Here is a 129,675-nt window from a genome sequence, read left to right as displayed (position 1 = left end):
TTCACAGTGAGAATCACGCAAGCGCCTCTAGCGGCTGTCAGTGAGACAGCCACTAGAGGATTTGAGGGCTGGATTAATCCTATTATAAACATAGCAGCTTCTCTGAAACTGCTATGTTTATTAAAAAAATGGGTTAACCCTAGCTGGACCTGGCACCCAGACCACTTCATTAAGCTGAAGTGGTCTTGGTGCCTAGAGTGGTCCTTTAAGGGGGCAGAACCTATTGTTCCCTCCAACCCCCACCCATGTCGGCAAGTGGGTGCCCTAACTTCTCTGGAGACTTGGCTGTCAGAGCGTTCTGATTGTTTGGTTTACTAGACAACTGTTAAGACACCTTCCATGTCTACAAGTAAAAGCGCCGTTTAGTTCACCTTCCCCTCTCACCGTATCAATTCTCTGTTCGTATAATTTGTAATCCACGAACCATAACCAGGGGAAGCGGTAATCTCCCGAACAGGATCCGAGAAAGGACTCCGGTTCCCGAACAGAACTCCACGAACTGCCGATATTAGCCGAACCACAAACAGGATCTGGCTTTACTGTGGGCTACCCGCCCGTATTTATGAGGGTCTCCCACTTGGTGGACACTCCCCTAGGGGACCAAATGGAAGACTGAAATTACAGACGTACATGAGGACATTCCAGACATACAGTTACAGACTTTTCCCATAATGCAATATGGTTTCCTCCTTCCTGCCCTGGAGATAATTGGGAAGAAATGCAATTATCTCCAGGACAAAGACCCATCGCCATTTTAAATATAATATTGATTTTATATCCACATCACATATCCCCAGATAGCCGGGATCTGAGGGCACATTATTGACGAATAGCGCTCAGATCCCATACGTATAGTTCAATCGCCATGGAGTCAAAGTTCTTACAGTCTTTCGGTAGGCGATTGACTCCATGGGAAGGCTATCTGGGTTAACTACTTTTCGTCGACGGTAAAAACTCCCGAACAGCCGGTGTTCGCACGGATTTGTCAAGACAGCCAGGCGACCCATAGTTTCAGCGGTGTTCGGCAGAAAGAGTGTCCGTTTTTAGTTCCATGGAATCAGAGCCGAACACCGCTGGGCTTTCGTACGGTTTAAAATGGCCGCTGCCTCGTGGTCGACATACGAACGACGGCCACCCTGAAGTCGGCTTAATTGAGAAGTGTCTGCGGTTAACCACAACGTTCTAATTGGGATCAAAAGGTTAACCAGCAGCACACTTCTCTTCTGGGTGGCCATCCGTTCGGTAGTTTTATTCGTGGCAAACAGTCATTCGTATGGTTATGATACTGTTAACAGTCATTTGGACGGACTGAATAAAATAGACGAATCCACCAAAAATAGACAGACGGATGGTTCTGTCACAACAACTAATCAGTAAATATGGATTCATTTTTATTGTGGTGTGTTTATTTTTTCCTAGTGGGTTTTTATTTTTAATTTTCATTTTAATTATGGATTTTATTTGGCCTTTTTAGGGGCTGAAGATAAGAAGAATTAGAAGAAAGAAGACCAGATGGTAAGTATAACATTTTTTTTAAAGGGTTAGGTTTTTGGCCCCTCTTCAATATTACTAGATTGAGAGGGATAGGTAGAGATATTATTTTAAGGGTGGAGCTATGGAATTAAGGACCCCCTAGTCACTTGGGAGGGGCATACTATTATTTGGACAATCGCATTGTTCACCCCATTATTTAATAACTAATTAATTAGGGCCCTCGCCCTACGGCATGGGTGTGGACAGCACAATAAGTTTCCCTGTTATTGGTAATATTAGGGCCCCCACCAGCCAGGATGAGTGGGGGCCATGGGAGGGGACAAATGTCCCCTCCTAATTGTTAATATTAGAGCCCCAACCTGATGGCCAGGTTATAAATATTAAGGCCCTTACCCAACGGAATCAGTGGGGCAATAGGTCTCCCCTTATTATAAATATTCAGGCCTCTAACCACCGGCAATTGCTGCACAGTGACTACTTTTTAATGTTTAGTATACATGCCACCATAAGCCAAAAACCAGGGGTGGACAATTGAGCATTATGTACTTAAAGGGACACTCCAGGGACCCAGACCACTTCTGCTCATTGGAGTGGTCTGGGTGCCAACTCCCTCTACTCCTAACCCTGCAAGTGTAATTATTGCAGTTTTTTATAAACTGCAAGAATTACCTTGCAGGGTTAATTCCACCTCTAGTGGCTGTCTACTAGACAGCCACTAGAGGTCACTTCCTGATTTATAGCAAGGATTTTCTCTTTGCCCCACTATATATAGTAAAATCTTACTTGTATTTAAGTCTGCAGCTTCTGCCTCTGGATAATAAATATGACCACTAAAAACTGTACTCCAAAGCAGCAGCTGTTGAGTAGATAAATGTATGTATATACACAGTGTATTTATTAAACATATATAAACAAATGAAATCAATTAAGTATGGATACAATAATGAAAAAATGTATCACAACGAAAATATGTCCAGATCAAAGTTAAAAGATACACAGTGTGGGGCCCCCAACACTAATACAAAGTGTGTATCAATAAAAAAAACGGAAAATGTGCACATAAAAATGAAAAGTGTAAAAGATTATATCAAAATGAACGGTACCCAGACACATATATCATCCCTGGGGGAGGGAGCTCTTAAACCCGCCAAACAACCAGGTCTAGGTTGAGGGTGCTGCTGTGAATAATCTCCCTGAGTTAGAAAACTCTGGGAGTAAGCCAGAGCAACTTACCCTATCTACCCGACCTTCGTGTGAGGTTAGAGGAGCACGCCAACTCCCTGCCACGAGATGGCTGTGTAGAGGGATCCGAGCACAACAGCTGCCGAAAATCACTCCCGGACCATAGATGAAACCGGGCTGAAAAAACAGAGGAGACGGAAAACAGATCGTCTACGCGTTTCGTCCCCTTTGGAGGATTTTCTCAAGACTAGGATCTGCTATCCACAGCCTGGGTATATATACCCTACATGTAGAAAAGTGGCCATAAAACTTAAATTAAAGATAATTTTATAAAGGGCAAATAGCCTAAGGAGTGCATTTAAAATACAAACATGAAATGCAATAATACTGAATAAAAACCCCTAAATAATATTAAATGTTAATCCATCATAGAAGATCTTATAATACAAAACATAATATTAATAACCACCATCTAGTCAGTGGTATAACTCTCTCTATTTAGTAATATTAAAAGGTAGAACATGTGGAGCCAAGACTGCATGCAACAAAGACAGGAAATCCCCGATAGCTAGACATTTCCAAATGGTCCATGAGAGTAACCCTGTACATATATCTGTTATGGGTATTGAACATATCCCAGAGAAGACAAATAATAGAAAATCAGCCCTTATTGTAGCTGAAACCAGGTATGGGTTAAACGAGGAATTGGAGCATATTATTTAATTCCTTTATTAGTATGGATTAAACCTTTATGGTTTTGTTTTAGTAGTGTGGGGTGAATTAAAAGGGATATGAGGGTTTATTGGTATATCTACAGTTATATGATCTTACCCCATTTTTATGCCTTACTGATCCCTAGACATATTAAGAATTATGACCTGTCCAGTTAGATACAATATCTATTACTCACCCTATATTTATTGAATATGAGGATCGAATGTAAGATATGAAGATCTCTTACAAGGTGTATATGTAACATAATGACTACTAACAAGGTTTATGTGCTGCTTAATGACCTTCAGCACATTATATGCAACATTAGTTCCATTATTTTTATTTTTTATATATTTTATATATTTTTTTATTTATTTTTATTATTACTATTTTCATACTTTTAGAATCTTTATGGGTATTCTTAACCCTAAAAAATGTCTTTGTTGCATGCAGTCTTGACTCTACATGTTCTACCTTTTAATATTACTAAATAGAGAGAGTTATACCACTGACTAGATGGTGGTTATTAATATTATGTTTTGTATTATAAGATCTTCTATGATGGATTAACATTTAATATTATTTAGGGGTTTTTATTCAGTATTATTGCATTTCATGTTTGTATTTTAAATGCACTCCTTAGGATATTTGCCCTTTATAAAATTATCTTTAATTTAAGTTTTATGGCCACTTTTCTACATGTAGGGTATATATACCCAGGTTGTGGATATCATATCCTAGTCTTGAGAAAGGCCTCCAAAGGGGACGAAACGCGTAGACGATCTGTTTTCCGTCTCCTCTGTTTTTTCAGCCTGGTTTCATCTACGGTCCGGGAGTGATTTTCGGCAGCTGTTGTGCTCGGATCCCTCTATCCCTCTTCCCTCGTGGCAGGGATTTGGCGTGCTCCTCTAACCTCACACGAAGGTCGGGTAGATAGGGTAAGTTGCTCTGGCTTACTCCCAGAGTTTTCTTACTCAGGGAGATTATTCACAGCGACACCCTCAAGCTAGACCTGGTTGTTTGGCAGGTTTAAGAGCTCCCTCACCCAGGGATGAGATATGTGTCTGGGTACCGTTCATTTTGATATCTTTTACACTTTTAATTTTTATGTGCACATTTTCCGTTTTTTTTTTTTAATTGATACACACTTTGCCGCCCGCGCATTCAGCCAGTCTCATAGGAAAGTATTATCAATGCATTCCTATGGATACACTTCTAAGGTGCAGATATAAAAAAATATATATATACAACCTTTCAATAACGAAGTAGGCGATATCTATAAAAATAAATCGCACATAGTGTATTACAGAATAAACATAGAGGACACGCAGGATGATAATGTGGAACTCACAAGATTGCAGTGATAATCAAGCCCATCATCCTCAGTCAGAAAATATCTTCAGAATATATGAGACATAATCTTCTATTTTTCCTTGTAGGGTAAAAGAGACCAAATAATAGTGCAGATGGAAATAAAATTTAACAGAATTTATTATTCAATGCACTTACAACAGGGTCCAAATAAAAACGCATAAAATCCACTCCGCAAGGTGGTAGTGACAGCATACAAAGTAAGTCCCCCAAACAGTATAATCCGACGCGTTTCGTCTAGATGACTTCCTCAGGGATTCCTAAATCCCTAAAAATAGAAGATAAAATAGAAGATTATGTCTCATATATTCTGAAGATATTTTCTGACTGAGGATGATGGGCTTGATTATCACTGCAATCTTGTGAGTTCCACATTATCATCCTGCGTGTCCTCTATGTTTATTCTGTAATACACTATGTGCGATTTATTTTTATAGATATCGCCTACTTCGTTATTGAAAGGTTGTGTATATATATATTTTTTTATATCTGCACCTTAGAAGTGTATCTCTGGTTTTGCATCCCTACTTCTTTATTTGTTACATTATTGTTTTTGGTGTTGTAAGAGGGCACACTTTTTGGTAGGTTTGCTGTCTGTTTTTTAGTGGTTGGGGTATCTCTATTGCATTCATATGGACACTGGCATCTTCTCACTGTGAAAATCACAGTGAGAAGCGCGTAAGCGCCTCTAGCGGCTGTCAATGAGACAGCTATGTTTACTGCAAAAAGGGTTACACCAAGCTGGACCTGGCACCCAGACCACTTCATTAAGCTGAAGTGGTCTGGGTGCCTATACTGGTCCTTTAATTCAGGTTAAATAGTTCAGGAAGATGGGGAATTCTGGGTGACCGATTCCAAACTGGAGTTAATTTGTATCAACTGAGATGAAGTTTGGAAAATAGACCAGCTGAACGAAAAATATCAATATCCTCCGAATTGCTTTGATATCTCTGGATGACAGACTTCCAGTTACCCAGAACTCAACTGAATGATTTTCTCAGAATGTCCCAAATATCTACCTTACGATTTTCTTTGCATTGTCTAGAGATGTCATTTTTTTCAAAGAGTTGAAAGAATATCCCTGTATAGGGCTCGAGCAGTTTCTCCTTTTTCTCCATGGAGACAAATTATCCAACTCTGCTACAGCCTCAGTTTTGAAAATTGGCTACAATTCTGTGTTTAACAAAACTTCAATATTCGTCACTAGGAATTTGAATGACACGCCCCTCTCCTGTCTGCCTTGTATCTTCCTACCCAATCTCTGTAACCTGTGCTTTCCTAACTAACCCTATCTCCCAGCCTCCAAAACAGGACATCAGGACATCAGTGGGCTGGTCAAAAAGAGTTGGACCAGTGACGCAAATAACTAAAACTGGTGCTGCCCAAAGGAGGCATACCCACCAGAATGGGGATGGGTCATCCTGGCTGAATGCATTCCATTTGTAAGCATAGCATGAGCGAGTAATGCACGCACACGGTTTTTTGAGGACATTTCTCTGTTATCCCTAAAGCTGGACCACAAGGAAGCAAACCAGGACGACAGGACAGGTCCCTAAAATAGTGACTGTTCTGCTGAACCCAAGACGGTTGGGAGTCCTGCTAACCAGAAACCTCATGGAACTCCACTACGTGATTGGTGGAATATAAGAATGAAATTGTTCAATAAAAGTACCGGTTTACATATAAACAAACCAAAACACAGAAAACTATGAAAAAAAATATATTTTTCTTTTTTCAGTTTATTTTATCATTTTATAAGTTTTGGCAGTGGTATTCACATATCAATATTACACAAAATTCTTACACCTTTTTACACCTCTAAAACATCTACCTTTTTTTTCAGGTTTTTTTCTAAATTCCATGGAAAGGGGGAAATAAAGTTTTTTTAAAAAAAAATATTTTAAGAATAACAGATTAACGTTAACCTTTCAGTGAGCTTAAAGCTATCAACAGAAATTAGCAATTTATCGTTATTAAAGACATTTTTTATGATCAATCATATACATCAGTGATTATAGTCATTGCACTTTAAAATGAACTTCGGATTATTTTAGCTGGCGTAACTGGTGACCTAGCCAATCCTCAGCGCAGAATGGGAGTTTTACCGTAATAAAAGATCGATATAAAAAGATCAGCATTTAATCTTGCTCTAAGCATGGTGATTAAATTGAGTTACTTTATTTCCCTAATGACAGAGAGTACTAAGGTGTTCATTCACTAAACCATAAAGCAGTATTTTTTTTTCAAAAATCTTACGTTTAGGCCAAAACAAGTTGGGAATGGAGGGGAGATGGAGATTCTTTTTTTTTTGGTTTATTTTTTTAACCAAACTCCTATTGTCCAAACTCTGAGTGTCATCCACAGTTTGTCTGTAGCCCATGTCATTTTCCATCCATCCCCCATACTAAAACCAAATCAATTATTACCATTTTACACTTTTAAAAGCTTGAGGATACAGACCACCTGCAGTCACTCTTGTTTCACTTGGGGTGTGCTTGTAGTGTAGCTGAAAAAGTGCAATTGAAGCGGCATTATCACCTGGGGACCATCTGGGGACTTTGCAAAGTCCCCCTAACATGACAATGCCACTGGGGGTCAGGGAAAGGTCAGTTCTACTTACTTGAACCTGTCATTTGCGGGCGCAATGTCATCTTCTCGTCGGTCCTGTTCAGCTGCCGGGAGCAGACGTCACTGCTGTACTCTCACGGAAGTGCGAGCATACAGCATTGAAATCTACGGAGTATCTTGTGTTTTTAGCTCGAAATAGATGAAAAATGAAACAAAGATCGACAGAGTAGGAAAGCGGAAGAGAAGATGAAACGATTGGGAAGAGGTAAGTACGGAGTGACAGTGCCGCTTTAAGAATTTTATAAATGCTAACAGTGTAAAATATACACTTTTTTTGTAATGTACTGATTAATGTAATTTTTTTTTCTTTCAGGCGACTAATATATCTAAGAGGAAATGTGTTTAATTACAGAAATTCCACTTCTGTATAAAAAAAATAAAAAGCACAGAATGTATTTTTCTTATCTGAATTAGTGGAGTACAACTGCGACTTCAGGCTTTTTTGTTTTTTATAAACTCAAAGTAAACACTGATTAACTCAAGTTCACATTGAATGGAGATCAAAGGCACACAGTTAATTGCAAATGTACATACAATTTGCTGCTGTTACAATCACCGTTATTCACAAAGCGAATTTTCAAATGAAAGGTCAAAATAGTGAAACTGCAAAAAAAAATAAAATCTCTAAGTCGTCTCCCAGTTTCCCACTTTAACCTTCAAATTTGAATTTCACCTTGAAAACCTTTTGTACAGCACTGCAGAATATGTTGGCTCTAATAGTAATAACAATTCACTTTGAAGTCTCATTTCAGGGAATAAACCACATGTATGTTCCTGTAGGTATAAGTGAACGTGAGCAGCTGTCAAGCGGAGTTAAGTCAACAAATATTGAAGTGTCACTAACAGGGCTATCACTAAAGAGAGATTTTTAGGTGAATTCAAATTGAAAGTCAAAATAGACCATCTGGAAAAATACTCTAAATCCGCATTGATTTCAGTTCAGTTACTCTGGCCTTGAAAGTCAAATTCACTTTGAAGTCTCCCCTTAGTAAATAACCCTTGTAAGTCAAATAGTTCATTCATTAACCCAGGAAGTGGGATATTTGCGATGGGATTGTAGATTTTACACCCAAATGGGTCCAATCAGAAAGTCATCCTAGAATGTGCCATTTTCTTTTAACCCCGTAAGGACCAAACTTCTGGAATAAAAGGGAATCATGACAAGTCACACATGTCATGTGTCCTTCAGGGGTTAATTCTTCAGAATTCGCAATTCGTTTTTGAAGCTTTATTTATTTATTTCATAGACAACCTTCCCTTTTGCGCAGCTGCTGTACCAGACTTACTAGGAGTTAAAAAAGGAATTCACACAGCCAGGTCTATGGAATGTTATCCACTGAGAAAGGAATCGATCAACAGGAATTCTGTGATCAACTTGAGAGTTCCAGAGCAAATCTTGGCTGTTTAAAATCAGAAACTTGGGTGTAAGTTTAATATCGCAAATGTCACAGAATGCATAGGACAAACTCCCACCGATCGTATACCTGCCAATATTCTCAGTTATGCTTCCAGGATGGAGGGACTGCTAGGGATACAATTTATCAGTGGTGACAGCGTGATAGGATTGCCAGAGAGTAGGCCAACCTTGGGAATTTTCCTAGCTCACATCAGCGCATGCATATTTAAGTTAGCAGCTAGACAGAGGCCCAAATCAGACCTGACCCCACTCTCGGCAAGCATTCAGCATTGTAGCCCTTCCACCCACCCCCCATGTTATTTAGCAGAGTATTCTGAGTTGGGGCTTATATCACTAGGTTCTGGAGTGATTACGTTTACCAGTCATACTCGCTCTGTCCAATAAAAACACAGGAGGCAACAAGTTTAAATAAGGAGGATTTACACAGGAGAACATTTCTAATTCTTAAAAAGCACTAACGTTTCATCAAAATTACAAATTGTTTTGCATTTTTGTTGCGGCAAAATTCTCACTGTTTTTTCACACCTTGCATTTAAAAGGACCAGGAGGAAGATAGATCAGAAACAGCAATTTAATAAATATTGCATGAAGTTCTGGCGCATTCGGTCAGCGAGGACAAGCGTGGGGCTAAAATTAAACTGTGCAACTTGTCACCCCTCTTTTTACACTGTAGCTTTAACTCTCCGATCATCTATAGACATCAATACTTGTTGTATGTAGAGAGATTAAGAGAGTCACCAACGCCTAAATATTTAGTCCAATTATAGCCAAAGTATGTACAACTAATGGAACTTGCCAGGCAACTTCTAATAGCTCAGCGTGCTTGAGAAAGGCATTAACAGAGCTCTCTGGGTAGACAACGAAATATTGATCAAAATAAAAATCAACTGTTTGACATTATCGATTGGATTACATTAACAATACGGGCTCTGGTACTTAAATATAATTTCTCCTATGGAAGTGTATGGGTGACTGCAACTACTTTACCAGGGATACGCTGCTCTGATCATAGAATCTGCATCCAACTTGTACTCTTATTAGATGAAAATACCAAACAACCAATCAGAACACAACAATATAAGGGAAAACAAAATGCATAAAATGAGAATACAGCAATGGTTGCCTTTTACAAAATGCAGGCTTTGTGGAGCTAGAAAAGTTAAAAGAGGCAAAGCCCACATAACTTCAGTAAAGTTCTCCATCTCTAAATATGCTCTTAGTATTTCGGCAAGGATCCAGGACAATAAATAAAAGAGTCCCAATTTCTTAAAATTCTTGGTTGTGCCAGATCAAAAAACAAGGCAAAAACAAAATAAAATATAAATAAAACTGCTATGTATAACAGAATTAAAATACTTCTTATCCCCATATTAAATCGTATAAATGGCCGTGTTGATTTTTGATACCTTTTAAAGAATACCAGGCTATTTCGGGCATACCCCCACAGCCCATACCTCCATACCAGTCATCCAAAAACAGTTGGATTTATTTAAAATCTTCCATAACAATAGAATATTAGTTATTTTATTAACTATGTCACCAGTCGTTTCTAGACTCTGTAAGCACTGGTGAATATTATTCTATTCATATTAAGAATTAGTAATTTGTTATCTTTTTTTTTTCTTCTTTTTTTTTTGAATAATTAAAAAAAAAAAAAAAAGCACAAAATAAAATGGGAACATACAATATCTTTTAGGTTTAAAAACTTCTCCAATCCACCCCCCCCCCCCCCCCTCCCCCCCCTCCCCCCCCTCTCTCCTTCTAAATGTTTAAATCCATGGACTGGTCTATAAAATGACTTTTGTATTTGAGGAAAAAAACAAAAATGAACAAAACCAAAAAGGTAAATAAAATATGCACAAATATTTGGTGGTTCGGTGATATTAATTACGGTTGATTATCTATGCAAATTTTGAATATTACTATTTAGGAAAATGCTATATGGCTTTTTATATCAAGAGCTGCTATTAAACATATAATGGAAACGTTAAATGCGTAACTTCCACAATGATGGGTTAGAATAGTAAAACGATTTGCAGTGATTTAAATGGTTAGGGAAAAAAGGGTGTAAATTAAATTGATGGCGTAGCATGGCAATGCTCCATCTAAATTTTTATTGACGTGTTTAATTTGTAATATAGGGTTTTTTATGAAAATTTTGAATTAGCATTATTGTGTTGATACCCGTCTCCAAGTTTCTTTTTAGCATGAATAGATAGCTAACCAACAAAGAGCTAAATATTTGAAGTGGGCTGAAAGAAAGTCCGGTGCCGAAGTGCAAGGGCTAGTTTTCCTATAAAACTCTAGGAACAGCAATGAAAAGGGTTATAGTAAGTGGGAAAAAGTCAACTAGTAATGATGTAGAAAAATTAGGGGGGGAAAAAAAGTGAATGTCTTAATAAAACAACACTGGAGTGCAAAACAAAGTGATTAATATTGGAGTGCTAAAATTTAAAAAAATTGCAGAGAGTGGAATATATTACTCAAAGTGTGCATAGCGTTGTATCACAAATGATTTCTTCACCCCAAAAAATTTAAAAATGATGTTTCTTTCTTTCAAACATTGTGATAGTGTTGGTAATTTGGAGCTTGTCGTCTGGGATAGTTAAACCCTTAACTCGCATGTCCAGAGCATCCTTGTATCTACCTCCGACCTTCGTCTTCCTCTAGTAGGGTCAACACAGACAGAATGGGAAGGCTAGTTATGCTTGTGAGGGATGTCCCGGAGCAAAGAATTTGGATTCACGTTAAAAGGGAACTCTAGACACCAACCCAGCTTTTGGCCTCATATTCATGCTGCATTTTCTCCACATTTCATTGGAAAAAGACAAAAAAACAAAAAATATGTCTGTAGCACAACCCCGTCTCTCTAGCCATGCCTCTTCTTTTCCTTATTAGAAGTGCTCTGAGACGTACTCAAATCAGCCAATGAATCTGTGTAATATAAGTTGTCGATATAACTACCCCACAGCCAATCGCTTTCCCCTTACCATAACTATGATTTTTTTTTGTTTTTTTAATTATGCAGATCACAAGGACAGTGGCTGGCTGTGAGGTGGATCCAAATCTGTAGTTCAGCTCACACGGATCTCTCACTAGTCACCTTCTAATCAGGAAGATGTTTTGTCAAGAGGGGAAGGCGTAGCTATGGGACAGGAATAGACTGCAGAAAAAAAAAAAAAAAAAAACTAGAGTAAACTAAACGGAAAAAATTTAATGTGGATTAAAACATCAATGCGCTTACTCTAGGTTAATGCCCGGAGTGTTCGCTTAAGACAGAGGGGGTGTTAAAAATAATGGTATACGGAGTGTACAATATAAAGATGAATTGGGTATATAAATGGGAAGCCTGTTTAGAGTTTGTTAGGAAGATATCTTAGTATTAGAAAGGAAGAAATAACCAAATTGTACATGATTTGAAGAATGAGCATATTACGTATGATTTATATTCGTGGCTTGCCGAGTCACCAATAGGCAAGACATCTGAGACCAGGACTATAGTTATGCATTTTATTATTTTATTATATATTTTTTTATTTTGGGATTGTAAAGTCCTTTTTTTTTTTCTGATCTGAAATAAATATGTAATTTTGAATAATATAAATATCCTATCCAAAAATTTCTAAAAGATTCTATGCCTATAATTAGCTGAAATGTTTTAGTTTACCGGTTCACTACAGGACAGGTGTTTTTTTTTTTTTTTTATGAGACTCAAAGACATAGTGTAGACCAGTGTGGTCAGAAGGTAGATTCTTCACCAGAAGTGAAGTTCTACAACTCCTGTTCTACTTTTTACGAGCTCTATTCAATAATCCCTACAGCGTTTTGACCAACAAATAGGAGTTAAAGGGCAAATTGTGCATAGAGAAATCAACAGTAATTAAGTGGGGTCTTATAAGTGTATATATTCTATTTTTTCCTCCTTAATAATATATGAACATATTTTTTTAAGTCTGAGACCAGGAAAACCATAAAACATCTTGCAATAAGCAGAGAATAATTATAACTACAATACACAGCTCAGCCGTGAACGTCCACACTAGCTTCCTCTCTGTGTGTCCTGTCCAAAATCAAACATTTAGATTCTTTATACAAAAAATTTTCTTGGCTTCTGTGTCTTCAGCTGAAGGTATCCGATGGGGCTGCCTAAATGTTTCCTTATGTTTTCCAATGGATCATCAAGCTTTTTTATATTTTAATTCCCACTTTTCACAAGCAAACTGATGGATACCTTGGTCACTGAGAAATATGATTGGCAAGGCTGTGGACAAGAATGAAATTTCATTGTGCAGCATAAATGTTCGATATAGCAACACATCCTTTTCATCTTTCCCACAATAGTCTTGTGTATAAACAGTCAGTTCCTAGAACAACAGGTTTTAAATTACATTGCTAGTTTTGTACTTTAAAATTGAATAACTCGTGTCCTGGAGAGATTGCAATTTTTTTTTTCTTCTTTCGTAAGGTTAGAAGTCTGTCTTGTAGAACTGAATCAAACTTGGGTTCTAGTCTTCAGGTTGAGTTGGGAGGTGAAATGCGTTGGCTGGGTAGTAGCAGCCTATGCCAGAACCAAGTTATTCCAGGAGTCATGCTTTGAGCTCGTTTGTGGAGAGTGGTGGTTTTGTGGGGACAGTTTTAGACCTGTCATGGGATGAATAGATGATCCGTGACTTGTAATTGCAGACAAAGAGGATGCCTAAAATATAAAATGAATAGTATACATAGTATAAAAATAGCACATGAAAGATTGCAAAGAAGAAAAAAACTCCACCCCAAAAAAATATAGCCCACCATACGTTGACACATACGCATTAAAAAAATAAAATAATAATAATAATAGTAATAATGCTATGAATCATCTGTTTTTAAAATTGAGACCCTAACCTTCACAGAATAATTAAAGGTCTGCTATGCATGTGCAGTCGGTAAAAGTGGTCTCTATAGAACCGTCAAAGTACCCTCAAAGAGCACAGACGGTTTACCTTTTGACAAAGTCTAACCCTTTTTCACCAAGCATACGAACAGCAGAAATAATTTAGGAAACAAAATTAGAAAAGTCCCTTTCTTCCATGTATCAGTTTCAAAATCAAATTCCTTTTATGAATGAGTAGTGGACATACTGAGGGTTGGCTGTTAGCACTATCTCTCATATAACTGTTCATCTCTCTCATGTAAGCAGCAAGAACTCTAAACGTTGCTTCCAATGCTCTCAAAGCTCCGTTCATTGAACACTTCTTATTGGTAGATGTTGGATAATTCAGTCACAATGTTATTTCCCTTTTACTTTTATCCAATACAATTGCTGAGAAAATCTGTTCCATGCCCCGTTATAAACGGAGTGTGCAAGGCCTGTTATATTTATTCATAAATCATATCACAGAATGGAACCAAACTGAGAATCTACTACAGAATATGTACGTCCATAAGGAGAGGATATTCCTGTATTATATTTATTAATAGTGGATGTAATACTGCAACAAATCTGAGATAATCTGTAATAGATTGTACCAGAGCGAAGGAATATCCACTTATGAAGGTGAAGCCTATGTTATCTTTATTTATCATGGGCCCAATACAAAGGAACACATAGAATTTGCTACTGAATGTTGAAGCCCTGTACCTGAGCCAGAGACAGGGAATGGCCATAAGGAGGGGACAAGTCAGGTTCAATCTTTATGGGGCGCATCTCCTCATTTGCGCTGGAGTTGGCGGAGCCGGTTGAAGGAGTGAGGTTATCGCTGCCATTTAGTCCTGGGGATGGAGAATAGGACAAAATTAAAACCCAAGGACAACATTCGGTGAAAATTCTGAGCAAAAGCCAAAGATGCACAAAAAGGTGAACACAGTGTAAGGGCGCGTTAATTCAAATTCTTTAACATAGGGGACAGCCTATGAATTTATATAAACCATTTTCTAAATTCTCCACAAACTAAATGCTATTACCGCTGTGATAATACATTTAACAGCTCATATTCCATTTTTGCTTCATCTTAGTGTCTTTTTGCTTATTTTTTCCAAAGGAACACCGTGGGCACCAAAACTCTTAATTTCAATGACATCGCCATGGTGCCTAGATTCCCCCAGAGCCTTCTAACCTTTAAATGTTGAAACCTCTCCAAAAGTGAGCTCATTTGAGCAGGGTCCTCATCTACATATTTTTTTCTGTAACATTTTGTAATGGTCTCATTGATTGTTAAATTTCCCCCTTTTATAATATTGCAAAGAGCTGCGGAATAAGTTGGCGCTCTATAAATGCCAATAATAATAATAATAAGACTGAAGAGGAGTCCCCCAGGTTTCCGGTCTGGCTTCCTCACTGGAACTGCTCATCTTCAGCCCGTCATTGGCCACCCATAGTAAGTAATGCTTCAAAAATATACGTCTGATTCTAAAACATTACTTACTATGGCAGACCATGGAGAGTCTGAGAGCATCAGCTGACTGTTCTTCAACTAAATTCTTCTGCATTTACTGACCAGTTCAAATAATCTGGACTGTCATCTGGGAGATTCTATTTTAGTATCAAATCATTTGAAGAGGCTTTAATGGTTGAAGATAAGAATGCGCTGGGAAATTTGGAAACCAAATTCACTTAATTGAAGTTGTTACAGTGCCTGTGGCGTTCCTATAGGATCGTTTACCAAGAACAACACATATTATAATTAAGGTAATTAATTGAAAATTAATAGTCTGTGCACTTCAACTAGGGTCTAGTTTGGCCATCTTAAACCTCCAGGAGAGAGATACATAGAATAAACTTAAAGGATCACTATAGGGTCAGGAACACAAACATGTATTCCTGACCCTATCGTGTTAACACCACCATCTAGCCCCCCTGGGCCCCTCATGCCTCCATAAATATAGTAACATCTTACTGTATTCAAGCCTGAAGCTGTAAATCTGCATGCTGTTAGACTCAGAAAAGCAAGAAGTCTGCTGACATGTGGTAACCTGATCCAATCACAATGCTTCCCCATAGGATTGGCTGAGACTGACAAAGAGGCAGAGCCAGCATGATTCAAACACAGCCCTGGCCAATCAGCATCTCCTCATAGAGATGAATTGAATCAATGAATTTCTATGAGGAAAGTTCAGTGTCTGCATGCAGAGGGAGGAGATACTGAATAAACAGGATGCTGTGCACAGTGCTGCCCTGTGCTCTGCTGACAGCAGATCTGAGTGGATGGAGGCATATTATCCCCCTGGTTCACTGTGAGTGACTGGAACTGGAGGTGTTCCTAGCTTTCAATGTAAACACTGTATTTTCGCAGAAAATAAGAAAGGCTGCAGGGAGCTATAGTTCTCACCTGAACAACCTCATTAAGCTGAAGTTGTTCAGGTAACTATAGTGTCCCTTTAAAACAAACATTCTAAAACAGCAAACCTAGTTTTATTTTTTCCGAATTCAGGCTACGCTAAACATAATACCGAATTCCTACCTGTTGGCGTTTTGGACTTGCTGAGATTCTTTGGCTTACGTTTTCTAGTCTGAATGCCTTCTTTTTTCATTGCTAATGGGCGTGGAACCTGTAAGTAAGTACAATGATACCATGATTCTCAAAAAGGTCTATAAAATAAAAAAAGTACCTTTAGATCATCAACACGGATCCTCACAAACACCATCAGCATTTTATTTTTTTAAATGAGACTGGTTATTTTTGTTCTTTAAAGCGATATGGTTTTTTTCCTTTATCAAAATAGAAGAAATATTTATACCCCGTGCAGCTTCATGTAGAGTCCACAAGCATTACAGACGGGTTCCCCCTCCGCATTTCGACGCCAAAGCGTAGTGGTGGTCGTATGACAATTGGCACAGGACAGACCCACGCGGCGAGATGCTGACTGCAAGATAAAAACATAGATGTTTTAACTGAATCGTCTTTAATGATCTGAAGATTGAAGGATACACTAACCGTATCTAAAATTAATTTGTACGACGACTACAGTTGGGACAATTGATTGCAACATCTGGGATTAAAGCATTAAGATTCATAGTGAAAGACAGATTTAAAAAAAAAAAAAAAAAAAAAACACAATAAAAAAAACTGTTTCATGTCTAATATAAAACGCTTCTTCCTTGCAACTGAATATTCCCCACTAGGTGGCAGTATGACAACACCAACATAGTGAAATTACAACTGAATCTGTGCTGGGAAGAGTGGAGACAGTAATTTATATTGCATCTTTTATTACATAGAAATGTCTCATCACACTTCTTTTTCTATGGCTTAATATGAGTTTTATTTCTAGTTCACTGTACATAATTATCTCCGCATTCATCTATCACTTCCTAAGCCAAAATCCACAATCATTGTTAGTTACCTATTTACCTAGTAATTTTTATTAGGAAATCGCCGAAAATTTCCCAGATCAGCCCTGTCCCGGCCACACTATTACCATCAACCCTATAATTAATGTGTCCCTCTTTGTCCATTTGAAATGTTGGTTGGTATGATATCTGTGGGTGTATCCGTGGGCATGTGTTTCTGTTTCTGTGTCTGTGTGTGCATACAGGAGCATACATGCCAGCATTCAAATGTCAGCACTTCATACAAACAAACCCCAGCATTTAAAATGCCCACACTTCATACAAACACACAACTGCAATCAAACACCAATACTACACGCAAATACACCCCCTGCATTCAAAATGCAACCGTGAAAACAAAACCACAATCAAATGCCGACACTACACAAAAATGCATCCTTACATTCACACTCATAACCAAAAAATGCTTACATTCAAACACACAGACACTGCTCACAATATGGTGCAAGGATGTGAAGCTGGTAGATCCGCAGTGTGCAATGCTTAATGGGAGTTCAATTCAATTCACAATTGTGAAAATCTACCATTTGGGCACCCCAAATTTTTTTTCTCCAAAATTCCTTCCCTGGCTGTCTGTTGTGTTATACAACTGTGCGTGTGTGGCACACATAATGCTCCTTCACTGCCCTTTTGTTACTCAAAGTGTGCCTAAATGATACAGGATTATCACTTTGTGTCGTAACACTATGTCTTGTAACATGTACGCACACTACAGGCAATACCCCCCAAAAAAAAAAAAAAGCTGTTACTGTGGCAAGGCCCACCACACCTCACGTTACAACTGCCAGACTGCTGAAAAAGCTTCTTTTATCGCTCCTTACTTATATTAACTCCTTTGATGCTACAATAAAATGCTCTGGTCTGCCTTTACAAAATGACCAATCAGATAAGGCAAAATTGTTTCAGCAAAAAACTCGTCTTTATAACAAGTAGACTAGAGAGTTAACCATGTCCACTGGAGGCGTAACATCGGAGGACAATTATAAATAACAGACACAAAATATTACCCAGATAGGAAGTGTCAACCAATGACTGTGTAAACTATCAACTGGTTGGCAAGAGACATAAAATATATAGACTCCTCTTATTATTATTATTATTATTATTAACACGTTACCATTTGGGAGTTCTGTTTACTTTCCCCTTTATAGAGCACAATTGGAATCTCTTGCAAGTTGGGGTTTTGGTGACTTTTTGGATTGATAGCGGCAGGAGGTGTGTGAATGGTGTTACTTTCCAAACGTAAGTTTTTCTTTCAGCCCAAGTTACTACGTTACTATGTATCGTGCTATCTTTAGTCTATTACCAACACTGGAAGTATGTGACGTGGCAAAGTGCACAGAAATTAACCTCTAGTCCATATAGCGTCTTCCAGAACACCACCCAAGAGGCAATGTCCTTGAGCCATACGTGACTCCTGACTTGATCAGGGTTATATCAAGAGCGAGACTTACAATCCAGAACCAACAAAAAGGCTGACTGTCATTATGCAGTGCTCTTTGTTCCCTGGAACACAATATGTGCTGTTAACGGCACGGCAAAGTCGAGCGAGTGGACTCGCGGAGATCAATATAATTTCTAGGAATTCGATTTAGTGAATGCTTGCATTAGACCTCGATTACTCTCAATGATGTAATTACAGAAGGAAATGGTGAGCAGTTTGAGAGAAATCTCTTTATTCTGGATCATTATCTATCTACGACCTTGATAGGTTAGCTTTCATCCACGTATTTTAGTGGGTTACTATATTGCAAATCACCAAAGTTAGAACTCAAATTGTAATTCAAATTTAAGGTCAAATTAATCAAACTGGAAAAATTCTCTGTCATCCGTGCTTTCAGTTCAACTGCTCTGGCCTTAAATTTCACTTGTGCCTTCTTATAAGAGATTTCAGCCTACCCTGGCAAGTCACTACGATACATATATATACTACAGAATGAAAACTTCCTAAAGGACAACCGAGCTCTCTCCCGAGTCCTTTAGCAGTGAGGATAAATTAAAAAAACAAAGCATATGTTGTGAAATATGTTTTAAACAGAAAATAAGAATGTAAAGCCAGTTACAAAATGTGGACACAACATGGAGAATACAGCCACGATGCTGCACCCGACAGACTAAAGGTGTACTCCAAGCACCTTAACAGCAGTGGCTGGGGTCTAACTATTCTTCAACAGTTTGACGTTTTCCTAGGTGCCCTGGGCACCTACCCTCCTATGAATCTTCTGTGATTGGAGGTTGATATTTCCTAGAACAGACAGACAACCTTTGGCACTCCAGATGTTTTGGACTACACCTCCCATGATGCTTTGCCAGTCTTATGGGTGTAAGAGCATTATGGGGGATGTAGTCCACAACATCTGAAGTGCCGAAGGTTGCCTATCCCTGTCCTAGAAGTTCCGTTGGCACGATCAGTTGTGTCCAGCTGCAGCCGATTCACTCATTGGATGAGAGCATCAGTTCCTTGCCACGAGATTATTCCGGGGACACCTGGCACCATAACCACTACATTGCACAAGACCCAGGGTATCTAACTGATCACTCATTTCCATTGGCTGGCAATGAAATCTGGGAAATGTCTAAAAACATGCTGGAGGACCAAGATAGTTTTGGAAGTGAACAATGTATTGGAAGTGAATCTATTCTTCGCTCTCTTTCTCTATATTATATATATAATAATACTTTTCTAAATTAGATTTTCTGTGCAGTATCTTAGCTGTTCTAAAACTGCACTTTTATAGCCCTCCCCCAAAAAACATGTCCCTTACCAGTCTTCGCTGGGGCTTTATCAAGGGTCGGTTGATTCCGTTCATCTTATGGTACAGTCCACAGGCATTGCATAAATAGTGGCCTGTACCATCTCTCCTCCAAAGTGGGGTCGACATAGCTCCGCAGTTGACACATTCTCGTCCCTCTGAGAAGTCATCGAAAAATTCTGTAAATTAAGGGAAAGTAGATTTAGAAAGTGACCCTTTATATAAAGATTATTAAGCTACAGTTTTCCATTCCACCAGTTACAGGATTTGTAAAAACAAAACATACATTGCAAAATAAAAATGAAAAACATTACATTTCCATTTGTATCTTCAGTTTGTATGGGAGAACCTTGCGCATTAATAAAAGCTGTATTTTAAAAGATATTAGTTTTATAGTTTAAATTTCTAATGCAAGATTGAAGTTCTGGTGTTGGCTGTATAACAATGATACTTTCTTGGATTTTTGTGTGGACTCCACTCCTTCCAAAGGGGAAAACAATCACTTTGAATTCAACACTTAGACAGGTTCCAGGCTCTACACTATGAGTGCACAAGTAGATTTATTTAATTGAAATATTGTTTTATTTAACAAGCAGCTGACGCTTTTATTGTAGAGATACATCTTCAACTTCCTTCATGGACAAACAAACGTGGACACATGCAGCCAATCACAACCCGATATCTCTTCACAGTTAAACTGATTTGTTCCCAGAATTCTTCAGTTCAGACAAAAGGAACAACTATGTTTGCGTTTGTTAATGGGGCATCATGTCCACGCGAGCTACAAACATTTAAGCTTTATTAAATAAAATAAATTGGTCTAAGGTTCAGAAATGAAAAATTGCCAATCAGAGTCATCCAAAATCTGATAGCAAATCGACTTAAAGTAGCTTTTCTTTTTTAATTCCTACGTCAATAATGTAATTAAACCCTTTTTTTCATTTTGTGCTTGTAGTATGACAGGAGACTGGAGCTAGTTTTTTGGCCTATCCCAGAGAGGACTGTACAAATGTGTGGCTCACTCTCATGGTATTCAGAAGGTCAACTCCCCCCCCTAGTTATGACCCACATTAAACCAAACAGTATAAATCACCAACACAAGCAGGCACAAGGCAGTAGCATTTTCTTTCCTTGTGCTAATATTTTCTTTGCTAAGAATGTCTGTGATTTGAACTTGAGGCTTAAGCCCTATGTGCTTTGTGTTCATGTCCTTCAGCTACTTAACTTGCCTTTAAATCCTTCCATTATGAGCTTTTCTGACACAATCCATCTCCCCTCACCCCCCTCTTTTTAACACAAGACAGGAAAAGAAATGCCTCAATGGACTGCAAATTGTTCAGAGTGCTCCCCTGGGTATTTAAAACAATGGGAATTAATATAAAGCTTTCCTCCCCAGCACTCGTTCAACACAATCCAACAATTTCCTTTTTCACAGATCTAGGTACACAGAGCGACAGATCTGACTTCTAAAGGAAAAGATGGAAGATTTATCATGGGCCATTTAATACAATGCCTTTATAGTATTACTAAATTAGAACACTTTATAGAGCGCTCTTCTCACTCCAGGGATTCAGGGGACTCTTGTAAGAATGAATCTCAGAACCAATATCCAGCTGACATATTCTATTCTATTGATCTTGGAGAGATGAGTGGCTGGGTTGGTGCTGGACACAGCCTATGACCCTTGGGTTCGAATGGGGGCTACAGTTGGTGCATTAACCAATAGAGCTCTCTCATTTAACTAGAAGGCAAACTTAAAATTGGACAAAAAGTGGAAACATGTAGCCAATGACAACCTGATATCTTTTCACAGTTAAACTGATTAGTTCCCAGAATTCTTCGGTTAGGAGAAAAGGAACAACTATGTTTGCGTTTGTTAATGATGCAGCATGTCGATGCGACCTAAAAACATTTTAGTTTTTTTAATAAAATAAATTGGTCTAAGATTTTAGAAATTAAAAATAAAAAAAGCCAGACTAATCCAAAGTCCGATCGCAATGCCACTTAAATGTAGCCTAACTTTTTTTATTCCAAAGTCTGTGATCTTCTAAATTCTTTTTTTTTTTTTTTTTTTGCACTTGTAGTATGACAGGAGACTGTTTTTTTTTAATATCCCAGAGAAGGCTGAACAACTTCTGGATTGCAGGTCAAACCCTCCCCCGCTCCCAGTTATGCAAGCTACTAAAAAAAAAATTTAAAAAAAAATTATTTTATAAAAGTGGTCCAAATACAACATTCTTTTATATATTCTTTTATAAAAGTGGTCCAAATACAAAAATTAGCAATCCAACTAACCCAAAACAAAAAGCAATCAATGTTGTGCCAAAGTAGCAGAGTCACTTGTAACTTTTTACTCCCTGCTTTCTACCATAACTTCTTCCGACCGTGAGGTCACATACAATGGGGGTTTTACACTGCGGCTGTTGATAAAGTATTTATCTTTTAATAAAACCATCTTCGATGGGATTGAGAAATTGCACACCTGCCTGATGTAGGATGATAGAGGGATTGGGGGTCGGTCACTCAGTGACCACCTATGAGCTGTACAACCCAAGGTCAGAGATGGGAAGTCAACTGTTCTACAAATGATCTCCAATAATTACCGTGGGGTCTGCAGAGTTCACCAAGACATGCCACTTGTCATCTGCATAAGTGATTCTATTCAAATTAGCCAAATGTATTGTATGTATCACTTGTTTATACAGTGTGACAAAGGGCACTTTCTAGATTAAACAGAACAGTAAACACACTGAGGTCACAATAAGTACAGTGACAGACTGTTGCTTGCTTAGAAGACTGAGAGTCTATATAGGAAGGGTGATTGCTGGATAGCTGAATCCAACAGGAATTGGTTTGAGGGGTTTTTGTTGAGGAAAGAGAGAGCAAGAGAGCGAGAGCGAGAGAGAGCAAGAGAGCGAGAGCGAGAGAGAGCAAGAGAGCGAGAGAGAGCAAGCGAGAGAGAAAGCGAAAGAGAGAGCAAGAGCGAAAGAGAGAGCGAGAGCGAAAGAGAGAGCGAGAGCGAAAGAGAGAGCGAGAGCGAAAGAGAGAGCGAGAGCGAAAGAGAGAGCGAGAGCGAAAAAGAGAGCGAGAGAAAAAGAGAGCGAGAGAAAAAGAGCGAGAGAAAAAGAGCGAGAGAAAAAGAGCGAGAGAAAAAGAGAGCGAGAGAAAAAGAGCGAGAGAAAAAGAGCGAGAGAAAAAGAGAGCGAGAGAAAGAGAGAGCAAGAGAGCGAGAGAGCAAGAGAGAGCGAGAGAGCAAGAGAGAGCGAGAGAGCGAGAGAGCGAGAGAGCGAGAGAGCGAGAGAGCGAGAGAGCGAGAGAGCGAGAAAGCGAAAGAGAGAGTGAGAGCGAAAGAGAGAGTGAGAGCGAAAGAGAGAGCGAGAGCGAAAGAGAGAGCGAGAGCGAAAGAGAGAGCGAGAGCGAAAGAGAGAGCGAGAGCGAAAGAGAGAGCGAGAGCGAAAGAGAGAGCGAGAGAAAAAGAGCGAGAGAAAAAGAGAGCGAGAAAAAAAGAGCGAGAGAAAAAGAGCGAGAGAAAAAGAGAGCGAGAGAAAGAGAGAGCAAGAGCGAGCAAGAGAGAGCAAGAGAGAGCGAGAGAGAGCGAGAGAGAGCGAGAGAGAGCGAGAGAGAGCGAGAGAGAGCGAGAGAGAGCGAGAGAGAGCGAGAGAGAGCGAGAGAGCGAGAGAGCGGGTTGGGAAGGGGTATGAAGTAACCTGTGGATCAGTGAAGGCTACAGTGTTAGCAATATTTCCCACAATGCTCAGAGAGTTAAAAGCAGAATGCTGGGAAAGCATTATGGGAAATTTACCAAATGCCAAAGTTCTATGTTATCGCACACAATGACGCAAACGCACCAAATGTTTAGCACTATTTAGGTGACAGGGGCCCTTTACAGAAAAATAAATATAATATGACATTTACCATTATATCATCGTGATCTATATTACACAAAAAAAATAATACTCCAGGGCTCAAAAACCTGCTATTACCATAACAATCCCAGCCTCCAATGAAATGCTATAAATACCCCAGGCCCATTGTGCTAGTTTATAACTGATATAAAATCGGATACATTTGTGACAGATTATAATATAGGCGTTGAACTGGATTTAAATTTTAAAAATAAATAAATTAAACTATTTAAAGGGACAAAGACAACAAATTGTAAATGACAGAACACCCACAGAGCCCCGGATTAGACGCTTATCCACTTGTGATGACGGCGGAAGCCATGCTGGTAAACGGTATTGCAAGAATTCCGCAAATACCCATTGACCAGCAGCACATTGTAATTATGCCACTACGCCCTTCTACTACATAGCGATAAGGAGCATTTTCAGAATGGGCTGCAGCCGTCGCTCAATATTAGAACATATTGCACTGCACACGATCAATAAAAACAAAAAATGCTGCAATATCTGAATGTTTTAAGACATTTGGAAGAGCAGTCTTGTGCCGTCCTGTTGCTATTCTTATTGAACTATGTGCCTTGCACACGTTTTGGTTCCATTGCTCCTTTCTACCTTCTTCCTGACAATTGTAACTGCTTCCACTTCCAAATATTACTGTAGCTTTAAACAGTCCCAGCCGCCCTCCTTCTTGGAGTCTACAGCATTTTTTGGATGAGAAAGCATATTCAACTTGGAAAGCATAAATTCATCTTTTTGGCAAGCTAACAGAAGCCACATTGCAAATATTTGTTTCATGAATGAAATTACTCACCACCAGGCACAAGTAGAAAGGCCATTAGGCCCCACCCACCTACACCCTGTTAGCATTACAATTCTCCTTGGTGGGCCCTCTTTTATTTACAGGCCCACTCGTACGTTGGTTTTCGGCACACCACAACCAACTTTTCCTTTTCAGATACGATCCATTACGTATTAAATTCCGAGCACAAATATATATATATATTATCATCAATATACCTTTCTGTATTAACCTTATTCAGAAATCAATACCTTCTAATTTAAGGGTCAGTGTGCAATCCAGCTAGTGATATTGGTGGGAACGATATTTACCCCGTCTACCTATTTTACCTTCAAAACACAACGCACAAGTTACTTACACAGTGCACTTTAAAGGGGAACTATCCTGAAAATGGATGTGTTTTATCATATATTATAGTTAAAAAGAAAATAGAAAGAAATGTTTCCTCCTGGTTATTTGTGGACCTTCCAGTCTGAGCTGCCGTGTTCCCGGATTATTCTACAGACAGCAGTCCGTCCGTCAGTTTGGATCAGTGGCAGCAGCCTGATAGACACTGCTTAGAGGAGGCACTGGCCCTCGCTCAATGGAGAGGTAGAGGAATAAAGACCCCAGTATAGGTTACACTAAAGGAATATGGTCATGCAAACCACGCACAGTGGAATATTATTATATACTGCATTATTTTAAAATAAAATCATAATATGTTCCCCATAATAAGCCCACTTTGAGAGAAATACTATTTTTTCTTTCTTTGATTCATTGTCTCTGCTAAATTTGGTGATGAAAAAAAAAAAGTTCTTAATGTATTATATTAAATTAATTTTTTTTAGAATATGGAAAGGTTCCAAATAAATAAACTTGAAACATTGAAAGGTATTCAAGAATATTTTATAACAAATTCTAGACCATATCCACAGTTCAGGTGGTAAGTCGAACAAATTCTGAAATTAAATAATACAATTTTTTTTTTTTTAACTCCCTAACTGTGTATAGCCCGCATAAAACGTGAATGGCAACAAATGTAAAAAAAAAAAAAAAAAAAATATTAGGGGGAAAACCCCATTAAAATGTAAAAAAATAAGAAATGTAAAAATATAAATAAAGCACATTTAAAGAAGTAAAAGGATAGTTTATATTATGTATTACACACTCTGCTGTGTTGTACAATGGGCTGATGGATGTAATCAATACTTCAGATTATTGACTGCAATTATAAAGGAGCATTGTAAATGCGATAGATGGACAGTTCTGCTTTCAGAACTGGTCCTGCTGGTAGGAATCTGTGTGTGCAGTGCCGTACACATGTATTCACAAGCAAAGAACTAGCACAGTGACCAAACATTCTATATTTGGAGTTCCGTCCGTGACACAATACGGAGAGGTGATCGATGGCTATGGTACAGCCACTACATGTTGATTTGATTCACGGATGAAGTGAGAAGTGGCTAATAGAGGTGGAAAAAATGAGGAACAGAAAAACAAATATATATTTATATTTTTCTCCTCCTTTAATGGTTACCTTTTCTCACTTGAATAGTTTTTTTTTATTAACGGTGTTCGGCTGAGGGTCTAATATCCCAAACTAAATTTCAATTTTATGAAAAATGATTTGTCAGACTCAATCAATCCCAATCAATGCACGCATCCAGCGCCTACATCACACAGTCATTTCTCTCAATGTATATAATGAGAATGGACAATATTAATGTTCTTGCTTCAGCTAACGTTGCCCCTTCGCTGCACCCAGGGAAAGTGGATTCCATTAGGGGCACTTTAGAAAGTTTGTTTATAGTGACAGATGAAAGTAATGAACATCCCTAGATGAACCTTAGTAAATAGCTCCTGCCCACCCTCTGCTGCCGTCACAGAGGTCACTTCTTCCACTGCGTTTCCTAAACTCATTTATACATGTTTAGAATTCTACGGTGTCAGAAACATTTATCTTTAAGGTGCAATCTGCTATTAGCCAACACGGAGACCTGTTTTAATGTGAGTGCTCGGAATACGAGTGTTTATTTTTTTTAGTATTGTTTGTATTATGTCCGATATCTTTTACAACATTACGAGCATTGATTAAATGATTTTCTAATATTAAAGGTGAAATCACTGAAAACTCTGGACTGTGAGAATTTTTTTTTCCCCAGAATTTAGCTACAGTGGCCCACATTCATATTAAAAAAAAATGTATCTACCGCACGTCTCCCCTCAGTAGATACAGTAATATCTCTTATCTCACTGCTGATAAATACCATAATTCCAAGTCCTGTGCTGCTAGCCAGGAAAAATGATTAGTTGCCACAACAAACCTCCACCTGCAACGTACAGTCATCCTGCCCACACATAGTCAACATTTAACCCCTTAAGGACAGATGACGGATATATTCCGTCATGATTCCCTTTTATTCCAGAAGTTGTGTCCTTAAGGGGTTAAGTAAACCTAGTCGCCTTTCCAGAATCACACCTCAGAAATGCAATTTGAGAAATTAGTGGAGTTTGTCCAAGTATCAATATCAATGAAATTGGAAACTTTAAAGAGCAGAAAAAGTATGGAGACTGCATACTTGTCACTTTAAATCCAGGCTACTTTTTCTGTAATACATTAGAGTAAGTTAGTAAGAGTTTGGAGTTATTTTACATCGTATGTCCAAACTCCGAGATCCTATTAAATTGGTCAGTTCAGAAATTAGGTATAGGAGTAGACTGAGCAAGAGTTGCTCTCAACAACGTATCCAGACAGCCGTCATTCATTATCAGTAAGTCAGTATAGAAACATGTGACGGCAGATAAGAACCATTCGGCCCATCTAGTCTGCCCAGTTTTCTAAATACTTTCATTAGTCCCTGGCCTTATCTTATAGTTAGGATAGCCTTATGCCTATCCCACGCATGCTTAAACTCCTTTACTGTGTTAACCTCTACCACTTCAGCTGGAAGGCTATTCAATGCATCCACTACCCTCTCAGTAAAGTAATACTTCCTGATATTATTTTAACCTTTGCCCCTATAATTTAAGACTATGTCCTCTTGTTGTGGCAGTTTTCCTTCTTTTAAATATGGTTTCCTCCTTTACTGTGTTGATTCCCTTTATGCAGGGCCGCCATCAGGGGGTGACAACCATGACGGTTGTCACGGGCCCGGCGGCCCTGGGGGGCCCGGACTGCTCTGGCAGTCCCGGGCCCCACTTTCCCTCCCTGCACACATAGATAGCGGATATCGCTATCTATGTGTGCAGCCGCGGGCCCCCGGCTTCCCTGTTACCGAAGAGGGGGCCCAGGCAGCACACAGCCTCTTCTCTTCTCCTCTCTGCGAATAAATCTCGTGAGACCAGGTTGCCATGGCAACGCTCCGCGGGTCTCGCGAGATTTGTTGGAGGAGAGAAGAGAAGAAGCTGTGTGCTGCCTGGGCCCCCTCTGCGGTAACAGGGAACCCAGGGGGCCCCACCATGCCACCGGACCACCAGGGATGGAATCTCCCCCCTCCCTGGACAAAGGTAAGCAGGGAGGGGGGAGAAACTATTTAATTAAATGTAATTTATTTTTTTTAAATATGTTAAAATGCCCCTTCCTCCCTCTCCCCCTCCCCCCAGATTGCACATTTACACACACACACACACTACATACACTGACACAACACACACACACACTACATTCACTGACACAACACACACACACACTACATTCACTGACACAACACACACACTGCATACACTGACACCACACACACACTGCATTCACTGACACAACACACACACTGCATACACTGACACAACACACACTGCATACACTGACATAACACACACTGCATACACTGACAACACACACACACTACATACACTGACACAACACACACACACTACATACACTAACACAACACACACACTACATACACTAACACAACACACACACTACATACACTGACACAACACACACACTGCATACACTGACACAACACACACACTACATACACTAACACAACACACACACACACACACTAACACAACACACACACACTAACACAACACACACACTGCATACACTGACACAACACACACACACACTGTATACACTAACACAACACACACACTACATACTGACACAACACACACACTAACACAACACACACACACTACATACACTGACACAACACACACACTGCATACACCAACACACACACTGCATACACCAACACAACGACACTGCATATATTAACACAACACACACTGCATACACTAACATACTCTGCATACACCAACACAACTCACACTGCATACACTGACACAACACACACACTGCATACACTAACACAACACACACTCTGCATACACTAATACAACACACACTGCATACACTAACACAACACACACTCTGCATACACTGACACAACACACACTGCATACACTAATACAACACACACACTGCATACACTGACACAACACACACACTACATACACTGACACAACACACACACTACATACACTGACACAACACACACTACATACACTGACACAACACACACACTGCATACACTGACACAACACACACACACACTAACACAACACACACACTGCATACACTGACACAACACACACACACACACACACTGTATACACTAACACAACACACACACTACATACTGACACAACACACACACTACATACACTGACACACACACTGCATACACCAACACAACACACACTGCATACACTAATACAACACACACACTGCATACACTAACACACACACTGCATACATTAACACAACACACTGCATACACTATACTGACACACACACTGCATACACTATACTGACACACACTCTGCATTCGCTACACATTAACACACTCTGCATTCACTACACTTACACACACTCTGCATCCGCTACACACTAACACACTCTCTGCATTCACTACACTAACACACACTCTGCATTCACTACACTAACACACACTCTGCATCCACTACACACTAACACACACTCTGCATCCACTACACATTAACACTCTGCATTCACTACACTAACACACACTCTGCATCCCCTACACACTAACACACTCTCTGCATTCACTACACATTAACACACACTCTGCATTCACTACACTAACACACACTCTGCATCCGCTACACACTAACACACTCTCTGCATTCACTACACTAACACACACTCTGCATTCACTACACTAACACACACTCTGCATCCACTACACACTAACACACACTCTGCATCCACTACACATTAACACTCTGCATTCACTACACTAACACACACTCTGCATCCCCTACACACTAACACACTCTCTGCATTCACTACACATTAACATACACTCTGCATTCACTACAAATTTACACACACTACATTCATTACACTGACACACTCTGCATTCACTACACCCTAACACACACTCTGCATTTATTACACACTAACACACACTCTGCATTCACTAAACTATGCACACACTCTGGATTCACTATACTGACACACACTCTGGATTCACTATACTGACACACACTCTGCATTCACTACACTAACATACACTCTGCATCAACTGTACACACAGCATCCGCTACACAAACATCCTGTATTCACAGTACACACACTACATCCACCACAAATTGAAACACTCTGCATTCACTATACACAGACACTGTGTCTAATACACACACTACATCCACTACAGACACTGCATCCACTAAACACATTTCATCTAGTACATACAAACACTACATCCACTACACAAACACACACTACATCACTGTACACACACTACATCCACTACTCAAACACTCTCTGCATTCACTACACATTAACACTCTGCATTCACTACACTAACACACTCTGCATCCGCTACACACTAACACACACTCTGCATCCGCTACACACTAACACACCCTCTGCATTCACTACACATTAACACACTGCATTCACTACACTAACACACACTCTGCATCCGCTACACATTTACACACTCTCTGCATTCACTACACATTTACACACACTCTGCATTCACTACACATTTACACACACTCTGCATTCACTACACATTTACACACACTCTGCATTCACTACACATTTACACACACTCTGCATTCACTACACATTTACACACACTCTGCATTCACTGCACTAACACACACTACATTCATTACACTGACACACTCTGCGTTCACTACACACTAACACACACTCTGCATTCATTACACACTAACACACACTCTGCATTCACTAAACTATGCACACACTCTGGATTCACTATACTGACACAAACTCTGCATTAACTGTACACACAGCATCCACTACACAAACATCCTGTATTCACAGTACACACACTACATCCACCACAAATTGAAACACTCTGCATTCACTATACACAGACACTGCGTCTAATACACACACTACATCCACTACAGACACTGCATCCACTAAACACATTTCATCTAGTACATACAAACACTACATCCACTACACAAACACACACTACATCACTGTACACACACTACATCCACTACTCAAACATACTCTGTGTTCACTATACACACTGCATCCGCTACACAAACACACTCTGCATTCACTGCACAAACAGTATCTAATACACACAAACACTACATCCATTACACACATTCTAATTCACTTCCACTATACACACCACATTCAGTCCCGCATCATTGTCAGCGGACTAGGTAGGGCGTGGGCGGGCCCGGGAGGGAGGGGGCGGGGGGGGCCCAGACCTTGTGCTTTGTCAGGGGCCCCAAAATTTCTGATGGCAGCCCTGCCTTTATGTATTTAAATGTTTCTATGATACCCCCCTACAACCCTCTGTTGCCTGTCACTCAGCCACTGCCTTACCCATTACCCATTCAACAATATTGGAATCCAAACTTGCAAAAGATTGCAATTTATTGATAAGCCTTCAGTGTCAAAAAACAGTGTGTGCTGTCAGTGGTGTATTCTAGTTTTGTGCTGCCCTAGGCATGACAAAACTCGGGCACATTCTCCCCTGTGCCCTCCCCCCCCCACATCTTTCACTTCCTGCCAGACACACGCCCTCACTGATGCATGCACTGACATACACTCACTTACAGATACACGGTCATTGTCACACTGTTTAACCAACACACACACTTTCACTGAAACATACACATTCACAGACATACACACACTCACATTCACCGACAGACACACATATACACTAACAGACACATACACACTCACTGACAAGACACACATGCATACTCCCTGACAGAAGCACACTCGCTCAGTGTCACACACATATACTCACTGACAGATACACACTGACAAAAACACATACACACTCACTGACAGGCATATATACACTCAGTGTCAGACACACACATTCACGGACAGACACGGATACACACTCATACACTGATAAACATATAAACTCAATGACAAACACACACATACGCTCTCAGTGACAGACACACACCAACAGGCACACACACATTCTAGCAGACACACACACTCTAACAGACACACACTAACACTCTTACTAAGACACTCACTAACAGACACACACACTAACACTTACTAAAAGACACACACACTCACTAACAGACACACTCACTCTGACTAACACACTCACTAACAAACACATACTAACACTCACAATTATAATTTTTTTTTTCTTACACTTTGGTGGATTTAGCCCTGTGGTCCAGTGGGGCTGACTGCAGCTCGGCGGATGGTCGGGCTGGTAGGCACATAGTGGAGGTGGACCCTGAGGTGGCCAGCCAACCTGCTCTCTGGTCTCCCAGGACAAGAGACTTGCAAGGTATTTGGCAGGGCGTTTGGGGGTGGCGGCTTTTTTTGCCGCCCCCCCCCCCTTAAAGTGCCGTCCAAGGCAAATGCCTTGTCAGCCTCGCGCTATATACAGCGCTGTGTGCTGCGGAGGAGGAGAAGGAGAAGGACTTGTAGTTTTGCAGTACTGCATAGTGTATGCTTACAATATTAGTGGAAATTTGAAAGTTAATCCTTCTCCCCTGACATTGGCAATCTGGGGAACTGGGCCTTTCCCATTGGAAAACATTGATTCAATCGGCCTGGCGTGGGCCCAGTTAAGGGGGGCAAACTATTGCTAAAAGGTTTGCCCAATTACGGTTTAACCGAGCCAGGGTATTCCTGGAATCATAATCACTATAGCCAATGGTAATGGTCAGAAATGCTTGGAGAAACCATTTGAGGGATCAATATATTATCAGTGTAATTATCATTTGTATTGTTGAAGAGTTGTACATCTACTCGTATAAGGTGGAGAGAGGAACTTACTGTTGATCTCTCTTCTATAAATATTGAAAATGTCAGGATTTTGTGAGTAAGGCAGTGTGTTTGCATCTATCAAAGTACTCCATACACTGTACCTGTCTCAGTATAGGGATGGTGGTTAACCAGTAGACTTCTATAGTGGAGTGGAAAAAAAATGCTAATTTATCTGACGGACGTATGCATGGGAGAATGTAATGGGGATTCTGAAAGTGTGCAAGTACATGATCCCCATGATTTGCCCATTTATGACAACCTTGGATATCAAGGGGCTACTTGCAATAAATGCCGAGTATATTTACAGGTATTCGGGGATTCGTGCAGCACAAACAAGGGCTGAAATTCCACTCACCAATGGCTAATGTTCAAGTTGCAATTTTGATCCTTGGAATGTTCCTTTATACAGCACTAACATAATATGCAGTGCTGTACAATAGGAAATATTTAATTCTAACAAAACTTGTAAGGCATACGGGGACAGTAGGTGAGGAGGGTCTTGTCCAAGCAAACTTACCATTTTCCATTGTTACATACTCTCGGTGCTTTTGCAGTTTAAGATGTGTCCAGAATAACATTGCATAGCGAACACCGTATTTCACAAATAGAGTACTGAATATCAAAATTCACCGTCTGAGGTGCAGGAATAGATACAACATAGAAATCAATTGCAAGACGAATTTAAAATTCAGAAAATGTGTACCAGACCGGACACCATAAAATAAAAAGTGTACTAATAAATCAAAAATCTCTCTAAATTCTGCGGTTTCCATTGATTGCTTGTTTATCGCGCTATCTCGTTGTCACAATCATACCGAAGAATGATAAACTGAAATGAAAGCCAGTTGCTTATCTTTCTAGATCCACTAGAAGTTTGTAAACGGTCGCCAGAAAGCGAGTTAACTACATCCCTTACTGTCCGCCCCTATCTCGTATTACTGAAAAATATCAAGGAAGATGTGTGTATTATTTTTATTTGAGGGACAGATCATGTGTCATGTTTACACACGGCAAATACATTGCACAGCGGGAGAAGGGTTAAGTCATAAAGTGATAAACTGGTGGCCTTGTTTCGCTGTTTTTCTGTAGATGCATAGAGATAGAATATGCAGAAAAAGGAAATTCACCGCACACACACACAAAAAAAAAGTTAAACATGCTTACTGTAAAATGTAACTCTTAAAGGGCAAGTGGACTTTCATAAACAAATTAACCCCTACAGTAATCCAAATCACATTTTTGAAATTTTATAAAATGTCATTTAACATATTATATAGCATATTTACATTCTTTCCTCACATAATGACAGGTCTGCTGGCAGCCATTTTAAGACATGAAAATGACGTTGGTGCCAACTGTCCCAGATTTCAAGATATAGGAGGAAACAGACTGCTACAAAGTTGCACAAAGCGCTCCAGTTGTACTCTATGTATCTTCTGCCATGATGGGGCTCAAAAAGTCTAAAGAAATAACCATTTATTTATAGAAAAATAAGTTGTGTATAGTTAGATTTGCCTTTTATTTATATTTTCATTGTTCATTCACAAACATACGTATCTGTAGAAGAACGCCCTTAGTATACACAGATATCTAGCAGTATTGGCAAACTTCAGCACCGTAGACGTAAATGAACTAGACTTAACGGGGATCCCTGGCATTTGGCCTGGGATAATTCTTTCAAAAGGAAGCAAGCTGATTCCACATAAATAATTTGAGTCATTCAAATTTAAAGATTTTAATCAACTGTGAAATCCTTAGAACGAGGTAAAGTTGTACAAGAATAACATAATTACAGTAAAATCCAGACAACACCACTAACTAGACATGTTAAATTTGCTTCGTTCTAAATGTACATTCGGACGAATTTTGTGCAGTTCGGACATTCGGATGCTTACAAATGTCTGAAGTACCAAACCAAACCGAATTGCCGAAGTTCAGTAGTGCTGAACCAAACTGAATGCCATTGGTCCGAATTGCCGAAACAGACAATTTTTTTTTACTTACCCGAATTTCCGAACCAAATTGTTTGCCCATACACATCCCTACCACTAACTCAGTGCAATATCGAATGCATAGAGTGCCATCGCACATATAGGGCGTCCGCATCACGTGAAAGAGTTTTACTTGATCAGCGTCGTGAACATGCCTCTAGTGGCGGTCTGTATGACAGTAACTAGAGATGGTTTAAGTGTTCTTGCATGGCAAGACCACTTCCTATTATCTCACATATATATTATTCTTATTATTATAGCCAAATTTACCACCCTAATTCCTCCCACAGTTTCTACACTACATAGACGTATCGGTGTGCTATTACTTTGTGGAACGTTTCGCCGAATGGTTCAAGAAATATTGTCGTTTTTGTGGCGAAATTGGTCCCATAGGAATGAATGGCGGAATGTTCGAAACTAGAGTGGGAGCTGAGAAAAGCTAGAGTGTGAGCTGAAAAATCAGGACATGATTTCTAAACTGGCACCACTCCCTCATTTTCAAGCCCACCTACACAAATCTTATATCAAAACGTTCAACTATCCCTGCTGCCACTAGAAATGTCCAAGGCTAAGCCATAGTCCTGATAGTTTTCACAATATGACCATTTGTTTGCAACTCACGCCGTCCATTGACATTCATTGAAACTCCACTCTAGCCACCTCAAATTTGAAGGGCAATTTCTAAACTGTGACTGTGCTTCATTTTTAATATTTCAGATACATACTATGCATCAAAATGTAGATCTGGGTTCTCACAATATAAAGCTCTTCGCTGTAGGATTTATAGTTTTTAAACTACTACCGTTTGAAGATGGCAACCACCAGTGAAGTGAGCAATTTGGAGCAGTTTGTTTTTAACCGCTCTTCTCTGCCCTTGCTGTAGAGTGAGTTGCCATAAGAACCCAGGTGTGTGAGCAACCAGCAGAGTGTTCCGGAACACAGAGGCTGCTAGATGAAACACATTCTCTAAACTGCTGTCATTCCTACAGTTTTGATAACACAAAAGTGAGCACTATCACATTTAATAACTATATTTCCATGTTAGTCTATTCGTTATACCTGTAACAGAAAAACCGTAACATACAATGTTACAACAATACAGCTAATCAATGTTTCATAAAGTTACTCTGCCCAGTCCAACCTTTCCACAGTTACTCCAGCCACTCCAACCACACAACAACAGTTACTCAAGCCACTCCACCCAGTTACTCCGCCCACTCCAGTTGTAGACTACTGGTGGAGGCAAGAACACTTCACACAATTTCCCCGGAAATTGTAGCTTTTCTAGTTTGGAAATGTTTTAAATTTCATGGTTAAAAATAAAGTACCACTGCACCAAGACCACTTTATTGAGCTGAAGTGGACAGGGTGACTTTAGTTGCCCTTTAATCACTACAAACACAGTAAGAAAGGTTGTATAAAAAGGAAAAATAAAAGAAAATAAACACAATAAAAATATCAAATTCCTTTTCTGGGCAGCTTACAGAATAATTACGTGTGACTTTCCAACACACGGTTTGGTTGAACTTTTTATCTTAAGTGACATACATTATTAGATAGGTAACGATTTAGATAAGAACATAATTTGTAGAAAAACACTGTGGACAGGTTCAAACTCCCACCTGTTTTGGACAGATCAATGAAAAGTTCTTCGCTTTGTCCTCTGGGTGTTTTTTTTTTTTTTTTGAAACGTTGCAGAACGTGGCTGAACTTTGAGACTTCTAAGTTTATTCAGCGATTATTATTAACTTGCGACGAGAGGCTATCGATCTACATCAATTGAATGAGGCACAGAGAATTCAGGTACTCTTCAATGATCATCGTTTTTTGTTTTTTGTTTTTTTTACCTCCATAAATGAAATGAACAACCCACAGGAAATTGGCGGCCATCACAAAGGAAGCCTGCCAACTTTTATGAGACGCTTAAGTGGTTAATATCTAATTAACCTTTTCAGTGCCAGGTCTTGGAAATACAGTTAAGGATACTTTGGTGGGAATGGGGTCATGTACTCATAACCAATCTAATATTGTATTTCTCAAATAAAATTATAGCATGCCTAAAGCATGTATTTATTAAATAAGGGATTGACAATTTGAAGGTAATGTCATATTTAAGACATTTAAAATGCAGGTATTTGTTGTGCGTCTCATATTTGTGGGGTTTTGACAAAAATAAGTAAATAAAACCACAACAACAACAACAGTTCTTCTGGACTTGGCCTGTGACTAAACGTGCATACAGGGAATTGTGGGTGTGGAGGAGAAAAAGTATCACAGAGGATCATAAAAAGGATGGAAGCACGTCACCAGGACGTAAGTTTTTAACATCCCTCCAATGTAGATCTTATTCCAATAAAGGATTCATTAACAATTACTAGAGTGAGGGCAGGCCAAATTTCTGCCTACATGTGTCTGTCTACTAGGGGGTGCCTGTTTTCTACACTTCTGAGTCTTTTTGCAGCTTAGTTGAGCAGGTTGGTAGATAAGTACCAGGATCCTTGGTCAGTGTCCTCTGCAGTCCAGTCAGTCTGATAGCAGAGCTGCAGGAACAGTTATAGTTTGAGTAAAACTCAGTGTTTTCCCAGATCCTCCAGTATGTGTGTGAGGCTGGACAGGAAGTAGAAGGAATCACTTCCGATTTGCCCTCTAACAGCCTTTCACACAGGAAATGCCTTGCAGGGGGAGCAGGGGACATCACTGAGTGATGCACACTGTATAACAGCTACAATAGCTCTGCTATCATAGGAGGCTGACTGAACTACTGAAGACTGTGCAAATACACTTTCAAGATCCACATACTCTAAGCTACCTTTGTCCGAATACAAAATGTAACCTCTCCCAAAATCTAAACAAACCCTTTCTGTTTGTCTGATTTAAGCACTCGAGTTCTAAAACTAAAAAAAATTAAATCTCATTACCTTCATCCTAGATTAAACTCCTCTTGAAAAGCATATACTCCAATACTAATGTAATCCCTCTTACACCAAACCCAATAATCCTATACACCCCTTTACCACAACTGTAAACCTTTTCAAATGTTTAATCTTCTTAACACTTTTTTTTTTTTACATGTACAGTAAGTCCTAGGAAACAGAAATGAGTCCGATCTTTTTTAAAGCAGAGCTGTGAATTCTGATTTGGTCCATAATTGTGTCTCAATTGTGTGCATGCGCACTAGGATCTATAGAGGATCCTCAATCTTGTGGGACCTTCCATGGAAACCAGAGTTGTATTCACTCATTCACAATAAGACATGGCTTAGAACTGACTGGAGCTAAAGACCAGAAGATGGCAGGAGGGAGATCTTCAGATAAGTCCTTCCCACACTCCCCCAGGTTTCCAACATCCAAGGCGACAGGTCACCTGAGAAGGTCTTCTCCAAAATAGAAAAAAATTCAGAGAGCCTATAAGTGACCACGCTGCATTAAGAGACTGGTGAGGATTTTTATAATGACAAGCAGAGAGCCAATTATCAATACTTTTTTTAAATAGTGTGAATGTTAAAATAAACATTCTTCTGATTTAAGTGGTTCTAAAGGTGCCACGGCCACTGTGTCACCAAGTCAAAGAGCTCTAAGAGAATAAAACCAAACAGATTGGGCAGTTCATTCTTCCTCCATGTCATGGCAACAAAGAATTTCAGCAAATTTAATGCCCTCTTCTTGTGTCACATGACTACAAGCAAAGTATTAATCTGGCCCCAGAGAATAAAAATTTAGCAAAATTTTATAATAAAAAAGGGAAAAATATATTTATGTACAATGTGTGCAGGCATTGGGGATCCATAGGAAATCTGCCACTCAGGTGTGGATGAGATATAGCGAGACCATCTCACTGCCTGTACCGTGGTGTGACCAGAGCCAGGACAGATCTCTTAACATGTATGGTGCCATTATATGCTGAGGGAACCATAACTAAGGTATCTGTCTATTAAAGCTTAATTTGGGGCTTCTATCCCAAGATAGACATGCAGTGATACTTTGTTTTGGGGTCCTCTTTCGGTAAACCAGGCAGGAGTTCGGCTGAGAGCTGTGTATGCACCGAACTCAGAAGCAAGCATTGTAGAATGGGGCTATGTTGCAGCATTTTGCTAATTAATTTATTTAGCAAAACCTACTCAGGTTCAAACATGCAAAAACAAAGTTGTCCTGGTGCCCTTAGACCAGGATTAACCATAAAGTGATACTAGGCAATACTAAGCATGTAAACTCATTGAAGATAATTAAGATATTTCTCTTTAAAAAGCAGTGATGTCTGACGTGGAACATTTTTTAAAGAATATTCTGTTGGAATGGTACAGTACAAAGTTGAAAATAAAAAATTCTCTAACTCACTACTTTTACCAATAATTTAGATTTCCCTTGTTAATGCTCTATAATTTCCTTTTCTGTTGAATAAATCCAAAAGGTTGTCTTTATTCACCAACATAGTTTTGTGCCAAAAAGAGCAAAGTGGAGAATATATAAGATTCCCTCCAATTTTACAAACGTAGCATAAATGTGCAGTTCCCTGGTCAGTTCTTTCGCTCTGTCTTCACAAAATATATTGAGGTTCCTTACCTGCATGGGAAATATTAAACAACTGCTTGAACTTGGGTACAATTTCGGAATCCGAAATCCCTCTTACCTTAATGCGGCATCAGTTGTACTTTGTCATTCAATTATCCGCAATTCAGGAAAAGTGTTAATCACATCACAACCTACCTTGAAGTTCTCAATAAAGAAAGGTTAATTCCCTTTTATCCTGATGAGTTTATTGCTCGGCCGTTGATAAACAAAGCACTAAATGGATAGAGTAATCTTTGGATCTCTATAGGTTTGGGCTGAGCAAGTTCTATCTAAATCTCCTGTTTGTTTCTTAACACTGTGGGAAAGAAGAGGGTCATAAACCTCTAAATATAAATAGGTTCTAAAGAAAAATAATTAACATTAATGGTTATCGGAGCCATTTACAATGGTAGGGCTCTAAATAAATTAATAAAGGCTGTTAACCTACAGGTTTGCACTCCTAATAGACTCATCAAGGGAAAGAAAAAAAAATAAGCAAAAACAACATTGACAGAGTATATAAATTAGCCGTAGGTGGTGTCCCTACTGTGACGCAATGTGATACATTTCTGAAGAGAATAATTAAAGGATCACTCCAATCACCATAACCACTACACATGCCGTAGTTATTAGAGTGCAAGGAGTGCCTGGCATCCCCATTCTAAGTAGCCAAACCAATTTTGAATGGTTAGGCTTCTTACATGGGGTCCGCAGAGTGCCACTCTCCGCCTCCAGCGCTAGAGAGGCGGTAGCTGCTAAGCAGGAAATTCCGTTAGCTCCTTTAACGATAAAGAGGTAAGGAAAATAGACCAGTGGTTAATAAAAATTTAACTTTTACTGGTATAGGATAAAAAAAAAAAAAAAAGATAAAAAATAAAAATAGATCTGTACTACATAATATCTAGGAAAGAAGTAAAGATTTTGTTTATCTTAAAATAATAAAAGTCACGTTTTCTAAATCACCTTGCGTTTCGTCACTACTTTAGGGTCAGGAACAGATTCTCTAATTTGCGATGATGGCTAGAAGAGTGGCCAGACGGTTTGTTCCCGCCCTAATTTTCTAACTCTTATTAACTAAGCATTTATTAATTGCAGAAAATTAGGGGGTCTGGTCAAAATGATTGATCACTCAAAGCAACCGCAGGGAAACTTCAGAGTTCTACATAAACATAGCTGAAGCTGTTCAGGAGAATGAATAAAGAATAATTTAACAAAGGATTATTTAAGGGAGAGGCCATGTGTTGGCTATCATAGGCAGTAGGGGTTCAGTGCAATCGGCCTTTACTAAAAAGCCCTTCACACCAATGCCCAGATGGATGTGAGAATAAAAATGATCAATCTAACCTGTAAGACTTTGGATGAGGAAATAGGAGCAAAAACATTTCGACACCGGCTAATATGATTTCTAGAGAGCCTCGATGGAGCATTGATTGGAAAGTTCAGCCATTACCTCTCTTTACTTTAGAACCTGCTTATTTTAAAATTTCCTAAAACCAATGTATGGGGTGCCAGAAGAGGTGGCAGCCAGTCCTGACCCCCCTTTAAATATTAGGGAGTCAGGAGTGTGGTTTGTTTAGATGGTACAACCAATTGTTATGTTTGAATGCGACAGAAATGGGGGGGTGCCATATTTCAAGAACTTGCTCCAGACACAGGATCCCACTGCGTGTCTAAGAGAATGGTGGAAAATTCGATTTCAGAATGACTGTGCTCACAGCAGTTTTATTTCTGTGTGAGATTATATTCTAACATATAGGAAGTTTATAGGACGTTCAGCGACGGCAGAATTCTATGACTAGAGACGTTTGTATCTGGTTAAAGGGACACCATAGTCACCTGAACAACTTTAGCTTAATGAAGTGGTTTTGGTGTATAGAACATGCCCCTGCAGCTTCACTGCTCAATCCTCTGCCATTTAGGAGTTAAATCCCTTTGTTTATGAACCCTAGTCACACCTCCCTGCATGTGACTTGCACAGCCTTCCATAAACACTTCCTGTAAAGAGAGCCCTATTTAGGCTTTCTTTATTGCAAGTCCTGTTTAATTAAGATTTTCTTATCCCCTGCTATGTTTATATCTTGCTATACCATGCAAGAGCCTCCTGTATGTGATTAAAGTTCAATTTAGAGATTGAGATACAATTATTTAAGGTAAATTACATCTGTTTGAAAGTGAAACCAGATTTTGTTTCATGCAGGTTCTGTCAATCATAGCCAGGGGAGGTGTGGCTAGGGCTGCATAAACAGAAACAAAGTGATTTAACTCCTAAATGACAGGGAATTGAGCAGTGAAATTGCAGGGGAATGATCTATACACTAAAACTCCTTTATTTAGGTGACTATAGTGTTCCTTTAAATTGAATCTATCTAGATTATGTATTGTAATGTAATAAATAATAGAATACATTTGATACACTAGTTGTAAAACACCACAACAATTCCGTCACCTCTGGACTTGGACTCAAAGATAAAAATAAGTATTATATATAAAGTATAGATAAAAATAAATGTATCTACTGTAATGGAGTAGAAAGGCTCCCATTGTCTCTAAGAAAATGTCTATTATTTTCCAGTAAAAACTTATCTCTGGCCATAGTATGTAGTCTCTGGGGAGCAAAGATTCTATCATGTCGTATCATAATGGGTTCATGAAATGACCAATAACCAGACCCATGACGCCACATGTCAGGGCTAGGCAAAATTGGCACTTTAGATGTGGACTACATCTCCCAAGATGCTTTGCTGGCATTACGGCTGTAAGAACATTATAGTCCACAACATCTAGGGAGTCGAAGGTTGCCTGCCATCCCTCCTTAAATGGTTGATCCACCGGTGGACCACCTCTGGACCTTGCTGAGGTCACAAATGTTTTTTCAAAAAAGCAAGTGGAGAATTCCAATGTGGTCACTCCATAAGGTGTACTCATGTGAGGAGAGTGAATCAGCAACGTTTCAGGCCTATGACTTTCATTACATTATTTGAATGTTGCTCCTACTTACAATCATGAGTGGAAACATTCCTAAAGGGCCTGGTACCTATAGATTATTGGAAAAGAAAGGTGATGGTACGTCTATGCCTTTCTTCAATAAACAAACACGACCATGGAAGCCTTTACTGAGTTGAAGTGTACAGCAGAGGTAAGTAAATAAAGCACACTTATCTCCACACATCTCATCAGGAATCAGTATTCCTCTCATCTTAGACCTCATCTTCCCAAAAATCTCTGCATGTTCATCACAGTCTGTGTACAGAGAATGACTCCCGGATATCAAGCTGGGCCCTCAGCAAATGGCTTTTTGGTTTAACAAGTAACAATTCTATTTTATAACTATAAACAAAAAAAGCAAAAAATATCCAACTTCCCCCAAAACTACTGTCAGCACCGGCTACTTTAAGTCAAATAATTACTTTCCAGGTTTTTCTGATATGTACCAGAAAATGCAAAAATTACAAAATTAAAAAAATAAGATATTGCAGATCGTTCTAAATTTCGATTTTTTTTTTTATATAAAGCATTTAAATATAAAACTGTACAATTGACAAACAATACATACAAGTAATGACAAAATACATTTTGAAACATGAAATGAAAATAAAATCAAGACTCTGTGGGTTACAGCTGTAAATAACATAGAATTCTGCATTTCATCTGATACGTTAAATCACCCCATGTGAGCTCTGTGGGTTTAACTAGTTTATGTCATTAGCTCTACAAAATACACTTACTACAGATCTGACAACATCACTGCCTCCCAAATGTTTATCTTCTACGAAATTAACATGCTTACCCCCTGAAAAGCTTCCCTTTTCTTTCAAAGTGCATCTGCTTAACATAATTAGATTTAACGGTCATTGTTTATTGACTTCAACAAGACCCATCAGTTAGATAAAATGTCCCTGTCATTTACAGGAATTGGGTCATTCTGCAGTAGATGTGATGGTCACAAGTCTTTAGGACAATAAATCACTCATTGTCACTAGACGTGCATGGAGGAAAAATATGTTTGAGCAGAACCTGACGGTTTGGCTTGTCCGAATATAATCATGGAAAAATATTTAGGAAAATAATTTGGAAAAAAAATTGTGCGCAAACGTGGGTCAGTCCATGTACTGCAAAATATAAACAAATTATCGATTCGCCTAAATTCAAACGAAATTCAATTTGGCCAAAACCGAACGCACAGGTCTGATTGTTACTTTCACAACCAGACACCCTGTATACTGCACTGTAAACACCTAATTTGTGATTATTATTTTTATGTTGTAAAGGCGAGGAGCTGGAGTGGATAATTAGATTGCAAGAGACTCCAAATAATTTAGAAATGTATTTGGAATTAAAGGAGAGGACGGAAACGGTGTCTGCCTGTGATGACATGTTGAACCCAGAGGATTGCCTGGGATCAGAGTTGACGTCTAACCAACAGCTTTGAAGACGCCTGTGCAAAGCAAAGAGACAACACTCAGCAAAGATACACGCCAGTTTATAAAAGGTCAGGGACTAATTCTTTTTAAAAAGGACATAACAGAATTCATGGAAAAATGGATAAGGGACCTCCTTATGCCATAACTTATACAGGGATTCTCGGTGTTTATGGTCATTGGCCTGTCCCTTGAAAGAGCTTTTACACGGAATAACCGCTAACATCTGAGTATCACAATGTAAGAGATTCATTCTCTACAAACTGTTTCTATGTTGTGTTTCAATGACTTTTGATAAAGGGCGAAAAGAAGTTTCAGAATCCAACTAAGCTACATCACTCAAGATGCCAATGTTTGGATTGCTCGCCAAACGTTTGGTTTTCCATCTTTTACAATGAATTACATGGATTACTAGATAACAGCAAAGGCCGCAGATGTAAATTAACATTTTTAAAGGGGCAGATCGAAATAAACGTGTCACCACATGTCCCTCCTCTGCTAGTCTGTAAGCTTGTTTGAGCAGGGTCCTCATCAACCTATCGTTCCTGTAACATTTTGTAATTGTCTCATTTGTTTTCAAATTCCCCCCCCCCCCTTTTTTAAATATTGTAAAACGCAGTGGAATAAGTTGGCGCAAAATAAATACCAATATTAATGTCAATAAAAACTAATTTGATACAATAGTCTCAACAATGCAAATTATTGGGTGCTAACCTATACTGTACATTAGGAATAGCGATTCTTGCAAGAGCAGAACAGAAACACTACAGTCACCCAGTCTTCATCACTACAGTGTCCCTGTCCGCTTAACCCTGCAATGTTTACAGTGGCTGTCACTAGAGACACTGCCACTGCACTGACCAAGTTTAACGTGGTTACGTGATGTGAAAGCCTGCTTTCCTATGGAAACGTTTGAATGCATGCGCAGCATATTCTTATGTTCGGAGCATTAGAATGGAACATCGCGGAGGAGCCATGCCTTCTCAGTGATGTCGTCCGAAGTGGGTGTGGGGGGTATGCGTTGGAAATACAGATTTGTATTCCTAAAGCTATAATGTTCCTTTAATAGGACTAGACCTGGTTATTCACTAAAACTGTACGGGATTTAAGGGGATTTTAAACTTAATTTCAAATTTTAGACAACAACGACCAAAACTGAAAGCACGGGGGATGTGGAAAATTACGTTTCACCTCAATATTTGAAATTCTCTTTGATTTAACTTTGAATTCCTCAGAATGATCCTGAAACATGGCTTCCCATAGTAACAGAACATTTCTTAGCAACAAACTTGTTCAGCGAAGTGATGAGCGGGACATTTAAAACACAATTTAATATTTTTAAAAAAAGTTGATTTAAAGATGAATTAGGAGTTTCTTGAGTTAGTTTTTTGTGCAAAACTTAAAAACAACTTGTAGAGAGTGTTATTCCCAATAATCAGTTTAACTGTACGAATGTCATTAATCATTAAAAGAGAGAGGACAGGAGCAGTCACCGGACAACACAACCGACTAGACGCATTTTTCGAGCTCCGTGCACTGATATACAGAATCCGACAAATATCTCCAGCATCCTGGGAAAACTCGACGATATAGGAACAGATATTGCCGCAGTACACTGCCCTGATCCCGCCGATGCCTTTCTTACACACCCCGGGCAAAAAAATCCAGACCCGCGGCATCAAGGCCTACCGCGCCACCCGACACGCTCCTGCAGTCTACGGAGGCCCGCTGGACTGGGACGACCCCGATTATCTGAACCTGCTAACGGGCAGCATGGGGAGAAAATCCCAAAGACAGGCTGCGCCCATAGCCAAGCCGCAACACGACATCAGCTATATGCTGAAGCAACCGATGTCAGTGAAAACCCCGTTATTACGGGAGCCCTCACCCGCTCGGGGGCCCTCACCCTCACCCGCAGGGGCAGACGGCGGGACCACACAGAAAAGTCCGATACGGACGGACAAGGGGACTCCCAACCCAGAGAACACAGAAACGCCGGCGACCAAACGGGAGCTACAAGAAATGCTGACCGGACTCCAAAACAACCTCAGAATGATGTGGGAGGCAGACCTGGCGGCCCTCAAAATGGAGGTACAATCAGTCCAGGGTCGCACACGAGCCACTGAACACAACGTGACAGACCTGCAAAAAGGCCTCAAAGAGCTGAGCGACAGGGTGCTACACATCCAAACTCAACAAGTAGAAACGAACAGACACCTGCTAATCCTTGACGATAGAAGCCCCTGGAGGAGCTACTGCACTTCATTAGAAGGTTAGTGGCATCACTACTCTCAGCCAGAGAGGCTAAATACTTCTCCTTTGATGGGGCGTACCGAATAGCAAAATCCCCAAAAGCCCCCGCAACCGCGCCAAGAGACATCATCCTTAGGTGCCAAACGATGTCCAACAAATTGGCCCTGCTAGCTGCGATGAAAGGAAAGACGCCATACGACTTTAAGAACTGTAAAGTATCTTTTTTCAAGATCTCAGCAGAGCCACACTACAGTGGCGCAAAGCCATGCAACCCCTCACACTGGCTTTACAGAAGGCAGGCCTGACGTACAGATGGGCGACACCGCAAACTTTATGGATCACCAAGGGAGGAAAATACTATAAAGCCACGGACCCAGCGGACACTCCTGCGCTCCTGACAGTTCTGGACATACAACCACAGTGGGGCCCAGCTCAAGATCCACTGGATACACAGCTCCTCTCAGACACTGACTCAGACGCATCCTCCTCGGAACATAGGAGAGCTGGAAGACCAAAGACCTGAACAGGCCAGCGTACTCAAATGCCTCAAGCAGCAGTGACATTTCTGAGAACTCTATTAGTCTAAAGTTACATAATGTTTAATGTTCAACATTTTATGGTTCGCCTCCTATACCTTTCTTTTTTCAGGCACTCAAATATGTAACCACACATTTGCCTAACTCAACCGAATAACCCAAAGGGCACACACAGCGCACACACGAAGCTTAAGACACTTCCCCCCCCCCCCATTACTCACCACGCCAGAGAGGGACTGACTGGGAATTAGAGAGTCACACACAGATGAGGACCAAAAAATAGCAACCAGCACACGAGACCGGATCCACCAGAAACTCGACTACCTACTCTCTTGTATACTCACAAAGAACCTCAGTACACACACCTCACTGGTATATAACCCGCGCGACATTATACATAGTGGGGGGTCATTAAACTCACACCTACCTAGGACTCATCTCGATATAACCTGACAGACCACCAAAATCCACAAAATGTGCAACAAACCACGCTTTATGATGTTATACACAATGTTTAACTATGTACCAACCTATGTATAGCATATGTATCAAACGACTTGAAAACAGTGTATACTTTTCCTGCAAGCTTGCACCAAAAATAAAGAATTAAAAAAAAAAAAAAGAGAGAGAGAGAGAGAGAGGACAGAAATAACCAAACTACGACTGTAACCTACTACCCTGCTTAAACAGGACTCGAATATGAGCATTAACCAACTTAGCCACTTCTGTAGACAGTGTCCCTCTCACTGCACAGCTGCTATGGGGGCAATAATGGCTGGATATTACACTCTCTGCACCCCCATAGACATGGCTAATATGCCATCGATTCTGATATGTTCTATGCGACCAAATCCACTAATAAAAAATGAAATGCGAAAAAAAATGTTTTTCATATTCGATCAATTCAAAATAAAAAATGCCAAATAACACATTACACAATTTCTTTGCAAGGAAACTTCTTTGGCATCCTGAACTGATTCTCCCAAGTTGACATATTCAGAGTAAGGTGGGGGGGGACTAAAAATATTACTCTAATCTTGGATGCTGGTTCTTAAAGGGATACTATAGTGCTAGGAATACAAATCACTGTAAACCCTAATTGTATTTACCCGATTTCAGCGCCGATCTCCCTTGGTACTCTGCTTCTTCTGACATCACCCGACGAGGAGGGGGGGAATACTACTGAATGGCGAATGTCATGTAGCAATGCTTTCCTAGGGGGGTCTTACTGATGCTGCCTGTCCTCATGTAGAGCGTGAGGACGTCCAGCGTCAGAAAGGCTAACAAAAGTCGCCTAGCAAGCAGGAAGTGCTTCTAGTGGCTGATTGACAGCCACTAGGGGCAGTCTTAGTCCTGCAAGGTCATGACTGAGGTTTCTCTAAAATTACAATGATTTACATTGCAGGACCTAGTATGACAGGGACAGTGCACCCAGACCACTTCAATGAGCTGAAGTTGTCTGGGTGCCTATAGTGTCCCTTTAAGCTTTTATTGACGGGACCCGAATTACAGACTTGGCATTCCTCTGGAAACCTATTCTTCAATTTTAAGTTTACCTCAGCGACTCATTCTTTAATTGTAATATAGTTTGATATCAAAATATATTCTATGAGACACATATACTGTGCTCTTGGTGACAAAGTCGTCTTCGCTGCTCTGGGGGGAGCAGTGTTCTTACAGAAAACATGTTATTGCGGTCAGTTGTCGGAAGCCAGAATAAAATAATGTGTTTGCTATTACCAATAGGGATCACCTGAAGCAGCACCGGGCCCACAATTTTACATCATGAACCAGAGTTCGAGAACCACTGAACTACGAAGACAAGGGAGTTTGCTTAGTTTATATTTAATCTGTTTTTATAAATATTGAGAGATCCACGGTTTAGCAAAGAAATCCCAAAGGCACAGAATACTAAACTCCATATACTATATAAAGTAAAATGACCTGATATGGCTTCTTTATAAACGTTATCAAGGATATTGAATAATATAAGGGCTATCGCTCTTCAACAAGTCAGGTCTTAGGAGTTTATGGACTAGACTGGCAGTCAAGGCAGTGCAGGGCGAGGGGTAATTGCCAGATTACTATTATAGAGCAGGGGTAACCTTGACAACTCCAGATGTTGTGGACTACGTCCCCCTTTATGCTTTGCCAGCACAACCTATGTAAGAGCATTATAGAACATGCCCAAGGTTGCCTTCCCCTGTTATAGAGATTATAGTGGGCTGATCCCCGAGACATACTATATTATTTATTAAATAGAAAACATCTAGTTGGCTAATTCGCTAGGGAAGTGCAGATTTTAGAATAAATAGTGAATTTACTGGCAGATTATTGAACCTGTGCCCAGAACCCAAGGTCACATACTGAGGCCTAAACCGCTAACTACATTGTGCCTTCCGGCATTCCATATAACTAACAAGCTCAGCATGCTCAGTCAAGCGAAGCATGATGGGAGTTCAAGTTATAAGACGAGGAAGAAAAATGTGAAATATTGTTTTGTATTGTCATCCTGACATTAGGAGAACAGTCACCTGGCCACCAGGTGTAGACTTTCTCCCATATCAGAGAAGGGAACTGGAGGAAAGTTTATAAGGTGTGAGAACTATTAATACCACGATGTAATTATTATTGCAGTTAGTTATAGAATATGATCCAGTTACAATTTACAAAGCTATGTAGAAGCCAAGTGCTAGTGAGCTCTGTATAGAGAATAAGGAGAGAGATAGGCCGCAGGTAGATCTGGTGCATAACCAAATGAGAGCCCAAAATATACAGTCACAGCTAAGGTACTGGAGGACTTCCTCTAGGCCTGTGGAGGGGGTGGGCTGTATATTTGGGAGTTCCTACACTCCATGTATCATTGCACTCACGCACTTTGTATATCACATCGGAAAGGACTAAGAATGTTCTCATTAACCGGGATAACTGCATATTTAGCATAGACACACATATATAGCTGTGTAACATCATTTAATTGTCATACATATATATATATATATATATATATATATATATATATACACACACACACACTACCTATACATAAACAGCGCATACACAGCAAGATTCTGCCACTTATTCTGGGAGTTTATTTTCCAAACTGACAGCTGTTTACAAAAATAACTACATATAAATACGGATAAAGATTTGTCAACAGCTCTCAGTTTAGAAAATAAACTCCCAGAAAACGTGTGAGAATCTTGCCGTGTATGTATGTGTGTGTTTAGAAAATGTGTCAGAATCTTGCGGTGTATGTATGTGTGTGTGTTTATATTAAAAAGGTGTCAGAATCTTGCTGTGTATGTTTATATCTAAAAAGGTGTGAGAATCTTGCTATATATGTATATGTGTTTGTATGCATGTGTGTGTTTATAAAACGTGTCAGAATTTTGCTGTGTATGTATGTGTGTGTGTGTGTGTGTGTGTGTGTGTGTGTATATATATAAAACGTGTCAGAATCTTGCTGTGTATGTATGTATGTATGTATGTATGTATGTATGTGTGTGTGTGTGTGTGTGTATATAAAACGTGTCAGAATCTTGCTGTGTATGTATGTATGTGTGTGTGTGTGTGTGGGTGTGTGTATATATAAAACGTGTCAGAATCTTGCTGTGTGTGTGTGTGTGTGTGTGTTTATATATAAAACGTGTCAGAATCTTGCTGTGTATGTATGTATGTGTGTATGTATGTGTGTGTGTGTGTTTATATATAAAACGTGTCAGAATCTTGCTGTGTATGTATGTATGTATGTGTGTGTGTGTGTGTGTGTGTGTGTGTGTGTGTGTGTGTGCATATATAAAACGTGTCAGAATCTTGCTGTGTATGTATGTATGTATGTATGTATGTGTGTGTGTGTGTGTGTGTGTGTGTGTGTGTATATAAAACGTGTCAGAATCTTGCTGTGTGTGTGTGTGTGTGTGTGTGTGTTTATATATAAAACGTGTCAGAATCTTGCTGTGTATGTATGTATGTGTGTATGTATGTGTGTGTGTGTGTGTTTATATATAAAACGTGTCAGAATCTTGCTGTCACAGTGATACAATGTAACAAACTAACATCCTGGCAGAACAATATTATCCAGATATTTCCACATCTCCAGCACAAAGCGACTCATTCCACGCACATCTTATTAATGACCCCAAATTCATTGATCTGGATTTACATTCTGGAAATAAAATGATAGGGATGTTATCGCTTGTGTTGAATTCCACCTCCGATTTTACCGACAGCTGTATCGCTATATTCCTACATATAGAACGCCGAATTGGGCATTATATGGCCCAGTGCTACCCTTCCAATAACGGAAAATCGATTGCAATTAATGTATGGGGCATATTGACTAAACAGTGGGGCATTCTCCACCCTGAGATTTATTGCAAATATGTTATTCCTAGACAGTACAGAAACACACACACACACACACACACACGCACGTGTCTATTATATACATCCATTGCACGCACAACCGATTTACAGACCAGAATAGATTCTACACATACACACAAATGGTAAAAAAATAAATCTATGGCACAATCATTTAATTGTATGAAAATACATTAAAACACAGGATTTAGTTGAAATGTATTCAGAAACATTACAAAGATATAGGTTTGGTAAAATGGATAATATATATGTATGTCTATTATTCCGGGTATTTAGATTTCTGCCTATTGATCACAATTTATAATAACTCTTCGTTGGTATCTAGATTTTTCCTCATATATAATTATAGAATTAGAGAGAATAGAACGTTCTAAAATCCATTAAATCACGCAGTAGCCCTAATACAATAGTACTCGGATTATAGAATCCTGAAAGTGAGAATATAAAGAGAATATAATATAATATAATATATAAAGCTTTGGCAATGCAGTGAATTATCTCTGCTATGGGTAAAATAATCCAGAACATCATTTTAGCATTTTAGGCAAGAAAAGCCGATTTGGAGAAATTCACCCAATTGCAAAGTCATTCTGGCGACTTGACATGATTATTGCAAAATAAATAAATAAATAAATAAATAAATGGGGAAAAATATGGAAATTGTCAAAATAAAATAAAATAGCTGAACTTGGAATTAAAAAAAAAAAAAATCAAACTATGTTAGAGACACGGCTTAACATTTTTACTATTTTAAGTTTGAATTTTATAATTTGAAATGAAAATTTCCTACAATTCGGATTTTAGTAAAATAACCCCGAAGTAAAATGTGAAATTAATCATTTAAAAGGTTTTTTTTTGTTTTTTGCTGTAAAATTATTTTATTTTCTAATGTCAGAGTTATTTACTAAAAGTAAGTATTCAAAGTGGATTTTAAATTCAAGGCCAGAGTAGCCGAATTCGAAGTATAGAAAGTAGTGATTTTTTTTTTAATTCGTCTCTTTTGACCTTAAATTGGAATTCGCTATTATCACCTTAGTAAATAAACGTGGAAGTGCAGCAATATGTTCCAGATCCGATATTGGCATTTTTTTTATCACGGTAAGGAAACCGTTCGAATTCTAGATTGCTTTTTGGAATTAATGATACAATATTACTGCTCTCCATATTGTACAGAAAATGGATTAAGTATCCAGTTTGGAGAATGATACACTGTATCTGCTCTCCAGAGTGAGTGCACAGTGACAGATTTATCCTCTCTAGATAACATAATAGATTCTAGATTACATCCAGAACTGAATATACCTCCTGCTAAGGAGAAAATGTTCTGCTCACATTGTATAGAAAATGTAATCATTTCGAAGAGTGGATAGAGATACCAAACTCGTGTTCTCCAGATTATAAGTAAGATGAAATATTTATCCTCTCTAAAAAAAAAATGATCTGCTTTTACAATTGTATATAAATGGGAATTATTTTCTAGATAATGATGCAATGTTTATTCTCTACATATTAAAACAAAGTTAGATCCCAATGATGACACTGTAATAGATCGATTTATATTAAAAATTATATATATTTAGATACATACACACTCTCTTCTCCTCTAAGTTTTAAAAATGCAAATTAGTGTTCGATAATTATTTCTGTTCTACCTAAAAAAAATATATATAATCACAGTTTATAACAAGACAAATTTTATATCTATGAAAGATTTCTGCTCTCCAGATTAAATGTAAGAATTGGTCCTGTCTTTACAATGGTAATTTCATTATAATGCTATTTCAGGCAATTTTTACATGAATGTCTAATATGTAGATCTTACCTATATTGGGGTGTCTTGGGGTCCCAGGTCCTCCTCTGCTCTGCAGATTGTGCAGCATGGAGCTATCGAAGGGAGAGGTAGTCCAGGCAGCGCCCATATCAGGGCTCACATATGCAGGGTAAGGGCTGGGGTAAGTGGCACTCAGACCCCTGCTATAAGGCTCCCTTCCATTGCTTGAGATGGCCAGGGGGCTGCTGTAAGACACTTCTCTGCTAGAAGGGGCAGAGATAGGGGGACTGGAGGAGAAGGCAAACCTTGGAGACACTGGGGTGTGAGAAGATCCTGGATTGTAAGCGGACTCTGCTCCAGTAGGTGGCCACATGTTGTGGCCTGACACAGGGCTGGCTTGTTGAGATGAGCTGCTGCCTTGAAGGTAAGGTAGGCTGGGGATCATGGAGGACACCCTGCTGGTTGGCACATAGACTGGAGATGAGGTAGTTGCCCCATGTATGAAGCTACCAGTTCCATCATAAGATGGTGGGGCATGGCTGGCAGACATTGATAGGCTTTGATACATCCTCACAAGCTCCAGATGTCCACAACCCCACCAAGAATTCCACAGCTCAGCGTGGGATCTTCTCCAAGGGAAATTACCCTCAAGCCTAGATGAAGGGTCGGGCACAGGGTCTCAAAATGGATCCAGATCTTCTCAAATTAACTCCAAGGATAAGTCCAGGGTGATCACCAATTCAGAAGGTCACTCATGGCAGACCTCATCTTCTGGGTGTCCAAGTTTATTATGAGAAGTCCCCTCCCCTTGTTCTTCTATTTATACCTGACACCTACAAGTTAGACAGAAAAGAGAAGAATAAGCCCCAGAACCAAGGCTAAGTACACACCACCCTGAGGATTAAATAATGCGGTTACAGGGGGTCTCTCCCTGATGACATACACCATTGTCTTAAAATGGAAATGGGGCCTTTGTTTTGTCAATTACCTCAACACACTTCACTTTGATCCTTTAAAAAAAAAAAAAAAAAAACAACGGAAAAACGAAACACAAATCGCATTAAATGCCTTAGCAATAGTAAATATGTCGAATTAAGCAAGGGCTCAGTAGACATTTTAACTTTTATTTTAAACCCCTCCCCCCCCCTCAAAAAAAAATAATAATGTAAATAAATATATATTAAAAAATTACAAAATAAATGAAAAAATAAAATAGCAGGGTACACAATATTTGTTTGGACACATCTGTTTTCATTTATTGATATTCTGTAATTGATCATGCCTACTTGTAAGGGGGTTGTAGAGAGTTAAAATCATGCAATCAGATAGGTTACCGCACCCACCACATGGTTTTGCCTAAATATTTGTCAGCCCCCTGTTATGTGAATAGACCCCCATGGAGCAGCTGGGCAGTGTATAGGATTAGAAAGGGCAAACTGGGCCAATGCTGGAGTATGGCAGTGGTCTCCATGGCAACTGCTCAAAATTACACACATTGCTCTAACCCAAGTGCCAGGATCCTTAGAATTAATAAAGATTCCTAACAAACATTAAATAATGAATTATGCAGCATGGACTTACTGACTAAACCCTTCCAGCTTCCAGCATTCCAGGGGCAGAGTTCACAGAATAAGAGATGGCTGCAATATAATATAATATAAAATAAATATATACACAGGGTAATTCACAAAACTCAGAATTCAAAGTGAATTTACAATTTTAAGGTCAGAATAGTCAATTGCATAAATTCTCCCAGTTATTAGGGCTGTCACTTGGGTTTCTCTGGCCTTAAATCTGGAATTCACTTTACTAAAAATAAACTCTGACAATATGGAATTAGCTCAATGCGAAAAAAATGGATTTCAATCCCAAATTTATCGGGAGCAATTCCTTTATTAAAGATTTCTCAAAATATTTTTTATAATATCAATAAATTTATCTATAATTTTTTCCCCAAAACAGAGAGACTTTGAAACGTGTTTAATGTTCTGCGTGGGATTATTAAAATGATTTCTGCCCAAATGGATGTTAGTACATACACATGGGCTTATCGCTCCTAACACCGTGTATGGGTCAGGTTATAGAAACACAGGATCTCACAAGGTTTCAGTTTAAAAAAAATAAATCTCATAAAAGATTAAAGTGATAACATTGTATGAACTATTTCAAACATTTTTTTTGTTTTTTTGGAACGGCAACATTGTACACAATATTTAGAAACATCGAGCACATCAGACAGATAAAATCATAAAAAGGACTACTGTACTAACAAAGTGATATTATAATTATATATATACACATACATACATATACACACACACTTTAATAGGATATTATTATTACAACCTCCCAACAAATAATTTAAAATAATAATAATGATAAATATTAATATAGTAAATATGTTAAAAACTACTGGTGGATATACCATAGTTTTAAGCTGAGACATTTATAGAAATCTACTAATTACTGGAACAAAATCCAAACATCAGGACATGTATTATTGTAAAATTAAAAACAAAATAAAACAATTATGTGTGTAAATACATATATCCCCTTACAGTTTTTTTTTTTACTACAGTGAGATATACATACTAAAATATACATTGTAAACACACACACACACATATATTTTAAAATATTCAAACTAACTACAAACAACCCCTAAAAGGTTTTGTTAAATAACATTGCAGTATTTGTAAATACATTTTTTTACTGGTATAAATTAATTGTGTGTACCCATAACCTACATATCAGTCACAGGTACACACACACACTCTCTATATAGAATAATATTTCAGGATATTAGCATATTGACAAATATAAAGGGTTTGTGCCAGGTGTTCTAAACATATAATTCCCTATTTTACATTCCTACACATCCATTAACACATTATTCACAAACACACTTTTGTGTAAATTAAATAAATACATTGTGTGTAAATATCTAACACATTGGATAACTATGTAGTAACTATGTATCATGGGTAGAATAATAATACCTCAATCACTTTTAATGTGAACGTTTTTAATCCAATCTAGAAATTGTCTTATTCTGAGAACTATTAACCTATTGCTGTCTGTCAGATTGTTATAATCTGAGTATCTACTGTGATAGACTTGCTGCAGTACAAACACAATCACCCTCCACCTCTCTCCCTCTGACAAAATGGAACGAAAAGCCAAAAAGCAGATAAATATTTGATAAGGGGAGATAATCTATCGAAGGAGACAGAGCTTACAGTATAGCCTGCCCTGTCTCAGATCCCCTCACCCCACCAGCAATGGGGGCAGCACAGTGTCACCCAAAACATGATTCCAATGGATTAATCACACTGCTATAGAGCTATCTTTATCTGCTATCTATTAATGCCATCAATTGCTAGGCAGGTTTTACAGGATAAACAAACAGTTAATAAATAAACCTCTCTCTGCAGATCCAATACTCCCCACCCTCTACCCCCCCATGTATGTATTGCACAATCATACAAGATCTGGGGTGTAATACAATTGGGATTTAATACCATCAGCCAGGAGTGTGATACAATGTAGAATGTTCAGTATGTAACAATATAACAATGTAACAACAAACACGGCTTGCCATTCTCACTAACCTTCACAGACCTGGGGGAGAAAGACCCAATAGCCCATTAGGCACTGCAAGCACAATCAGATCCTGGCTCTGGGGGGCTTGGGTCTCCCAGCTTAGAGGGAGCACAGAGAGTCAGTCCTGTCTCCAATCCTTGCACTTTTCCCCTTCTCTCCTCCACTCTCTCCCTCCTGCTGACTGGCTTCTCCCTATCACGTGGGATTAATATCTGTTGCACCATCAGCAGGCGCCAGACTTCATTCCTGTTCAAAAAAAACACAGAGCAGCCAAAGTCCAAACTCCCCACTGGAAACTCAAATATGTATCCAACAAATCCCCTGACCTGCTCTGTCCCTGTCTGTGGCACAACCCCTTCATGCAGATCCCACCGCCTGGCACTTCGTCATCAAATGCCAGAGATTCCCATTAGGGATTAGGATATGTTTGTAGGATCAATGACACGCCTGATCAAGCACAGCCTCCAATCTGACCCTATATTAAAAAGCCATTACCCTCACATTTCACCATAATGGCTTTCTAGTGATCTGAAGATGGACCCAGCTAATTTTATATGGGCAATTTGTCTGTGTGCCTTTGGAGACAGTGCTGGCCATCAGTAATTACAGGGGATACAGGAGGGACACGTTATCTGCTGCTGTTTTTAGCAAAGTAACTGATTTATGGGAATTAATGAGCCTACAATAATATTGCAAAACTAAATGGTGCAAACTGGAGCTGAAAATGGCTTGTTAACCTCTCCCCACTCCTGTCACAGCAAGTACCACCCAAAATATGGGGGGATGGGAGTCGGGGGGTGTAAACCCCATTATACAAAATAATAAGGGGTAAATAGGCTGAGAATCCCCCCAGGTTTATCTGGAGTCCCTGCCTTGCTGTGCTCTGAGAGGGTTAGATTGTTGTATCTGCAGATTGTTTAACACAATTCTACAATAACACCTTCCTAGTGTACTGGGATTTGTGGGGGTTGGAGGTGAGTGTGGACAAATTAAATTTAATCAATATAACTGATTTATGATTTCTATATATTTTATACATTGATACCTAATCACCTCCCAGCTAAATATAGAAAAAACAAAATTGCCTTTTATCTAATATCAAAAATATATATACACTTTAAATTATGCAAAAAACAACATTGTTGGCTTTATATCTGCAGATTTGGGAGATTTCTATGTAAAAATGTACCAAATTCGCAAAGAGATAGAGGTTTATCCACTAAACAGCGAATTGTGGTTCAGTAATAGCCAAGCTTTGACTGGAGCAGAATAGGAGAATTGATCATAAAAGACGAGTTGGAATATTAAGATCGAATTTATCTCCTACAGGATTCCAGAATTTAGAATTTTCGGTTAATTTATTTTACATTTTGCAAATCTCGTCTCAATTAAAATATTCATTTTAAATCTCTGACAAGAGTTTTGTTAAAAACAGAAGATTTGTGGCCTTTATTCACTAAAATCCGAATTTTAGGGACTTACATCAAAATGGCAAAACGGAGACAAAAATTGGAGGATATGATTAAAATCCCAATCTCAGACAGAGATACAGATTAGCTATTTTTTTTTAAATCTGGATTTAAATACTTTACAATTCGTTTTTTTTTTATTTATAATAATTTCTATTTTTTGCGCTGGGGGTGAATTCAGCTAAATTCCAAAATATCTGAATTTGAAATATATTAAATATATTAATTTATTTTGGTGCAAGGTTTGAAATTCATTTTGAATTCTCGACAATTCTCGCTTTTGTAAATAACGCCATTGGTGTATTAATTGTCTCGTCCATTTTCCAGGTATGGGATCAAGATTTTATTTTTGTATCTCATTCAGATTATTAATAACATTGTATTACACACCGCCAGGACCCTCAGCAAACCTGGAGATTATAATCCATTGCCCAATATTTAATTTTAAATCATTTTATAAATGATAGAAATGAGCAGATTTCTAAAAATTATATAATTCTAGCGTCAATGCAATATTTCATATAAAAGTGGTTATTTCACCTATTACAATTTATTAGAATTAATAGGTGTGGGTATTTAAATTTCAGTCGCTGTTTGAATTTAAAACAAAACGAATTCTTCTCTCTCCGGCTGAAACATATCGCTCTATTCACAAAGCTCCGACTTGGACCATATACAGGGCTATTCGATAAAGGGCCAATTGTCAGGAATTCTGAGTTAATTTAAAAGTTTTCCATTATTAAAAATAGAAATTTTGAGCGAACGTTTGAGATTTACTCAAAATTCCCGAGAATAGTCACTTTGGCGAATAACTTAATAACTGGTTCTGGATATTGGCCATCAGATTTATATTTTGGCCTGATTATTGGCAATGCCACAGTAATTAATTCATAAATAAACCCATAAAACAGACTGACAATTAGCAAGGGATTGTAACAGGGGATGCAATGTTTATTATCTAAATAGCTAGAAAGAATATTCACATTATGTATTTAAAAAAAAAAAAAAAACCCTATTTTATAGTTGTTGTTGTTTTTTTACATGAAATATTAGCATATGAACAATACTCTATATCTCAAGCAATAAACGTCTAGATTGTGTCTAGATTTCATAAATACAGCAACATTGTATTATAAAAGTTATATTACCATAAAACACACACTTACAAGCTTAGAAAGAGATACTAACAGAAAGCGATTTAATTAAGCTGCTATTCTTTCTCTATGTGACCATAGTAAGTGGAATTAACGTGTCTCTATATGTACCTAGGAGGTGTAGGTGCCATAACCTTATTAAACTATTACGACCAATAATTCTATCAGTGTGGTGCATCAATCAGCCAATCACTGGCACTGTGCATTAATTAGTAGCACTAGAATGCCTTTTATTATTCCAATTCTGTTTTGTGATCACCACTAAACACTATCACACCACTATACTAACTATGGGCCAATTAGCAGTGATTGCAGGCACTGAACACAGATTTAGGGATATTCTTTGTTTTTTGTTGTTTTTTCCCCCATCTGAAAGATCTAATTAAACACAAAAAGAATAAAACACTTAATAACACTTAATAAAAGAATAAAACACTAAAATAAACAAATTTATATATATATATATATATATATATCACACAAATATACCCACACACACACACACACACACACTTTTTACATTTCTTTTTATTTATTTATTTTTGTAAGACCCATTTTTTTCCTTGTATTGAGATCCATGTCTGGCAGTGAGCTCTATGAGAATGAATTAGCTGCTGGACTGCTGGAAATACTTGGATCTGTAGCTGTTGCCAGCTCTGAGCTCAGACAGACAATCTGCAGGACTTGTGTCCAGATATAAACTTATTGGAGAGAGCAGAAACTCACACACACTTACACTGAGGTTTATATATTCTCAGAGTGACACACTTGAGAATCATTTACTATACTCTTAATACTTCAAAACCACAGCCAGACTAAGTATCACACAGGGAATACAATGCAATTTAATCTCCTGTACACCCCCAACCACTTCAGCTAACCTGCTCAGTACAGGACTAGAAAAACTACATTACCCACAATGCTCAAAAAGACTAAAAATGGCCAATAATGCTGATTTATCAATCCATCCACCTTTCCCCACTCTCCTGCCCCTTTAACATGCATCAATTATTTATTTATTTATTAAATAATATTTTTGTTATAGTGTTTACTTTGTAGCACTGTGTTACTGTCTCCTGTACAGGGTGTGATATAGTTTCAGTAACAAACCAGTTATAACTAACACACTGCCAACTGTATTTTAATTTTATACTCAAATATTACATCAAGCATTTAAAAATATTTGGGGAAAAAATTAATAATATGAAATAAATCGACAGTGTTTCTAATTGAGAGATTGTATATAGCATATTTGATTACTCTTTATATTAGTAAATAAACACAAATTAAAGGCTATATTAAGATGAAAGTTTGGCTGCATTAAACAAAATCGACAATAAATGTTTTGCTACAAATCACACACGATGGTTAATGAATAAACTTCGTGTAATGAGACAATCTCGTGTATTCTGCGGGTTTGAATGTAAATGGAATGATGTATATTATAATAGAGGCTGTAAGATCTAATAACTCGATTTATGTCGATAACACATTTTAGATTTCATTTGACACTATATTGGTGTATTTCGATTTGAGAAATGTTGCTGATAGAGCGGTTGATCATATCGTTATTTAATATTAATATCTAATGTATCTGATCTACATAGATTGGCGTAATTCGATGTAATGAATATCGGTGATAAATATTAGTACCTATCGAATTATTCCATATATTGGTGTCATTCGATTTAATAAATATTGGTGTAATTTAAGAATCTTGGAACGTTGCACCGAATCAATACAAAATTGGAGCACACGGCTGAAACTGTTGCAGTCACCATAGAAACTAAAGGAAGTTTCTGCACTTTGCTCCAAATTCAGCCCAAGAATAGACTGAGGAGGAAATAAGAAGGGGATAGGGAGGAGATTAACTCCTAATCTTATTAATAGTGCTAAAGGCCCAGAAACATTAACCAGGTAGAGAATGGCCAATTCACCATCTTCTAGATCTGCAATTAACACTTTCAGTGCCAGGCTAAAAGAAACAGTCATGACTAATCCAATGACGCTCATCCAGCCAAGGCTGAGCACACATCATGAGAATTTCACAAATTACTGAGTCCTAAACCATAATCACTGCCCTGAGGGGGAGGGTGGCTGGAGTGGGGCTTTGAAGGCTGCTATAGGTATGAGGGAGGCTGTGGAGACAGGGATGGAGGCTGCTGTAGGTATGAGGGAGGCTGTGGAGACAGGGATGGAGGCTGCTGTAGGTATGAGTTAAGCTGTGGAGACAGGGATGGAGGCTGCTGTAGGTATGAGTGAGGCTGTGGAGACAGGGATGGAGGCTGCTGTAGGTATGAGTTAGGCTGTGGAGACAGGGATGGAGGCTGCTGTAGGTATGAGAGAGGCTGTGGAGACAGGGATGGAGGCTGCTGTAGGTATGAGTTAGGCTGTGGAGACAGGGATGGAGGCTGCTGTAGGTATGAGTTAAGCTGTGGAGACAGAGATGGAGGCTGCTGTAGGTATGAGAGAGGCTGTGGAGACAGGGATGGAGGCTGCTGTAGGTATGAGGGAGGCTGTGGAGACAGGGATGGAGGCTGCTGTAGGTATGAGTTAAGCTGTGGAGACAGGGATGGAGGCTGCTGTAGGTATGAGTGAGGCTGTGGAGACAGGGATGGAGGCTGCTGTAGGTATGAGTTAGGCTGTGGAGACAGGGATGGAGGCTGCTGTAGGTATGAGAGAGGCTGTGGAGACAGGGATGGAGGCTGCTGTAGGTATGAGTTAGGCTGTGGAGACAGGGATGGAGGCTGCTGTAGGTATGAGTTAAGCTGTGGAGACAGAGATGGAGGCTGCTGTAGGTATGAGAGAGGCTGTGGAGACAGGGATGGAGGCTGCTGTAGGTATGAGTTAGGCTGTGGAGACAGGGATGGAGGCTGCTGTAGGTATGAGAGAGGCTGTGGAGACAGGGATGGAGGCTGCTGTAGGTATTAGTTAGGCTGTGGAGACAGGGATGGAGGCTGCTGTAGGTATGAGTTAGGCTGTGGAGACAGGGATGGAGGCTGTTGTAGGTATGAGTTAGGCTGTGGAGACAGGGATGGAGGCTGCTGTAGGTATGAGTTAGGCTGTGGAGACAGGGATGGAGGCTGCTGTAGGTATGAGAGAGGCTGTGGAGACAGGGATGGAGGCTGCTGTAGGTATGAGAGAGGCTGTGGAGACAGGGATGGAGGCTGCTGTAGGTATGAGAGAGGCTGTGGAGACAGGTATGGAGGCTGCTGTAGGTATAAGTGAGGCTGTGGAGACAGGGATGGAGGCTACTGTAGGTACGAGCGAGGCTGTGGACACAGGGATGGAGGCTGTTGTAGTTATAAATGAGGCTGTGGAGACAGGGATGGAGGCCGGTGTGAGGCATTGAAGGCCGTGGAGACAGGGAAGAAGAATGGTGTGGGGCAATGAAGGCTGTGAGGTATGGAGGCTGGTATGGGGCATTGAAGGCTGTAGAGACAGGGATGGAGGTTGGTATGGGGCATTGAAGGCTGTGGAGACAGGGATGGAGGTTGGTATGGGGCATTGAAGGCTGTGGAGACAGGGATGGAGGTTGGTATGGGGCATTGAAGGCTGTGGAGTAGGTATGGAGGCTGGTATGGGGCATTTAAGGCTGTGGAGACAGGGATAGAGGCTTGTGTGAGGCATTGAAGGCTGTGGAGACAGGGATAGAGGCTGGTGTGAGGCATTGAAGGCTGTGGAGACAGGGATAGAGGCTGGTGTGAAACATTGAAGGCTGTGGAGACAGGGATGGAGGCTGGTGTGAGGCATTGAAGGCTGTGGAGACAGGGATGGAGGTTGGTTTGGGGCATTGAAGGCTGTGGATACAGGGATGGAGGCTGGTGTGGGTCATTGAAGGCTGTGGAGACAGGGATAGAGGCTGGTGTGAGGCATTGAAGGCTGTGGAGACAGGGATGTATGCTGATGTGGGGCATTGAAGGCTGTGCAGACAGGAATTAAGGCTGGAGGGGCCTTATCTCCACTGACTGACTGAGTGTAGCAGGTCCAGAATACCAGTAACATAACTTATCTCAATGTAATGTCACAACTTCAGAGACACTTTCACAAACAAATGTCACATGTGTTTACCTGTCAATCATCCCAGGGGGAGCACGGATGGGGTGAATGGAAAGACTTGCTCTGAGTGATGGATTGAACTCAGATCAGTTTAGACACACCAAAAACAGAATTATTTATGTACCACCAGCATATTCTGTAGCGCTGTACAATAGGTATAAAAAAAAACAAAAAAAAAAACGACAGACAGTTAAACAGTTCTACCCCCCACTTCCCCCAAAACAAAAATATACACGTTTGACATGTGGGGATAATAGCTGAAGAGGAACAATGTCCAAAATCGAAATATCACAAACACAAAACTTAGACTGAACTCAATAAATACATGTAATTATTATTTATAAGCCACAACGAACCCCAACCAGGAAAAATAAAAGATATCAATGAATTCTGCTTGGAGAGGCATTATAAATCAATCCATATATCTCAACATGAAGGGATTCACTATCTGCAAAGGGCTCCATCAGATCATTGAATAATGACATGCTCTAATGATAAATGTGCTCACAATCACCACTGCTACCAATAAAAATAAAACATTGTGTCATTTATAACCATAGCAAGTACTGTCCATGATATATAGAGGCATAGAGAATGATTTGATTATACATAATGAGGGCTATAAGGATTATGTTAGAATACCACAGCCAGAGCAGGCTTTATCTTCAATTGCTGGTCCTGACTGACTGTATATACATTTTATGTGTGAGATATAGAATCCCAGGATATTTATTATATATAGTCAGTCAGTATGTATCGGACCTGGCAGTAACATGGTCACTAACTGTATATACATTCTATGTGTGAGATATAGAATCCCAGGATATTTATTATATAGTCAGTCAGTATGTATCGGACCTGGCAGTAACATGGTCACTGACTGTATATACATTTTATGTGTGAGATATAGAATCCCAGGATATTTATTATATAGTCAGTCAGTATGTATCGGACCTGGCAGTAACATGGTCACTGACTGTATATACATTCCATGTGTGAGATATAGAATCCCAGGATATTTATTATATATAGTCAGTCAGTATGTATCGGACCTGGCAGTAACATGGTCCCTGACTGTATATACATTTTATGTGTGAGATATAGAATCCCAGGATATTTATTATATAGTCAGTCAGTATGTATCGGACCTGGCAGTAACATGGTCGCCAACTGTATATACATTCCATGTGTGAGATATAGAATCCCAGGATATTTATTATATATAGTCAGTCAGTATGTATCGGACCTGGCAGTAACATGGTCACTAACTGTATATACATTTTATGTGTGAGATATAGAATCCCAGGATATTTATTATATAGTCAGTCAGTATGTATCGGACCTGGCAGTAACATGGTCACTGACTGTATATACATTCCATGTGTGAGATATAGAATCCCAGGATATTTATTATATATAGTCAGTCAGTATGTATCGGACCTGGCAGTAACATGGTCACTAGCTGTATATACATTCTATGTGTGAGATATAGAATCCCAGGATATTTATTATATAGTCAGTCAGTATGTATCGGACCTGGCAGTAACATGGTCACTAACTGTATATACATTCCATGTGTGAGATATAGAATCCCAGGATATTTATTATATAGTCAGTCAGTATGTATCGGACCTGGCAGTAACATGGTCGCCAACTGTATATACATTCCATGTGTGAGATATAGAATCCCAGGATATTTATTATATAGTCAGTCAGTATGTATCGGACCTGGCAGTAACATGGTCACTAGTGATGTCGCGAACACAAAATTTTCGGTTCGCGAATGGCGAACGGGAACTTCGGCAAACGTTCGCGAACCGGCGAACCGGGCGAACCGCCATTGACTTCAATGGGCAGGCGAATTTTAAAACCCACAGGGACTGTTTCTGGCCACAAAAGTGATGGAAAAGTTGTTTCAAGGGGACTAACACCTTGACTGTGGCATGCCAGAGGGGGATCCATGGCAAAACTCCCATGGAAAATAACACAGTTGATGCAGAGTCTGGTTTTAATCCATAAAGGGCAGAAATCACCTAACATTCCTAAATCGCAATGGATATGGATTGACACCTGACATATGACATATTGAAACCTTGAAATATGGATTGACACCTTGACATATGGATTGACACCTGTCCTCAGAGACCCTGATACATACTGACACAGCAGAATAGGGACTGTTCCCCTTACATAGGGTCACTTGGCAGGTATGGATTGACACCTGTCCTCAGAGACCCTGATACACACTGACACAGAGCAGAATAGAGACTGTTTCCCGTTCTCAGAGACCATGATACACACTGACACAGAGCAGAATAGAGACTGTTACCCCTACATAGGGTCACTTGGCAGATATGGTGTGGTCGTGGGAGGAGGAGGATGACTTTCACCTCTTCCCCTGTTAGATTCCCGTTGTGCTGTGACATCACTCTTATACGCTGTGTAAAGCATACTTTTTAATTTAATTTGCAAATGCTGCATCCTTTCCGACTTGTAATTCAGTAACATTTCCGCCACTGTCTGCTTATACCGGGGGTCTAGTAGCGTGGACACCCAGTACAGGTCGTTCTCCTTCAGCCTTTTTATACGAGGGTCCCTCAACAGGCACGACAGCATGAAAGACCCCATTTGCACAAGGTTGGATGCCGAGCTACTCATTTCCCGTTCCTCCTCCTCACACAGAGCAGAATAGGGACTGTTCCCCCTACATAGGGTCACTTGGCAGGTATGGATTGACACCTGTCCTCAAAGCCCCTGATACACACTGACACAGAGCAGAATAGAGACTGTTCCCCGTCCTCAGAGACCATGATACACACCGACACAGAGCAGAATAGAGACTGTTACCCCTACATAGGGTCACTTGGCAGGTATGGATTGACACCTGTCCTCAAAGCCCCTGATACACACTGACAAAGAGCAGAATAGAGACTGTTCCCCGTCCTCAGAGACCATGATACACACTGACACAGAGCAGAATAGAGATTGTTCCCCCTACATAGGGTCACTTGGCAGGTATGGATTGACACCTGTCCTCAAAGCCCCTGATACACACTGACACAGAGCAGAATAGAGACTGTTACCCGTCCTCAGAGACCCTGATACACACTGACACAGAGCAGAATAGAGACTGTTACCTGTCCTCAAAGCCCCTGATACACACTGACACAGAGCAGAATAGAGACTGTTACCCGTCCTCAGAGACCCTGATACACACTGACACAGAGCAGAATAGAGACTGTTCCTCCTACAAAGGGTCACTTGGCAGATATGGATTGACACCGGTCCTCAAAGCTCCTGATACACACTGACACAGAGCAGAATAGAGACTGTTACCCGTCCTCAGAGACCCTGATACACACTGACACAGAGCAGAATAGAGACTGTTACCTGTCCTCAAAGCCCCTGATACACACTGACACAGAGCAGAATAGAGACTGTTACCCGTCCTCAGAGACCCTGATACACACTGACACAGAGCAGAATAGAGACTTGGCTATTCTGGGTCACTTGGCAGATATGGATTACTTGGCAGATATGGATTGACACCTGTCCTCAAAGGGTCACTACATAGGGTCACTTGGCAGATATGGATTGACACCTGTCCTCAAAGCCCCTGATACACACTGACAAAGAGCAGAATAGAGACTGTTCCCCCTACATAGGGTCACTTGGCAGATATGGATTGACACCGGTCCTCAAAGCCCATGATAAACACTGACACAGAGCAGAATAGACACTATTACCCGTTATCAGAGACCATGATACACACTGACACAGAGCAGAATAGAGACTGTTACCCGTCCTCAGAGACCCTGATACACACTGACACAGAGCAGAATAGAGACTGTTCCCCCTACATAGGGTCACTTGGCAGATATGGATTGACACCTGTCCTAAGGATCCCTGTATTGGGGAACATTGTCGCCCAAACTAATTTATATGCCCATCAATTCCGAGTTACAAATCCGGACTCTTTTTTGGCAAAGATACACACTGTGCCAGAATTTAAAAGATTCTGGGCATTGACTATGCTGATGGGCATCATAAATAAGCCCTCCATCTTTTCCTACTGGAGCAGTAGCCCCATCTGCTCAACCCCCATTTACTCCCAATGTATGTTTAGGAAGAGGTATGAAATGATTCTGCATTTCATGCTCTTCAGCGACAACAGCCTGTGCCCCCCTAGGGAGCATCCCCAGTTTGACAGGCTGTATAAAATCCGCCCCCTGATTACCCACTTTGCTGCCAGGTTTGCAAAGGCTTATACACCTGGAAGGAATATATGGTGGGTGAATCCCTGAAGAAGTATAAGGGAAGGCTGGGATTCAAGCAGTATGTTCCTTCCAAGCGCTCTAGGTATGGTGTAAAGATATATAAGCTCTGTGATAGCGAGACTGGGTATACTCAGGCCTTCCAGGTGTACGAGGGAAAGGATAGCCACCTTGACCCTCCAGGTTGCCCAGAATATATGGGAACCAGTGGCAAGATTGTCTGGGACCTGATATTCCCCCTGATGAACAAAGGGTACCACTTGTATACTGACAATTTTTATACAAGTGTCCCTTTGTTCAAGCTACTGTACTCTTTTGATACAGTAGCTTGCGGCACAATTAAAAGGAACAGCACAGGTTTCCCAGGACAATTTGCACGCACCCGGCTACGAAGGGGGGAGACCTCAGCTCTGCGCCAAGAGGAGCTGTTGGCAGTTAAGTACAGAGACAAGAAGAACGTCCTGTAAGCCTGTGTACTTATTATTATTATTATTATTATTATTGCCATTTATATAGCGCCAACAGATTCCGTAGCGCTTTACAATATTTTGAGAGGGGGGGGGATGTAACAATAAATAAGACAATTACAAGAAAACTGACAGGAATAATAGGTTGAAGAGGACCCTGCTCAAATGAGCTTACAGTCTATAGGAGGTGGGGTATTAGAAACATTAGGATAGGAAATATCAAGTAGGAGTGAAGCAGAGCTGGAGGAGAGAGCAAAGCACTATTCCATAGGGACAGGTATGTAAGGGAGAGATTACTCTGGGAGGCCATACGCTTTCCTGAAGAGATGGGATTTAAGGCCCTTCTTAAATGATTGAAGACTAGGGGAGAGTCTGATGGCAGTAGGCAAGTTATTCCATAGGAGAGGAGCAGCCCGTGAGAAGTCCTGCAAGCGTGAGTTGGCCGTACGGGTGCGAGCAGCGGTCAGGAGGTGGTCGCGGGCAGAGCGGAGGGTACGAGGAGGGGCATACCTCTGGATCAGTGAAGAGATATAAGAGGGGCTGGAATTGTTCAGTGCTTTAAATGTATGGGTTAGCACTTTGAATTGACTCCTATAGGATACAGGGAGCCAATGTAAGGACTGGCAGAGGGGCGAGGTGTGAGAGGACCGACTGGATAGGAAAATCAGTCTAGCTGCAGCATTCATTACAGACTGTAGCGGGGCAGTACGGCTTTTGGGGAGACCAATCAGGAGAGGGTTACAGTAATCCATGCGGGAAATTACTAGAGCATGGACAAACTCCTTGGTAGCATCTTGCGTAAGAAAGGGGCGGATGCGGGCTATGTTTTTGAGTTGGAACCTACAGGACTTGGCAACAAACTGGATGTGAGACTCAAAGGTGAGACCAGAGTCAAGTATGACGCCAAGACAGCGCGCTTGTAGGGATGGACTTATGTGGATATCACTGACTTGAAGGGAGAGTGAGAGAGGAGGATCAGTATTAGGAGGAGGAAAGACAAGGAGTTCAGTTTTAGAGAGGTTAAGTTTGAGAAAGCGTGACGACATCCAGTCAGAGATGGAAGAGAGGCAAGCAGTGACACGTTGCAGGACGGCCGGGGAGAGGTCCGGTGAGGAGAGGTATATCTGAGTGTCATCAGCGTACAGGTGGTAGTTGAATCCAAAAGAGGCAATAAGTTTTCCAAGAGAGGCAGTATAAAGAGAAAATAGAAGGGGACCAAGGACAGAGCCTTGGGGAACTCCAACCGAGACAGGGCGAGGGGAGGAGGTATCCTTGGAAAAGGAGACACTAAATGAGCGTTGGGAGAGATAGGAGGAAAACCAAGAGAGGACAGAGTCACAGAGACCGAGTGATTGAAGAGTTTGAAGGAGAAGAGAATGATCAACTGTGTCAAAGGCAGCAGAGAGGTCAAGGAGAATTAATATGGAGTAGTGACCTTTGGATTTAGCGGAGATTAGGTCATTAGTCACTTTGATAAGAGCGGTCTCAGTAGAGTGGAGAGGGCGGAAGCCAGACTGAAGAGGGTCAAGGAGAGAGTTGGAATTAAGGAAGTGAGACACACGGGTAAAGACAAGTCTTTCCAAAAGCTTTGATGAGTAAGGGAGCAGGGATATGGGACGATAGTTCGAGGGGGAGGACGGGTCAAGAGATGTTTTTTTCAGGATAGGTATTACAGTGGCATGTTTAAGGTCAGCAGGAACAGTGCCAGAAGAGAGAGAGCAGTTAAAGATGTGTGTTAGGATAGGCACAAGACAAGGGGAGAGAGATCTGATGAGGTGAGATGGGACAGGATCAAGTGGGCAAGTGGTGGGGCGAGAGGAATGGAGAAGTGCAGCCACTTATGCACAAAGCGTTGTACGATCAGATTACACACATGTGCCATGCACGGCACATGTGTCAACTTGCCCAACTTCAATGCCGCCAACAAATTTGTTCCGTTGTCACAAACCACTTTGCCGATCTCCAGTTGCTGTGGAGTCAGCCACTTTTCCACCTGTGCGTTCAGGGCGGACAGGAGTGCTTGTCCGGTGTGACTTTCTGCTTTCAAGCAAGTCAAACACAAAACGGCGTGACACTGCCGTATCCGGGATGTGGAATAGTACCTGGGGAGCTGGGGGGGTGCCATTGATGTGGAGCAAGACGCAGCAGCAGAAGAGGACTCAGCCTAGGAGGTTATGGAAGAGAATGGAGTAGGAGGAGTAGAGGAGGTGGCAGCAGGCCTGCCTGCAAGTCGTGGCGGTGTCACCAACTCCTCTGCAGAGCCACGCATTCCATGCTTGGCAGCCGTCAGCAGGTTTACCCAATGCGCAGTGTAGGTGATATACCTGCCCTGACCATGCTTTGCAGACCAGGTATCAGTGGTCAGATGGACCCTTGCCCCAACACTGTGTGCCAGACATGCCATTACTTCCTTTTGCACAATCTAGTACAGGTTGAGGATTGCCGTTTGTGAAAAGAAATTTCCGCCGGGTACCTTCCACTGCGGTGTCCCAATAGCTACAAATTTTTTGAATGCCTCAGACTCCACCAGCTTGTATGGTAAAAGTTGGCGGGCTAATAGTACAGACAAGCCAGCTGTCAGACGCCGGGCAAGGGGGTGACTTTCTGACATTGGCTTCTTACGCTCAAACATGTCCTTGACAGACACCTGACTGTGGGCAGATGAGCAGGCCTGACACACAGACGCTTGGAGACAACTAACTGCTATTCAATCTATAGCAGTGAAAAATTTTTTTTGGTTTTTAAATGCAAGCTATTGGGACACCAGATATGAGGGGCACTGTGAACTGGCAAAGGTTGGCAGAGTACATTTTGTAGGCCTGACACACAGACGCTTGGAGACAACTAACTGCTATTCAATCTATAACAGTGAAAAAGTTTTTGGGTTTTAAATGCACGCTATTGTGACACCAGATATGAGTGGCAAAGTACACTGGCAGAGGTCTGCAGAGCACACGCTGAAGGCCTGACACACCCGCTTTAAGGACACTGACTGCTATTAGCTTACACTGGAAAACTTTTTTTCTTTGTAAAAGCACGCTATAGAGACACCAGATATGAGTGGCAACTGTCAAAGTACACTGCCAGGGGTCTGCAGAGCACACGCTGAAGGCCTGACACACCCGCTTTAAGGACACTGACTGCTATTAGCTTACACTGGAAAACTTTTTTTCTTTGTAAAAGCACGCTATAGAGACACCAGATATGAGTGGTGGCACTGACTGGGCAAATGGGCACAGTATCCACTGTGAGCCTGACACAGAAGCTGGCAGACAACTAACTGCTATTCAATCTATTACAGTGAAATTTTTTTTTTCTTTTTAAATGTCAAGCATAAGCTATTGTGAAACCAGATATGAGTGGTGGCACTGGGCAAATGGGCACAGTATCCACTGAGCCTGACACAGAAGCTGGCAGACAACTAACTGCTATTCAATTTATTACAGTGAAAACATTTTTTTTATTTTTAAATGTCAAGCTTTAGCTATTGTGACACCAGTGAGTGAGTGGTGGCACTGGGCAAATGGGGCTTTTTGGGGTGCTGTTTTTACAGCAGAGATCAGAGTCCTTCAGGACTGTAGTGGACACTGAATACCCTAGCCTAGCTATCAATTTCCCTATCTAATGAGCAGCAGCTACACTTTCCCTCCTCTCACTAAGCATGCAGCTTCAGAATGAATCTAAAATGGATGCTGGGAGGGAGGTGGGAGGGTGTGGAAGGGAGGGTCTGCTGCTAATTTGCTGGAATGTGTCTGCTGACCGTGAGGCACAGGGTCAAAGTTTGCTCAATGATGACGAATAGGGGGCGGATCGAACCGCCCATGTGTTCGCCCGCGGTGGCGAAGGCGAACACGCTATGTTCGCCAGGAACTATTCGCCAGCAAACAGTTCGGTACATCACTATTAGTAAGAGCAAGTGCCATCCTTCCCATTCTGTGATTGTTTATTATATACTGATTGATAACGCATACTATAAATCTATATTATATACTGATAGATAATGCATACTATAACTCTATTATATACTGATCGATAACGCATATTATAACTATTATATACTGATAGATAATGCATACTATAACTCTATTATATACTGATCGATAACGCATATTATAACTATTATATACTGATAGATAACACATACTATAACTCTATATTATATACTGATAGATAACGCACACTATAACTATATATTTGACACTGATCGATAACGCATACTATAACTATTATATACTGATAGATAATGCATACTATAACTCTATATTATATACTGATCAATAACACATACTATAACTATTATATACTGATAGATAATGCATACTATAACTATATATTGCATGCTCTGACTTTATATTACATGGCGCATGCTCTGACTATATATAACATGGCGCATGCTCTGACTGCATATTACATGGCGCATGCTCTGACTCTATATTACATGGTGCATGGCGCATGCTCTGACTATGTATAATATAATGATTCACCTACTGGTTCTGTGCATTAAACATGTTTTGTTCGAATTATGTATTTGTCTTGTTAACCTATTGTACAGCGCTGCGGAATATGTTGGCGCATTATAAATAATTGTGATTGATAGCTCTGCTTGCTCTGTCACTGTCACGGCTTTATTAATGAGGTGTTTGGTCACTGCACTCAGTATATAGATGTTCTAGGGTTGATCCAGAAGGAGCCGGGGTGTCTGCTCTCCCTGGCCTCTGTCAGACACTGGGGTCAGAGTCTGGGGAGACCTGGCTCACTCCCAGGGTCCTGCTGGGGATGGAGGCAGTGCAGAGGAAGCAGGAAGGAGACGAGAGGCTGGAGAAGAGAACACTGACAGCTGGGCTGTCTATCCCTGTGTACAGTATGGAGTTCATCATACACTGTGTATAAGAAGAGAGAGGGGGCATGCACTCTGTATAACAAGAAAGAGGCAATCGATATTATCAAGTGCGAGGGAGCATGCACTGTGTATACCAACATGAGGGAGGGTATACACTGACTGTGTATAATAACAACCGGGAGAGGGGTGCATTAATCGTGTTTGCACTGTGTATAACAAAAGAGGTATGCACCAACAGCAAAAAACAATTAAATATAATCACATACACAGATCAAACATCTCTCTAAATTGTAAAAGGTTGGAAAATAATCTACTTTTTTTTATTTTACATAATATTAATATTCATTAAAAGGATTCTCTAACCACCATGACCACTTCTGCTGTTTGAAGTAGTCATAGTGTAGGAGTCTGATTGTGCAGTGCTTCAGCTTACACCCCCAGCACACGTGACCTAGGCGGTTCCAGGCTGCCTAAGGTCAACTCTGTGCATATTTCACGACTATGACTACAGACGTTGACTGCTGGCATGAGTTCTGAGCTGGTTAAATGGTCCAATTAAAGGGTTCTCATGATTGGACCTCCCCACGGCTCCTGTAACTTCACAAGGCAGCATTGCCTGGAGCTGAGTTAGGGTAAAAAAACAACCTTATTTTAAATATATTTAGGTGTTTGGTTGTTTATTTTGGGGTGGGGGTGGGTGGGGTGGCAGGGGACATAAAGATTTCAAAAATTATTAAATAAGAGTGGAGATACCCTTTTAATAGACAATTTAGGAGATATACTTTCCAAATGTTCACAATCTGTTAGAAAAAACGTTTGAAATGATTTATCTACAGAAGTCACTATTGGAATCTATGGGAATACGTGTAGATAAATAATTTACAAAAAACAGATTGTGATCATTTGAAAAGCTTATTTTAATCGAAATCTTTGAGATCTGTGAGAACAGAAAAAAATAAATCTTAATATAGGGGTTTTTGGTGTGTTTAGTCAGCTCCTGCAGGCACATCTCACAGGCAGTGACTCAGACGGCCACTAGAGGTGCTACCTGGGTCAGTGCTGCACAGTGCAGCACTGACGTTCAACGCCTCCACGCTCTGCATGGAGACGTTGAACTATCCCCATAGAGATGCATTGATTCAATTAATCTCTACGCGGAGATGCTGATTGGCGCAGAGTAGTGCTTTGCTGCGCATGTGCAATAGTCTCGCAATGCTTTCCTATGGGAAATAATTGAATTGGCTGAGATTATCAAGATTGATGACCTCAGCCAAGGGGGCTGAATGTTCACCAAGCCTGTGACCGGCATGGCGCTGGAAAGAGGTGAATATAGCACCTTTTTAGCCAGGGGTAGCTGATCATCGAAAACAGGACTGCACAACCTACGGCCCCCTGGATGTTTTATGAATTACAACTCTCAGGATTCTTTAAATAAAACAGGAAGCCAATGCCCATGTATTTTTTTTTAATGAAACAGATAGCCTAGGAATCATGGCTAATAGCCAGGGGATCATGGGAGTTCAAAACATCTAGGGGGGCCGCAGGTTGTCCAGGCCTGATCTAAACAGTTATTTAGACCTTTAGTTTCAGGAATACACATTTGTATTCCTGACACTATAGTGCCCCTTTAAATATTTCAGTAAAATGTAGGTGGGGGGACATTTATCAATTATGGATTGTCATGTGCAGAGATTTTAAAATAAATAAAGCATGGCGATCCCATCCATACCCATCGGCTTTGGGTTCCCAACAAAATAAAAAGCATTATAGTGTGAAATATTTAAGTATCTAGCAGGCAGTAGGACACTATGATCCCATGTTTCTGATCCCCCAGTGATTAATAGGTGTTTCTAGAAGTATCCTTCTATTTATTGCTTTCTTGTTACCTGTGCACTATATGTTTAATCAATTTAGATATAATTCCAAAATTACATTAGATTTCATTTCTATCCAATGTTAAACTATTTATCTCCATCTTGTAGACGTCTGCCTGAGAATGAAGATGAAGAGTCTCACTTATAGCTAAATTACACACTCATATCTGATCACTTGACTTGATAATGACTGCTGATGTCACATTGTCACAATCCCAACACAACGTTCCAACACTATCCATTGTCACTTTTACCATTATCGGATTGGTGGAAATGGTCACTTTATGTTAACATTAAACACTCGTGTTTTGGAGATCGCAAGCTGGCTGAAGAGGCATTAGTGACACCAGCAGCACCATCAGATTAGAGATGTCCCGAACAGTTCGCCGGGAACTGTTCGCTGGCGAACATAGCTTGTTCGCGGTCGCCGCGGCGGGCGAACATATGCAATGTTCGGTCCGCCCCCTATTAGTCATGGAGGTGGAAGGGTCTGGGAGGGAGGGTCTGCTGCTGATTGGCTGTAATGTGTCTGCTGACTGTGAGGTACAGGGTCAAAGTTTACTCAATGATGACGAATAGGGGGCGGACCGAACATCGCATATGTTCGCCCACCGTGGCGAACGCGAACAGGCTATATTCGCCAGCGAACAGTTCCCGGCGAACTTTTCTGGACATCTCTACATCAGATCCTTAGCATGTTCTTTTCCAACGACTTTAAAACGCTATTCTGACAAATTACCAGTAACCCAAAATTAAAATGACAGGACCACTTTATTAAAGAAATGCTATAGCATTTGAATACAAGACTGTATTGCCAACGTTAGGGTGTCCCTCCGCCAATAACGATAGGTCCAGCCTCCTCCCAGTTAACAAAGGGTTAAAAAGCTTTTTTTCATTTACCTGTTTTCAGTGCCGAGGTTCCTAGGTGCTGGCGCTGTCTCCTTCTCCTCAGACGATACAACGTTGGGACAACCTAATGTGCAAGCACATCCAACGTTGCATGCATTAGACCTTCCCCATAGGAAAGTATCAAATCAATGCATTCCTATGGGTATTTTTAAGATACTGGACGTCATCATGCAAAGCATGACGAAGTCTAATGTCCAGTCAAAACTCTGGACTAGCCTCTAGTGGCTGTCTGGTAAACTGTCCCTAGAGGTGGACTTAACACTGCAATGTAAACATTGTGATGTCTCTGAAACAGCTCTGTTTTACATTGCAGGGTTAAGGGGTCAGAGACATTGCACCAACAACACTTCAATGAGATGATGTGGTCTGGGCACCTGTAGTGTCTCTTTAACATGAACTGGTCTGGGGGACTTTAGTGTCCATTAAGATTGGCCTTTGAAGCAGGACAGGCATCTTTCTCATCCAATGCGTCACAAGGGAAGTGAAATGAAAATCTTAAGGCGAAGAAGCATCATGTGCTTAACAGCATAAAAAGAAGGCCCTTAAAATAATGTGATCCACCTGTCCCAGGTGTCAAAGCACACAACCTCAGGATATCTGTCATTTTACACTATTACTACCCAGCTTGCAGAGCTGCAGCATAAAGGATGAAGCAATACTATAGAGACCTCTCCTTTCTAGGGTGCAGACCTCTTGTACCTTCCGGATTCATGTGGAAAATATCTGCAGGAATCCTTCTTTGAAGGCTTTCATTGTGCATCATCAATGCATCCATCCAAGGCTTTTGTTAGTAAATAGAGAGCATCAGCCCCAATAGGCAGACCCTACGAATTCTCACATCTTATCGAAAAGAACTTGTCCCCTAGATATCTTCATGCCCATAGCATAGCACTGCAGAACACGGTGGAAACTTCGCTTATGCCAATGAATATAAATAATCTTAGTTGTGGAAGAAAGAGAAAAATAAATAGCCTCAGCACTCGGCAGTCAAGGCATGTGGTTTATTCATCCAACGTTCGGGACTTGAGAAAGACGCTGAATGTCTTAAAACTTTGGATTTCACATTGTTGGCTGAATTAACCACATACCTACACTGCGGAGTGCTGAAGATTTTTTAACAGCGACCCTTCCTTCAAGCACCGGCACCAATACTTGGATTTCTTCATGTGTGCCGTCCATTTCTTTATGTTCACAGAAATAAATTGAATGTTATAATTGAAGAAATCTGATTTGTCCTATGGCTGACCTTTTTTTATTTTCAAAAAAGTTTATAATTGCAAGATCAATCCTGTACCTCTGTGTTTAAATGTTTTGTAATGCACTGGAGGATTGCCGTTGGGGTACCTCACAGGTGATTGTACGAAGCTTCTGCACTACAAAAATAAAGAATTAAAAAAAAAGGCCAACATGAACATATTAAATACTGCGCATACACACATATATAAAAAAATCCTACAGTATTAAACAGTTCTTGGCATTCCTAACACTACAGTGTTTAACTTTAACTGTATCTTCTCAGACTAACAATACATTTTCCTATTTCACTCACATGTCCAAGAGCGTTCCCAAATTGTATGTTATCTTTGGAATTGTCAACCGCATTCTACCAATTTCTGCTCCGATTTTAAAAAGGCTGATTTGAAGGAACATTCTCACTCAATATTATAGGACTCTATTCCACGTAGGATCTGGAGTAGTACGGTTGGATGTGCTAAGTGTTACAAATATGGATCACTTGCAAAGATTGTACAAATTGGGTTGATACATTGGTAGCTGGCTCTAACATAGAAACATAGAATGTGACGGCAGATAAGAACCATTTGGTCCATCTAGTCTGCCCTATAGGAATTGCACAGATGGGTTTATAGAACTGGATGTAGGAGTTGTATTATTTATGTATATCAAGAGAAAGACTTTCAGTTCTACATTACAGAACTCAGCATTAATTAGCACTTTTACATTGAAAGGGCATTTAGATGATAGCAAACGAAGTTGTTTGAGTAGGACTCACCTAAGAGGTTTGCCAAAGGGGTAATAGGACCTGCACTCAATCCCAGCAACTCCGGAGCAGGATCAGCAATCCCACAATGATAAGGCAACACAAGAAATTCTCCAGGCACTCAAGGTATTCAAGCCGCAGACAGTTTTAATAGGATTATTAGTGAATAGGATTATTAAAACTGCCTGGAGAATTTCTTGTGTTGCCTCACCTAAGAGGTTTCTCTTCAAATTGGCAGGAAATCTTACACTTTAATGGCATTGCAATGGTGTCAAAACCATTTAAATGGACACAGGGATTTTATATAGTGAGCGGATTGCGTTTTTGGTTTTGTTATGTTTAGGTGCATTTATAGGTCTGGATTCATAGTAATTGTTCTAATATTATGATTATTACCATTATTGGGATTTATATAGAACCAACTTATTCCGCAGCGCTTTACAATATTATGAAAGGGGGGAAATTTAACAATGAATCAGACAATTACAACATGTTACGTAAACAGGTAGATGCAGACCCTGCTTAGACGAGCTTGCAGTCTAGAGGACTGAAGTATAAAGACACAATAGGAAGGGTATCAAGGGTGACCACAAAAAAAACCAAGGTAGACAAGTAACAGAACTTGAGGTGAGAGTTGATGTGGCTCTTTAGGAGAGCAAGAAACAGATGTGTGACATAGAAGTTACTCTGGGAGATCATTTCTGAACAGATATGTTTTGAGGGACTTCTTAAAAAAATGAAGACTTGGGGAGAGTCTGATGGGAGTAGGCAGGCTGTTCCAAAGGAAATGAGTCGCTCGCGAGAAGTCCTACAAGTGCGAGTTAGCAGTGAGGGTGCGAGGAGAGGACAGGAGGTGGTCAGTAGAGCGGAGAGACCGAGAAGGGGCATATCTACGAATCAGGGTTTAGAGCTTTATACGGGGATATATATGGATTTATAGGACTGGATATACAGTCATGTTCTAATACAGGGAACGATGGATTATTAGTTCTGGATATACAGTCATGTTCTAATACAGGGAACGATGGATTATAAATTCTGGATATACAGTCATGTTCTAATACAGGGAACGATGGATTATTAGTTCTGGATATACAGTCATGTTCTAATACAGGGAACGATGGATTATTGGTTCTGGATATACAGTCATGTTCTAATACAGGGAACGATGGATTATTAGTTCTGGATATACAGTCATGTTCTAATACAGGGAACGATGGATTATTAGTTCTGGATATACAGTCATGTTCTAATACAGGGAACGATGGATTATTAGTTCTGGATATACAGTCATGTTCTAATACAGGGAACGATGGATTATTAGTTCTGGATATACTGTCATGTTCTAATACAGGGAACGATGGATTATTGGTTCTGGATATACAGTCATGTTCTAATACAGGGAACGATGGATTATTGGTTCTGGATATACAGTCATGTTCTAATACAGGGAACAATGGATTATTGGTTCTGGATATACAGTCATGTTCTAATACAGGGAACAATGGATTATTGGTTCTGGATATACAGTCATGTTCTAATACAGGGAACGATGGATTATTAATTCTGGATATACAGTCATGTCCTAATACAGGGAACGATGGATTATTAATTCTGGATATACAGTCATGTTCTAATACAGGGAACGATGGATTATTAATTCTGGATATACAGTCATGTTCTAATACAGGGAACGATGGATTATTGGTTCTGGATATACAGTCATGTTCTAATACAGGGAACGATGGATTATTGGTTCTGGATATACAGTCATGTTCTAATACAGGGAACGATGGATTATTAGTTCTGGATATACAGTCATGTTCTAATACAGGGAACGATGGATTATTAATTCTGGATATACAGTCATGTTCTAATACAGGGAACGATGGATTATTAATTCTGGATATACAGTCATGTTCTAATACAGGGAACGATGGATTATTAATTCTGGATATACAGTCATGTTCTAATACAGGGATAGAGAGAGCTCTAGGAATGAGCAGAGGATCCATGTGTTGACACAGAAAGAAGATCCTTTAGTTCCCCGTCAGACAAATGAATTATCTTATTGGTGACTTAATATCAGAGGGATTTCCTTTACTCTAAACAGTCTTTAGTCTTTTCCTATCAAGTGTCTCCCACACAAATAAACACAGACACACACTGGCAGTTTAAGTGCTGGACTGGCATCTTCCCTGTTTGAGCTCATTCCTCTTGGAGCCTGGAAACGTCTCAGTGGGGTGTCATCTGGTAGAAAAGCAGCACTTCAGACAAAGCGAGTCGGACATGATTAACCCTATATGTGACACATACCTCAGATCAGATACAAATGTTACAAATGTATCAGTTGTATAACAGATCCATTAATACATGGATCACACTGAATATATTCGGCAATTTGCATTCCACAAAGGGACCAAGTGATTATACAAGAAGGGGGCAAATGCTAAATCGATAGGTGTTGTGCGCAAGTGAGAATCCCCTCGAAACAAGTGAACCAGTTTTACTAATAAAAATTGCACTTGGTCTTCAGTTGTGTAAATGTTATTTGGGACCCAAGACAACTAAAATCTGCTTTCTATTAAAAATAATAATAATAATGTATATTATTTAAATTCCTAAATATTGTCTACACTACAAGTAATATTTTATATTTAAGAGATTTTTTTCTTTATTTCAGCATTTTGTGTTTATAAATAGAATACATCATTACTAGCCTGCTCACGGGGACAGAGATAATGAAATTCATGCCTTAGCTAAAACCATATGGGTATATGATAACCCAACAGATTAACATTTGTTGCCAAATCACACAACACAAAAAACAAAAATAATAAAATTAAAAAAAATGCTTTACACCTCTTTTCTACCTTTTGCCAAAAGGCAACCAATTTACAGAGACTATGTAAAATGATTTGATGCACACTTCTGAAGCAACGTGCACAATGGTGGCGTATTCCTCATTAGATATTAAATATTAAAGACAAGATCATATTTTTTTTTTGTAATTAAGAGTCATGGTAGCCGTACGTATTGAATGTACATAATTATGCAAAATCAGCACACGTCTACGTTTTCTAGAAATGACCCCCCTCCAAAAAAAATGGGGGCAATTGTGGGAGGCTGACACACAGGATAACACTAAAAATAAATGTTACTGTATTGTATAATTATTGTATTTTAAGCTTTGCACCATTAGTAAAAATCTTTCATTAATGTAAACTGAAAAAGGGAGTTTAGTTTGGTGGGCCGTTTTGCTGATTTGGTCTCAAACTGAGCCATTTGTTTGAAGTTGTTCCCTAGTACAAAAGTAACCAGCCGTCCCCTGCTGTGACGTATGATAAACTCAATGAAAAGAATGCTGGGTGATGTTACCAGAAGAGAAAGTAAGTATTGCGGAGATACAGATAAAGATAATTGCAACTCTTAAATGGTAAGAGATTTGCAGGCCTTCCAACAGTCCCAATTTCGTTGTCATGTTCTGCCATCTGGTTTTAGTTCCCTGGTATCCTGCGAACACAGGAGGCTGGGTCAGGGTCGCGAGTGATACAGTTGCATCACTGGTGACACCGCTCATGCTATTTCCACACTCCATCCTGGTGGCCCTCCACCTGCCTAGAATACCAGTGCTTGCGGTATGCGCTTACTTGGAAGAGTAGGCACCTACCCACATGGAAGGTGCTTACTCTGCCCAAACATTTCAGTGCCCAGGGGTGGGCACAAGTCTTGCAATGTGTCAACAGCCAAGATATAACATCACCTTGACCTCACATTCATTAGAGGGTAAACATGGGACCTATGCAGAAAGAACACATTTATGCCAGCAACAACCCACTGGCCACCAGGCAGAGAATTCACCCCTCCCAGAAAAAGGTAGGAAGGCTGAATGGACCAAAAAATGTGTGTATGAATGTGTCTGTGATCGTGTTTGTTTGTCTGTGATTATGTGTATAGGTCCGTGATTAAGTCTGTGAGTGAATGAAAATGTGTTCAGTAGACAGCTCCCTAATTTGGTATCCTTAGAGGGACACTATAGTCACCAAAAAAAATAGCTTAATGAAGCAGTTTTAATGTATAGATCATGCCCCTGAAGTCTCACTGCCCAATTCACTGCCATTTAGGAGTTGAATCACTTTGTTTCTGTTTATGCAGCCCTAGCCACACCTCCCCTGGCTGTGACTGACACAGCCTGCATGAAAACAAAATGGTTTCATTGTCAATCAGATGCTTACTTGCTTTATAAGTGTTTATCTCCTGCTTTGTAAATTTAGCTTTAACTCACATACAGGAATACTCATCTGGAATTTAAAGTGTTCGCTTCTAATAAATACCTGCATTGCCTTCCTTCTCCAGCAAGCCAAGGGTTAAACGTACTCGGCAGCACTATACATTACGCACATTCATTTCCCAGTGCCGAGGAATGATACACAGCCAATTTATAGAGAACTAGGGGCTTACATTCCAGGCTTGTGACAAGTGACATTGGATGACAATAAGCAGCTACGGAGTGGACTCTGGGAGACAATGCACAGATGTGACAAGCAAGGAGTCAGTTTAGAATTTAGAATGCAATTTACTGAATACGAAGTTGCGCATTCTACCCACGGCCATGGCTATACAGATGAATGGACAGAATATTTCTGGAAAACACTTAACAGGCAAATTTTAGTTTAGGTCTCAAACATTTGACACTAGAAATCTTGGGAGAGGGGAGGACTTCTTACTGAGCGGAAGATGCAGGTGCCAAATAAATCTCCATGTTCCCCTCTCAGGCCTCCTAGTTATCCCTCAGGTTTTTAATATATGGTCGAGGACTGAGAGACTGACTCGATGGGTCTCAATCACGAAGTTAGCAGAGCTTAAACATTGTTGTCAAATAATGGTTTCAAATAAATAAGCCCAAATGTGATGCTTTCTCTCCACTACTGCAAAATTGGGTTAACAACAGAGCAACCACTTCATATATCAGTCATGTCAATATTTGAAGTTAACTATAAGGAATTGCACTCGAATATGGGTTCTATAAACCACTGATACAATCCACGGATGTAAATGTGACTAAGAGTTGTAAGTGTTAGTGGGGCTGACTATGTGCGGTGTGAATGTGGGTTCGGTGAATCTGATGTGTGGGGGTTGGTTGAATGAGGTGTGTGTGTGTGTGTGTGTGTGTGTGTGTGCGTGCGTGCGTGCGTGCGTAGTGATGAATGTGGGGAAGCTTTACTGTGAATTTAACTCCTCTTTACCTTTCTACAAGGAGTGTGGTATAATCTCCGGAGGTCTACTGGGAGTATAATCCCTATTGGTCCTGTGAGTGCTGTGACAAAATTCATTGTGGTCCAGTGGGGGAACATTAATCCGCACCTTCTGCAGGTGCAGACCATAGTAAAGACTCTTTCTGGACAATGGATGAATCAAAGTGTTGCCATACCGGTGTTGCCATTAAAGTGAACGGCACATGCTGAAGGCACAGACCACATGCTTCCTACATGCAGTGCCGTCCTCTCCATGCTGCCGTTCTGAGGCCTCAGCATCAGTGGCTTTGGGAGGAATCTGGCATCGCAAGCAACCAACATTGTGGTGCTGGAGGTGAATTGTTGGTTGGCCAGATCACATGTAGGAGAAAATACTTTTAGGGTTATTCGCTAAAGTGAGAATTAATGGGAAGGATTTTCAAGCTGGAGGTGGGGAACAGCACGCACACACAAAAATAGTTTTGAATTTCAGAAGACTACTTAAAATTACCCATCTCAGAAAACAAATATGGGGATTCAGTTCCACCATATTGTGTTAAGCTCACCACAGTGCCCAATATTGCTGTTTATCATATTAATTTTGATATATATATATATTCACAATGCTATCAGAACAGATTAATTGAATACACATTTAGCACTAGAACCATTTAATTTGTCTCCCACGTTAAACTTAATGTAGGACCCACAGATATTGGGGTACAGTGACATAGCGGTGGGCTTAACACGATATGGCCATATGGTGGAACTGAATCCTCATATTTGTTTGCGGTTTCCCTTTTTTTTTTTTATGTGTGTGCTGTTCCTTAATCTGTATTTTGTATAAATTGTGGTCTCTAAGGCAGCAACATTGGTGAGAAATGCATGTTCTGGGTGTGCCCTAATTTCGACATATACACACACAGACACACTGTGTATGTATGTATGTGTATATATATATATACACACACACACACACACACACACACACACACACACAAATTCCCTTCATTAACCTGAAACGTCCGTCACAGGGCAATATGTAGGAGGAAATGTAGACGCAAGAAAGAAAAAATAAATAAATAGAATTAAAAAAAAAAAGCTTAGTAAGCAAACTTGCTCAGTACAAGCTGATCCGAGAAAGTTACAAGGTTTCGTTTTGTCTCCATTCATTTGGCAGAGCTGGATATCACTTATGTTCCTGTACTATAAAAACAAACAGAAAATCTCTCCTTGCTTCCTCTGCCAGACTCCGCTGAAAACACTCATCTATACATCGGTGTAGGAACCAAAGAAGATCTGGAGGGGCAGCTTTTCATTATAATCGCAGTCCTTCGTAGGAAGTATATACCCTGTTCCAAATTATATTTATCTCATTTACCTAAATAATTGATGTAAATAACAGTCACCATAATTCTCATGTTATCAACTATTAAGAGTACAATTCAAATTGTATTGCACAAACCTCCTGATAACAGTATTTTTTTTTTTAAACAAACTTACAATGCACTGTTCCAAATTATTACGCACAGTAAGTTTCAAAACACTTTATAGGTTGTAAAGAACTGAAAATTGTCATTTGTTGTGTTTGCAGCATATTTAATGAAATCAAAAGCTATTTCAATCAAACTTATTAAAACACTAACTTTTTAAACATTTTAACAGGTCACGTTATATTTTAACATAGGACCCCTTATTTGATAGCAGCTTCACAAGTCTTGCATCCATAGAACTTATGAGTTTTTGGACTGTTTCTGCTTGAATTTGTTTGCAAGATGTCAGAATAGCCTCCCAGAGCTGCTGTTTGGATGTAAACTGCCTCCCACCCTCATAGATCTTTTGCTTGAGGATGCTCCAAAGGTTCTCAATAGGATTGAGGTCAGGGGAAGATGGAGGCCACACCATGACTTTCTCTCCTTTTATCCCCATAGCAGCCATTGATGCAGAGGTATTCTTTGCAGCATGAGATGGTGGATTGTCATGTATGAAGATGGTTTTATTACAGAAAGCATAGTTCTTCCTTCTGTACCAGGGAAGAAAGTGGTCAGTCAGAAACTCCACATACTTTGCAGAGGTCATCTTTACACCTTCGGGGACCTTAAAAGGGCCGACCAGCTCTCTTCCCATGATTCCGGCCCAAAACATGACTCCACCACCGCCTTGCTGACGTTGCAGCCTTGTTGGAACAGTGTGGCCGTTCACCAACCATCCACTACTCCATCCATCTGGACCATCCAGGGTTGCACGGCACTCATCAGTGAACAGGACTGTTTGAAAATTAATCTTCATGTATTTTTCTGCCCAATGCAGCCATTTCTTGTGAGCATTGGTTAGTGGTGGCTAAATAGAAGGTTTATGCACAGTTGCAAGACTCTGGAGGACTCTACACCTTGATGTCCGTGGGACTCCAGAGGCACCAGCAGCTTCAAATATCTGTTTGATGCTATGTAATGGTATTTTAGCAGCTGCTCTCTTGATCCGATGCATGGATCTGGCAGAAATCTTCCTCAATGTGCCTTTATCTGCACAAACCTGTCTGTGCTCTGAATCAGCCACAAATCTCTTAATAGTGCGATGATCACGCTTAAGTTTTCGTGAAATATCTAATGTTTTCATACCTCGTCCAAGGCATTGAACTATTTCACTCTTTTCGGCAGCAGAGAGATCCTTTTTCTTCCCCATATTGCATGAAAATGGTGCTCTGCTTAATAATGTGGAACACCCTCCTTTAGTAGTTTTTCCTTAAATTGGGCTCACCTGGCAATCTAATTATCACAGGTGTCCGAGATTATTTTCAGTGATCAAAAGAGCCCTGAGACACAATGCAATCCATGAGTTAAACTGAAAAACAAAATATTTAATCTTTGTGACACTTAAATATAATTTGCATAATAATTTGGAACAGGGTGTACATTAAACCATGCAGTTTTCAGGCAAAATTATATAAAATTACTAGGGAGTCTATTAGTGGAATGGGATACCCAACGCGTTTATTATAGGTTTTGTTTTTCTTCTTTCCTAAAAACGCTAAACACTTGATCTTCAAAGCTAAGCAGACATGCTTGGTGAGAGCTTTTCACTGATATTACAAAATCAGTAGCCAAACTGCATGTTTTACGCCAGTCTGACACCCTCAGTGACTACTTACCTCATTCTGTACTCAAGGGTGTTCTCTTTTGGCAATTCTCGCATTCATTTCAAGCCATTTTCATGGAATTCTAGACATCGGCCTGCTAGTCCTGGCAAGCACTACAGATGGGAGAGGCAGACAATCTCCTCGCCTAGCGCAGCCTGTATATTCGCTTTCTTAGCTGGAGCCCTCCCTTGAACCGGTGAGGGTTAATCCAGTCCCCACAGCGGAGGTTATTAGCGGAAGAAGTTACCTGAACACGCCTTGCACTAGTGTGCTACCAGAGCTCACTACAAGATGGTTGCAAAGTTTCCAGAAGAGGAGCATGGCCTACAGCCAAGGATATCCAGACTTGATTCAATAGACTATGTGAGTGGTTTTGGAGTAGCTATCTGAACATCGAACTCAGACAACATCTACTACCTACCCTGCGAAGGAAGATAAGCAACAATAAGGTGGGAGACCACAGAGACCTGGTACCTGGCATGTTTTCCTTCCTTGGCACCGATATTCCCATTTGGAGTCTACCTAAGCTGATTTGGGGCTTGCACCCATTACCCTGCCTGCTTCTGTGGACACCAAGGGAAACGAAAAAGAAGTTGTGAACTTCGTTCCTGGACCCCATGAAGTCCCCCTGGAGAGAAAAACCTAAGCACTCTTTGATCCCGGTCTGCGGTGACATAGTGAGGGTTCTTTATTCAGCTCGGGGCTGGTGTATGAGTACAAGTTTGGTACATTGCGACCTAGTAGAAGAATTGCCTGACTGCTTCCACAACCCTGGCACGCTGGCTTCCTTTCATTTAGGCCTTCACCTGGTGCTACCTTTTTATACAACTCACATTTTCAGCTTGGGCAAAGACGCCACCAGCTTCTGTAAAGCCTCCATGTGGTCTATATACTGCCGGAGGCACCTTAATACATGCTAACCAACGAACATTTTGTATACTTTTTTTAGTGCACAGTTTAAAGTTGCAATGCATTAAGTCAATAGGCTAATCACCTTCTAACTGTAGAGTTAGCTAATTTCTGTGGCTGCTTATTACTTAAAAAATAAATATATAGTTACTACTTTATTACGCATGTTTTTCTGATATTCATTGCACCTATCTTTCTGGTTATAGATCTTTACGTTCAGCTATGTGCAACTGCAGATCCAAAAATATAAATTAAAAATAAATTTAAAAAAAGGCACCGGCAGTGGTAATGTGTAACAAAGTTGGGTACTCCACTTCCAAAACTAGGGTATACATTTTCAAATATTCTGGTTTTAGAAACACGCAGAGCAATAAATGTATCAAAATAAATAAAAATGAAATAATAAAAACAAAGCCTTTAAAAAAAAAAAAAAAATTTGTCCAGCTCCTTATTCTTGTAGAGCCCCCCAAAAAATAAAGCAAAATCGGTCCTTTGATGGTCTGTATCATCATAAATAATCAGATATTAAAAATTCTCCTCTGACATTTCCTGCTGATTGGAAAGGAGTAGAACATTATATACTGGCAGTAAATGAATCCTCCATCAACATTTTGCTGGCACCCATTATTACAGGAAGGTGGCAGTCACAAAGTAGCTATTCATTTGGGGAGCTACCTGCTAAACTGCTTAAAGATAAAATAAAGCCCTCTGAAAAGGCAGTGTTTACATTAAAACGAGTGCAGGGACAGGCTGTAGACACCAGGACATTAAGCTGTAGTGGTTCTGATTGCTATAGTGTCCCAAATTAGGAAGCTATCTACTAAACAGCTGGAAGATCAGAATTAAGAAAAGGGCTTTAGCAGATAATTCCTTAATTTGCTATGCCTTTCAAATATGCCTTTCAAATAGAAACAAACCCATTTGACATTGATCAGTACATTTGTTTTGTTTTTCCTAGATTTGGAAATTCATATGGTTCAGAATTGCCGACTTGGCACCAATTTCAAATCAAAGTCGACTCGGAACCAAATGGATTGCACGCGTCTAAAATGATGCTAGTAGGAAGCCACTAATCAATGAGCAATGCTGCAGCAAGTCAAGTCTACATAGTGTGCGGCAGAACCTTTCATGTACAGCCTGTGAACACGTATAATTTATTTAAAGAAAATTCAGTGGACCTAATAACCCGATATACAAGGTATATAAAATATATGCACATACATAGACAGAAGATAGTTTTTCCAGATGGTATACAAGCTGCAAGAGATAGAATGTAGAATTGTAGGCCAATGCACTGAGCTGGGAGATATTTTATCCAATTTCGATGCCTTACAATTTGCAGTTTCCTTATCAATTCTTCACAGTTCAGCTTATAAAACCAGAATAAGCCAGGAGATATATATATATATATATATATATATATATATATATATATACAGAGGCGGCTCTCTAATTAGGCGGTTTAGGCGGCCGCCTAAGGCCTCGCGCTGGCTGGGGCCTCGCGGCCGCCTAAACCGCCTGTTGGCAGAGTGTGTCAGGTCCTCGGTCAGTGACCGAGGACCTGACACCAGGAGGGGGCCCGGCGGCTTGCCCGGTATGCCGCCGGGTGCGAGGCCCCTCCTGGCTGCCCGGCCAGCCACCGCAGACACTGGTCTGCAGCTCCGCAGTGTTCAGAGCTGCAGACCATGTGATTCGCGAGAATTGGCCAATCAGAGCGTTGCCGCGGGTTACCACGGCAACGCTCTGAAATCTCTGAGGAGCTGCAGACCGTGAGCAGTGGCCACCGGACCACCAGGGATCCCACTGGACCACCAGGGAAAGGTAGGCTCTCCCTCCCCATCACCCCCCACCCCCCTCAGGCTCACCCCCACCACCCTCAGCCTCACTACCACCATCACCCCCCACCACCATCACCCCCACCACCCTCAGCCTCACCCCCACCACCCCTCCCCACCCTCACCATCACCCCCACCACCCTCAGCTTCACCCCCCACCACCATCACCCCCACCACCCTCAGCCTCACCCCCACCACCCCTCCCCACCCTCACCATCACCCCCACCACCCTCAGCCTCACCCACCACCACCACCATCACCCCCACCACCCTCAGCTTCACCCCCCACCACCATCACCCCACCACCCTCAGCCTCACCCCCCACCACCATCACCCCCACCACCCTCAGCTTCACCCCCCACCACCATCACCCCCACCACCCTCAGCCTCACCCCCACCACCCCTCCCCACCCTCACCATCACCATCACCCCCACCACCCTCAGCCTCACCCACCCCCACCACCACCCCCACCACCCTCAGCTTCACCCCCCACCACCATCACCCCACCACCCTCAGCCTCACCCCCACCACCATCACCCCCAACCACCCTCAGCCTCACCACCCACCACCACCATCACCCCCAACCACCCTCAGCCTCACCACCCACCACCACCATCACCACCCTCAGCCTCACTCCCCACCACCATCACCCCCACCACCCTCAGCCTCACCCCCCACCACCCTCAGCCTCACCCCACCACCACCATCACCCCCCACCACCCTCAGCTTCACCCCCCACAACCATCACCCCCCACCATCCTCAGCCTCACCACCCACCACCACCATCACCCCCCACCACCCTCAGCCTTACTCCCCACCACCATCACCCTCAGATTCACCCCCCACCCCCATCACCCCCACCACCCTCAGCCTCACCCCCACCACCATCACCCCTCCTCAGCCTCACCCCCACCACCATCACCCCTCCCCACCCTCACCATCACCCCCACCACCCTCAGCTTCACCCCCCACCACCATCACCCCCACCACCCTCAGCCTCACCCCCACCACCCCTCCCCACCCTCACCATCACCCCCACCACCCTCAGCCTCACCCACCCCCACCACCATCACCCCCACCACCCTCAGCTTCACCCCCCACCACCATCACCCCACCACCCTCAGCCTCACCCCCCACCACCACCATCACCCCACCACCCTCAGCCTCACCCCCACCACCATCACCCCCAACCACCCTCAGCCTCACCACCCACCACCACCACCATCACCACCCTCAGCCTCACTCCCCACCACCATCACCCCCACCACCCTCAGCCTCACCCCCCACCACCATCACCCCCACCACCCTCAGCCTCACCCCACCACCATCACCCCCCACCACCCTCAGCTTCACCCCCCACAACCATCACCCCCCACCATCCTCAGCCTCACCACCCACCACCACCATCACCCCCCACCACCCTCAGCCTTACTCCCCACCACCATCACCCTCAGATTCACCCCCCACCCCATCACCCCCACCACCCTCAGCCTCACCCCCACCACCATCACCCCTCCTCAGCCTCACCCCCACCACCATCACCCCTCCCCACCCTCACCATCACCCCCCACCACCCTCACCATCACCCCCCACCACCCTCAGCCTCACCCCCCACCACCATCACCCACCATCACCACCCTCAGCCTCACCACCATCACCCCCCACCACCCTCAGCTACACCCCCACCACCATCACCCCTCCCCACCCTCAGCCTCACCCCCACCACCCTCACCATTACCCCTTCACCCTCACCCCCGCCACCCTCAGCCTCACCTCCCACCACCCTCAGCATCACCCCTCACCACCCTCAGCTTCACCAACCACCACCACCCTCAACATCACCCCCCTCACCCCCCTCAGCCTCACCCCCCACCACCCTCAGCATCACCACCCTCAGCATCGCCCCTCACCACCCTCAGCATTACCCCCCACCACCCTCAGCATCACCACCCTCAGCATCGCCCCTCACCACCCTCAGCATTACCCCCCACCACCCTCATCATCACCACCCTCAGCATAACCCTCCGTCACCACCCTCAGCCTCCCCCACTCACATTACCCCCCACTCTCACATTACCCCCCACTCTCACATTACCCCCCACTCTCACATTACCCCCCCACTCTCACATTACCCCCCCACTCTCACATTACCCCCCCACTCTCACATTACCCCCCACTCTCACATTACCCCCCCCACTCTCACATTAGCCCCCCCACTCTCACATTAGCCCCCACTCTCACATTACCCCCCCACTCTCACATTACCCCCCCACTCTCACATTACCCCCCACTCTCACATTACCCCCCCCACTCTCACATTAGCCCCCCCACTCTCACATTAGCCCCCCACTCTCACATTAGCCCCCCACTCTCACATTAGCCCCCCACTCTCACATTAGCCCCCCCACTCTCACATTAGCCCCCCCACTCTCACATTAGCCCCCCCACTCTCACATTAGCCCCCCCACTCTCACATTAGCCCCCCACTCTCACATTAGCCCCCCACTCTCGCATTACCCCCTCTCACTCTCGCATTACCCCCTCTCACTCTCGCATTACCCCCTCTCACTCTCGCATTACCCCCTCTCACTCTCGCATTACTCCCTCTCACATTACCATCACCCCCCGCTCCCTCTCACATTACCATCACCCCCCTGCTCCCTTTCACCATCACCCCCGCTCCCTCTCACCATCACACCCCCCGCTCCCTCTCACCATCACACCCCCCGCTCCCTCTCACCATCACACCCCCCGCTCCCTCTCACCATCAGCTACCCCATACACATAGGGTCTCAGACAAAAACGCAAACATGCTCACAGAGACATACATTCGCACACACAAGGATACTCTCTGTCAGACACACTCTCAGGCACATACACAGGTAGACAGTGCATCAATGTGTATATGTGACACTTTTTTGTTAGTGGGGCCTCATGTTTGTGTTTCGCCTAAGGCCTCATAAAGTCTAGAGCCGCCTCTGTATATATATATATATATATATATATATATATATATATATATACACACACACACACACACGTCAAACAGAGGGGAAAACAGAATAATAATAAAAAAATATTGACAAATTTAATTACTTTAAAATATTTAAAAAGTCTTATTGTGCATACTTAGAAAACCCCCCAAAAAACAACAAGAAGAAAAACCCAACAACATAAAATCTATTCAGCCCCCTCATAAGAAACTGGAAGGAAACGAGGGGGTTAACGAACCATTAACTAACGGGAATGTTTTACTCAAACAGTAGAACCTCATTCTCCAAACTGCACTTAGGATCCAACAAACAGGTCAAAATTTAATTCAGTTCCTTTTGCTCAAATAAGTTAATGAGTGACTAATTTATTCTCACTGACACACCTGTACTCCACTTCATGTTAGATTCACCAGGTTTTCCTGCACATAGAATGTATTTGTACTGAAGGACACTACATGAAAAGTGTTGCCCCATAGTTTGCATAGATGTCAATTTCTTCACGTTTTACCCTCAAGTTTTAAAAGCATTGGTGTAACAGGTCCCCCTAATCCATGCGGAGGGATTAATTTGGTCAAAAACAGGCGTTAATCTCGGTGCAAAGGCTAATTGTTCAGAGACATATAAATCTCCCTCATAAAGCCTTAATCCACGTATTACATTTTATTTAACAAGACTTTAAATCTTATTTACCAAAGTGTACATTTATAAAGAATTTTAAAGTAAGGGCCAAAAAATAAACAATTGTAAAATGTTTCCAATTTGGCTTATTTCGGACTAAAAAGTCAAACTAGATTTTGCTAAAGCCCATTAGAATAAAAATGGTTATTATGTCATTACATTATAAAATATAAATTAGTAAAGTAACAGATTATGAGTTATATTGAATACGTACATAAAAGATAGGTGTTCACCAGCTTGACATCCATCACCTGATGTTAGTAACTAGACTCTAAACCAGCCATGGCTACCCTTAGCATACATTTCCCATAATACTCACTCCACCTTTGCCGGCTACATATCCCACAATTCTCAGCCATTTCACACTGCCTGCTTTTCAAGGCGGCCATGTTTTTAGTTTGGCTTTTTTTGGGTTTAATATTTGAAATACACATTAGGTTTTATTAACTAAACTCAGAATTATAGTAAATTGTAAACTCAGTTGCAAAATACAGGCAAGACTAGCTAAGCCATTTCCACAGTTGAGTATGAGGACTTTTCCAGATCAGCTATTTTTGCCTGAGATTTGGCTTTAAATACAAATTAGTTCTGAGTTTAGTATATAAAAAAATAAATGCTTATGAATTCTCCTAAATTCAACCTTTACATGGTTATGCAATGAATTTAGAATTGTATCACATTTAAAGGACAACTTTCATGAAATTTTCACTTCTCGATTTTTTTTTTTTTTAAAGGTTTATTATATTTAATAAAACATAATTAAAACATTTTTACATAATTTTTTTTTTTTAATGTAACTTTTTATCTGGCTGAGCAGCCATTTTGGTTTGGACTCCACTGTTATCATATCAACTGCTGCTCAACCAAACTTGCTGCTGCTGCAGTTTTCACACAGAACAATCACAGCATCAGCAAGTTAGGTTGAGAAGCAGTTGGTCAGATAACAGTATAGTCTGCCCTAACATGGCTGCTCAGCCTGTTACAAAAGTGAAATTTTCTAAAATTAAAAAAAAAAATCAAGATACATCATTTTAGAAAGTCAAGTTTCATTAAATACAATAAACATTTAAAAACTGAGGAAAAACCAGGAAATTAATGTGAATTTCAAATATAATATTGCTGAAGTGCTTGATGATTGAAGTGCTTGTTCTCCTTTTTTTCATTTTACATAAAATGTAGATTTCAATAGAAAATGGTACTTTAATACATTTACTTTTTTATAACCTTTGGCTGTCAATCAGACAATAGGGCCTGTTACTTCCTGGTTTGTTTAGCTCAGTGGATCTAAACTCAAGAGGCAGCAATTGCCCAGAGCACCTGCCTTGCAAAGACTTTGTTCTCATTGAGCTGCATTGGGAAGCCTGTGATTGGACAGCCACAGAAAGTCTGGGCGGGTTTAGAAGGGGAGGGCTTGCAAAGGCAGCAGACAAGAGAACTGCAGGTTTTACAAGCTTTTTTTTTTTAGATATATCCCCAATGAAAAAATGTATGATTAAAAACAAGCATGTTTTCATTGGACGTTACATATCTACTTAACCCCTTAAAGGGAAACTCCAGTGCCAGAAAAACGATCCGTTTTTCTGGCACTGGAGGGTCCCTCTCCCTCCCACCCACCAATCCCCGGTTACTGAAGGGGTGAAAACCCCTTCAGTGACTTACCTGGGACAGCGGCGATGTCCCTCGCCGCTGTCTCCGCCTCCGCGACGCTCCTCCTAGTGATTACGTCGGCCGGTGGGCGAGACTAATCTCGCTCACCGGCCGAGGAGACCTAATGCGCATGCGCGGAAATTCCGCGCATGCGCATTACGTCTCCCCATTGGAAAGCATTGAAAAATCATTTCAATGCTTTCCTATGGGGTTTTGAGCGACGCTGGAGGTCCTCACACAGCGTGAGGACGTCCAGCGACGCTCTAGCACAGGAAACCTGTGCTAGAACCCAGGAAGTGACCTCTAGTGGCTGTCTAATAGACAGCCACTAGAGGTGGAGTTAACCCTGCAATGTAAATATTGCAGTTTATGAAAAACTGCAATAATTACAGTTGCAGGGTTAAGGGTAGTGGGAGTTGGCACCCAGACCACTCCAATGAGCAGAAGTGGTCTGGGTGCCTGGAGTGTCCCTTTAAGGACAAAGGCAAAGTCCAAGTTCTGAACCAAAACAAAACCTAGAATTTGAGCTATATTTCTGTTCAACCATAATTTACCTCTTTCATATTAAATGCACCCATACTTATTATATATCATGTTCAGGAGAAACGGGACTTTCATTTTACATTACATATTTATATATGGAACACAATGTAATATTAATAAAATCTTAAAGTAAGACATCTTATTTAACAAGTTCTGCATGGCATTTTAGCGGTGAATGTTTTTTTTCTTTTTTTTTTTTTTGTCAATCAATTTTTATTGAAGGTTTTCTTTTTGCAATGTCAGCGTTTGGTTGGATACAGAAGTAAAAGAGGGGTAGGGTGCATATTACGTTACATGAGACAACATTTGTCATGAAAAGACAATTTGGTGAAAAGAGCAATAAACAACAACCACACATTGGCATTTTAACATGAGAGATATATAGCTCAGGGAGAGCAGCGGCATAGACCGTGTCTACGGTTTTGTGACTAAGGGTCAGATGAGTGGTTCAGCTGCCTTCTAAATGTACCCCTAACCTAGGGGGCAGCGGGGGGGGGGAGAGCGGGGGGTTTGGTGGTATGGGAGTGCGATCCACCATACGGGTGGGCACTCTAGCTTCAGGGAGCCGGAGCTTCTCACTATGGGTGGGAGGGTGTTCAGGCTTCTTTGAGCGTTCTGGACTGGGGTGGCCAACGGGGCTATTTCTGGTCAAACTATAGTCCAATAAAACTTGCTAGAAAAACATGGGCAACTGTGTGCGCTGTGGCACTAATCACAAAGTGTTTAGACTACATCTTCGTGATTGTCATTGTCCATTATATTCATGTTCCCGGTGAGAGGGTCTGAAGCCTCCTGGGGGTGGATGGATCGGTGTTCTGTGACTCTCGTGCTTGAGTGATGGATTATTGAGCAGGTGTTGTCTTCGGGGCCATCAAGCCCAGTTTCTGCAGGAATTGTGGAGCTTCTGCCAGAGTCGATATTTTATGTACCGTCCCCTCGTGAGAAACCACCAGGAACCTAGGTGATCTCCAGTGATATTCTATCCCGGCTGTTCGCAGCTGGCTGGTAACAGGATTCAGCGATCTTCTCCACTGCAGAGTTGACCTGGTAAGGTCTTGATAAAAGGAGAGTGTGGCGCCTTCAAAAGCTAGCGGTGTCTTTCCTCGCAGTGCCGTCAGCAAGCTTTGCTTATCTTGCGCGGTTGAGCAGCGGACTATGACATCTCTTGTCCCTGGCTGGCGTGCGTTGCTCGGTAACGGTAGGCGGTAAGTTCCGTCTAGGGAAAACTTCTTTGCCTGGCTTGGTGGTAGCACCGAGGCCACCAGCCTCCGGAGATAATGTGGGAGTTCGTCGGGCGTGATAGGGTCGGGTATGCCCCGAATTTTAAGATGATTGCGCCTCGACCTATCATCCAGTGCTGTATACTGAAGTGCCAGGGCCTGTTGAGTTGCGTGCATGTTGGATACCGTGTCCGATAGGGCCGACAGATCCCTACGGAGGTCAGTGATGTCACCCTCCGACACTGCCACCCTGTCATTTACCGCTTGTAGGTCGGTCTTTATTCCTGCCACATCGGCTGCTAGTAGGCCTTTTATCTCTGCGACCAGGTTGCGGAAGTCGCGTTGTGTGACCGCGGCTGTTCCCTCTGTGTCCCCTGCTGGGTGAAGTACCTGGTCAGGGGCCGGGCCGGCATGTATCCCATCCGTTGCGGCCTGCTCGACTGCAGGCTCCCTTGCCGCCATTTTTGACAGTGGCTGCCGTTGGAGCATGGACCCAATGTCTCTGGACCCCGTGGGTGTCTCTGGATTCTGCTTCTGCGTCCGACGCCCCATAATCGGTGTCTGGGTGGGTGGCGGGGCGGGCAGGTAAGCTTCAGAGTCTGAATCGGCCAGGGGATCCAGGCCCTGGAGCAGCGCTGACAGGTCTAGGCCTGTGTGCGGTCTGTAGGCCCCAGATCTCCGCTTCTGGCGTTTCGGTTTGGCGGCTTGTAGGAATGGCATAGGACGCCTCTTGGTGGGCTCCTCTGGTAGAGCCGATGATTCTATGCTCCAATGTGGGGTGAATCCCCCGAAAATCTGCAGTTTTCCCGTGTCGGGATCGGAGCGTTGGGAGATGGCGACCGCTCCGGCTCGAGGTTAGGCCGAATGTTTGTTTTTATGTCAATAAAACACATATATTTGTATTCTGTGATGCCCCACAAATACAACAATGACCCCCATGTACATATCTCATGGTGTTTTGGTAAGTTACAGGGTCAAATAAAGAGCTTGTCCATTTCACTTTTTACACATTGAAATTTTCCAGATTGGTTTGCTGGGCCTATGTTGCCTATGAGACCATTTAGCAGCGCAGAAGTGAAAATCACCCCCATCTTGGCATACCATTTGCAATAATACACCCCAGGGTATTCAAAATGGACTATGTCCGTCTTCCTTAGTAGCCACTTAGTTACAAACCTTGGTGGAATTTAGTGTTTATAGACTGTAAGCTTGTTTGAGCAGGCTCCTCTTCAACCTATTGTTCCTGTAAGTTTTCTTGTCATTGTCCTATTTATAGTTAAATCCCCCCTTTAATAATATTGTAAAGTGCTACGGAATCTGTTGGCGCCATATAAATGGCGATAATAAATAAATAAATAAGATTTGTTTTCTGCACTGCGTTTCCTCAATACATCCCTATGACAAGCATCCGATTAGACAAAAGTCAAGTCAAGACTTAATCGGAGGATTAATTGGGCTAAGGTGAAGGGACTCTCCCAGCGCTGGAATAAAGGTACGCTTTATGGATATTACTGATAAAAACAAAATCAGTAATCTAAATAAGTTAAAGAATTCTTCAAATTAAAAAAATATTTATTGTTGTGTTCCTTTAATGTTGTAAGAACTGCTAAGTTCCCAAAAACTAAAATACAGCCAAGTGATCAGACACGCACATAAATAAGTCTATCGACTTCCTGTGAATTCAGGGCTGGGTCGATTGATTTATTTTATAGTTAAGAAGCATAAGGTCATTCCACTCATCTGAATGACAAATCTGATTGACAAAAAGACTGGGAAGAGTGATGAATATTCTAGGACTGTAGTATCCACATTCAATTCAAAGAAAAGTAGATGCATTTTTAATTAAATTAATACAAGTGTGGATTCTAATTACTGACGGCAGTGAAGATAAGAATGCGGATATCAATGAGTTTTTATTGTGGCTGCACTAAGAAGGTGAGAGGTCTGGAAGTGGCCAATCATTACTCCTGTAGCCTAACTTCACTTTAAGGAGCTACTGTTGATCTGACTCACCGAGACATACCTGGGCCAGTTATAGAGTAAGAATTAAAGGGACAATGATGGCGATTTGGTTCTGGGTTGTGAGTATTTTAAGATCTATATCCCTACAAGTTGTTTGTACCAGAAGTCCTCCTACTCTTACCAAAGTTTGATCTTTCAGGAATTCATAGAGATTTAAAAACTGAAGGCCAAAGTATAGCTGACTTGGGGAAATTTTCCAAATCTGCTATCTGCTATTTTGTACAAAATGACCGTCTATGGAGAACCCATCAAGACTGCAGGTTCCTACATAAATCTTCTCGTACAATGTTAAGCAGATGCTTCTGACACCATCTGAGAAGAAACCTTTTCCTGCCTGTCCGGAACATTTGGAAGCTACCCTGAGAATTGGAAGAACTGAATTGTAGCAACTTTGTCGGGGGTTTCAAGGGGACATTCACTTATCTGGAATTTGCACCTTTCAATAAAACATTAAAAATTATAACAATGATTGACAGAGAGCTAAGATGGAGGAACCCAGTTCTAGGATATAGTTTTGGGGATTTCTAAATGTAATTAGACATTTTTACACCTCACAAATACATATTTGTTAAATATAGGGATAAATAAGCATAATATCTAGAATCCAGGTAATTGACAGTACCCCTTTAATAAAACCTGATTCACATATATCTATATGTAACATTTAACCTAGATGTGTTTAAATAGTCCTTAAATGTATAATGTAATATGATCATACATTCAATGTACTGTGGGAATGAGTTAACACAATTTTGTTGTAACAATAAAAAAATAAATTATACCAATATTTTTTTATTTAATCAATGCTTATTGATATGCATTGGTATTGCCAGTTTTATTTTCCTTTCCATGTGACATTTCACGTACTTATGTCATAATCCTTAAATACTTACCAGGACACTCCACTGTCCAAATAAATAAATAAATACAAAACAATAAAATCACCTTTTAGTAGATAAACCCAATTAAAACATGCATGTTTTTAATTATGATTTTTTTCCCCCCTGAGGGTATATCTAAAAACAGCTCCTAAAAGCTGAAGATCTCTTGTCATGCAGCCTTTGCAAAGCTAGACTTTCTGTGGCTGTCCAATCACATACTTCCCAGTGCAGCTCAATGAGAAGTCTTTGCAAGGCAGGTGCTCTGAGCAATTGCCGCCTCTTGAATTAAGCTCCACTGAGCTAAACAACCAGGAAGTAACATAACTCTTTGTCTGATTGACAGCCAGGGGGTGTAACAAGCTTAATTTATAAAATTGACCGTTTCTATTGAATTCTGCAGTTTTGTAAAATGACAAAGTGGCCAAACTCCTAAAGTGCTTTAGGTGTTTGGAATATCCACTTAATAACTAATTGTGTAGCTATTGCCTCCATTTTCAACATTCACCATATTATTGTACTATTACCCCACATAATTTCTCCCTATCTTTTATCACATTGCCACGTGTATTTATTGCGCCATATGTTGTCACATGGCCCCATATATGTGTAGTCATAGTTATCCCCATATTATCTCATATATTGTAACATTACCCAATATACAGAGGCACACAACTTTACGTACCTACCTCTCTCAAAGTTATTTACTTACGTGTGACTTGTCCATTATATAAAGTGGATTTCACATTTAAAGTTAAAGTATCTAAAATGACTTGGAGATATTTTCTGAGCTACTTTGGCCTTAGCCTTTAAATGCATTTTGAATTCTCAATAATCCATATTTTATTATATAACCCTGACTGTGTATCACCACGTTGCCCGAGATAACTTGTCCTTATGATTATCCAACCCTTGTGAGTGGTTCATGTCTAATAATAATAATGATATATTGGTAACAGAACATGGTTCTACAAAGTATTTTAACTCCCATGTACACACATTACTGCTGCTAGTGAAAGGCACTGAGCTCACTGTCAGTTTGCAGAACGTTTGCCTAAACAGTCACAGCAACCAGATATGAAGGGAACATTTCTAAGTTGGCCATTTGGGCCTCAGTTTACAAGTACGTAGCCAACTGTCTGCAACTCGTCGATTAAGTGGCTAGTCCCCCTTGGATGACAGCAGCGGCTGGATTGGGGTGATAGGCAGCTATACATTGTATTAAGGTCTTTATAAGGATATAGATGGCAGTTCTTTGAAAACCGCCATTGCTCACATAGGCCTGACACTTTGATTTAAAGACATATTCTATTTTACATATTAACCACGCATTAACCTTAGAACATATTAGCCAATAATATAGCTTTGCGGTCAGTACAAAGTGCACCCTTTATTAGTTTATTGATTTTGGATTTTAATAAAATAGGGAACTGAGTGATATTTACACAGCATTAAATATTACCTGTGAGGGTCAGACGTGTTTAACTGTCACGTTAACCCATTCAGTAAATGTCTGAACAGTCTGTGCCATTTTAAGGATTTAGGATTAATTAACAAAAATATGCTTTTTCAGTGTCTGACGGCTTAATTCAATGGTTACATAGGGGACACTAACAAGATAGATAGCACTGGTGGAATAGGGGACCCTGTTTGAATTCAATGCAAATATCAAGAAAGTATAACATAGCCAACCTAAAACAAACTTCTGAAGAAGGGGGGTTGTGAGCAACGTTGTCTCTTTCTGGTGTAAAGAGTTGACACGTTACTCACACTTCTTCTTCAGTATTTACTAACCCAGTAAACCCCACTGCAATATTCCAGTAACATACTAATACCAACATTCATTAGCAGGGTTCACTATATTAGGGGTACAGGTGGAGTTACTACTATATCCGGCTTATTAGTAGAGTAAGGGGCACTAATGGGTGCAAGAGACAATACAAGGGGAGAACTAACAAGGGTTAAATAAGGAGGCTCTGGGTAAGAAAGGGGCACTAGAAGGATTACATGGGGGGTTAATGGAATAAGAAGCAGTAGCAGAGGTAATTAGGGGACACTGATGGAGTAAGGGCAATGTCAGGATTAAATGGGGGAGGGGCTAAAGGAGTAAGGGACACTAGCAGGGTTAAAATCGGGGCACTGAGGGAGAAGGACACTATTAGGGTTAAAAGGGGGCACAGTTGGAGTAAGTGGCAATAGATGGGTTAAATAGGTGGTACCGTTTGAGTAAGAGGCAATATAAGAGTTAAATGGGGGTACTTAGAGAGCAGAGACACTATAAGGATTAAATAGGGGGCACTATTTGAGTACGGGGTAGCCAAGGGTAAATAGGGGGCAGTGGTTGAGTAAGGGGCACTATAAGGATTAAATAGGGGGCACTATTTGAGTAAGGGGTAGCCAAGGGTAAATAGAAGGGACTGGTTGAGTAAGGGGCACTTTAAGGGCTAAATAGGGGGCACTATTTGAGTAAGGGGTAGCCAAGGGTAAATAGAAGGCAGTGGTTGAGTAAGGGGCACTATAAGGGCTAAATAGGGGGCATTATTTGAGTAAGGGGTAGCCAAGGGTAAATAGGGGGCAGTGGTTGAGTAAGGGGCACTATAAGGGCTAAATATGGGGCACTATTTGAGTAAGGGGTAGCCAAGGGTAAATAGAAGGCAGTGGTTGAGTAAGGGGCACTTTAAGGGCTAAATAGGGGGCACTATTTGAGTAAGGGGTAGCCAAGGGTAAATAGGGGGCAGTGGTTGAGTAAGGGGCACTATAAGGGCTAAATAGGGGGCACTATTTGAGTAAGGGGCAACCAGGGTTAAAAAGGGGGCACTGGTTGAGTAAGGGGCACTATAAGGATTAAATAGGGGGCACTATTTGAGTAAGGGGTAGCCAAGGGTAAATAGAAGGGACTGGTTGAGTAAGGGGCACTTTAAGGGCTAAATAGGGGGCACTATTTGAGTAAGGGGTAGCCAAGGGTAAATAGAAGGCAGTGGTTGAGTAAGGGGCACTATAAGGGCTAAATAGGGGGCATTATTTGAGTAAGGGGTAGCCAAGGATAAATAGGGGGCAGTGGTTGAGTAAGGGGCACTATAAGGGCTAAATATGGGGCACTATTTGAGTAAGGGGTAGCCAAGGGTAAATAGAAGGCAGTGGTTGAGTAAGGGGCACTTTAAGGGCTAAATAGGGGGCACTATTTGAGTAAGGGGTAGCCAAGGGTAAATAGGGGGCAGTGGTTGAGTAAGGGGCACTATAAGGGCTAAATAGGGGGCACTATTTGAGTAAGGGGCAACCAGGGTTAAAAAGGGGGCACTGGTTGAGTAAGGGGCACTATAAGAGTTAAATAGGTAGTAGGAAAAAGGAAACTAGCAGGATAATCTAAGGGGACAATCATAGAGCAAGAGGGAAAAAACACTATCAGAGTTAAATAGAGGGAGCTAGTAAATGAAGGGACGCCAGAGTGGTTAAAAGGGGTGGGGAGGAGGGGGGGGCTGTGTAGAAAGGAACACTATCTGGGTTAAACAGGGAACATTAGAGGAGTAGGTTAAATAGGGGGACACAGAGTCTTTATTATACTGTGTGTGTGTATAGATTGATGACATTTGTTTGATTTCTCCAATTCGGAAAATAAACTGAAATCTCACAGAAAGTTTGTTCTAATAAATAAACAATCAGCATATAATCAGATATTAAATGAAATCTGGTGCCCTATGGTGTGATGACAGTAATCCCTAAATTCCTAATTAAAGGTGAACTGATTATTAAAATAAACTCTAATTTGTATCACACAGAAATGAATGCATTTAAACCGTGATTGCACAGAATAGGTTAACATCTAATAAATGCATAGATTAATAATTAAAATATACACATCAATCAGTGACATGAAATTCAAATACTGCACTTTTTTTTTGTTAATTACTGAATAGTTGTATTAATTAATTCAGAGATAATACTGTATGGAAATCTTTAACATCTTGGAAAATATCACAGATATCAGTTAGCATTATAAAATGATTCTATTATTTATTCTCAAGTAATATTTTTATAACGTTTTGGCTGAATTGTTTTTTGTGTGGTTTTGTATTCAGTTGATGTATTTAAATATAAATAAAATAAAAATCACATGTAATCTATTTGTGATATGGAAAAATTAACACAAACAAAACTGCTAAAAAATCGACCTATTTTTAAAGGGAAGAAGGATGTTGAGAGCTCTCCGAATAAAGGGTTACAGTTTGCAATTTGTTTTGGTGTGTGATCGTTTTTGAATGCTTGTATGTATATATCACCTACAATACAGATATGAAAGTATTATTAACCATGCAATAAAACATTCATGAATTTCTAAACCTTACTTTAGTAATAGTGATAATATCATTGTATTACCAATGTTATTGCTGTTAGAATTTCTAGCATCGTTCTATTTTGTAAATGCAAAGTGAATGTAGTTAAATAAAAATAAATATATATTATATATACTGAATGTAGGTTTTTTTTTCCAAGTAACATCAAAGGATCAGTAAGATACCAGCTCTGTTATTACTATTAGTAATATAATATATAGTAATATAATATACTATAATGTACTATATTATAATATAATATAATATAATATAATAAATAATTATTCATGTTTCAGATCCACTAGTTTATTACAGTGAAATAAATAATCAGTTTGACTGACATTTGTGCTCAGTATTTGTCACACTGATGGCAAGTATACACTTTGTACAGGTGTGTGTTGTGTCTGAGTTCAGTAAACGTAATGTGTGCAACAGATACGTGAGTGTTTTTGTAGATATATTCCTATTTTAGTATGTAGCGTTTTTATATGATTTGTAGTTACATGTGTGGTATATGTGTATGTACCATGTGAGTATATAATGAATCCATTTATTAGCTGTTGCAAGGAGCAGTTATCGCTGTGTATGTAGTAATGTTTCTGTGCATGTGTGTGGTAATCAGGGAAGGTGTTGTAATGTGTTTGTACAGAGAATGTATAGTTTTGTGTGTGAGTGTGTCTGTGTGTGTATTTTTAGGGCAGGTGTAGTAATGTGTGTATGTGTTGAGGTATGGTAATGTGTGTGTGTGTGTGTGTATATATATTCAGGGCAGGTGTAGTAATGTGTGTGTGTGTGTGTGTTGAGGTATAGTAATGTGTGAGTGTGTGTTGAGGTATAATAATGTGTGTGTGTGTGTGTGTGTGTGTGTGTGTGTGTGTATTAAGGACAGGTGTAGTAATGTGTGTGTTCAGGTGTAGTAGTGTGAGTGCAAGTAAATTTAGGGCAGGTGTAGTAATGTGTGTGTGTGTGTGTGTGTGTGTGTTCAGGGCAGGTGAAGCAATGTGTGTTTGTTCAGATGTAGTAATGTGTGTGTGTGTGTGTGTGTTCAGGACTAGTGTAGTAAAGTGTGTATGTATATTTTGGGCAGTTGTAGTAAATTGTGTGTTTGTGTTTGTGTGTTCTGGGCAGGTGTAGTTCAGTGTGTGTATGTTCAGGGCAGGTGTAGTAATGTGTGTTTAGGGCAGGTATAGGATTGTATGTGAGTGTGCATGCAGAACAGGTATAGTAATGTATGTGTGTACATGGCTGGGACGGTAGTGTGTGTGCAGGACAAGTAAATGTGAATGGGAGATATATTTGTAATTGTAAGTGAATGGCAGCATATAGGGTAGTGTGTGTGAGCACATGGCTGGTATAGCCAGGTGACGTATAGATTAGGATTTTCACTGTGTGTGCAGGACATGTTTAACAGTAATGTGCATTTGAGGTAGAATAATGTGTGAATGTAGTGAGCTGTGTTTATTACATTGTAATAACGTGAAAAATGTCCACGCTCTGATAATATCCCCAGAGCACTCCAGACAACTTGAAACCATCACTACTTTATATGAGATCCTGTGTTTAATTCCCAATTCTAAACAGCAGGACACAGCTGCCCTCACTGGGACTCAATAATCCCGCTTTAATCAGTGAGTCAAGAATTTAATGCTGATTTCACAGACTCCCCTGGATTATCGACCTTTTCAAATGAGAAAGAAATCAGATACAATTACATTTACATCGCTCGGCTTAAAAAATGTCAAATAATATAAAATATACAGCTATCTACTCTGCTAGGTAAATGTAACAACAGAACTGATAAAAAAAAAAAAATCTGATACAATGTCTTTAATAAAATGAGTTTACAGCATTTTTATAATTAAACTGCTAATTGTATATAGAGATCTATCTAGTCATCATTATAGCAAAAATGAAATCAGAATAATTATACATAAATGAAAATTGATAAATGATAGAGATATATCCGGTAATAATTTCTAACAAAAATTAAATAAAAATGCACTAAAAAAACGAAACGGATTTTTAGTTATTAAAATAACATATTTTTTTTTTTTTAGAGATGCTGTGCGTTTATCGAAAATTTAAAAAATGCTCAAGTCTACAAAACTTGCTACTTACTGGAAAAAATGCACGCACATATAAAACAAAATATAATATATATAAATATGTGCTTTATCAATAAATATATAATATATAAATATGTGTCCTTAGAAATAAAATCTGTGGGTTTCTCTTAATAGTCTCTATCTGTTTTTCAAAGCACAGAACTTTTTAATTTATATTTGTTTTCCAAAATAATTAAAGTATTATATTATATTTGAATAATTAAAGTGTTATATTATATTATATTATATTATATGTTACATAGTGTAATTTGTGATACCATCATTCATTTTATTATTAATTACATTTTATGTTAAATTCAACTGAATGCATGTTATGAAATAACATTTAATTCTAAGACATTCGGATGAATATTATTCTAATATTTGGAATTTTGTTAAATATATTAACTTAAAATCATAATAACTTGCACCCACTGCAGTATTCCATGTGCAATGTTTTTTTTGTTTTTGTTTTTGTTTTTCGTTTCAATAACTAATAATAATTCCAAACGATTTTTCATGATATCAGGTTATGTTAGCACACAGTGTTACACTTCACACAAAATACTAATGGACACAGTTTTATAACAGAGTTTTATTGTTTGCAATATCCCTATGAAATTCATAGACACGAACAGACATCGAATTGTGATTATTGTACAATTATATAATAAGATAGTAAGCTAATGGTAAAATAATACATTTATAAGTAAGATCATTGTATACAGCTGGACACTTTGCTACAAATGACACACACAGTCCTGCAGGTAAGAGTTTCCCCCAGGCCTTGTGGAGTGGCTAAAGGAGTAGTACGTACCATGATGCAGGACATGGCAGAGCAGGTAGGGCTGGGAGATGCAGGTGTCTGAGAGCTTTGTGCATTGTGTGTGTGGGAGTGTGCCGGATACAGTTCATTTATAGGCGTTTTCCAGTCATTAAATTCTCGTTAGTCTGTTTCTTTTCACGGTGTGACATGTTGGGCTGCAGACTGACGCCTGGAGGGTTTGAGATTGGGAGCTAATTATCAGATTCTATCCTTGTCCCCCCAGCAGGTCATCCAGCCTGGCTCTGTCTGTCTTTCTATCTCTACCAGAGCTCTGTCTGTCTGTGTGTTTGTCTGTCTCTGCAAGGATCCTGTCTGTCTCTCTGTCTCTCTGTCTATCTCTACCAGAGCTCTGTCTGTGTGTCTGTGTGTGTGTCTGTCTGTCTCTGCAAGAATTCTGTCTGTTTGGCTCTGTCTGCCTTTTCTGCCTGGTGTCTGACTGTCTCTGCCAGTGATCTGCCTGTCTATCTTTGTCAGGGTTCTGTCTGTCTGCCTGTCTCTGCTAAAAACTTGTCTGTCTCTCTCTGCCAGGGCTCTGTCTGTTTGTCTGTCCTTGCCAGTGATCTGCCTGTCAGTCTGTCTGTCTATGTCAGGGCTCTGTCTGTCTCTGCCAAGGCTCTGTCTGCCTGTCTCTGCCAGTGTTCTGCTTGTCTGTCTCTGTCAGGACTATTTCTGCCTGTCTCTGCAAGGGCTCTGTCTGTCTCTGTCAAGGCTCTGTCTGCCTGTCTCTGCCAGTGATCTAGTTGTATGTCTCTGTCAGGACTATTTCTGCCTGTCTCTGCCAAGGCTCTGTCTGTCTGCTTGTCTCTGCTAAGGCCTTTCCTGTCTCTCTGTCTACCTCTGCCAGGTCTCTGGCTACATCTCTGTCCCAGCCAGGGCTCTGTCTGTCTGTCTTTGTCTACATCTGCCTGGACTCTGCATTCCTTTAATTCCCAGACAAATCCTGTGAATTGTAGTCTTACAGTGTTGGAGGGATCTATGCCCTGTGCTCAGTATGTATCATGCAAGGCTGCTAGGATCAGAGTCAGAGCTGACACCACCAGTTCTATAAAGAGTCCTGTATGAAAACGTTCAGTGATCTTTGGGATGGACATGAAACATGATCATATTTCTATATCTCCTGACTCTTTTTTGGTAACATTCATGGCAACAGTTTCACAGTAGCAGCACTGTTTCTGTCTAAGGATCTGCATATCCATTTACTTAACCACCTGCCTGTTTCCACTGCATAGAAATGTCTGTATATAGTATATATTTCAAGGATCCTTTGGAAAATCAGCAAAATCTCAATGTATTCTTCCTGGTAAAACACTTTTACAAATAGTATAATAATAATAAAATATGATACAATATAACAATACATGTTCTCTTGATTTATTTATTTTTTATTAGAATTTTCCTTTTTCACTGTCACCTATTATAGTTGTTGATGCATTGTCGTTTAGATCCTAATATTGCCCCATATTATGCTCCCACCTACCACTTCCCTGTATCTAGGAGCCCACAGCGTGCACTGTGGGTAGATAGAGGTGGGATATGTGTGCTCCATGGAGAATGGAACGAGACGACCTTACCGCACGTTACGGCATGGCGCAGCTCATTGCCAAGAGGGTGGCACTCTGTGCACCGACCTCCCGCCTGTCACCTCCGCGGAGCAGACCCCCACCTTACGTAGCATGCTATAATTTAAACTAGGTGTACATTAGCACACAGATCATGTTTCCAAATTCTTCACTGCGCGGTTGGTGACATCACACTATCAGGCCATTAAAATGTGTAAAAAATAACAACTCAAAAGACACGGTGTAATAAATATCAAAAAAATTAAATAAAACGGGCAGCAACACACATATATAAGCGACTAGATCTGAGTGTAGGCTCACGAAATAAAATGCATGTGCGCACCTAAATAAACTGAAAAAGTAAACAGAAATGTTTATACCAATATAAATATATTTATTATTAGATGATTAATAAAAAGATAGCCAAATAACTCTACAATTAGTAAAATTGATATAATATATGGTATATAGTAGAATATAGCTATCTAGAAATATAAAAAATCATACAGTAATATAGACATGAGAAAATAAATAGCATAAACATAAAACAGCTCAGTAGAAGTACCTAGCCTCGGTGGGGGCCCCCACCGAGGTGTATACCGGAGGAATAAGTGGGAGCAGGACGGAATCCGACGTGTAGGGAGAATAATGCTGAACCGCGGTCGGAATCTTCTAAAAAGACCGCGGTAAGTAGAGAAGGCACTCCAGCAGGGAACGTGTTGCACCACGGTCGGTGCCTTCAAAAAAGACCGCGGTGTACGAAGACCGGCCGGCAGCAGAGCACGCTTCAAGTGAATACTCACGGAGATTCCTGCACCCGACCTCTTCCTGCAACGGCTGATCAAGGTGTCGAGTTTAGCAGCTGTGGCTCATCGACGCGTTTCGTCCCGCCCACGGGACTTTCTCAGGATCATTAAAATGTGTAACGCACAGTGTGACTGGCACTCTGCGGAGCGAGGTTCCTTACGAAGGCCTTGATTTAATAAGCTTTCCAAATGATTCAACACTGTTAGAAAAACTATACACAAAAAATCCCAGAGGTTCTAACCACGACTTGTGTAGATAAATCATTTGGAATCACTTGGAAAGCTCATTAAATGGAGGCTGATATGTTAGAGAGGAGCTGGGGGAAGAGGATCTCTCCTGCTACTCTCCCGGCATATCGCTGCAGGGAGACGGGCTGAATAAAGGACAGCACAGAGCACATATCCCACATATAGCAGCTGGGTAGGAGAGTAACTTCCATCAATATCAGGCAGACCCGTAAGATTAAAGGAATCCTAACTCTGAAAAAATCATAAATCTAAACAAGATATCTATATATTCCGTCCCTGACTCATATTTTTTTTGTAACGACTTGGCATCAGAGATTATATTTACATTCTTGAGTGTACATTTATCTCAATCAGCCCGGATTACAATGATGGGATAACAGCGACGAAAAGCAGCGTTTCCCTCTTTGCACCATTAGTACTGAAGTACTGGAGTCCGTGATGCAATGACCTCTGGGTTTTAGGACTCGCTGTCATGTTTGTACATTATTTTATTTGTAGAGAGTAGCATCGCTCACTTCCAGGTTCGGTTATACATCATTGCTAGTCCTGAACAAACTGGAGTTTTGGAGTAATTCAAGGAACATGAAATGTGAGTATCTTTTTTCCATATTTTTTCATTTTTATTATTTGCTTTCTTATTGTTTGTGCATTTATTTTAATGCACAATCATTCTATTGCCCTAAAAAGGGCTAAGCCTATTTCATCTTACAATGTTCTATTATAGGGTTACTCCAAGCCCCAAGACCACTGCAGTGGCTAATGTCAATGCTGTGCATATTGGACATCTGTTGTTAGTCTGTTGTTAGCTTGCTGGTGACAGGCATCCAATGGCGCCATTGTCCCCCACCGCTCCATACCGCCCATGTCCTTCTTTCAGCTCGTCCTCCCCCTTCATCACTCCTCCAGCAGCGAGGTGGTGTGACATCTTTTTACAAGAAATGGGCTATAGAAGAGAACATGGCCTATGCACTTGAACAGAAATGCATTTTTTTTTAGCTTTATGTATTTTTTTTAAGTTTGAGGGAGAGGGGCCCCAGGATAGGAAGGATTAGTCTAAGCAAAACCAGTTTTTTCTTAAAATACAGTTTTTTGGTAAGAGTAACCTTTTCTGAACTCTAGCTGGCTTATCATTGGTCTGACCTATATCAAGATTTCATTTGGCAGTTAAGGCATGCTCTGAGACTTTCTATTAAAGAATTTCTATAACTGTTGCATCAATGTGAGATTGTTGGTTTAAGGGTTAGATCGACAGGGGTGCCATTGGACCCAAACTGCAGGTGTGTGTTCTGCATCTCCAGTAGGGGTAAATCACAGTGGGTTCTCCCTTCTTGCCCGTCTCTTCTGAATAAATCCAAGTGCTGCTGCTTTTTTTTTTTACCAAACCAGCATTCTAAGTCATGTAGGAGTTCTGGAAGGTGGGTGGAGGTTTGCTTGGGATGTTCTGGGGTGTGCTGGTTGGGTAATGGCTTTCAGGTCATGTGTTGTGGCGAAATGGCTATAGGGAGATGTGTTGAGGGAAGAGAAATTAAAGTGTGGTTGTCACTTAAGAGGCTGGAGCTTCGGTGGGCATGGCAGCACATGGTTGGAGTCAATATATTTACTCATAATTTAGTTAGTATTTTGCTTTCAACGTAGAGGCATACCTAACAAAGTGGTCAGTTAAAGCATTTGCAATACAAAGATTTGAGTGTATTTTTTCCCCAAAGTGTACATTTTCTGTAACTCAATATGAATTTCAAATTGTAAGCCAATATAGCAAAACTAAAAAAAATACGTTTTTATTTTTTATTTTTGGTAATTCTGCTGTGTTGGTCTATAATTCATTTAGAGGTCCAAACGAGTCACACTTAGTGAATAACCCTGATAAAATGCAGAAGGTTTTTTTTTTTTAATTAATTTTTTACATTTTTCTTACTGTTAGTATGTTGAGAATTGTTACTGGGTTGTAGTTAGTTTCACAAAGATTCCATAAATCAGCTGCTTTGGTAGATCGTTGTTTATAGTCCTTAGAATGTTGAGGTTTGGAGAGTTTAGTTTGTTAGTCAGACAATATGTGTGAACCAATTCGCAGTGAGTGCCTGGGATTCTTTTATTTGTATATATTCTTTGTTTTTTTTTGCTGACCCATACTCAGTAGCACCTTGGACTGAATTGCTGTGGCTGAGTGCAACCCTATCCCTTTCTTTCTAATATGTGTGAACCAAACTGATTGATCATCAGGTATCACAATACAGCTTACTATCACCCATCATGGGATGGGACCAATAATAGATGTGGGTCCTTTGGTTCAACCTTTCGTACAAGGACATAGATATCACAAACCTGTTTTAATGTCAGTAGGATATGTTGCATCTCATTGCTGTGTGAGCTGCATACATGTTGAATCAGGACCAGATTAAGAGCCCAGTGGGCCTGGTGCTGACAATTATGAGGGGCCTAAGTACAGAATCTTATAGACCAAAAACACTAAAACAGTCATACCTCTCAATCATTATGTATCTTAAAATATCCTAATCTCTCTCTAAATCATGCTTTCATCTTTCAAGTAAACCCATACCCCCTAACAGCAGTGTCCAGTGAAGCAGGAAGTCAATGGGCAGTTTAAAAAGGTGGGCCACTGACGCAGATCATGTAACCAGTGTCTGCGCTAAATATTGGAAGGCTAGTCTGGCATGAATGCATGTAAGGCTGCCTGCCAATCATACATGCTGGCCAACAGCATCTTGAGCTTGGCATAAATGCGTCTAATGATGCACTCGCTCCACGCTTTCTAAGGACTGTCCCCTAGCACTCACATGTCCACTTGTCTCCTTACATTCTAACTAGGAGGCAGAAGCTCCGGTATACAGTCTGAGACAGAGACAAGGTGGATGTAGCCATAGTGTTGGAGTGTCCAAGGTCAGTATTACCTAAACTAATTTCATTTCAGCTAGTCCACACAAGTTTTGTTTCCATATATTCCTCTTAAGTTTCCATACTTAAGCAAGAGTATTTGAAGAGTAGTTAGGGTTGCCACCTTTCTTGGAAAAAAATACAGGCCTTACTAATTTGCATAACTAATTATGTATGTGTGACATCACATGATGTAGATCACAAGGAGTGACATAAGAGAAAAATCTGTAAAATCACCAAAAAACTACTTACAGTTTGATTCTGCTGTATAGATGGATTGCTCCCAGTGTCTCCCTGTCTCACAGTGTCCCCATGTCTTCCAGTGTCCCCATGTCAATTGGGGACACTGAGAGACATGGGGACACTGAGACACTTGGGGACACTGGGAGACTTGGGGACATTGGGACTATGTATTACAGTGTCCCTATGTATCACAGTGTGTCAGTGCCCCATGTCTCCCAGTGTCCGCATGACTCTGTGTCCCCATGTTGCCCAGTGTCCCCAGTGTCTGCTTGTAGTATGCAATGGTTGGATGCAAAATGCACCCTGACAGTTGGCTCTTTCTGGGGTGAGTGCTGGATTCAATGTAGTTTACATGTTGAAACATGTTGATCTTCCTGTTGAAGAATGCAGATTGCAACTTGGCAGTTGGATTGTCTTGGGATGTCTATGTGAATTATATACTGATTGTAGGAACTCCCTGATGTGTGTTCTGGAGGCGAAAGATTACACAATAACTGTTGGTGCTACCTGTGTTGTCTACTATCTGGACCTTGTGTACATGCTGAAAGTTGGATCTCCCTGATGTGCGTATCAGTTGATTGATTTAGATTATATTCTGACAGTTGGAGCTGTGTGAGGGAGGGATGTAGATTATATGCTAACAATAAGATCTTTCTGGAGTGTATGTTGATGACTGAATGTAGATTGCCTGCTCACAGTTGGAGCTCCCTGGATTATGCACTGGATGGATGAGGATTACACCCTGGCAGTTGGAGTTCCCTGGGGTATAGCCGTTGGAGTTCCCTGGAATATGGCAGTTGGAGCTCCATGGGGTATGGCAGTTGGAGCTCCCTGGAGTATGGCAGTTGGGGTTCCCTGGAATATGGCAGTTGGAGGTCATTGCGTATGGCAGTTGGAGCTCCCTGGTGTATGGCAATTGGAGTTCCCTGGGGATATGGCAGTTGGAGGTTACTGGGGATAGAGCAGTTTGAGTTTCCTGGGGATATGGCAGTTGGAGTTCCCTGGAGATATGACAGTTGGAGTTCCCTGGGGACATGGCAGTTGGAGTTCCCTGGGGATATGGCAGTTTGAGTTCCCTGTGGATAGGGCAGTTTGAGTTTCCTGGGGATATGGCAATTGGAGTTCCCTGGGGATATGGCAGTTTGAGTTTCCTGGGAATATGGAAGTTGGGGATATGGCAGTTGGAGTTCCCTGGGGATATAGCAGTTGAAGTTCCCTGGGGATATAGCAGTTGGAGTTCCCTGGGGATATGGCAGTTGGAGTTCCCTGGGGATATAGCAGTTTGAGTTCAATGGGGATATGGCAGTTTGAGTTCCCTGGGGATATAGCAGTTGAAGTTCCCTGGGGATATAGCAGTTGGAGTTCCCTGGGGATATGGCAGTTGGAGTTCCCTGGGGATATGGCAGTTTGAGTTCCCTGGGGATATAGCAGTTTGAGTTCCCTGTTGATATGGCAGTTCGAGTTCCCTGTGGATATGGCAGTTGGAGTTTCCTGGGGATATGGCAGTTAGAGTTCCCTGGGGATATGGCAGTTTGAGTTTCCTGTGGATATGGCAGTTGGGGATATGGCAGCTGGAGTTCCCTGGGTATATGGCTGTTGGAGTACCCTGGGTATATATGGCTGTTGGAGTTCCCTGGGTATATGGCTGTTGGAGTACCCTGGGTATATATGGCTGTTGGAGTTCCCTGGGGATATGGCTGTTGGAGTTCCCTGGGGATATGGCTGTTGGAGTTCCCTGGAGATATGGCAGTTGGAGTTCCCTGGGGTATGGCAGTTGGAGTACCCTGGGGATATGGCAGTTGGAGTTTCCTGGAGTATGTATTGGATGGGTTGAGATTACACTATGACAGTTCAATCTCTTTGAAGATAATGGTGGCAATTTATGAAACCAGGAGAACACACTTCGAATACTCTAGTTTTCAAACAAGTTCTGGGGATAAATGTTATTATAACATAAGTCAATGATACTTTACTTTTTTAAAATGTATAAACAATAGCACCAGCTAAGTCTAGATTCCCTCTCGAGAAACATTTGATTAAATTTAATAGTATAATCACTGGATCTGTTCATCTGTGGCAGGAAGGCTGTGATTATATGTCTATTCTCTGTTTAGGTGAATTTTAGGTTAAGGGATTTACTGCTGTAAACTACGACTTATTTCTTAATTCTTTGATAAACCTGCTAAGACATTTTAAGTACAAATAAAACATACAGAGGATAATTGCTCTAGAAGTCATACAAGTTCTGACTGTTTTGTTTACACATAAAACCATTATAAATGATATGAAGGAAGACTGCATGCTGCAAATCTTTTAGAAACTTATCTGATTACCGTACTCTTTGTTTTGTATATTTTAGGATTGTCCCGACAGAGTCTTGTTCAGTTTTTGTTTAACCATATTAAGTGAAAATGTTTGGCTTCTGTCAAATCAGATGCGCAAGAGGTTCCATTTTTCATTTTAATCGATAGGTTTGTATTTAATTATTTTCTTAGTAAGTTTTCTTACCTTGTATTATTACTATTATTTTATTATTTATATAATGCCAGCAAATTCCGTAGCGCTGTACCATGGGGTTCTACGGGTTCTACGGTGGCCGCGGTATTAAAGAGAAGAAAATACTTTCTGCTCAAAATTAACCTAACGACCAAAGAAGCTTTGTATCATTCAATATCTATGCTCCAGATAATTTGCAGGAGATGTTGGCATTGAAATGTAGCCTCCGTGTTCATTAACTAACTACTTTGATGTGTCGTTAGGAAACTGCACCAATAACTGAAGGGCGTGAGGAGGACGGTGTTTCCATAAATGTGTTGAATTTTCCTGCTTGGAATTTTATCACTCTATTTCCTTTTGATGACAGAGTCCTTTATATGAAAACCTGATACATAATGCAGATTGTTAATGCAGCTCTGACCTCCCCCCCTCAACTCCCCAAAAATGAAATCTTTTTGCAATGCCCATTAAGACCGTGTTGGAATTTCTTTGAAATGTTAATGCAGTCAAAAGATATCTTAAGACAAATTAGGGACTACTTCGTCTTATGATAAATACCCAAACTTCATCACTTCCCGCAGCCGTCATTAACTCATCACGAAATATCTACAGAGGTTCCCATGGTCTTGCTGGATCCTCCATAAACATCAATGTTGGGCTTTTGTGTATGTGCAAAAGCAAAGCACTGATGTGGGCTCCTAGTGGATAAAGCGCCAGGAACTGAAGATCAAACATGGCAGAGCCATCGGGGGATAGCATAAGGTTAAGTATAATTCGACTCCGCTGCACCATATGTCACCGTAATTAAATTCTGCCTAAATAATGAGAAATGAAACACATATATATTAGAAGGTGAGCACCTATTGGCCTGGTTTGTCCAGCAATGCACGCATACATGCTCACCTTCTAATAAATATAGTGAGGGAAAAAAGTATTTGATCCCTTGCTGATTTTGAATGTTTGTCCACTGACAAATAAATGATCAGTCTATAATTTTAATGATAGGTGTATTTTAACAGTGAGAGACCGAATATAAAAAAGAAATTCCAGAAAAAAGCATGTCAAAAAAGTTATAAAGTGATTTGCCTGAAATAAGTATTTGATCACCTATCAATCCGCAAGATTTTCTGTCAGTCTCCCTCGTTCTGGTGCTCCATGCAAGATCTCACCTCGTGGAGTTTCAATGATCATGAGAACGGTGAGGAATCAGCCCAGAACGACATGGGAGTATCTTGTTAATGATCTCAAGGCAGCTGGGACCATAGTCACCAAGAAAACAATTGGTAACACACTATGCCGTGAAGGACTGAAATCCAGCAATACCCGCCAGGTCCCCCTGCTCAAGAAAGCACAAGTACAGGCCCATCAGTTTGCCAATGAACGTCTGAATGATTCTTTGGCATCAACTCAACTCGCTGTGTTTGGAGGAGAAGGAATGCTGCCTATGACCTTGTAACGAAAATATACCCCAACACGCAGGATTCAACTCAACAAAAGACAACACAGAGGAGAGATATGTCTACCGGACTTTAGAATGGCCGGACTCAACGTATATGAGAGGGGACAGAGTCAGTAACGATCCGAGGTCATAGGCACAGAGAGACAGCGTAAAATAGGACTAGCCGGGGTCTGGTACACAGTAAACAGCAAGCCGGCAAACAGAACAGAAAAGGATAAAGAGATAAAGAGATAACGTAGTCAGAAACAAAGCCAAGGTCAATATGAAGGAACACAACTGAACACAACAAGCGCTAAAGGGAACTGCAACAGAAACCACGATAGGGCAAGGACTAAGGGAAAAAGGTGAGTATAAGTACCTTCTAAATTAATGTGATTGGCTCCTGTCATATCCACACCCCCAAAAGTTCCCTGGGGATATAGCAGTTGAAGTTCCCTGGGGATATAGCAGTTGGAGTTCCCTGGGGATATGGCAGTTGGAGTTCCCTGGGGATATGGCAGTTTGAGTTCCCTGGGGATATAGCAGTTTGAGTTCCCTGTTGATATGGCAGTTCGAGTTCCCTGTGGATATGGCAGTTGGAGTTTCCTGGGGATATGGCAGTTAGAGTTCCCTGGGGATATGGCAGTTTGAGTTTCCTGTGGATATGGCAGTTGGGGATATGGCAGCTGGAGTTCCCTGGGTATATGGCTGTTGGAGTACCCTGGGTATATATGGCTGTTGGAGTTCCCTGGGTATATGGCTGTTGGAGTACCCTGGGTATATATGGCTGTTGGAGTTCCCTGGGGATATGGCTGTTGGAGTTCCCTGGGGATATGGCTGTTGGAGTTCCCTGGAGATATGGCAGTTGGAGTTCCCTGGGGTATGGCAGTTGGAGTACCCTGGGGATATGGCAGTTGGAGTTTCCTGGAGTATGTATTGGATGGGTTGAGATTACACTATGACAGTTCAATCTCTTTGAAGATAATGGTGGCAATTTATGAAACCAGGAGAACACACTTCGAATACTCTAGTTTTCAAACAAGTTCTGGGGATAAATGTTATTATAACATAAGTCAATGATACTTTACTTTTTTAAAATGTATAAACAATAGCACCAGCTAAGTCTAGATTCCCTCTCGAGAAACATTTGATTAAATTTAATAGTATAATCACTGGATCTGTTCATCTGTGGCAGGAAGGCTGTGATTATATGTCTATTCTCTGTTTAGGTGAATTTTAGGTTAAGGGATTTACTGCTGTAAACTACGACTTATTTCTTAATTCTTTGATAAACCTGCTAAGACATTTTAAGTACAAATAAAACATACAGAGGATAATTGCTCTAGAAGTCATACAAGTTCTGACTGTTTTGTTTACACATAAAACCATTATAAATGATATGAAGGAAGACTGCATGCTGCAAATCTTTTAGAAACTTATCTGATTACCGTACTCTTTGTTTTGTATATTTTAGGATTGTCCCGACAGAGTCTTGTTCAGTTTTTGTTTAACCATATTAAGTGAAAATGTTTGGCTTCTGTCAAATCAGATGCGCAAGAGGTTCCATTTTTCATTTTAATCGATAGGTTTGTATTTAATTATTTTCTTAGTAAGTTTTCTTACCTTGTATTATTACTATTATTTTATTATTTATATAATGCCAGCAAATTCCGTAGCGCTGTACCATGGGGTTCTACGGGTTCTACGGTGGCCGCGGTATTAAAGAGAAGAAAATACTTTCTGCTCAAAATTAACCTAACGACCAAAGAAGCTTTGTATCATTCAATATCTATGCTCCAGATAATTTGCAGGAGATGTTGGCATTGAAATGTAGCCTCCGTGTTCATTAACTAACTACTTTGATGTGTCGTTAGGAAACTGCACCAATAACTGAAGGGCGTGAGGAGGACGGTGTTTCCATAAATGTGTTGAATTTTCCTGCTTGGAATTTTATCACTCTATTTCCTTTTGATGACAGAGTCCTTTATATGAAAACCTGATACATAATGCAGATTGTTAATGCAGCTCTGACCTCCCCCCCTCAACTCCCCAAAAATGAAATCTTTTTGCAATGCCCATTAAGACCGTGTTGGAATTTCTTTGAAATGTTAATGCAGTCAAAAGATATCTTAAGACAAATTAGGGACTACTTCGTCTTATGATAAATACCCAAACTTCATCACTTCCCGCAGCCGTCATTAACTCATCACGAAATATCTACAGAGGTTCCCATGGTCTTGCTGGATCCTCCATAAACATCAATGTTGGGCTTTTGTGTATGTGCAAAAGCAAAGCACTGATGTGGGCTCCTAGTGGATAAAGCGCCAGGAACTGAAGATCAAACATGGCAGAGCCATCGGGGGATAGCATAAGGTTAAGTATAATTCGACTCCGCTGCACCATATGTCACCGTAATTAAATTCTGCCTAAATAATGAGAAATGAAACACATATATATTAGAAGGTGAGCACCTATTGGCCTGGTTTGTCCAGCAATGCACGCATACATGCTCACCTTCTAATAAATATAGTGAGGGAAAAAAGTATTTGATCCCTTGCTGATTTTGAATGTTTGTCCACTGACAAATAAATGATCAGTCTATAATTTTAATGATAGGTGTATTTTAACAGTGAGAGACCGAATATAAAAAAGAAATTCCAGAAAAAAGCATGTCAAAAAAGTTATAAAGTGATTTGCCTGAAATAAGTATTTGATCACCTATCAATCCGCAAGATTTTCTGTCAGTCTCCCTCGTTCTGGTGCTCCATGCAAGATCTCACCTCGTGGAGTTTCAATGATCATGAGAACGGTGAGGAATCAGCCCAGAACGACATGGGAGTATCTTGTTAATGATCTCAAGGCAGCTGGGACCATAGTCACCAAGAAAACAATTGGTAACACACTATGCCGTGAAGGACTGAAATCCAGCAATACCCGCCAGGTCCCCCTGCTCAAGAAAGCACAAGTACAGGCCCATCAGTTTGCCAATGAACGTCTGAATGATTCTTTGGCATCAACTCAACTCGCTGTGTTTGGAGGAGAAGGAATGCTGCCTATGACCTTGTAACGAAAATATACCCCAACACGCAGGATTCAACTCAACAAAAGACAACACAGAGGAGAGATATGTCTACCGGACTTTAGAATGGCCGGACTCAACGTATATGAGAGGGGACAGAGTCAGTAACGATCCGAGGTCATAGGCACAGAGAGACAGCGTAAAATAGGACTAGCCGGGGTCTGGTACACAGTAAACAGCAAGCCGGCAAACAGAACAGAAAAGGATAAAGAGATAAAGAGATAACGTAGTCAGAAACAAAGCCAAGGTCAATATGAAGGAACACAACTGAACACAACAAGCGCTAAAGGGAACTGCAACAGAAACCACGATAGGGCAAGGACTAAGGGAAAAAGGTGAGTATAAGTACCTTCTAAATTAATGTGATTGGCTCCTGTCATATCCACACCCCCAAAAGGTAAGTGTATGGGGAGTGTGGCATGACAGGGGCCAATGGGAGCCTTTTGCCAATTTAGGCTCCCACTGTTTCTTTAAGAGCGCGCCCGAGACCCAAAGAGGAATGGGACAAAATCCCTCCTGAGATGTATGCAAACCTGGTGGCCAACTACAAGAAACGTATGACCTCTGTGATTGCCAACAAGGGCTTCTCACGGTCACTGCCCACCTTCCTGTTGCAGCCGTCGGATGAGCCACGCGCGGCTTGTGCAGCAGCAGGACCGCGCGCGGCTCGAAGAGAGGACCGCGGCCGGCCCCTGGATAAGATAAGTAACGCTACAGACCCCCATAACACCATCTCCACCATCAAACATGGAGGTGAAAACATTATGCTTTGGAGTGTTTTTTTGTTGAGGGAACAGGGCAACTACACAGCATCAAAGGGAAGATGGATGGGACCATGTACTGTCAAATCTTGGGTGAAAACCTCCTTCCTCAGCCAGGGCATTGAAAATGGGTTGTGGATGAGTATTCCAGCACGACAATGACCCAAAACACACAGCCAAGGCAACAAAGGAGTGGTTCGAGTTGCCAAACGTCAGCCTCGAAACCTTAATGACTTGGAGAGGATCTGCAAAGAGGAATGGGACAAAATCCCTCCTGAGATGTATGCAAACCTGGTGGTCAACTACAAGAAACGTATGACCTCTGTGATTGCCAACAAGGGTTTTGCCACCAAGTACCAAGTAATGAGTGAAATAAATACTTATTTCCCTCATTGACATGAAAATCAATTCATAACTTTTCTGACATGCGTTTTTCTGGATTTGTTTTTGTTATTCTGTCTCTTTCTGTTAAAATACAACTACCATTAAAATTTTAGACTGATCATTTCTTTGTCAGTGGGCAAACATTTAAAATCAGCAGGGGATCAAATACTTTTTTCCCCTCACTGTATGATACTACAGGCAGGGCCATCTTTAATATTGATTGGGCCCTGGGCAAGCATTTGCTTGTGCCCCCTACCCCTCCCCCACTCCCTGACATGCAATCACACCCTCCACCGCAACATAGTGGTGGTACTAAACTACAGATACCATCACTGACACACATGCAGATACACAGATACACACACTGCCACATATAGATACACACAATAAGAACATGCAGATACACACACTGACACATATGCAGATACAAAGATACACACACTGACATACTGAAACACACATACACATAGACACTAACAGACACACACACTAACAGACATACTGACAAACACAGCTGGACACACAGCCAGACATGCTGACACACATACACACTGACACACACACACTGGCAGACAAACTGACACACAGACAGAATGACAAACAGACAGGCACACACACTCAGACACACATGCAACATTTATAAATCCCAAAATAAATTGTTGTGGGTAAAGGGAAAACGTGGCCTTCGACCCCCCAGCAGTAACAGGGCCCAGCTGCCCTGTTTGCCCTGCGTTAAATACGGCCCTGACTACAGGACCATTTGGGGAGTAGTTGCCTGAAACCTTCCAGCCTACTCCATTTTTTAAATAATTAGCATACATGAAACATCCATTTATATTTTCTTAAGAGCCTGCAAATAAAAAACTTAGAATATTTATATATATATATATATATATATATATATATATATATATATATATATATATATATAAATATATATATGCTGAAATAACCTTAATTCAAGCCATGGGCGTGCATTGCTGTCATTGGTGTAAATGGCCGTGCCTGGTGAGCAGGGCCAGATTAAGAGCCCAATGGACCCGGTGCTGACAATTATGATGGGCCTAATTACATAATCTTATTGACCAAATACACTAAAACAGTCCTACCTCCCAAGCATCATGTATCTAATGGAGATGGTGCTGTAGGGAAACTCATAGGATGCAGCTATGAGAAAACACATACCCTATGTTTATCTCACGCTTTCACCTTTCAAGTAAATCCATACCCTCTAACAGCAGTGTCCAATAAAGCAGAAAGTCTATGGATTGGGTAAAAGGGTGGGCCACTGACACAAATCACATAACCAGAACTGCCGAAAGGGACGAACATACACAAAAAGGGGGCATTTCTGTGTCCCCATGTCTCCCAGTCCCTTAGTGTCTGTGTCCCCATGTAGCTCAGTGTCCCCATGTTACTAGAACACTGGGGGACATTGAGAGACATTGGGACACCTGGGGAGACCTGGGGAAACTGAGATACTATGGAACACTGGGAGACCTGAGGACACTGGGTGACTTTGAGACATGAGGGGACACTGGGAGACATAGGGCAATGAGACAATGTGATACATAGGGCACACTATGATATATAGGGGACACTGGAGACTTGATAAAGACCTGGGTACAGGTAAAAACATTGTGGTGTCCAACAAACCTGATTAAATCTATCACAGTGAGTGCCTGAGATTTCCTTTTATACTAGGGGACACTGAGATACTTGGGGGCACTGTGAGACATGGGGACACTGGGAGACTAGGAATTCTGAGAGACTAGGGACACTGAGACACTAAGGACACTGAGACACTACGGACACTGAGAGACACCAGGGACACTGGGAGAGATGGGGCACTGACACATCCTGATACATAGGGGACACTGTGATACATAGGGGACACTAAAGACTTGATAAAGACCTGGGTACAGGTCAAAACGTTGCGTTGTCCAATAAACCTGCTTAAATCTATCACAGTGAGTGCCTGAGATTTTTTCTTTTATACTAGGGGACATTGAGACACTAGGAGACAAGGGGACTTTGGGAGACTAAGAAACACTGAGACACTAGGGACACTGGCACACTACGGACACTGAGACACCAGGGACACTAGGAGACATGGGGATACTGAGATATTAGGGACACTGGCTGGGAGACATGCGGATACTGGGAGTGCCCCATGTCTCCCAGGTCTCAAAGTCTCCCAGTGTCTCCATGTCTCCCTGTGTCCCCCAGTGTCCCCATGTCTCTCAGTGTCCCCTAGTCTCTCAGTGTCCCCATGTCGCCCAGTGCCCCTAGTGTTTATTTACCCATGTCTCACAGTATCCCTTAGAGTCTGTGTCCCCATGTCTCCCAGTGTCCCGATGTCACTAGGACACTAGGGTACACTTAGAGACATTGGTACACTGTGAGACATGGGGACACTGAGACACTGGGAGAGACATGAGGACACAGATACATGGGGACACTGAGAGACTAGCAGACTCTGGGAGACTCGGGGACTCTGGGAGACTAGGGACACAGACACTAGGGACATTGAGAGACACCAGGGACACTGAGAGACACCAGGGATGTTGGGAGACATGGGGACACTGAGACACTAGGGACACTGGCTGGGAGACATGGGGACACTGAGCGACTTGGGGCCACTGGGAGACATGGGGCCACATTGTCCCTAGTGTCTCAGGGTGCCCATGTTCCACAGTGTCCCTATGTCTCCCAGTGTCCCAATGTCTCAGCGTCCCCAAGTTTCTCACCATCCCCATGTCTCGCAGGCTCTGAGCTGCTGTCTGGCCTTTCTGTGCAGAGCTGCTCCCCCATGGATCAGTGAGTAGAGAGAGGCAGGGAGGGAGATGCTGTAACTCCATCAGCCCCTATGTTAATCCGGCCCTGCTGGTGAGGCCACAGAATTACTGTCCTGGAGCCTTGAATTCATTAAAGGTCCACTCTACACCCATAAAGCACTTCAGCTGGGATCATAGGCTACAGAACCTGCTTTAATGCTGCCTTTATTTGCTGCCATTATTTGCCGTTTGCATCCAAGATCCTTGAAAGAATTGTGTATGCGAGATTGACAGACTTCCTTGAGTCCAACTCTCTGCTAGACCCGCTTCAGTCTGGTTTCCGCACTAAGCACTCTGTGGAAACGGTATTGACCAAAGTATCCAATGATGTACTCGCTGCAAAATCTCGTGGTCACTACTCTATCCTAATTCTCCTTGACCTGTCTGCGGCTTTTGACACTGTTGATCATCAACAGCTTCTTCTCATCCTCTGCAATATCAGTCTGCAAGATATTGCTCTCTCCTGCTGCTCCTCCTACCTCTCCCAGCTCTCTTTCAGTGTTTCTTTCTCTGACTCTGCTTCTTCTCCCCAACTCCTCTCTGTTGGTGTCCCCCAAGGTTCATTCCTTGGTCCCCTACTGTTCCCCATCTATACTGCCTCCCTTGGTAAACTCATTAGCTCTTTTGGCTTCCAATATCATTTCTATGCAGATGACACGCAAATCTACCTGTCCTGTCCTGATCTCTCCCCGTCCCTCTTGACTAGTGTCTCTGACTGCCTCTCTGCTGTTTCTAACTGGATGGCTGCCCACGTCCTTAAACTAAACTTGACCAAAACTGAAATTCTGGTCTTTCCTCCCTCAAGTGTTGTTACTCCTGTGTCTCACTCCCTGCAAGTCACCGGTGCTATCATCAGCTCCACCACGCAGGCTCGCTGCCTAGGTGTTCTGTTTTGTGTCATTTTACCCCACTCCCTCTAGCATGTGAGCTCATTGAGCAGGGCCCTCAACCCCTCTGTTCCTGTGTGTCCAACTTGTCTGGTTACAGCTACATGTCTGTTCGTCCACCTATTGTAAAGCGCTGTGGAATATGATGGCGCTATATAAATAACATCATAATATCAATAATAATAATAATAATAATATTGTATGCCATAACACAGCCACATAAGGAATGGTTCCCTCTTTCTTCTCACATTTTGAAATGATACAATCCCAGCTTTACCTACATATTCCCAGGGCTCCAATTTGGTGGGATTACATGAGGACATTATTTTACCTATATTTGGAAAGGGGACTGCATTTCTATGTTCCCCACTGCCAGGATGTGGGCTTGCCATGTCTTTCCTGTGATCACGAGGGGAGTTAGTGCTGTCATGGTACAGAGTTCCCCTGCACTCATGTGGAAACTTCCCATAATCCAGAGGGAAAAGGGAACACTTACTGACTCCTACTCACACCATGGCCGAGAAACATTTTGACTACTTACCTTTCAGGATGCCAGGGCACTCTTATTACCATAGACACTACAGCGGACTGTAGTGGTTATGGTGCTTATAGTATTCATTTAATTTTACACCAGGCGGACCCTTTTACTAGTGGAATGACACTGGTGGTGGCTTTGAAGTTCATGCACTTGTGTTTTGTAGGAATTGGCAATGTATCAACAATGAAACCCAAAAATCTATTTTTCGATGCATAATTTAAGCATTTTAGGTTATTCTGCACATCGAGTTCATATTTTAGCAACACATACTGTTTTAAAAATAAATATTAATCTTTACTTACAACGGCACCAGAATTATCTGCGTGTGAATGGGTTATTAAAATGTGCACTTCCTAAAATATATATATTTAATGTGAAGAAATAGATAATAAAACAGATGTTCTTCTAAATCTATATCTATCTATATATATATATATATATATATATATATATATATATATATATATATATATATATATATATATATTTATATGGGAATGGCTGATCAAATGATACAAATGTTGGAGAAAATATGGTTTAAAAAATTTGTGTCCACCGTCCTTTAAATCTCCGCCATCCAAAAGTAGTTTGACCACTTCTATTCAATCTGCTGAGTTCCGACACGTAATCATACATTACATCCTTTCTACAAACAAATACATTGCTCATAGCAACTAGTCTGGCCTGTGTGATTGGTCACCGCTACTCTTTAATGTGTACACAAAACTTCCTAGATCTGGCATAAGTCGTTCCGGAAACTCGAAACAGTGCAATACGGACATGGAATTTGACACATCACCATATAATATGTGCCAACCTGCTCCTCTTATTGATAGACCTCATATCACATGGGGCAAATATTGAAACACAGATACACTAACAGAGAGGTGAAGGACACAACAGGGCATCACCAACTAAGTTGACCTGACAAACTGTTTGCATTTATCTTGAATACTCTGTACACTGTTTGCCTTTCATTCTCATAGAACTCTTTTTGCACTGATTAGATAATTCTGAAATGATAATCAATAACATGAAGTATCAGTGGATCTCACACAATTACTTTAACATAAATCTCCTCAACTATAACAATAGTCCTGCAGGTTTGAGTGGACATTAATGTTTTTAAATTATTTTTATTGCGTAAAATAAAAAATAATTAAGAAAAAAACAATTCTACACGCTCGTTACTACTATTTGAAACAAAATTATTGAGAAGTTACTTTTACCTTTTTTACTAAAAAAATAACCAAACTAATGAAATTGTTGTAAAATAAATAAACGTTTTTACATTTACAAATAAATGGCTTTATATACATAATATGTATAGTATTCAAGTTATTATATTACGTGATATGTGTTTTTGTATTGAAAAAAATGCTTTAGACTTGATACACGAAGGCGCTTCCACAAGCTCGTTCCTACAAATTTCTGTTAGTCCAGCAAAAAGGGTATTAAAAGATAATGCAAGACTTCACAATTTTGCATCTGTATTGAACATTTGTTAACAAGAGTAAATTATGTGATTTTACATGGGAAACAAAACAAAATTGGATATTTTGAAGGCTAAAAAATTTCTAAATACGATAATCATCAAAGAAAGTTGTAGAATTAGCAAATATATTTATTCGAAATGCTTTGCGATACTTAAAGGTTTTTTTTTTTATCTCAAATTAAACAACAAATGCATTATTAATAAGATAACTTACCATTTATTTCTTTGTTTTACAGATTGAATAAACGTTTAATAAATATGCCTAAAAACAACAACAAAATAAATACTGCTAAATAAACTGCCCAGTATAGTGTGATGATATCCCACTTCTTATTAGAACTATTTGTGAACATTGTAAAATTTAAATTGTGATAACTTTCATATTTTTTTTTTTTATGAGATCATTTTGGCTTATATGTAGAACAATCTTTCAGATTGAGACAATCATTTATTACAAGGACATGTTGCTTACTGTTAAATCAAAATTTGTTCTGCGTTTATTGTGAACGCACTAAGCTCATCTATTCACTAAATGCTGAATTACTGTAGTTAAGAACTGATTTGCAATATAGCTAAAAAAATAAATAAAAAAAATCTAAAATATCTCACAGCTCATTTTTGACCTTTTTTTTTCCAAATCAATTTTTAATTCTGGTAATTGTTAATTAACTTCAGTAGTATGCAAAGTAGCACTGCCTGATTTGTAATTTTATTTATTTTGCAAACTTTATATATATTGTCACTATTAAACCGTCCATTTAGCCTGAGTAATGCCCGCAGAGTGTGTTACATATGAAAATGAAAAACAGATTATGATGGCAGAGAAAAGCAAATTGAGCTATTTTGCACAGCAATTTTTTTCTTTTTTGTTTCCTGAGCAGGAGATGAATGTGCCTGTCCCAAACTGCACCAATTCTTCTGTTATAACCTCACATTTCCACGCAAATAAAATTGATTTCTATAAATAAAACACTTTTACAAGGATAGAGAATTTTGCCAATATTTTTTAAAAATGGCGAGTACAGCCACATATGCCATATGCGTGTTCATTTGAAAATGCAAATCACTTAAATGTGCCAAATTTTAATCCTGTTGCCATATTGGAAAAAAAATATATATTTTAGACTCGCTCCTATTTTATTGGCAAGAATGGTGTGTTTTTGTTTTTTTTGTGTTTGTGATAACTTGTGTTAAAGTTGTCATGTCAGTGATTGTGAGTCTTGGCATTTGTACAATTCTACATTAAAAAAATCATAATAAATTTGTAATTAAGTTTTGTGTTTTATTTTTTTTTTCTCAACAGAATAACATGGAAAGTAAAATTAAAAAGGGCGGATAGTGTGTAGTCATTTCAAATGAGGAATGGACTAAGCACAGGTTAAAATGCTATGTGTTTAAAAAAAATATTCTTATAAATTGCCATTTAATAAAAATCCACATAATGAAAATTGTGTCACAGCCTAACAACAACAAGGCAAAATGTATCTTGGCTACAACAGTCAAATCTCATATAAACCCTTTCTGTGTGTACAAGGCTTACAAAAACTTTGTATTTGCTGCTAAAGAAAGGGTAAATGCATTTGTCCAGTTTGTTACATCAGATGCTAAAGTAAAAGATATGATGTTTTGGGTTGTATAAACTCCAAAGCAGGTAAGCAGGAAGGGATTACAAAGATTGAGTGCAATGTGTCAAACCTTAGTCCATATCTCTCAATATTAACTCTTCTTGATCAGGAGATACTCTTTCTTGTCTGAATTTGTATTGCGCCTATGATGTGTATATGTAACTTATGATATCCTCTGCTATCCCACCCTTAAAACTTCCCATTCTTTTAAATTGTAAGCCAGCTTAGGCAGGGCCCTCTACACCTACTGTTCCTGTATATCAAACGTGTTAGAATCATTTGTATTGTTTACATATTGTGCAGTATGTCGGCATTACGAATGTAGAGAATTGTAGTAATTCTGTCATTTTTGAGAGTGGTGCATTATTTGATAGCTGTCGGCTTTGTCTAGCTGTTTTATTTACTGATTTGTCTCAAATGCCTGGTTTTCCTTCTATAGCCAGAATACGCCATGTTAATGAATTTGACGCGGCGTGTGTGCGTGACTGGCATACCCGATGTAATGCGTGAATTTACAAGCACTCAGCGCGATTCTGTAAACACATTGAAAGCATCTTGGGGCAATGATGTTGACTGAAATGTGTTGCAGATAAGTACTTTTTGACTTACCTTCACTACACTATTTACCCCAGTAAATATATCAGTAGTGCTTAATGTAATGAGGGAATAAGGAACCATTTTAATTTTGCAATATAGAAGTAGACACGAAACATAGAAACATAGAATGTGACGGCAGATAAGAACCATTCGGCCCATCTAGTCTGCCCAATTTTCTAAATACTTTCATTAGTCCCTGGCCTTATCTTATAGTTAGGATAGCCTTATGCCTATCCCACGCATGCTTAAACTCCTTTACTGTGTTAACCTCTACCACTTCAGATGGAAGGCCATTCCATGCATCCACTACCCTCTCAGTAAAGTAATACTTCCTGAAATTATTTTGAAACCTTTTCCCCTCTAATTTAAGACTATGTCCTCTTGTTGTGGTAGTTTTTCTTCTTTTAAATATAGTCTCCTCCTTTACTGTGTTGATTCCATTTTTATATTTAAATGTTTCTGTCTTGTCTTGTCTTTCCTCCAAGCTATACATGTATTGTAAATAAACAATACGAACACAAATGTTTAATAAATACTATTTTCTTTCACCAATCTTTTTTTTCCTGCTTACCCCATACTTTGCCTGCTTCTGCATCTACAGAGCAGCTCATTCAACAGTGACTTGTGGTGAGATAAACATGCAAAAGGTAGACCAACTTACCCAAAAATCTACAAACTGCTTATTTTATTTTAGACTTCGCAAACGTTTTTAATTTTTAAATATCATATTTATGGTAATACACATGAATCTGCATAACTTTACCATACTGAATGCACTACTGAACTATTTACAAATATCTATACCTTTCAATAATAATTATATATAGACCTGCAGCAATACTATACATGTTTGCAAAATCAAATGCAATATTTAAAATTATATAATTACATAAAACATAACTTAAACACATAGCATGTGATTACCCAAACACATCGGTACCTAAACAATAATTCACTACTGTTTGAACAAAAGTAAACGTCAATAATATAATTAAAAACTTATTGTTATGGCATAAAAAAACTTGTCGATCTTTTGGATTATTTTTAATTTATTTAAAAAAATTACTATTTAAGGAATAGGTGATTTTGGTCTTAACCATTTTAATTTTATTATAACTTAGATTAAGCTATTAAACTGTTTTGTGAATCCAACGGTTAAAAATCACAATACCAAAAAAAATAAAGGCTACACTGGACAGATATAGTTTTAAAAATAAAGGTTCTTCGAAAATATTTTTAGCTGAACGTAGGCGGGTTACGCAGATAAAAGAGTGGAAAAATTACCTTGTTTTTCTCTTATGGCAAATTAAATCTTTATGAAGTGAGGGATTGGAAAAGATGAATCCTTTCTGGTTTGACCAACAGGCAGCGGTTTGTAAGACACAGAGGCTGAGAAATTCTCTCTGCTCAGAGCTCTTTCCTCTGGAATTTGATAACATTAAAATAGATAAGAAAGTGGTTTATTAACCTCGGAGCTTCTAGGGGGTTCGCAAAGCTACACTAGTTTGCACAGTGATCCAATCTTTGACAATACCAGGGGCACAACGTTTAACTCTGTCACTTACAGAACAGAGAGGACATTAACTGGTTCTGTAAAAAATCACAATAGTGAAGGTTAATGGCAAAATCCATCAAAAAGCGAAAAAAATCCAAGCTGGATTATCTGCTAAACTTTGAATGGGCCTGAGTTGCCAAATTCCAATTTGACTGTAAGGTATATCAGGCCCCAGCTGGGCTAATGTGATATAGAGCAATTCTGTATCTGATAAAACACTAGTTTGAGAGTTGGTCTGTTATATCTGATTTGGTAAACATGAAATGTTTCATGGTACCTGTGTTTTTTTTAACAGGTTAAGATCTATAGATACACACCATTGTCTTGTAGATTTACAAGCATGAGAGTGTGAGAGACATTTTACATACCTCCCAAGTGTCACTGTTTAGGAAGGACAGTCCCCGTTTTAGGCCAAAATCCCTCTGTCCCTCCTTTCTATCCTAATGTCCCTATTTTCTAGGAGCTC

At 40.6% G+C, this 129,675-nt stretch overlaps 1 protein-coding gene across 8 annotated transcripts; it reads right to left on the bottom strand.

The window, feature by feature from the left end:
- Positions 1-12,425: 12,425 nt before the first annotated feature.
- On the bottom strand, positions 12,426-129,024 carry GATA4 (GATA binding protein 4). 8 transcript variants are annotated; one of them, XM_063442021.1, is made up of 8 exons: positions 128,939-129,024; positions 56,375-56,612; positions 52,815-53,596; positions 19,901-20,067; positions 16,523-16,648; positions 16,246-16,333; positions 14,427-14,557; positions 12,426-13,502 (listed from the first exon to the last, which is right to left on the bottom strand). In XM_063442021.1, the coding sequence occupies exons 3-8, from the start codon at positions 53,329-53,331 to the stop codon at positions 13,365-13,367; spliced, it is 1,167 nt and encodes a 388-aa protein (XP_063298091.1). In that variant the 5' UTR covers positions 53,332-53,596; positions 56,375-56,612; positions 128,939-129,024; the 3' UTR covers positions 12,426-13,364. The 8 variants fall into 8 exon arrangements, with proteins under 8 accessions (XP_063298091.1, XP_063298096.1, XP_063298095.1 ...); XM_063442026.1 differs by lacking the exon at positions 56,375-56,612 and adding an exon at positions 54,345-54,403; XM_063442025.1 differs by lacking the exons at positions 56,375-56,612; positions 128,939-129,024 and adding exons at positions 54,345-54,403; positions 92,411-92,466.
- Between the last annotated feature and the right edge of the window lie 651 nt (positions 129,025-129,675).

Source organism: Pelobates fuscus, chromosome 2, assembly GCF_036172605.1.
Source record: "Pelobates fuscus isolate aPelFus1 chromosome 2, aPelFus1.pri, whole genome shotgun sequence".
NCBI classification, from domain to species: Eukaryota; Metazoa; Chordata; class Amphibia; order Anura; family Pelobatidae; genus Pelobates; species Pelobates fuscus.
Note: the sequence above shows the minus strand (reverse complement) of the source record. Positions and strands in the feature narration are given on the sequence as shown.

What these genes read in the sequence shown, in the direction of transcription:
- GATA4 (XM_063442021.1), bottom strand. Translation starts at nt 53,331, where the DNA reads ATGTATCAAAGCCTATCAATGTCTGCCAGCCATGCCCCACCATCTTAT. An exon ending in CCCAAGACACCCCAATATAG is followed by an intron (nt 20,068 to 52,814) that starts GTAAGATCTACA and finishes CTTAATTTACAG; the next exon opens with AATTTTTCGATGACTTCTCA. An exon ending in ATTCCCTGTCTCTGGCTCAG is followed by an intron (nt 13,503 to 14,426) that starts GTACAGGGCTTC and finishes TTTATATTTTAG; the next exon opens with GCATCCTCTTTGTCTGCAAT.